Source organism: Ictidomys tridecemlineatus, chromosome 15, assembly GCF_052094955.1.
Source record: "Ictidomys tridecemlineatus isolate mIctTri1 chromosome 15, mIctTri1.hap1, whole genome shotgun sequence".
Taxonomy (NCBI): Eukaryota; Metazoa; Chordata; class Mammalia; order Rodentia; family Sciuridae; genus Ictidomys; species Ictidomys tridecemlineatus.
In genome coordinates, this window is record NC_135491.1 from 2,515,388 (window position 1) to 2,639,778 (window position 124,391).

At 57.2% G+C, this 124,391-nt stretch overlaps 5 protein-coding genes and 4 long non-coding RNA genes across 34 annotated transcripts; 6 read left to right on the forward strand and 3 right to left on the reverse strand.

The window, feature by feature from the left end:
- The first annotated feature begins 34,412 nt into the window (after positions 1 to 34,412).
- Cdc42ep5 (CDC42 effector protein 5) lies at positions 34,413 to 39,036 on the forward strand. 2 transcript variants are annotated; one of them, XM_040279932.2, is made up of 3 exons: positions 34,413 to 34,652; positions 35,041 to 35,206; positions 38,509 to 39,036. In XM_040279932.2, exon 3 carries the CDS (start codon positions 38,509 to 38,511, stop codon positions 38,962 to 38,964), a length of 456 nt encoding a protein of 151 aa, XP_040135866.1. In that variant the 5' UTR covers positions 34,413 to 34,652; positions 35,041 to 35,206; the 3' UTR covers positions 38,965 to 39,036. The 2 variants fall into 2 exon arrangements, with proteins under 2 accessions (XP_040135866.1, XP_013221272.1); XM_013365818.4 differs by having other exon boundaries at positions 35,066 to 35,206.
- A 130-nt stretch (positions 39,037 to 39,166) lies between these two features.
- Leng9 (leukocyte receptor cluster member 9) lies at positions 39,167 to 41,674 on the forward strand. Its single transcript, XM_005341588.5, has one exon. It carries the CDS (start codon positions 39,881 to 39,883, stop codon positions 41,351 to 41,353), a length of 1,473 nt encoding a protein of 490 aa, XP_005341645.2. The 5' UTR covers positions 39,167 to 39,880; the 3' UTR covers positions 41,354 to 41,674.
- Positions 41,397 to 52,750, reverse strand: Leng8 (leukocyte receptor cluster member 8). Of its 7 annotated transcripts, XM_005341560.5 has the most exons (16): positions 52,592 to 52,750; positions 51,119 to 51,211; positions 50,282 to 50,453; positions 49,805 to 49,906; positions 49,079 to 49,189; positions 48,062 to 48,314; positions 47,616 to 47,757; positions 47,160 to 47,363; positions 46,477 to 46,755; positions 46,264 to 46,404; positions 45,889 to 46,174; positions 45,271 to 45,372; positions 45,115 to 45,183; positions 44,889 to 45,018; positions 44,603 to 44,810; positions 41,397 to 42,671 (listed from the first exon to the last, which is right to left on the reverse strand). In XM_005341560.5, exons 2-16 carry the CDS (start codon positions 51,154 to 51,156, stop codon positions 42,509 to 42,511), a joined length of 2,400 nt encoding a protein of 799 aa, XP_005341617.2. In that variant the 5' UTR covers positions 51,157 to 51,211; positions 52,592 to 52,750; the 3' UTR covers positions 41,397 to 42,508. The 7 variants fall into 7 exon arrangements, with proteins under 7 accessions (XP_005341617.2, XP_013221269.2, XP_077887575.1 ...); XM_013365815.4 differs by lacking the exon at positions 49,079 to 49,189; XM_078031449.1 differs by having other exon boundaries at positions 41,397 to 44,810; positions 47,616 to 47,754.
- A 61-nt stretch (positions 52,751 to 52,811) lies between these two features.
- Positions 52,812 to 54,293, forward strand: LOC110597174 (uncharacterized). Its single transcript, XR_005731514.2, has 3 exons — positions 52,812 to 52,970; positions 53,201 to 53,417; positions 53,970 to 54,293. It is a non-coding gene; the product is annotated as an uncharacterized LOC110597174 (long non-coding RNA).
- A 455-nt stretch (positions 54,294 to 54,748) lies between these two features.
- Ttyh1 (tweety family member 1) lies at positions 54,749 to 69,012 on the reverse strand. 9 transcript variants are annotated; one of them, XM_078031464.1, is made up of 14 exons: positions 68,787 to 69,011; positions 65,834 to 66,012; positions 63,931 to 64,042; positions 63,041 to 63,261; positions 61,041 to 61,136; positions 59,797 to 59,869; positions 58,848 to 58,923; positions 58,444 to 58,499; positions 58,151 to 58,243; positions 57,794 to 57,886; positions 55,656 to 55,824; positions 55,477 to 55,522; positions 55,242 to 55,322; positions 54,749 to 55,116 (listed from the first exon to the last, which is right to left on the reverse strand). In XM_078031464.1, the coding sequence occupies exons 1-14, from the start codon at positions 68,910 to 68,912 to the stop codon at positions 55,083 to 55,085; spliced, it is 1,455 nt and encodes a 484-aa protein (XP_077887590.1). In that variant the 5' UTR covers positions 68,913 to 69,011; the 3' UTR covers positions 54,749 to 55,082. The 9 variants fall into 9 exon arrangements, with proteins under 9 accessions (XP_077887590.1, XP_077887589.1, XP_077887592.1 ...); XM_078031467.1 differs by having other exon boundaries at positions 54,979 to 55,116; positions 55,656 to 55,798; positions 68,787 to 69,010; XM_078031463.1 differs by lacking the exon at positions 55,477 to 55,522.
- A 2,289-nt stretch (positions 69,013 to 71,301) lies between these two features.
- Positions 71,302 to 78,072, forward strand: LOC144370688 (uncharacterized). Its single transcript, XR_013430600.1, has 4 exons — positions 71,302 to 73,561; positions 74,973 to 75,081; positions 76,502 to 76,553; positions 77,515 to 78,072. It is a non-coding gene; the product is annotated as an uncharacterized LOC144370688 (long non-coding RNA).
- Positions 78,073 to 94,759, forward strand: LOC120888070 (uncharacterized). Of its 10 annotated transcripts, none has more exons than XR_013430598.1 (8): positions 78,073 to 79,304; positions 79,883 to 80,004; positions 81,722 to 86,175; positions 86,644 to 86,832; positions 87,412 to 87,448; positions 87,784 to 88,116; positions 92,156 to 92,568; positions 93,103 to 94,759. It is a non-coding gene; the product is annotated as an uncharacterized LOC120888070 (long non-coding RNA). The 10 variants fall into 10 exon arrangements; XR_013430594.1 differs by having other exon boundaries at positions 81,722 to 85,586; positions 85,916 to 86,175; positions 92,156 to 94,759; XR_013430592.1 differs by having other exon boundaries at positions 81,722 to 83,630; positions 84,425 to 86,175; positions 92,156 to 94,759.
- On the reverse strand, positions 92,096 to 98,649 carry LOC144370690 (uncharacterized). The gene is made up of 2 exons (XR_013430602.1): positions 98,361 to 98,649; positions 92,096 to 92,741 (listed from the first exon to the last, which is right to left on the reverse strand). It is a non-coding gene; the product is annotated as an uncharacterized LOC144370690 (long non-coding RNA).
- Lair1 (leukocyte associated immunoglobulin like receptor 1) lies at positions 95,217 to 102,914 on the forward strand. 2 transcript variants are annotated; one of them, XM_078031478.1, is made up of 9 exons: positions 95,217 to 96,450; positions 96,853 to 96,888; positions 98,205 to 98,531; positions 100,263 to 100,334; positions 100,556 to 100,681; positions 100,778 to 100,820; positions 100,903 to 100,940; positions 101,125 to 101,177; positions 101,657 to 102,914. In XM_078031478.1, the coding sequence occupies exons 1-9, from the start codon at positions 96,417 to 96,419 to the stop codon at positions 101,789 to 101,791; spliced, it is 864 nt and encodes a 287-aa protein (XP_077887604.1). In that variant the 5' UTR covers positions 95,217 to 96,416; the 3' UTR covers positions 101,792 to 102,914. The 2 variants fall into 2 exon arrangements, with proteins under 2 accessions (XP_077887604.1, XP_077887605.1); XM_078031479.1 differs by lacking the exon at positions 100,263 to 100,334.
- The last annotated feature ends 21,477 nt before the right edge of the window (positions 102,915 to 124,391 follow it).

A 124,391-nucleotide genomic window follows, 5' to 3' on the forward strand; every position in this document is an offset into this window, starting at 1 on the left:
CGGAGCGCGTGTCCCCACAGGGATGGGAAACGCGAAGCTGCGTTCCTAGGAGCTGGGTCAGGGGCAAAAACCGGCAGGGGGTGACGTCTTGCCCACGTCGTCCTCTGAACCACCTAGAGTGACTGTGCCCTCCTGGAGGTCCAGCCAGCACGTCATAGCCTGGTGGACCACAGGGTGTCCTGGCCACTCCTGTAATCCCAGCGACTCCAGCTGAGGCAAGAGGACCTCAAGTTTGAGGCCAGCCTGGGCCACGTAGAGGGGCCCTGAGCAACTTAGCAGGACCTCGTCTCAAAATAGGAAGTCACCGATGGCCAGGGTCTGGCTCAGGGTAGAGGCCCCGGGTCCAAGAAGAGACAGAGACGCCCGTGCAGTAGCGGGAAGTCGTCCTGCGGGGGACGGGGGTCAGGGCTGCAGAGTGACCGACTGAGGCGGGACAGAGGAGGTGCTGCTGACACCGGGAGCCCTTGCTCGAGGACCACAGGAACAGGACCCCACCTCAGCAGCCCTGGGGCTGGGGCCCCTATCCCCCAGTGACCGAGTGCCCTCAGAGCAGGCCTCAGCGGGAACCACACTGACTGGCAGCCCTGCCCGGCGCAGGGTTCCGGCCTCTGCACACAGGTGAGCGGAGCGGGAGGGGTCCAGCCGTCCCTCACGACAGCAGTGGTCTCGTCCAACTGCTCTGCAGGGCGGGGCCTTCCCAGGGCCTCCTCCTGCCTTTCCTTCTGCCCAGTCTCCTACCCCAGGGTTCAGGAAACCAGCACCAGCCACCGAGGAAAGCCAGGTGCTGTCCGGCTTGGATGAGCCACTGTCCTGGCCACTGTAGAAGCCCCACCTCTGACCAGGGCACAGGGATCGATTCTCTGGTCAGGCCGCGGCCCAGGACCTCGCTTCTGCCTGTGACCCCCACTAATCACTCTGTGCGGTCCCGGTCCCTGGTCTCACTGCACCTTGGGTCAGTCCTTATAACTGAATCTGGGATTTTTGGGACAAATGATTAATTTTAGATAATTACTAACAAGTGATGAAGAGCCACACCCCCGCGAGGGGACTAATGAGGGGCTGTAAATTACAACAGGGAGACCCAGGGCTCCTCCTAAGAGTCCAGGACGCTCACAAGGACGCGACGCCATGTCCTCCTTCGTCCTGGGCACACTCGGACTTCCCCGCCTGCCCGAGGCGCCCCCGGCTGAGCGGAGGCCGTGGGTGGACACCCGCCACCCCAGCCTGAGTTTCAACACCGAAGGTTTCTGGGGAAGCCCAGCAGCTCTACCCAGCACATCGGCCTCTGAAGGACACACGTCCCCTTTCTCAGGAACCACTTCTGCCCTCGCAGCCCAGTCCTCCAGCTGCCTTCCAAACGCCCCAGAGCCAAGAGAGCCCTGTCCATGGTGCCCGTCCTCCCTGCCCTCGATGGCAGCGTCCATCTCCACGCCTGCCCAGGTCCAGGAATCCCTGGGGGTTGACTGTATAAAGCAAGAGCAGGAACGGGGACCACGGGGACCTCAGCCCAGGGCCACTGGTCCAAGCGGGTGCCGATGAGTGGAGGTGGGGGGACATGCTGAGGGGAGGTCTGGAGACAGTCACGCAGGGGGAGATTAGTCCAAGGACACCTCAGGGCTGGGTTCGGGCTGCGTCCTTGGCCGGACCTGTGACCTCCACCTGCTCTGTGGATACCTGCTCAGTGGACCTCGGGTGCCTTGGGTCTCCCCTGTGTGGGTGCCAGGCACCTCCCGGAACCCCACCTCTTTAGCGTTTTCCAAGTTAGTTTTACACTTTTATTTTCCTTACGTGTTTTAGTGTATATTGTCTAGTTCCAAAATAAAAGCCTGTTGGCACACTTTGGGGACAGAGGACATTCCCGACAGGGTACGGGCTTGTCCTGTCCAACGCCAGCCCTGGCCCCCTGCTGGTCTGGGCTGGCTTTGTGTTGGAAAGGGACATGCTCCTGGGCAGACACATTTCTCATACGTGGGTCCTTGGAATTGTTCTTTCTTGGTTTTCATTGATATTTAACACGAGGCTCAGAGCTCCTCCCTGAGTTTTCTGCCGCTGTGTAGCTGCGAGCTGTTGGGGTGCAGGAGTCAGCTCTGTGACGGCCTCTGAGATTGCTTCACTGTGGAGGGACTTCTCTACCCTCCACTCTGCTGCAAGGAACCCTCCAGCCCACACCCAGGCCGGGCCAGCTTCCTCAGACTGTGAACTCGGAGCCTCCCGGTGTTGGGGTCGTCCACGGCTCAGCCTGCCTGGCAGCCCTGAACCTGCCCGTGTCCCCATCACAGCAGGCAGCTGCAGCCCGGGGGGCACGGGGTCTCACACTGCAAGGACCCACGAATGCAAAAATTCGGCTGTAACTGGTTCTGAGTCTTTCAGTATTACACAATTTTCTTCTTCTTTTGCAACCCGTTCTGGCTTCCTGGCACATGAAGAGCAGTGAAAAAAATCCTAAAATACAGAAATGGTAGAGAAGCCGTCACATTCAGAGGACGATAATGACAGAAAACAAGGACCTTATTAAAAATTGTAAATTGGTTTAATTTTTAATAGACAATAGTTTTATAAGTTCATGGGGTAAGGTGTGATGTCTTGATTTGTGTTTACAGCATGAATAAATCAGGTTAATTAACAAAATGAGAATCTTAAAGTACAAAATAGCAGGAAAAGCAGTAAGCGTAAGCCTTTCCTCCCCAGCAGGGTTTCCGGAGGATTCTTGAAGAGCTGATGGAACCCAGTGACAGACCTTGGCGGTCACCCTCCTATCCCTGGGCCTTCCAGAACATTCTCCCATGTGTCCCTCTAGCGTCCAGCTGTCTCCACCTCTGGCCAGTCTTACCTGTGCTCTTGGCCCTTCCTGACCACACCCAGGAGGGTCCCGTTCCCTTTCCTACCCCCTCACCCGCCACCTTCAGAAGTGAGAGAGCAGGGCCCAGAGGCAAATGCCGCGAGTCCCTTACAGGTGAGAATCTAAGACCAAACCCAAGGCAGGGAGCAGGCGGGGCTCGCTGGGGCCTTGAGGGGCCACCGGGGGCGAACGGTGGCCAAAGGCCAGGGTTTCAGTGAGAAAGAAGGACGTCCCCTGGGATCCTCGTTCACCGGGAGGATCATTGCTAGTGACACGTGTCTTTCAAAGTCCCAAGTGTAGCTTTGAGCCCTCTCACCTCAGGGAAAGGATCGGCCCCAGGCGATGGGTGGGTTGGTCCCCTTGGTTTAACGGTGCTGCGGGGTTCCCAGCATAACTTCACAGTGTGCCCCACAAATGTGCACAATTACTCACCAATGAACCGTCAAATAAAACAGAAAAGATATGTCAACAATGACAGGCCATGAAGACCCAGGGAATGGCCAAAGGCCAGGGTGGTCTCCACGCTGCTGGCTGCCCATTGTGAACGCTGGCTCACCGGGTTCCCTGGGTGTGGCCCGGGTGAGCTGGGACTGTGGTGACCTGAGTGTGACCACCCATTTCCTCGGCTTCTTCTCTTTAGCAGATGAGAGGAGCGCCTGATTTCAGAACTGAAACGTGGGGTGGGCAGGAAAGGGGAAGAGGGATTGAAGTAGATGTCACTTCAAGTTCACCTTCTGGGGCAGCACTGGAGAAGCAGAGCGTGGCCGAGGAGCAGGAAGTCCAGTTGCAGATGCTGCAGCAGGTCCGCAGAATCGCTGGGCTGAGGGGGTTCTGTTGCTGTCTCTTGGTGGGTCGGCTTGTTTCGTGGTGCTGGGGACGGACCCCAGGGCTGCAGCCTGCCGTGGACACCCTCCCACCCAGCTGCACCCAGCCCAGGTCAGGTATGAAGCCCATGCTTTTAGCCCTTGGTTGGGCGTCTCTCTGGGTCACTGCCGACTCATGTGAGCTATGGCTGGCCATTCTCTAGGTCCCAGAATCAGGTGGACAGATGTCCCTGCAAGGCCACCCACGTCTTCTCCACCTCTGTGTGTAAGGACCTTCTCAGAAGTCATTTCAGCCCAGCACAGGGAGAATCAGACCCCGGGAATCGCCCAGGCAATGGGGGACAGGAGTGCAGGTGTGGCCAGCGTCTCCCCCGCTGTGCCCCAAAGACCCGACAAGAACCATGTTAGATGAGAAAAAGTTGATTTGGGGCTCACGGTTCAGAGGTCTCAGTCCAAGGTTGGTGGCTCCACAGCTCTGGCCCAAGGTGAGGTAGGGCACCCTGGTGGAAGGGCGTGGAGGAGGAAAGCAGCTCAGGACATGGCACCAGGATGCAGAGAGGGCTCTGCTCACCAGGGACAAAAATGTAAATCTCACAGGACAGCTCAGTGACCACCTCCTCCAGCCACACCCACCTGCCCGGGTACCACCCAGAGGATCCTACCAGTGGGTTAGTGCTCTGACCAGGTAAGGCTCTCCCAACCCAATTGCTTCCCCCCTGAACCTTCTGTGTTGTCTCCCACGGGGCTCTGGGGACTCCTCACAGCTAAGCCGTGATCGTGCATAAACGCACCCCAGGTGTGCCGTTTACCCCTCTGATCACGGCTGGTTCAGCTTGGCTGTCCAAGGGCATGAACAGCACAGAGCCCTCAGAACCCCCAGTGTGTCCCTTCTCATTCTATCCCCACAGAATGCCACAATAAGGCCCGTGTTCCCTGAAACACAGGGATTTCCTCTCCACCTGGTCTCCATAGTTAAAAAATGTTCCTGAACTTGGTAACGGGGAGCATTTGACTTCCCCTTCAGGAAATGTCTAGGTCTGAATTTACTCTCAGCAGGCAGACAGACATGGACACTTGTGTCTTTTGTACTTGAAAAGCTCAACATGTCATGTCATAGTTAAAGCATGATGATGGTGATGACGATGATGGTGATGATAGGTAGTGATAACAGTGATGGTGATAGTGAGAATGGTGGTAAGCGTGGTCATGGTGGTGGAGGTGATAGTGATAGTGACAGTGATGGTGATTATGAGAGTGGTGGTGATGGTGGTGATGGTGGTGGTGATGGTAGTGATGGTGGTGATGATGGTGATGATAGTGGTGATGGTGGTGATGGTGGTGATGGTGGTGATGGTGGTGGTGATGGTGGTGATGGTGATGGTGATGATGGTGGTGATGGTGATGGTGGTGATGATGGTGGTGATGGTGGTGATGATGGTGGTGATGGTGGTGATAATGGTAGTGATGGTGATGGTGATGGTGATGGTGATGATGGTGATGGTGATGGTGATGGTGGTGATGGTGATGGTGGTGATGATGGTGATGAAGGTTATGGTTGTGATGGTGGTGATGATGGTGGTGATGATGGTGGTGATGGTGGTGATGGTGGTGATGGTGGTGATGGTGGTGATGGTGGTGATAGTGGTGATGGTGGTGATGGTGATGATGATGATGGTGATGATGGTGGTGATGGTGATGGTGGTGATGATGGTGGTGATGGTGGTGATGGTGATGGTGATGGTGGTGATAGTGGTGATGAAGGTGATGATAGTGATGGTGGTGATGGTGATGGTGGTGGTGATGGTGATGATAGTGGTGATGGTGGTGATGGTGGTGATGGTGATGGTGGTGATGGTGGTGATGATGGTGGTGAAGGTGGTGATGGTGATGGTGGTGATGATGGTGGTGAAGGTGGTGATGGTGGTGATGGTGGTGATGGTGGTGATGGTGGTGATGGTGGTGGTGATGGTGGTGACAGTGGTGATGAAGGTGATGATGGTGATGGTGGTGATGATAGTGGTGATGGTGGTGATGGTGGTGGTGGCAGTGATATTGGTGATGGTAGTGATGGTGGTGATGGTGGTGATGGTAGTGATGGTGGGTGATGATAGTGGTGATGGTGGTGGTGCCAGTGATGGCAACAATGGTGGTAGCTATTAGTCTGGATCAAGGCATGCCAGATTCTGCTCACCCCTCATCCTTGTCCGTCTCCTTCTTCTCCTTCTTCTTCTCCTTCTTCTTCATACCAGGGATAGAACCAGGAACACTCAGCCATGGAGCCACATCCCTAGCCCATTTTATTTAGAGACAGGGTCTTGCCAAATTGCTTAGGGCCTTGCTAAGTTGCTGAGACTGGCTTTGAACCTGCCATCCTCCTGCCTCAGCCTCCTGAGCTGCTGGGATTATAGGTGTGCACCACCGCACCTGTGTCATCCATGTTTTATAAAGAATTTCTGGAAACAGTCCTGCATGTGTTCATTCCCTCACGTGTTGCCACGGATGCTTTCCCTGCACGGTGGCACAGTTGAGTAGTTGTGCCTTCAAAGCCTGAAGCATTTGCTACTCGGCCCTTTCCAGACAAAAGTGCTGCCTCTCCTTAGGGACTGAGACCTGTTCCCCTTGGGGCCCCAGCAGCCTCATGAGGTGGGCACTGCTTGAGCTGCACGGCGTAAGGGTCTTTCTCTGAATCCCACAGAGTGCCCCGGGTGGATCTTGGGTCAGAAACATGTGCCACACTGCAGAGGGGGGTGCATGGCCCTGCAGTGCTGAGCTGCCTAGGAGGGCCTCGCGGTCAGACGTCCTCCCGGGCAGGCCGTGCCCTGGCTCTAAGGGTCTGCCTGGGGCTGCTCTGGGCCTGGCCTGGGTCATCTGCTGTCTCCCTTTCAGGGTCCAGTGGAGTTGGGCCCAGACCTCCCTATGGCTTCCCCTGAAATGGAGAAGCTAACGTGGACAGAGCCTCCTGCAAGATTGACCCTAAATAACACTGCAACTGGAACGTGTCACCAAGCCAGACAGAAAGGACAAGGCCTGGTTCCAGAGCTGGGTCCCCTAACACTCTGTATGTGGCCACCACCACGGTCACTGCATGTGCAGCTGTGCAGCTTCACAGGGTCCACTGTGAGGACTCAACCCCTCACAGACAGCCTGACCCTCAGGATGACACGCACTTTCTCCTCCTCTGACGCTTACCATTTCCTTGTGTTGGGGACCTTCAAAATGCTTTTCTAATCCTTTATAAATCTGGAGCTGAGTGCCCAGGCCTCAGGGCTGGCAGAGGCTAAGGGGGAAAGAGGCGAGGCCCAGACAGGAACCATGAGGGCTGACTTCCTGGCTCTCTCCTCCTCCTCCTCCTCCTCCTCCTCCTCCTCCTCCTCCTCCTCCTCCTCCTCCTCCTTCCTGCCCCTGACTTTCCCAGCTGCCCTTTCGGCACAGGGAGCCCTGGAGGTCCACAACCCTGGTCTTCGGTGGCCCGTCCAGCCAAGCACAAGCTCCCCTCCCGCCCAGCAGGCCCCGCAGTGTGGGCGCCCAACAGAAATAACTGGAACACAGAGGCGGGAGGAAAGAATGCTTCCCGTGCTGACCCACACGGGGACACAGGGTGGGGACAGCCGTGCTCCTTCTCCCACATGGCTAGAGCGACTGGATGTCCACAGAGCAACGTTCTGCAGACCAACAGAGTGAGGGACAGACAACCACGGAGACCAGTACCCCGGGTGGGGGTTGGGTCCCAGGGTCCCTCACACACCCTGGAAACCACGGGCTCAGGTGTGGACACCTGAGCTTCTCTCAGAGCTCGGCCAGCCTCCTCCCCCTCTCCCGCAGTCCTCTCCGCTCCTTTCCCATCTCTCCAACACCCCACTCGGGAGGATGTCCTGAGATGCCCCTTTCCTCCCGTCAGCCCGCAGCGCAGGCCGCAAGCCTCCTCTTGGCCTTTAGCGCACACTGGGGAGGTGCGCACGGCCTCTGCCTCTGTGCTGGGCCAGTCTCCCGCTGGCCACAGGCTTCATGTCCTGCCAGGCTCCCTACAGTGTCCTTCCCTGACCCTGGAGGCCCATGTGCCGACCGGTTGCACCCTGGAGGGAGTGGAGGAGAGGCAGCCCCGTGTCCACCTAGGGCCTGGAGGACAGAGACATGGGCTGGGGTGTCTTTGGTCCTCCTGCTCAGCCACCCTGGCTCCTGGTCCAGGTAGCCCCAGGGCCTCAGCACGCTGTCCACTGGTGGGGTTCCAGTCTGCGAGGCAGCAGAGGGTGACTGTGGGAGGCACTGGTGCAGGGCCATCGCAACCAGCATCGCCTTGAGGGGCAACTCCGAGGGGTCCCTCCCTCCACACCGTCATCCCGAGAACCCAGGGTCTGAGAGTCCGTCCTGATCCCTGGACCCGGCAGCTGAGGACCTTGGAGTCCCTGTCTTCTCCTCTGAAGTTCCCCTGTGCTACTCAGGGTTCTCTGGGGACAGAGACGCACGACACCTATGTAGGTATGACCATAAAAGGGACTTACTAGATTGGCTCACACAGCCAGAAGGGGGACAGTCCCACAGTGGCCGTCTGCAGGCTGGAGAGCTGCTCAGTCCAAGAAGCTGGAGCCTCAGAACAAGAGGGGTCAGTGACGCCGCCCAGTGCAGGGCCAAAGGCCTGGGAGCTCCTGGGAGTCGCTGGTCAGGGTGCACTTTGGGGGAGCCCCATGTCCCTCCTGACGCGCCTTGAGAGGCAGACTCCGGGTGCGAAGGCAGCGCCCCCTGCACGAGGGCATGTTTGGGTCCCCACCCTCGGGCATCCTGTGCCCTGTCGCAACCCGCTGCGTGTGCAGACATCGCCTGGCCTGCGTGTTCTCCTGCGGAAGCTGGGGCTGGGAACGGGTCCTGCCTCTCTGGCTACTGCCACTTTCTTGTCGTCTTACGCTGTTGACAGGCTTGCGTTCCAGCCCCTGACCGAAATGAACCCAGGATAAATCAAAACTAAGCAAAACAGGAGAAAAAAACCCCACAAATCATCCCTTGAGAATGAAATATAATAAAAAGAAAAAAGAGGCTGATACGTGGTTCGGAGGTGAACTCTAGCCTAGCGTGTGGGAGTCCTGGGTTCCATCCCCCAAACAGAGAAGGATTGAAACTTGCAGCATTAGACCCCGGAGAGCGCACACTGAAGAGCGATCTGACAGCCGTAATGTGCAGTGCAGGGCCTGTCGTCACCCACCACTGGACAGACTTGGCAAGCCACCTGAGAGCAGGCTGCCGCTGAGAAGTGAGAATGTGTGGGCTGCACCCCAGGGCAGGAGGGACGATCCCTGCTCCCCAGAGCTGGGGAAGCTCCAGGTCATCAATCTGAACCACCCCTCAGGCCACCAACCTGCGGGGGAATTGACCACCCCCCTGGTGGCAGCCACAGGGAGAGCTTGCACTTCTAGGAGAGAATGATCAAAACACGCGCCACACCCCACACCTGGTCCTCTGCTCTCCTTGAAGGGAGCTTCCCAGGGAGGCCTAGTCGTCGGCTTCACCCCAACAAACCCCTGCCTGCACGAGTTCACTCCACTCAGGACCCCCTTCCCTCCCTGTTCCTCCGGTCCCCCACTCACCCCACCACTCCCCTTCCTCTACCAGGCTCCTTAGCTTGTCTGTTAGTTTCTATTGGATGGTTCTTTCTCCTGTGCATAAAGGTGACGTCCCTGGGGTCTATGTATGTGCCCCCCTTTCCCATCCCTGAACTCTGTCTCTCCATCTCGTCTTCTCACCCCATCTTCCCTTCACCTTTGTTACCTGTCCCTCCCCCCCTTCTCTCTCTTACCATGTTGACTTCCTGAGTTTAGCTCATTTCACTTCACACAATACCCTCCGTTTCCATCCCGTTACCAGCAAATGCTATCATTTCAGTACTTTTTGTGAATGAGTACAACTCCACTGCGGAGTGAGTGTGTGTGTGTGTTGTGTGTGTGTTATGACAATCATCCATCCATGGGCATCTGGGTTGATCCCAAGATGTGGCTACTGAAATGCTGCTGTAACTGTCAACGTGTCCGTGTTGCTGCAGTGTGCCTATTTTTAGATCTTTTGGAAAAAATGGGAGAGCTGGGCCATATGATGATTCCACCCCTAGCCTTTTTTTTTTGGGGGGGGGGGCGGGTACCAGGGATTGAACTCAGGGGCACTCCACCACCGGGGTCTATTTTGTGTTTATTTAGACACAGGGTCTCACGGAGCGGCTTGGTGCCTCGTTTTTGCTGAGGCTGCCTTTAAACTAGGGATCCTCCTCCTCAGCCTGGGATTGCAGGGTGCACCGCTGCACCCGGCCACCCCTAGTCTTTGAGGACTCTCCAAACTGCTTCCGGGAGAGGCTGAGCTAGTCTGCAGTCTAGTGTCAAGTGGTCCTTTGTCCCCAGCACCACCAGCGTTTATCCTTGTTTGTGGCCTTGATCATTGCCAGGAACTCAGCCACTCTACAGATCACAGCTGAATGTCATCTAGTCCACCCACAGTGCCACCCAGCATCACCTCTCTCTGGCCCCAAGACATTGACATGCTCAAAAGCAGCCCCCATTAAGCAGTCACTCCCAGCCCCTCCCCAGGCACAAAGCAATCACCAAACTGCTCGCTGCCTGTTTGGATTGGCTCTTCTGGGCACCTCAGTAAATGACATCCTACAGGCCGGGCTGCTGGCCCCTGGCTCTCTGCCTTCACACATGCAGCTGTACACTTTGAAATGAAGGAACCCTGTTCCTTGACCCTCTGCACTGTCCCTGAGATGTAGTGCCCCCGGCAAGGGGAAATCCCAGTAGGCTGGAGGGCAGGGACCCCACCTTGTCTCCCAGTGTTGTCCCTCACTGGATGGAAGGAAGCAAGAATGCCCAGGAGGGATGCAGAGCAGCTGGGCACCTCTTCTCTGCTCCCCAGTCTGCAATGCAAGAAGCTGATTAGGGAGGGAGAGGAAGAGGGAGGGAGAGAGAGGGAGAGGGAAAGGGAGAGGGAGGGAGAGGGAGAGGGAGACAGAGAGGGAGAGGGAAAGGGAGAGGGAGAGGGAGGGAGAGAGGGAGGGAGAGAAGGAGGGAGAGAGGGAGGGAGAGGGAAAGGGAGAGGGAGAGGGAGAGGGAGAGAGGGAGGGAGAGAGGGAGGGAGAGAAGGAGGGAGAGAGGGAGGGAGAGAGGGAGAGGGATGGAGAGGGAGAGGGAGGGAGCCACTGCTCTCCTTGGTCTTGAGGAAAGGGAGAGAGGCAGGTAGCACTCAGACCCGCCCCCGCAGCAGGAGTGCAGGACGCCCACCCTCCAGGCTCTTCTCAGGCTGAGGGGACCCCAGTGCTGCACACCCTCCCCCAGTCTTGCGTCACACACACCCAGGGCTCCTCATGCTCAGCCAGGTCCTGGAGCCACATGTGGGCCAGGGCCCAGGTGCTGGGTGTCCAGCGTGGAGGCCACCCTGGGACACAGGAGCTGACACCGAAGGAGGCTGGGAAGTGTCCACGTGGCTCCCTGGTGCAGGTGGAGGACGTATTCAGACCCTGCAGAGTGTCCAGGTCCAGAGTGCACAGTCCACGGTGGCCCTGGGTCCCTGGGGCCCACATGGGCTGAGTCCTGTGGGCATCTCCCCTGGGCCCTGGGGTCAGGCTCTCTGGAGGAGGCTCTCCTCTCTATGTGACCTGGGCCAGCTGTGCCAAGCTTACCCCAGAAGCACCCCCAGGACCACCAAGACCAGCCCAGCCAGGCCCAGGCGGACACAGTTCAGCTCCATGATGTTCTGGGGGGGTGGAGGCTGGAAGCAGAAGGACACGGCTGATTGTCAGGACAGGTCACTGGCAGGTGGACAAGACCCACCCCAGGGCCCTGAAATAGGAGCCACTCCCCACTTTCCAGGCCAGAACCTGTCCCCGTGGGCACCATGCAGAGTCCCAGGTGACCTACTGTGGGGAGCTCACTCCTGTGGGTGGGGCTGATGTCACGTGGGACTCCTAGGAGTCAGAGGCTGGTGAAGGGCTGGGCAGCCTCTCCTCTAGGCTGACTGTGGCCTCCTGACCCTTCTCCTGACTGTCCTGTCACTGGGATCACCCTGCCCCACCTCCCCTGCTCCCTGTGTCCCTCCCAGGTCTCCCAGTGAACAGGAGGGCCCTGGGGACAGGGGACTAGAGCACACACAGCTGCCTTTGATCAAACTCAGCTCCAAGTCTAAGGCCAAGGCCACCCTGGAGAAAACGGGGGACGAGCAGCCTCTGCCACCTGAGGATGAGAGGGGAGCTCAGGGCCTGGTGGTGCCCACAGCCCACTGTGAGAACCAGCCATGGGAGGGCAGAGGGTGACCCTGGGCTGGACCAGGGCTGTCTCTGCTCTGCCAGTTCATCCAGCCCGACGTCTGCTGGACCTTTGAGTGTCCCCGTCCCTCCTCTCAGCCCAAACCCCAGCATCTGAGGCCTTGGGAAAGGGTCAGGGTAGGTGACCCCTGTGTGTGCGTCCCTAGGGCAGGATGGATGGGCTCTGCTGGCCCTTCCCTGGGTGACCCTCCTCCCCCAACACCCAGGGTCTCCTGGGGACACAGTGCTGAGCTACAGTGAGCAGGACCCAGAGTGCATGGGGCTGGGTCCCAGGAGCATGCCCAGCCCAGTGCACCCTGGAGCTGAGCTCCTGAGCTGGTGATTGACAGGTCTGGGTCTGCAGGTCCTAATGGAGTCTCAGTGCACAGGACCGTGACACGTCACCTCACAGACACGGGGGAAGCCCTGACAGGACCAGGGTCCCCACAGCATGGGGACAGGGAGGGGATGACCGAGGGTGCACACAGGGTCTCCTCCTCCTGGAAGGTTCCAGGCAGACAGCAGAGGGGCAGGTGGGACTGACCACCCAGACAGCTGGACCAACAGGACAGACAGTGGGGGACACCCCACCCCGTCACATGGACAGGGAGGCACAGGTGACCATGATGGTCTGGGGTCAGGATGGGGTGAGCATCAGCATGACCACTCCACACCTTGTCACCTGCCAGGAGCCTCGTCCCTGCCCTGGGGCCACATCCTGAGAGGTGCAGGGTGTGTCATGGCCCCTTCCCGCCAGGTGCCTGCTCACCTGTGGAGGTCACGGTGGTCTCTACAGAGCTGACCTGCTTTACACCAGTCCCTGTGTGCCTGCCTGGAGCACAGGTGGAGTCACACACCTGAGGTCTGGGGCTCCTGTGGGTGTCCCTCACCTCCCACAGTGTCCTCTAACTCCTGCCTGGGCCCTCTCCTGTACCTGGATTATGGTGACCTTTGCAGAACCCCAGGGTGGGCAAGGAGATCTGGGGACCCAGGTGGCCCCTGAGCTGATCCTGCTGTGCACCCACCAGCACTCACCAGCAGGTCCTGGTCATGGGCAGACAGGGTGGGGAGCCTCACCAGGACACAGGGTCAGGAGGTCCAGGCACTGACCTCACCTAGGGGCCACTGTGCCACCAGTAAGTACCCAGGATCCTGGGGACCTGTCAGAGCCTCAGGATAAACTAGTGAGTGCCCCCAGAACTGACTGGGGCCCCACCCCTGGACACTGCATCTGGTCCACCCCTGGACACTGCATCTGGCCCACCCCTGGACAGTGCATCTGGCCCACCCCTGGACACTGTGCATCTGGCCCACCCCTGGACACTGTGCATCTGGCCCACCCCTGGACACTGTGCATCTGGCCCACCCCTGGACAGTGCATCTGGCCCACCCCTGGACACTGTGCATGTGGCCCACCTCTGACACTATGCATGTGGCCCACCCCTGGACACTGTGCATCTGCCCCCCAGGTCGTCTGGGTTACAGCAGAATTCACAGAGAAGGGAGAGAAGACTTGTCCCCTGCTCTTCCCTGGAATGGGCTGACCCTCCTGGACACCAACCAGACTGAGCACAGAGGACATGGACCATCACATCCCAAAGCTTCCCCAGTGCCCCTTCCAGCCCTAGTCAGGGACATCCCTGGCCCAGGTGACCTGCCCAGTGGGAGGGGACTACACCAGATGTCACTCTCAGCCACCCAGGCTCTGGCCCCGTGGGAAGGACAGTGAACCCTCCATCTGAGTGAAGGGGTCTTCCCCCAGCCAGCTCTGGGGACCCCTCCCCACCCAGCAGCAGGGCCAGCTCCATGCCCACCCCATGCTGGACCTGTGTCCAGGTCACACAAAGTGGCCCATGAGACCAGGGCTCCAGGGACCTCAGGGCATGAGGGCTGAGGGGACACTGTGCAGAGGGAGGGGCCTGGGGCCAGGTGGGGGCAGGAGGCTGTGGACAGGACGGCAGCGGGGACAGGGTCCAGGACCTGGGGACCAACCTGATGCCTGAGCTGGGACTGGGGTGGGGGCCTGGGTGACGTCCTCCCTGCTCAGCACCAGCCTCAAGTCTTCCCTGAGCTCAGACCACGTGGACTTTAGGTAGCGGCAGCGATAAAGCCCAGCAGTGTCCTCACTCATGGAGGGGAACAGGAACCTGGCCTCTCGCTCAGAAGGTGAAGGGCTCCTCTGACCCCAGTACAGGGGTCTTCCCGCCTTCTCCAGGCGAAACTCCTGAGCCCCAGCAGGGCCTCGGCACACGATGGTCACGGGCCTCCCCCGGGGGATCTCAGAGCCTGGCTCAGCAGAGATGGAGGGTCTGGGCAGGGTCCCTGGAGGAAGCAGAGCCTTGGCTCAGCGTCCACTGGGCAGAAGTCGCCTCGTCCTCTCCTGCAGGACAGGAGGGACATGGCCAGGACTCCATGGCCTCCTGCTCTCCTGCTCCCCGCTCCAGCTGAAGCCTCGTGGAATAGAGGATTGAACCTGGACACCCCAGCACAGGGCTGTACACCCTGAGGCCCTCTCTGTGCCCACAAGGTGGAGCCCTGCTGTTGAGACTCCAGGAAGGAGCTGGAAGAGCAGCAGTTAGGCCGGGGGCCCTCCTCCTGTTTCTGCCTTTCCTTGCCTTCCAGCCTGCACAGGGGTGGGATGGCTGGGGCACTGGCAGGCATCTTGCAGCAAGGGGGTGGGTGAACTAACTATCAGTGGCTGAGAACTGCCATTATGCACCAGCAGGAGGGAACCTGCACCTCTGGGCTGTCTGGGGCTTCAGAATCAGGGAGACACTCCCTTGCAAGACTTGGGGGCAGATGGGAGAACATTTATGGGGACAGGTGCCCAGACCCTGGGTGGTTGGATGTGGGTGGACATTAGGGGGAGCCAAGGACAGCTCCCTGTCGTCTGGCCCGGAACCCAGGACGCTCACTGAGGAAATGTGGGGCTGGGGGACCTGAGGGCCAGGTGTGTGGGGCCAAGCCTGGCCAGAGGGCAGGCCCTGAGCGGGAGGCGGCTGCTGCCTGGCAGGGGCCTGCAGCCGTCGGGAGAAGCCGGAGGCGGTATTCATGTGGTGTAGGCTGGGGCTGGGCTCCCTCCCAGGGTGGACACCACTGCCCTCCAGAGTGGCCTGGGTGGACGGTGAGGACCTGGCATGACTCACCCTCCTGCGTGTGGCTCCTCTGGCCCAGGCAGAGCACTGGAGAAAGACCCCTGAGAAAGTCACCACAGTGCAGGGTCCTCGAGGGGCATCAAGGGTCAGCTTGACCAGGGAAGGACTCAGCTGCCTGGATCCCACCACCCGGTCCACACTGCTCTCTGCTGGTGGTTTCCTTGCCCAATAGCAGGTCCAGGCAGGCCTAGATGGACCGTCCTGTCCCCTCTCCACAGCACACCAGGGCCTTGGGTCCCTCCACCGTTGGCTCAGGGACACCGAGGGGGCAGGGCTGCCTCCTCCCCCAGGGCTCAGCGTCCTGCACCCCTCGCCCATCTCCCACCCTGGCTGCCCCTCAATGCCTTCGACATCCCCAGGCTCACCGAGGCTGGGTGGGGGGGCGAGGGCACATGGCCAGCGTCCCTGGCCTGCGCTGTGCTTTCCCGTGTGGGAGGACAGGTCCTGTGGCAGGAACTATGCAGAGTGAGGCCACAAAGCACGTCACAGGGAGGGAGGGACTGGCTCTGGGCCTTTTCTAACTTCCCCCACGTGACCACGGCAGGTCGTGGGTTCCGGAAGGCGTTCCAAGTGAGGTATTTCACAGCTACACTGCACACATGTCCAGGTTAGCCCACGTGGCCACTGTCCGCAGGACGGGTGCACAGACCACAGCACTCAGCTGGCAGAAGCAGGCAGACCCATACAGCGCCTGATACACAGCGAGGTACCTGACTGACGGACATGACGGCGGCTGGAGAGTGGGTGGTGGATGGACTGACGGTGGGTGACGGATAGATGGACAGACGGATGGGGGCAAGTGGACTTGGGAGGAAACCTAGAAGCCCACACAGGGTCAGCAGGGGCTGGAAACCTCCTGTCAGGGATCCTGGTCCTGACGGGCTCCGGTTCCCCTAAGTCACTCTCACACTGGCTGCCAGGACCCTCGTGGAGGGAGGTGTCCAGCTCCTGACGACCCAGCATCATCTCACCTGTGAGGCGCCCGCACAGGGCTGTTAGAACACGGCGAGGACATTCGCTCCGTTTCCACCCTGCTCCCCAGGGCAGTGACCCTGGTCAGCTCTGGGCCCTGGTCCCGCCTGCCTCTGCTCTCTTGCGGGGGCCCTGGACCTGAGCCCTGCTCAGCCGCCTGGCCCCCAGGCAGGCTCCATCCCTGGGAGCACTAAGGGATGTGTGGGACAGGGCAGGTGGGGGCACGTTGGCCTCCTGACGCCCAGCTGGCCCCTTCTGATCGGACGGCTCCCAGGCCAACAGAGGCCCGTGCACCCAGACCCCTGGGCAGGCCTTGATGGGTGGTTCTGGGACTGGTGGACTGTAGCCCCGGTGGTTCTGGGTGTGGCTGGATTCTTGTCTGGGACGCTGATGGGCTTCCCAGGCCCATGTGGGCCCAAGGGCTCCGAGGCGCAGGAAGGGGGTCTGAGACCCCCGACCCTGACCTCTGTGGCTCGCCCCCTCCCCCTCTCTGTTCCTGGAAGCCGGCGCCTCCCCCAGGACCCAGGACGTGGCTCTCGGCGTGTCCTTGGCTCCCAGTGCTGCTGTCCAGCCCCAGGGGGCTCTGCGTGTCGGGGACACCTTCTCTTCACCTTCTCCCGGGTCCTGTGCCGCCCGCTGGGGAAGCCTCCGTTGGGCTCTGAGTCTCTGGTCGGTCTCGTAAGCGGCCTCCTCCATCACTGCCCGCTCACCTTCCCCACGGGTTAAAACGAGCTCTTCCAGGTCACGATGGCCACTCTCTCTAGGGCTAGTCCATCTCTGGCCCCCCTCCCCATCACCTTCCTGGGCGTCCTGCTGGAGGTCGCCAGGTGGAGGGGCCTCCTGCATCTGTGGGGGTCAGGCCCCCTCCCCTCCCTGCTCCCTGGGCCTGGCAACACTCTGGTGGGCTGAGCGTCCACTTAGTCCCCGTGAGCATCTGCTCCTGCCCCATCTGGTCAGGTGGGATCTTCCCTTGACTGGCCTCAGAGGATCCCTGGCATCGGTCCCCAGACAGGCCCCTGTGAATGTGGAGGTGCCTCCCAAGTCACAGTGGCCTCCCGCACGGCTGGCCACTCCGTGGTCACTCCATGTGCTAGGGCTGCCTCCAGCAGGGGCCAGGGGCAGCTGGGAGCCTGGAGGTCACACACTGCTGCCCGAGAGCTGGCTCCTGTGTCCTGCATGTGTGAGGATCAGGGAGGAAGGCCAGTCCCGTCCCTGCTGATCTGTCCCCTCGCTGGCCCTGCTCCTCCCACTGCCCCTCAGGAAAGAAAATGCCGCGTGTCTCACTTTTCCCTAGGCAGTGCTGCCTGAGTGGGCCCGCGAGTTGGGTCTCAGGGGGTCCGTCCTCTACTAAGAGCCTCCAGCCACCTGTCCACCTCTGCGCCAGCAGGATTCTTGGGGGAAATGCTGGGATGAAGCTGAAGATGCCCAGGGACAGACGCGGAGTGGAGCTGGACCCGTCAAACAGAAAGTGGGTCTCGCCATCGCAGCAGGGAACCAGATACGGGGCGGGGGCAGCAGGCAGATCCCCGGAGAAAGCCAACCGCAGGGAGCGGAAAATGAAAGAGCAGACCAAGGAGGGCCATCGGAGGTGGACAGCAGGCTCTGAGCTGGACAAGGACCCCGTCTGTCCAGCTCGTGACGCGACGCGATGCGACTGCGGTCCCTAGGTCCCGGCAAAGCAGAGAATGGGGGCTGGGGACAGTGGGACAGGGGGAGTGTCCTGATGTTGGTGTTGAACCAAGATGGCCATCTTCCCCCCACGGAAGAGCCTGCTGAGTTTTCCTTCGTTTTTTAATAAATAAATACACACATTTATATTTAATGTATACACACACACATTTTTATGTGTGTGTAGCATCAGGACGAGTATTTGAACGTATATAATATAATATGATATGTTTACAGGCCTGCCCCGTGTCTGTGTGCATTAAGTATAAAGGCACACGCGTAGGGAAACGCAGGCCGTGCTTCCTGTCTTCAACCTCTCCTCACTGACATCATTTTGGGCCTATATCAATGTGGTGTTCTGATATATGTTCTGTCTGCAGTTCTGCCCACACACGGTTTCTGGCCTTTGGTGTTAATCAGGATGGGACTCTCCCGCCCCCTAGTGGCCGTTGGGGTGATTTTCCTGTTTGAGTCTGAGGACAGATGCTCCTCAACCTGAGTGTGTGGCCGAGTTACTGACAGGTCCCGTCCCACGGGCTTTTCCTGGGTTTGTGGATGTGTGTGTGCAACGTGCCTGTGTGTGTGCATGGGAGCATGTGGGACTCGACCACGTAACACAGTCCAAGTGTAGAGGATGGGGTGGAGGAAAGGGAGCCCCGGTCCACTGTAGGGGAAATGTTGGTGCCTCTGGGTGGGGGGATTGCAGCCTGGGGCTCCTGAGGACTGGCCTTCCGTGAGACGCAGCAATCCCACGTCCAAGCGCTCACCCAGGGTCCTCGAGGTCAGGCTCTGGAGATGTCCGCACTACGGTCATCACACCGCGACGCACGGCAGCCAGGATATAGAAACGCTGTCCGTCAGCAGACGGAAGGACAGAGAGAACTTGGCACAGGCCACCAGGAATGTCATCCAGCCTCCAAAGGAAGGAAGTCCTGCCATCTGCAACAACACGGATGGCCCCGAGGACATTACGTGGAGCCAACGAGCCAGACACACAAGGAAGCAAACCCCAAGGTGGGGTCGCTCATCCAGAGAAAAGGGTGGAACAGGGGGGACGGCAGGGGGGGACAAGGAGGTGGAGCCAAGGCTGCAAAGTCTCCGTTTTCAGGATGAATGTGTTCTGGAGGGCTCAGGTATCACGGGGAGGCCACCTGGGTTGGCGCGTGTAGGTCCCCGCGCGTTCCCACCACAGGTGGGCCCAGATGGCAGCTGTGGAGTGACAGGTGTCAGCCATCCTCCTGTGGCATCACTTCACAGGTGCACACACGTCAAGTCGACAGTTGAGCACGTTAAACACACACATTTTACAAACCCCAAAGCCAAGAGCGGTGGGTACCTGTTGTTTGGGAGGACGGATGGATTCCTCTCTGAACCATAAGCCGTGGTTTGTAAGAGAGCAAGCTCTACCTCTGGTTCTGCTGGTTTTGATTTCCCAGTCCTGAAGGACACCTCTGTCACTATTACAAGGGCTGTAATCATCTGCACGTGGAGATCATTAGAAATAAGACCACCATGTTGAAATACACCATTTTTAGAAAACTTAATGTATTTCTAGTGACTAGAATCAAGAAGATCAGAAAGAAAATCGTACAACCTTGAACCTGTATCTTGTCAACCTCCAAACTACCATTTCAGTCTCCGGAAACGGTCCCATTGTCTAACTGCTAAACACTGTAATTTGCTAATTGCTAAATAGAATAAAATGAATTGTATTCATATTTATGAGTTTGGGAAATACACAAATTCTAAGCAAAACAATAATTTACACATTTTTATTTCCAGACAGAGTTTCATATTTTAAATGTTGGCCAAAACAACCTGTGGGCGAGGTGCACGGGCACCCAACTGAGATCCCAGCTATTCAGGAAGCTGGGGGAGAAGGAGCAAGTTTGAGGCCAGCCTGAGCAACATGAGAGCCAGTGTCAAAATCCAAAGGGCTGGGGCTGAGCTCAGGCGTAGACCACTCCTGGGTTACATCCCCAGTACCAAGGAGGAAGGGGAGGAGGAGGAGGAGGGCAATCATTCATGGACAAATTAGAATCTTCCCCATTCTTTTGTCAAAAGAGTGTTTGGAGGTATGATTAGAGGCTGAAATGGCCCATCTTACTTCCTGGGGACACTGATTGTCCCCGGTGGTATGTGGCAGCAGAGATGTGCAAAATGTCACCCTGGCTGCTCCTAATGCGTCACTCCCGTGAGGCGAGGATCTGGGTGGCCGTGCCCATGATAACTAGTGAGCAAGGCTGGTTTCTCACTGGATAAAGTGAAGAGAGATGCAGAGCAGGTTTTCATCCTTGGGAATTCAGAGATTCAAGTTCCCGGTTCAGAGTCACATCGTGACCTGAGGCTCGTCTGTCTGTCCTCAGGAGATTTGTCTTCCATAGCCATAGGGCTGAGATGGCTGAACAGCGAACCCAGAATCTCACCTTTCAGGATGCTGGGTTTCAAAGCAAATTGAATTCCCGGTTTCTCGGGGTGTCTACTGCTCAACTGAGGGCACAAAATGGGAAGGAGTGGGACCCTGAAAGTTGGAGTGGGGACCTGTGGGAAGAGTGTGCTGAAGTGGAGGACACTGAGCCCCAGTTCTGCTGAGCCTTCTTGGCCACTAGAAGCAGCCTCTGCGTCCCCACCAGAGGAGGTGACGCTGCATGTCTCAGGAGACTGTGGTGGCCCGGCTGAGGCTGCCTGGCGGACCGGACCGTGCTCTCCTCCTCAGGACCCAGGTTATGATTTGGATCTAGGATACCCCCAAAGCTCATGTGTGCAGGTTCGGTCCCCAGGGGGCGCTGCTGGAGGCGAAGGAGACTTCAGAGTGGGTCATAATTAGAGGGAGGGCCACTGGGGGCATTGCCTGGGGAGTCCAGCTTCTCCCTGGTCCCCTCCTTTCTCTCTGCTTCCTGGCCCCTTGAGGTGAGCGGTTTTGCTCTCCCCTCCCTCTCCGCCGTGATGTTCTGCCTCTCCTTGGGTCCAGAGCAGTGGACTCAGCTCTCCGTGGCCTGAGACCTCTGAAGCCATGGGCCAAAACAAATCTTTCCTCCTGTAAGTGGCTCATCTTGAGTATTTTGTCACAGTGACAAAGTGCTGGCCAACACACCCCATAACTAGACTCCAAGTCGCAGGCAGCCCCTGAAGGTGAGGGTGCACAGTGGGACCCAGGAGGACTCTTCTAACTTAGAGGGACTCGGGAGACCTGTGCCTGTGGTCACGGAGGGCGAGCATGGGATAATACGGAGAGAGCGTAAAGCTGCGTCAGCCAGAGTCACCGATATGGGCCCCCAACCCAGAAATTCTGCATTCTGTGCTGCAGCTCAAGGAGGCACAAGTGGTTTCCCATTTTGATTGGTGGAAACATGGAGCGAAAGGCAGCCCTCGGTAAAGGGCTCCAAGTGCAGACCTGCCTCGTTCTGGGAGGAGACCCGGCGGGAGATTGGGATGTTAGGGTGGATTTATTACGTAAGACCTACTCACCGCTGGAGGAGCCCAGAAAATGTTTCTTTCACCAGTTCTGTGAGAAATAGATTTGAGGGGAGCCCGGATGTCTCTGCAGAGCTCACAGCAGGAGCAGCTTTCACGGAACGGCAACATACGGAAATAGGAGAGCCGGCATGCACCATGACGAGGACAGGCAGGTCCCTCAGACACCAAAGGCAAGGTGGCCATGGATACTACAACAGACAGCAGAGCCAAAGCAGAGACCAGAATGCCTTGGCCCGTGGAGTCCTGGGCTGTTGGCCAGTTAAGGTGGTGACCCTAGTAGTGAGATACTTAGGAAGCCCACTAAGTTCTTACTGGATCTGTATCAGCATTAAAGTTCTAGGTGAAGAGAACAAAAATGTAACTCATAAAGTCAGATAATCACAGCCCCTCAATCAATTCCCAGATTTTAGTCAGTTTACAGACCAGACGTCTTGAAGGGAAGGCTGGATCCCCTCTAGGAAAGGCCCTGCATCATGCAAACACAGAGACTGTGACAGGCTCAGGGACACATACCTGTTATCCCAGCTATTTGGGAGGCTGAGGCAGGAGGATCTCAAGTTTGAAGCCAACCTCAGCAACTTTGCAAGGCCCTAAACAATTTAGTGAGATCCTGTCTCAAAATTAAAAAATAAAAGGGCTGGGGATGTGGCTCAGTGACTAAGCACCCCTGGATTCCATCTCTAGTACCCCCTCCAGGAAATGGAGAGTGAGGTGTCAGGGACAGATCAGGATGGTATGGGGCCTTTGGCAGCACCCTACAGGCGAATTGCAGCCCAGGCCTTTAGGACTATGGAGAAAGTCCCTGTTGTCCTCTATGGACAAACACACACCTTTTGAGACACCACTTTTGGCCTGAAGACCACCTGAGCTGAGTTGCCGTGCACCCTGAACTGCCCGTCATGAACTGGGGGTCATCTGACCCACTAAGCCACCAGGTGGGGTGTGTGCAGCAGCCCTCCATCAGCAAGTGGAAGTGGTACATAGTGATCAGGCACAAGCGGGTTGCATGAAGCAGCCCAAACGCCCACGGTCCTCACTCCTGCCACCTCTCTCCTGCCTGCACCCACACCCTCTATGATCAGGCAGGAAGAGAAGGCCCATGTGGGTTTACGGATGGCTCTGCGTGGTGTGTGGGCAGCACCTGAAGGTGGACAGCTGCAGCATTGCAGCTCCTCTCTGGACAGCCCTGAAGGACAGCGATCAGGGGACATTTCCCAACTGTCAGGGCTTTGGGCAGTGCACCTGGTTGTGCACTCTGCTTGGAAGGAGAAATGGCCCTGCACTGATCCATGGCCTGTGGCCAGTGGTTTGGCCGAGTGGTCAGGGACTTGGAAGGAGCATGATTGGAACAATGGTGGCAAAGGAGTCTGTGTGAGAGTTTGTGTAGATGGGCAAAGAAAGTGAAGCCGTTGGTGTCCCAGGTAAGTGCTCACCAATGGGCGACCTCTGCAGAGAGGAATTTCACACCAACCTCTTTCCCCAGCCACCTCGTCCACGGTGGCAGAGATGAAGGTGTTCGTGGGCTCAGCAACACGGCTGAGCTGGCTCCAGCCACCCCGAGTGACCAGCCAGTGGCAGCTCCATTCCCTGGAACAGGCGCCTGCTCTGCGTGCAGATTCACCTTCCTGGCCTGCACTCCTCGCTCCTGAGCGGCCCAGAGCCGTCCTCCTGGGCTCACCGACTCTACCGCGGAGTGCTCAGCATCCTTCCCATCAAGGAACTCACTTCACAGTGAGAGGAGTGGGGCCAGGAGCCGATGCTCCTCGTGAATTCAGTGGCCTCGCCTTGTCCCCCGCATCCCGGAAGCAGCTGGCGTGGCAGGACTGTGGACATGCCTCCCGAAGGTCCACTCCCAAGTCAGCGGGGGCAGGCTCCCGGGGGCTGCCTGGGCTCTGAGCCAGCAGCCCGACCTGACACTGTGTCTCCCACAGCCGCACCCCCAGGTCCAGGATCCAAGGGGGGGCACTGGAGCACTGCCCCGCGCCAGCCACTGGTGGAGTTTGAGTTCCGTTCCCATGACCCCGTGGTGTGTAGGTCAGAGGTCAGCGCTAAAGGGAGGGGCCTCTGCCCAAGGATGCCAGCCGACTGGGAGTTCAGATGCCACCTCCACTCGGGGCTCCTGCTGTGGGCCAACAGCTGAGGGGAGAGTTGGGGCGTTGCCTGGGCAGCGTCCTAACTACTGAGTGGGGGGTGGACCATACTCCACAGAGCAGGGGAGGAAGAGGGCAGCGGGAGACCTCCTTACTGTGATCATGCCTGTGGTTACGGTCGGTGGAGAACTCCCCATCCCGACCTATGCAGGGCTGCCACCGTCCCAGGCCCCTCAGCAGCAAGAGGTGGTCACAGCACCCCATCAAGAACCACACCGGGGGACGCTCAAGGCAATGCCACCGTGGACACAGGGCCACTTCGTGAACAAGGGCTGTTGCATCAGGATTTATTTCTCATTTTGTCATGAACATATTATGTTGGGACCATGTGCACCCAACATCAGCTGCTCGGTGTCTTTTCCCTTCGTTTTCCTCCCCTTTTACCTCCGCACCGTGTGGCACGCCCTGGTTGGTGTTATCACAGTGTCTAAGCTTTCTTAACCTCACTTCACAGCTTTAGGTTACAGAATACCAAGGAGGAGAGTGAACCTCACCCGAGAACTTTGAAGCCTCTTCTGGGGACAGAGCTGGTCCCCAGAACCGAACGCTGTGTCACGTGGAAGGAGGGCTTTGTGAGGGTCTTTATTTGATTGAGTGTGGTGTAAGGAGATGTGTGGGGGACCAGTGGACAAGCATGGGCCTCGTGCTGGTTGGTTTTACTGTCAGCTCGTGGGCCACAGTGTGCAGATGTGTGGTCAAATATCATTCTGGATGTTTCTGGACAAGATTAACATTTAAATGGGTGGATTTCGGGGGAAGACGATTGCCCTCCATAATGTAGGCAAACCTCATCCAAGAAGACCTGAGTAGAAGTAAATACTGACTTCCTCCCAGAGAGGGCGCTCCGCCAGCACCCACTTGTCCCTGGGTGCAGCCTCCCTTGGTGTTTGACTTAGCAGTGTTGTGTGAACCAGCTACATATGTACATGTGTATTTATGCATGCATGTGACAGGTAGATAAGTGACAGGTAGGTAGGTAGGTAGATAATAGATAAAGTTGGTTTTGTTTCTTTGGAGAATGGTGATATAATTGGTGCAGGTATTCTTTTCTGAGCTCTGGAAATGTTCTGAAACTCGATTGAGGTGATGATTGCCCATGACTTTGAATGTACCAAATGTCACTGAACTGCACACTTTTAAGTGGCTAAGGGTTAATTTTCCCTTATGCTAATGTCACCACAGTAAAGAAACAGCAATGACGTTGTATTTCTAAAGCGAACAGCAAAGGCCCGGCGGGATGTGAGCAGAATCCTTTTGCATTCACAGGGCACACTCATTCACGCTGAGAGAAGACACTCTCCCCAGACCAAGCCAAATGTCACTAAGAGTGTGCCATGTTGGCCTGCCCTCTGCCTGTCCAGGTATAGAGCGGACGAGTTGGCCCCACGAGAGCACAGCCACATTCCCTGGTCTATCTGGAACTCGTCTACGTCTTGGACTCCCCCACCTCCTGCCCAAATCTGGCTTCTTTCCTCTGGATGTGCCCAGCACTCCTGGCCCTGTGTCTAGACACCCTCCTTGTCCTCTTTGGGACCCAGCCGCACAGAGAGGCTCTGGTGGCCGCAGTCCAGAGCCCTGATTGGGCTGTTGCCGCCCAGCTCTGGTTTCAGCACCATGGTCAGAGTCTGAGGCGACACCGTCCGCCATCTTCCACTCTCTGGGTTGTTAGGTGTGCGGAGGTGATCTCTGTCTTCCTACACAGGGTCTTTCTGGAGGAGTTTGATATATAATATTCAGTTAGAGGATGAGGGTAAATTGGAAAAGGGCAAGAAGATTCCAGTTTCTAACAGGAATTCAAACTCTCTTCTCCCTCCTGGACTCTGAGCAGTAGGAGAATCCAGAAGCTCAGGATGTCCACTTTGTCTCCATCCACTGTCTGTTGCTAATGACACAAGATCCACAGACTGGGTGGGATTTATAATGAAAAGAGGTCCATTCTGGCTCGTGGTTCTCATCCAAGGTGGAGGCATGCATCTGGGGATGGCCTTCTTGCTGGCAGGTCCTGAGGCAGCACAGGGCATCCCAGCACAAGAGGCTGGGGCCACCCTAGAGACTCAGTCCAGCTGGTGGCCACAACAGACATACTCTGGAGAGACCATGACCCATTAGCACACGAGTGGGTCAAGCCAATCGTGAGGCAGAGCCCTCACTGCCTCCTGAAGGTCTCACCTGGCCCCACCTCTGAACGTCTCATGGTGGAGATGAAGTTCCAACGCGAGTGTTGGAGGGGACAAACCACACTCAAACTGCAGCCCTCCCCCAGACAACCACTGGAGCGGCCAGGGTGTCACGTAGCATTTGGGAAACTAGTTATTAGGTTTTCACCAAAAGACAACAGGCTTGGGGGGGCCACGCCAAAGTGGCCCCCAAACCTGGATCTGCCTCTTGCTACCTCTGTGCCCTTGGGGAAGTAGCTTCAACTCCGAGGCTCACTCTGCTTTTCTTTAAATTGGAAATAGCAATAGTGTCTGCTTCCCAAGGGTTCTCAGAGGGTCAGGGATGGCCACTTTCTGCCCCTCACAGGAAGCCAGGTTGCTGCTGAGCGTGCTGGCACACGCCTGCAATCCCAGCAACTCAGAACGCTGGCGCAAGAGGATTTCAAGTTCGCGGCCAGCCTCAGCAACTTAGTGAAGCCCTCAGTAATTCAGCAAGGCCCTGTCTTAAAAATTAAAAAAATATAAAGGCTGTGGCTCAGTGGTTAAGCACCCCTGGATTTAATTCTTAGTAGCAAAATGTTTTTTAAATAATAATAATAATAATAAAGCAAGCTTGCTAAGAGGGAAGGTTCTGGAGCCGGGCGGCCTGGGAGTTGATCTTTGCCTGCCTCTGTTAACCGTGTGACTTAGGAAAGCCACATCACTGTTTTGTCATCTATAAAATGAAAATCCTGCCTCACTCGGAAGCTCTGGATGGGGACCGGGTTCACACGTGTGGAGTGAAATTCCAAACTGTAGCTGGCCGTCCCTGGAGCTCGGGGCCATTCCTGCCATGAAGAGGAAGTGCCCAGAGGGAGCCTGGCCAGCTGCATGTCCTAATGGCCCCCGCTCTCCATGAATGATATCTAGGCTGCAGGGACAGTCCTTCCGCATCCGTCACTCCCCCGGCACTCCACCTCAGCTTCAGAGACTCCCCCTCGGCCTTGAGGGAACCCATCTTGGCTTATTCCGATTAGTGTCCATGGAACATTCCCGGGACGCTGTGGTGCCGCATCCCGAGCAGGAGGCGGACAGGAGTGAGTGAGGCTCAGCCCCTGCCCCTGCAAGTCCTGACACAGAGACCCACAATTCCATGGCAGAACTGGGCCACCAGAGCCTGGGAGAGGGAGCACAGCAGGGATCCACATTTTTTCCTAAGGGTGAGGACAGGCTTCTCAGAAAAGGGGACTTCTCAGATCACGCCTGAGGGAGGAACAGATCCAGAGAAGGAGGGAGGGAGGAGGGTGGGCCATGTGAATAGAGCCAGGACCTGGAGCACTTGGATGCTCTGAGCGTGGAGCGTCGGGTGGGCAACATCCAACAAGAGGGAGGGTGGGGGGGATGCCCGTGTGCGCGGCCGGGCCGTGAGTAGCATCAGGGGCTTCATCACGAGCCTTGGAAGGGCTGAGCACAGAAACAGGACAGACTCCCAGGAGTGTCCACGGAAAGAAAGCAATTCAGTGTGGACGGATTCCTAAAGGGAAGGGAGGGAGGAGACTCAGACGTCAGCCTGGCGCCCGGCCCACCAGTGTCAAACGCCTGGCAGGTATCGGGGAGCTCTGGAGGGGTCTGAGCAGGTGGTTGGGTGGCTGCAGACGCAAGCTGACCTGGAGCTCACGGGCAGGGGTCTCAGGAAGGGGCCGGAGCCACGGTCCAGGCGAGCGAGGCTGGGCCTCACTAGGCAGAGGGAGGCTAAACAGGAGAGGAGGAAGGGTTGGGAGGCTCCAAAATGAGACGGCGCAGAACCAGGTGGCCGTGCCCAGGGAAAAGGGCACAGAGACAAGAGTGGCCCTCAGAAGTCTAGATGGCGGTGGGCAGGGTCAGCAGGGCCATCCAAGAGGCAGCCCAGACTGGGGACAGGGGGACAGACACTGGCTTCACTGTGGAGCTGGCCAGCAAGGGGGCCTTGTGGGACTCTCCTCAAAGGAAGAGCCAAAGAGCAGTTGGAGGGGACAGGGATGCAGTCCCAGGGCAGTCAGTGGAGAAGGGGGAAGGAAAGAGTCCAAGGGAGGAAACACGAATCGGGCTCAGGTTCCCCAAGCACCGGCGGAGGACACCCACCGGTCCTCATCCACACTGTGGACCCTGGGGTGTCTAGGAACTCCACCCCTTTGGAATCTGCACCTCTCACGGTGGAAGCAGAAGCTCAGGCCCTGCATCCCTGACGAAAAGGCGTGCACACGTGGCCTACCAATCGGAATGCACCCCGAAGCACTAACTTGGGGGTAAATGGCCCAGAGAATTAGACACCACCAAGAACCCCTTAGGACAAAGACAGAGATGCAGACAGGGGGTTTCCACGAGCCGCAGTGGAAGAGCCAAGCTCATTCTAACTCGTTAAAAATTTATTTTGTGAAATGGGGTTGTGGCTCAGTGGTAGAGCGCTTGCCTAGCACGTGTGAGGCACTGGGTTTAAGCCTCAGCACCACATAAAAATAGATAAGTAAATAAAATAAAGTTATTATGTCCGTCTACAACTAAAAAAAAAATATTTTACTCACCTGAACTAAAATCAACTCAACGTGGATCAAAGACTTAGGCACTAGAACAGAGACCCTGCACCTAATAGAAGAAAAAATAGGCCCAAATCCTCACCACGTCAGCCTAGGCCCTGACTTCCTTAACAAGACTCCTAAAGTGCAAGGAGTAAAATCAAGAATCAATAAATGGGATGGATTCAAATTAAAAAGCTTCTTCTCAGCAAAGGAAACAATTGATAATGTGAGGAGGGAGCCTACAGATTGGGAGAAAATCTTTACCATGTGCACCTCCGATAAAGCATGAATCTCTTAAGACCTATAAAGAACTCCAAAAACTTAGCATCAAACAAATAAATGACCCAATCTATAAATGGGCTAAGGAACTGGACAGACACTTCACAGAAGAAGTACAAGTGATCAACAAATATAGGGAAAAGTGTTCAACATCTCCAGCAATTAGAGAACTGCCAATCAAAACTACACTAAGATTTCACCTCACCCCTGTCAGCATGGTAATCATCAAGAACACAGGCAACAATGAATATTGGCGAGAATGTGGGAAAAGGCACACTCACACACTGCTGGTGGGACTGCACATTGGTGCAGTATGAAAGCAGTATGGGGATTCCTTGGAAAACTGGGAATGGAACCACCAGCATTTGGCCCAGCTATCCCACTCCTTGGTTTATACCCACGGGGCTTAAAATCAGCATCCTACACGGACACAGCCACATCAATGTTTATAGCAGCCCAATTCACAATAGCTAGACTATGGAACCAACCTAGGTGCCCCTCAGTAGATGAATGGATAAAGAAAATGTGGTATATATACTCAATGGAATATTACTCAGCTTTAATGAAGAGTGGAATTATGGCATTTGCCAGTGAATGGTTGGAGTTGGAGAATATCATGCTAAGTGAAATAAGCCAATCCCCCAAACCAAAGGCCCAATGTCTTCTCTAATATGCGGATGCTAATTCACAATAAGGCGGGGGGCACTAGGGAAGAGCAGTGTTACCTTAGATTAGGTAGAGGGAAGTGATGGGAGGGGAGGGAGGGGATGTGGGGATAGGGAAGAGAGTAGAAGGAAACAGACATCATTACTGTGTGTACATGTGTGACGGCATGACCAATGTGACTCTGCAACATGTACACTCAGAAAAATAAAGAATTATATCCCATCTATGTATATCAAAGTGCATAAATGCATTCTACTGTCATGTATAACTAATTAGAACAAAAAAATTTTATATTTTATTTAGAATTGAACCCAGGACCTCATGCATGCCAGGCAAACACTTTACCACGAGTTACACAACCAACCCTGAAGGGTCACATTTAAACATCCAGGACTGAGCCCTGGCACTGCAAATTGTGTCCTCTGAGATGCCACCTGGTGTCAGCAGAGAGAATATCAGCAGCTCAGCTTGTGGGGGCAGCAGAGAGAGGAAGGGGAAGGTGAGGAAAGAGGAAGGAGAGGGGGAGAGAGAGGAGGAAGAGGAGGAGGGGGGGGAGAGAGGAAGGAAGGAGAGAGGTTCTACTGTGACCTGGTTGCAGCTTCTCCTCCCAGAGCTTCCTCCACATCTGTCTCTGGTCCCCCAGAGATGCTGAGAGTCCCCCAAATCCTTTCAAAGGTTTATTGACCCATTCAAAGCCACAGTGAGAGACCACTTTCCACCCATTAGGGTGGCCACCATCAAAAGAACAGAAAATAACAAGTGCTGGCAAAGATTTGGGAAAATTGTGTCTTGTTGGTGGGAATGCCAAATCATCCGTCCATTCACTCATGATGAGTTCCTCAAAAAATCAAAATGGAATTACCATGATCGAGCAACCCCGCTTCTGGATGTGTCCCCAAGAGAACTGGAAGCCAACGATACGCCTGTGTTCGCTGCACCACTGTCCACATAGCCCAAAGGTGGCAATGACCCAAATGTCCACCAAGAGGCAAGGAATGAGCGGCTGGGGTGGACACAGCCTTTAAGAAGAAGGAGATTCCTGTCCTTGAGGACACCAAGCCAAACAAGCAGGCCAGTCACAAAAGGGCAAGTAGCGCAGGATCCCGGTCACATGCCGGAGGAGGGGGCTTAGTGTCCTGCAGGCGTGGAGTTTTGGTTGACAAGATGACAACACTCTAGAGATCGGTCGCACAATAATGTGAACACACCGAACGACACTGCACGGTAGAAATGGTCCTAGTGATAAGTTTAACGTTGTGGGCTTACCCCAGAATTTAAAAAGTCTATTTTCTGTCTAAGTGAGCTCCCTTGCTCACCAAACCTTCTCCAAACAGGAGACGCTGTCTCTCCCTGGTGGCAGAGCTAACCCTAGAATCCCACCTACTGGGGTCCGGGGTCCCCCACCCGGGTGGGGCTTAGCTCTGAGGCAGGAGGTCCACTTATAGCACCTGGGACGTGGGCGAGGTTTCCAGAGAGAGGCGTGTGGAGGGGAGGAGTGGGGACCCAGCGGGGGCAGCCCTGGGTGGCGCAGGTCTCCTGTCCTGGTGCCGCAGCTCATTTAAACCTTGCTAGAATTCTTCAGAATTGGGGGCTAGCGCGTCCCCTGGTTCACAAACTAGGAGACAGAGACTAAGATGAAAAGCCACCTGCTGGGGTCACACCTCCCAGAATGGGTGGAGCTGGAACTCAAAGCCTGCTGCAAGATATCCTCTACCTGGACACTGCCCAGTGCTCCAAGGACTCTCTCTGGTGGGGCTGGGCTGCAGGGAGGCCAGCCAGAGCTGGTCCAAGCTTCCGAGCATGGTGGGGCTGGGGTACAGCTCCGTGGCTGAGCACTTCCCTGGCACACAGGAGAGAGACCCTGGGTGCCCTCCTGTGTGCCAGGGAAGTGCTTCAGCCACGGAGCTGTACCCCAGCCCCACCATGCTCGGAAGCTTGGACCAGCTCTGGCTGGCCTCCTGCAGCCCCAGCCCACCAGAGAGAGTCCTTGGAGCACTGGGCAGTGTCCAGGTAGAGGATATCTTGCACAGGCTCAGTTCCAGCTCCACCCATTCTGGGAGGTGTGACCCCCAGCAGGTGGCTTTTCATCTTAGTCTCTGTCTCCTAGTTTGTGAAACCAGGGGACGCGCTAGCCCCCAATTCTGAAGAATTCTAGCAGGTTTAAATGAGCTGCGGCACGAGGACAGAGCTCCCACCCCTTCCCCACCTCTGTGGAAGGTTTTAATGAGCTATAAATAAGCATCACCGGCTACAGCTGTTTTGTTACGTACTTTTGTGACACTGAAGCAAGCTTCTCTCTTTAAGTCTGCACTGAGGATGAATGATTCCCAAAATGAATGGGAAAATGGGGTGACCCAGAGGTACCCTGTGGGATCCCGTTTGTGTATTCAAAGTGCACTGAATGTTTCCCGATGCAATCTACATGGGAGCTCCTCAGCCAAGGGGTCTTCACACCCTAGGGGGTACGGGGCACTGCCTGTGGTCTGAACGTGTGTCCCGGGATCCCTATGCTGAAGTTCTCTTACGTGGGGACATTAAGTCATGAAGGCTCCCCTCCTGAATGGAGTCTGTACTTTCATAAGAGACCCCAGGGGCACCCTCACCTCTTCCACTGCATGAGGACACAGCCAGAGGGTGAGGTGGTGTCAGGAACAGGCCCTCTGCCAGACCCCCATCTGCTGGGGTTGGACCTTGGACTTCCTAACTGTGACAGACAATGGCATTGTTTATGATAGTGTAATGTCTATATTAATATAATGCCATTGCTTATAGTAACATGAACAAAAGCCCGCCTCCTCTGTGGGCTTTTGTCTTAGCACCCAAGTGCACTGAGACACTCAGGAAACATCTTGGGTTGTTCAAACTGGGAGTGGGGGAGGTGTGTGGGGAGAGAGCTGCCGGGGTCCCTAGACAGAGCCCAGCAATGCTCCTCAGCACCCCGCCGCCGTGCCCAGGATGGCCCTGTAACACAGGAATGGATCAGCCCAGCCCCAAACAGCCCTGGTTTTTGCATTTGTAAATGGTAAAGCACATTTTCCCAGTGGGGAGATGTGCACCCCAGACCAAGCTTAGGGGACGCTGAGCTGGGGACTGGTTTGGAGGAGCTCACGGAAGCCTACTTAAAATTTCTGTCTCTCCCCTCGCTGCCCCAACCTCTCCCAGGAGAGGATGTGCTCCCCTATCCTTTGTGTCATGAAAAGTTACATTTTTAAAAAAAAGGAAACAAAATAACAGCAAATGTATCCAGTCCAACCAAAGAAACAAAGACCTGCCTTTGAGTGCCTCCTGCCTGAGGGTTCCTGCCTCCCCTCTCAGGGGGCTCCTGCGTCTGCCCACTCTCCTCAGCACTTCCTTATCTCTCCACCGAACCCCAAGATTTGCTGTACTTGGCCTGCATTGGAGATGCCGATTCCTCCCCAGACACAGTTCTCCTCCTTCTCTGGCTGCTGCCAGGACTTGTCCAAGGTCCCTTTCCTCTTCTTATCTCTCCAGGGTTGCTCTTCTCCCCTGCTCTGGCTCGAGCCTCGCCCTCCTGCATTTCGAAGCAGGACCAGCTAATTAACCTGTGGGGTCCAGTGCCAAGGACAAGGTGGGGGTCCGTGTTGAAAGGATCAGAAAGAATGTCAAGTGGGTGAGCATTAAATCCAGCACAGGGCCCTTCTGAGCCTGGGACCTTGTGAGGTCCATGAAGTACCCACGTACATCGGGACAACTTCTGACGGTCACTGCAGAAGGCGGGACACTTCCCCCAAAGGTGCCCTTGCATTAGTCCCACGTCACATCCCATTCGCAGGTGGGATCTGGGTTATGGACCTGACATTAGGGATATCATCCTGGGGTGATGGTTGGTTCCATGGTCCACTTGGTGACCCTCCAGTCACCAGTGTGGCCATGGACAGGTGCCTGTGGATGTGGTCAACACCCACAATTCATTGACTCTAAGTTACAGGGTGACCCTTGAGAGATTTTGGTGGGACTCATGGTTGAGAGGGCTCAGGAGCAGAGCAGAGCTTCCCCGCCTCCGGCTGTCACTGTGCCTGGCTTAGTGTACCTGAACAGCAGGCCGCAGGCAGCAGGGCAGTGCTGGGGATGCTCAAGAGCACTCAGCCAACCCCAGACACCTGAGGCTGCCCAAGGCATGCTTCCACTGACCAGGTCCTTACAGGCTCCCCAGAACAGGTGGCCCACGCAGTCAGAACCTGACCACCGGTTCCCTCCGGAGCTCAGGGGAGGGGGAGTGGCTGCTCAGCAGGGTTTCCTTGGCGTGAGGGAATGTTTTGAATCTAGACAGAGATGGAGGCTGTTCAAGGATGTGAAAGTACCAAATGCCACTGTAGTTCACCACTGAGCTGGTGAATTTTGTGTCATATGAATTTGACATTAATAAAAATCGCTGATTTAGGTCCATGTTTTTGTCTCCATGACTGGGTTTTTGGTGACCGCCTCTGTCCCTAAGACTTTGCTCAGGGTACGGAGCCCGGGCCTGTTCCAATCCATCCCCACTCAGCTCCACAGGGGGCTAATGCCTGCACCTAACCCTGCCCGGACCCGGGCTCAGCTCCGAGCTGCCTTCAGCCTGGCCTCTCAGGGCAAACTGAAACCCACCTTGTGGGAGTCCCTGTGTGTCACCAGGTCTCTGGCCTCCCTGTCTCTTTCCTAACCCTCCCCACCGCTCAAGGGCCAGCCTCACGGACATGCGTGAGGTCACCCAGGGTCCCCTGCTCAGAAGGGTCTGGGGCTGGAATCGATGCTGACCCATTGGAAATTCTTCCTGATCATTTTGATCATGGGCCCCATCTGGTCCTTTGTACTAGACCTCACACATGAAGAGGCTGGTCCTGCATGGAAATGCAGGAAGGGCAGAGGTCTGGGACAGAGCATCTTCCCTCTCATCTCTAATATCAGCTCCTCTCCTTTCCCCCAACTTCAGCCCAGCCTACCTCTCCACTGGGGCAGTCTCCCACCCTGTTCTCCACCTGGGCCTCCACTTCCCCCTCCAGTGGCCCAGCCTCTCACATGGGCCTCCCTGCTTCCCTGTGAGCCTGCTTCCTCCCAGGAACCTCTGCTCTCCCAACTCTCTTCGCCATAAACAGATGCTCACAGTGATGGAATGGTCTTTCTATGGAGGGTGGCTTCAGTCAGGGACAGTTGTCTAGGGGGTGCCCCACAGCAGGGCTCAGACTGTCCCTCTACAGACCCCTTCATTCTTCTGCTGGTCTTAGTGACTCTCTCTCTCTCTCTCTGTCTCTTTCTCTCCCTCTCCCAATCTGCACACAGGCACTCCCCCACCAGCTGCAATCTGGAAGAAATTACTCTAAATTACTGCTAAACAGCCAGACTTCCCCAGTGTCAGGAAATTCCAAGCTGGGCAGGGGGAGGGCCCAGCGCATCCACCCCCAGCCCTCTGCAGTGTAGAGCACACCCAGTCCTGGCCTCCTGCCCCAGAGCCAGCCGGAGGGGCCTCAGCTCTTCCACCACTGCTTCCTAGTCCTTTAAATCCTGGAGGCAAACTTTTTGGGGATAAGGAACACTGGGAGGGGCTTGTGGCTTAACCCTCTCTGCCCAGGAACAAGGAACAGAGCAGACGGAGAACTAGTGTGACTTGGCTCCTGCTTGGTCTCCTTCCATGGCCCCGAGAGGGGCTGAAGGTTCTCCTGCAGGTAAAGAAGAAAGCCTATGCCAGGGCTTGCTAGGGTGGGCTAGGGCTGGGCCTGGACCCTGGGGCTGAGGGAGGGGGCTGGGCCTGGACCCTGGGTCTGAGGGAGGAGGCTCGGGCTGGACCCTGGGTCCGAGGGAGGGGGCTGGGCCTGGACCCTGGGTCCGAGGGAGGAGGCTGGGCCTGGACCCCTGGGTCTGAGGGAGGGGGCTGGGCCTGGACCCTGGGTCCCAGGGAGGAGGCTGGGCCTGGACCCTGGGTCCCAGGGAGGAGTGCCCCCCTCCCCTACAGGAGAAATAAGAAAGCTAGGGGTTGGGTCTCCTGACCTGGGACTGCAGGGGGGGGGGCTTAGGAGGTGGGACCCGACACCGAGGTCCTGAGTCCCTCTCCAGGTTCGGCTGACACTTCCTCCACCAGGTGAAATCCCGCCCGGAGGAAGAAGGAAGAAGGCGCGGGCGGGGGACTAGGAGGCGAGGCGAGGCGGAGGCAGACTCTGATACCGGGAGGGTCCCAGCCCGAGCCCCGCTGTCGCCTGCCCCGCTCAGAAAGAGCCACGAGGTAAGGGACGATGGTGGGCAGGGGTCCCGGGTCCCGACTAGAGGGAAGAGGGGCAGCCACCAGAGGCTGCTGCGGCTGAAGTCCCCGCAGCCACGTGGCCTCGGAGGCCCGGGAGGCCCGCAGAAACCCCGGAGCGAGCGCGGGGTCTCCGCTCCGTCCCCCACGGCCGCACCCCTGCTCCCGCCTCTCCCTCGGGTCTGAGAACCAGTCCGGCGGGATCCCGAGTTTCCGCCCTGTTGGGGCTGGGGCTGGGGCTGGTGCCGAGGGCAGAGGTGAGCCGGCGGTGCCCTCCACCCCTGCAGCTGGGTCGGGGCCCTGCGGGGCAGGAAAGAGGGGGCGGCCAGGCCGGAGGAGCGCGCGGGTGGAGGGCCTGCAGCTGGGCGGCCTGCTCTGGGCCTGTTTGGTGTGTCTCCAACAACAGCCCCTCTGTACGAGATGGGGCCAGTGACGAACTTTTTCCAAGCCTGACCTCATTGCACGAAGCCCTACAACCCTGCGAGGGGGCGATTAGAGCCCTTGATCCAGAGGACACCCAGGCTGGGAGGAGGGAGTGACTTGCCCAGGGTCCCGGGGCTAGCTAGGAGAATAGGTGGCATTGGAAAACTCTTTCCTCATCTAAAACGAAAAAGAGAAAAGAAAACCACATACATCTAACGGAGCAAGGGCATGCCTGGGGTTTGTATCAGATTGAACGCGGGCAATTGCACAACCCCGTGGCTATAAGCATATAATATCATCCTTAGGCTCGGGAGTTCATCTGCCTGGGTGCCAAATCTGCCCTGCAACATTTAGTCCTGTGTGACCTAGGGCAAGATGCCCAGCCTCTCTGTACCGCAGCCATCACACTTCTGTAAAATGGACATTAGAATCTCAGTCTCCCCCTACTTGGTCGTTTTGAGGATTAAATGAATTAGTTCATCCTGTGAAACACTTAGACCAGTGTTTGATCTAGAATAAGTGCCTTGGAAATAAAAGGCAAGTGTGGCCAGTGTACTTCATGATGTGCCTGGTTTTCAGAGGGTAAACCCAGGGCTAGGCTGAGGAGCTTGTTTGGATCCCACCAAAAGGAAATGACAATGTAAGCCAAGCATGCATGATGTCAGAAACCACCATCTTAAAGCACTCCCCTGTGTGGCACTAGCATGACGGGTGCCCTGAAAAGGGGGCAGAGGGAGCTGCAGGGGAGTGGTGAGTTCAAGAGGAGCAGGCGGTGGAAGGAGCCCTCGCAGGACTCTGGAGTCCCACAGAGCTGGCTTTGTGAGCTTAGGCAAGTCAGGGGTCCTTCTCTGGGACCTGGGGGAATGACCCAGGGTGGATTCCCTTCAGCCTTTCTTAACCATTTCACTGAGTGCTGCTACTACGCTCAGACTGGGATTGGCAGCATCTCACCAATCCTTGCCAAAAGACTCTGAAGTATTATATTAGTATCATTCCATTTCCCAGATGAGGAAATGATGTGGGAAAGGCTAAGCAGTTTACCCAGGGCTTCACAGCCCTGGGCACAGCCACAGCCTACCCTGGGTGGCTGGCTTCCTGATCCACCTTTCACCCCAACTCATGCAGAGCCAAGTGCTGAGATAAAGGGCACTGCTTGGCAGCTAGAGAGGAGTTTTAAATTATGGATGGAGATCCTTTAATGAGTTGATCATTTAAAAATAAAATGTTAAAAGAGAATGGATCAGAGTAGTTACCATGATGTAAGGACTGCCTTATTTCATAAAAATTTTGTTTCTTTTATAGGGGAGGAGGGAAGAGTGGTTGCGTGCTGGGTTACAATAAAGGTGTATTTATTCATGTAGGTTAAGGTTGGAGAAATGTGATAAATACTGTGGAGATGGCAAATCAGGACCGGTTTCCCCAGAGGGGAAAAAATGCAAAGTGTATGTGTGTGAGTGTGTGTGTGTGTGTGTGTGTGTGTGTGTGTGTGTAGGGCAGTACTTAGAATACATCCCTCTAAACTATTTTAAGTTCTTTCTGCTGTACTTTTTTTCCACACTATTGTTGATACACCCCAGAATCCTGGTCACTAAAAACAATGTTGGCTGCATTGTTTGGTCATTTGGTTTCACCAAGTCTTATCTTTGTTCTACACTCTGTTTCACACTTGTTTGGGGAAACATTTCCCCCCAATACTAGCCTACTAGCTCTGCCAACTGGCTAACACCCCCCCCCCCAGTACTGGAGATTTAACCAGTGGATGCCCTACTGCTGAGTTCTCATTTTTATTTATTTATTTTGAGGTGAGGGTCTAAGTTGCTAAGGCTGGCCTTAAACTTGGGGTCCTCTGCCTCAGCCTCTGTCCTTGCTGCACCCAGTTACAGCTGGCATAATTATAAATATTGTTTTATTTAATGGAGCTTTACTATGAAAACAGTATTATTTCATCCACTTTATAGATAGGAAAACAGAAAGAGTAATAGATCTCAACTCATACAGTTGGCAAAGGGCAGGGCTTTGATTGAAACAACAACAAAGGCTTTCCATCATAATAACTGACTGTTAAAACAAAGTCCTTCCCAGGAGTTCCATAAAAAACTGCCCAGTTCCAGGACATGGCGGAGGCTGGCTGCACTTGCGTTTGCTGTCCAATCCCAAAGAGCAAGAGTGCAACTAGTCTACAGTTCTCAAGCAGCTGTCTTCAAATATGTGTCATGATGCCATTTTTAACCCAAGAGGGGTTCGCATTATTAGTTTCTTACAAAGTATAAGGATTGTATTGTTAGGTCATGGTCTCTCAAACCAGATCATTTAAATTACAAAACGCTGTGCAAATATTAGCATCCCCCAACCTCCAAACCTCCCCAATTAGAACTTGCTATGGCTTTTGTGCCTCTTCCTCTGTGTGTGTGTGTGTGTGTGTGTGTGTACACGCGCGGCGCTAAACCTGCCTTCCCTAGTGGACAAAGTAGGGCCTGTCTGCAAGGATGGGTCCTGGGGAATCTCATCCTCATCTAGCTGGAGTTTCTACTTGTCAGGTTGGGAAGCATTGTGCAGGGAATGTGGAGGAGCTTCTTTCTGCCTGACCTACAGGAAAGTTCTGATATCAGTTCTCAGGACAATCAGCAGAGCGCCATGCGCGTTTTGGAGTAAGGCAGGCCTAAATCTGAATCTGATATTTGAGTCCAGGTATCTCTGACCTTGGACCTCTCAGAGCCTCAGTTTCCCTACCTGTAAAATCTCAATAATCACCCCACCACCACCCTGTCCTAGCGAAGAGCATCCTTCGCGAGGACTGCACAGCTGCGGGGCAGGGCTGGGCAGGGCTCCCAGAGATGCGGCGCTGACCGCCTGTGACCCCACAGATGCCGGTGCTGAAGCAGCTGGGCCCCGCGCAGCCCAAGAAGAGGACCGAGCGCGGCGCGCTGTCCATCTCGGCGCCGCTTGGCGACTTCCGGCACACACTGCACGTGGGGCGTGGCGGCGACGCCTTCGGGGACACCTCCTTCCTGAGCCGCCACGGCGGCGGACCACCCTCCGAACCCTGCGCTCCGCCCGCGGGGAGCCCACGTAGCGCGACGCCGGCCGCAGTGTCGCAGCCTGCAGCGCCCGCCCCCCGCCCATCGGCTCCCGCCGACCCGCTGCTGTCCTTCCACCTGGACCTGGGCCCCTCCATGCTGGACGCCGTGCTGGGAGTCATGGACGCGGAGCGCGCCGCGGCCGCCAAGCCCGAAGTGGACGCGCGTCTCGAGGCGCAGCACCCCAGGGCCCGCTGCCGCCCCAACGCCGACCTCGAGCTGGACGATGTCCTTGGTCTGTAGGCGTCAGGTTCCTCGCGCCCTCCCTACCGGCACCCCACTTCTGCGCACATAAAACGGCTAAGGTTTGCGCCAGGGCTCTGTCTGTTCACTTTGGCGGGTAAGGGGAGAGGAGAAGAAATGACTGTGGGGCCCCAGTACTTGAGAGTTGTGCTTGTCATCCAGACTAGGTCGACGATTGGCAAGTATCGGTGAGATGCGGCTCCTTTAAGGGCCCCCGAGGCGTGGCCAGGCCGTTCCTGGCCGTAGGGAGCCGGGCGCTAACCGGCCGCTCCTACTGCCTCTTTCATTCATCAAATGTTGACCGAGAACACTGCCCCCGGGTCCAGGCGCCGGGCCTCAGACGCAGCCCCGGCGAGGCTGCAGAATACCGAGGCCTGGCAGCCACTGCTGCCTTGCCCCGAGCGTCTCAGGTGGCCCCGACAGGGTGGGGCCACCATTTATTCTGGGAGTGGTCGCAGAGGGAAACAACTGGGAACCCCTTTGGAGCCTCAAGGGGCGTGGTTCCAGTGCAGAGGGCGTCTGGGGACCTTTGAGTTCCCAGAGGCGCAAGACTGCACCTGCGAATGCTGAACTGCGGGTGGGGCCAGGCTCCCTCCGGCCGGCTCTGAGGCAAAGGGGATCGGAGTAGGGGTGTCCACCGCTGGCTTAGGGGCGGGGCCGGGAGGCTTAGGGAACCCCAGACCGGGAGGACCCTGTAAATCGCCCTGGGGCGGGGCCAGTCCTTCTAAAGCCTCCCAAGGGGCGGGGACATGCTGATCAACCAACTGGGGGCGGAGCTATGTAAATCAGAGGGACTAGGTGCCCGGGACGACGGGGGCTAAGGTACGGGGTGTGGTGCGGTCGCCAGCGGCGGGAGCCAAACTCCAGCGCGGCGCCGTGCCAGCAGAGATCCCTTGAGACCTCAGCACCCACGGTGATGGCCGGACAGCCCGGACTGCTGCCGGAGGGCGCCGGCGAGGACCCCGCATCCCCGCCAGCTTGCCGCTTCTTCCTGGAGGGCCGCTGTCGCTTCGGCGCCCGCTGCCGCCAGCCGCACCCCGGCGCCCAGGCGCCGCCTAGCCGCGGAGCACAGCCGGAGGCGGGGACCAAGAAGCCGCCGCTGCGCACTGCCGCGGCCGTCATCCAGCGCATCCGCTGGGACCCGCGCCTCGACCCCGCCGACTTCACGGTGGGCTACGTCGACCGCTTCCTGGGTGTGCGCGAGGAGCCCTTCAGCGCCTTCTGCTGGGAGGAGCCGCTGGCGGCGCTGGGGCCGGGCGTGCTGGCCGTGCCGCAGCACCGCGTGCGCTACTTCCGCTTCCGCGGCCGCCTGGTGTGGGACCGCGCCTCGCGCACCGACCTGGTCTTCGGCTCGGGATCAGCGGCCGGCCGGGGCCCCACCATCCTGGACGCACTTGATGGCGAGGACGCACAGGAGACCCCAGACCAGGAGAGAACCTGCGAGGCCCCAGAAGGGCGGGAGAGCCAGGCTGCTCCCGAGGGAGCGAGCGGAAACCCGGACTGGACAGAGCTTCGGGAATCCGACCGGGAGGAACCCGGAAAAAAGTGCGAGACAGCCACGGAGCCACGGCCGAGCGGGATCTCCGGCGCGGGACCATCAGTCCCGAGGAGGCATCTCGCAGAAACAGAGAGGGCAATAGGGGCGTTGAAGGCAATAGCGCCCCTTGGAGCCACAGTGCTACCAAGCAGGGAGGTGCAGACGCCGGCAGCCAAGGGAATGTCTGTTGGGGAGATGGATATGGAGTGGGGTGTAGAGGACTGGCCAGAAGACAGTGAAAGGGACTTGCCAGCTAGAGCTGTGGCCCCTCGCCAACCCCGCCCTACACATTTCGTGGCCCTCATGGTGAGCGATCTGGGGCTGCAGGCAGAAGTAGCCAAAGCCCAGGAGCACCTGGTCCAAGTCGACCCATCCTGTGCTGCCTTCCTGGTGCCCACACATGCCCTGCACCTGACACTGGCCCTTCTGCGGCTGGCAGGCCCAGGGGAGGAGGCAGCCGCAGTCGGGGCTCTGAGAAGGGCCCTCTTGGCCCCAGGACTTCAAGCACCCCGGCATCTTCGGTTTAAAGACTTAGTGCTCCTGAGCCACCACGTACTTTGTGCCCCACCGTCCCCCACACTGGAAGGCATGGCCCACGTGCTCAGCCAGAGGCTGGAGGCAGAGGGGCTGAGAGTGCTGTGGCCCCGGGGGGGATTATACCCCCACCTCACCCTGGCCAAGGTGCCCCATGGCTCCCAAGTCCACCTCCCAGAGCCCAGGTTCAGCCTGGACCAAGAGCTGCAGAGCCAGCCCCTGGGGCGAGTCTGGCTGTGCCGCATGGGGAAGGCAGGTAGCACCTACCAGTCCCTAGCTGACATACCCCTGGGGCCACACACTGAATCCACACAGTGAAGGGGGGACACAGGCCAGGCAGAAAGGACAGTGCTTGTGGGGCTTGTGCTCTCTCTCTCTGTTTAATTTTGGTATCTCAAGCTTCCAAATGGTGCTCAGTGCTCCAAGGAAAGAATGAAGGAGGGGAAGGGAAGGGAAGGAGGGGAGGGAGGCAGAGGAGGGACATCTGGAAAAAAAGCAGCCTGACAGTCCAGCTGTTTGCAAACTCATAGCACATCCTCCAGTTACATGGCAGAAGAGGAAGGGAGGACCGAAAAGAAAAGGGGAGGAAGAAGAAAAAATAACTTAAATAAACACACACACAAAGAAAAGAGAAGGAAACATGACGTGAGCTGGTGATCCATGAAGGCGGGAGGGAGGGAGGGTGACCGGTTTACCTGTGCTGAGCCAGGGAGGACTGGGAGCAGGAGGGGAGGGAAAGGGAAAAAAAAATCAGAAGAAACATTGGGGGCGAGGAAGGAGGGGACACGGAGACAACTTAATACAACTTGAGACGAGGCGGCCCGGCCGGCAGGTCCCGCGATGGCCTCCGGAGTCCTCAGTGCGGTGTGGTGGCGCTGGTCTGGTGGTGGTGGTGGAGGAGACGATGGCGTTGGCATTTCTGGGGTGAGGGGCCAAGGGCGGGGCATAGTCTCTAAGCAGCTCCCCTCACCCCAAAACACTGAGGCCCCAGAGGGCTGGGCAACAAGAGTCTGTGAAGAGGCAGACGAGGCAGCGGGCGTGGGCTGGTATGCTGGTGACCCCACTGCAGGCGGGTGCGGGCTGGACGGCCTGTCTTCTTTCCGCTGGCCCCCCGGCATGGGATGGGCCAGCGCGCCGGGTCGGGTACCGGAGTAGAAGCTCGAAAGAGAGAGAGAAAAAACACTGAGACAGCATTAGTGGAGGTGAAAAGGGGACAGACAAGCCTGCAGACCATGTCCCCAACCTCCATGGCCCCCCCCCTCCCCAACCCGTCCCTCTGAGGCAAAAAATAAAAATGTAGAAAAATCTCTGTACAGACTCCCCGGTGGGAAACGGGGGCAGGGATGGCGGCTCTTCCTGGAGCCCACTCCCCACAAATTAATTTACAACCCAAGTCCATGGCTCAAAAACAAAATCCGCAAAGGTGGCACTGGGGGCCCCAGCCCCTGCCCCCGCCCCATCCTCGCTGGGTGCTCAGAAGGCTGGCAGCTGCGCCAGGCTGAGGCGACAGTCGATGCTGGAGTTGTCCGGGCCCGTGTAGGCCAGGCCCAGGGGCTCTAGGAAGGCCCGGCAGGCGGCCTCGCCCTCGAAGGCCAGCTCGGCCTGCAGGTAGGAGACTGGCAGCGCAGGGCGGAAGCTACGAGACAAGAGGAGAGAGTGATGAGGCCGCAGGCGAGTGGGCAGGGAGGGCCCCACAGGCAGGGAGCGGGTGCCCCAAGCCAGGCACCCAGAGTGTTGTTCCTCGGCACAATCCCTGCTGGCTCCCCCTGCACCTCCCAGCCTCCCCCCCACTGGGGCCTGGGGGAACCTGGGGTGGGGCTGGTGACCCCAGTCCCCAGTGTGACCCCCCCTTGCCCTCACTTACCTGTCCAGGAAGGAGAGGGGACAGGAGGGGAAGGGCCCAGCTGGCTCCTCCACTGGCTGAGGAGCAAGAGCCAGACAGGGAGTAGTGCGTGGGCATGGGAGGGCCAACAGTGCTACCTGGGGAGCCCTTGCTGCTGCCCTGTGGGTCAGAGTGCCCCTGGAAGCTGGGCACAGGTGCTTGGCCAACACTCATCCAGACTCCTAACATAATGACTTTTGGTTCCAATTATGCTACACTACTCATTGTACATGTGTTACAGTGCCAGGAAACAGCTGTCCAGAGCTGCCTGTGAGTCTACAGACTGTCACTCTGCCTGACAGGCACAGGAAGCAGCACCTAGTGAGCCAGAGGCACTACATATTGGAAAAGGGTCTGCCTGCAAAGCCCTGCTTCCTGTGGCCCTAGGACAGGACAGCCTGCTCATCTGCCACCTGAGCTGACCTCCCAGTCCCTGCAGGGACATGGCTCTGTGGTCTGCCTGCCAGGAAGAGCTGTGCCAACTTCACAAGGGGGAAGGCGCTGAGAGAATGAGGTCAACCATGGGCCAGAGCCCCACCTACAAGGGCCATTCCTGGTTATGCTGCCATGGCCGAGTATCTATATATTAATAAGGAAACGATCACTTGCCAATCACACCCCGTGTGCAGCAGTACAGCTCAAGGGCTGCCCACTAAGGGGCCCATCAGGCCACACGGGGCTGAGCAGCCGCTGCCGCCTGACTCCCTCCCCAGCTAGTGACCACATCCCTGGCACGGTGCCCACAGTCCCTATTGTGGCTCAGCCTCTCCCTTACGCAGGCTTGACTGGAACTAGGTCCCAGAATGGGTTTCCTGAACTTCAAGCTGATGGTGCGCCCCTTACTCCGAGCCATCCTAGTTGCCACCCTAATGCCTTCGTGAGGAAGGCCAGGCTACCTCGCCTGGTGTTCAGGCTGCCAGACCAGGACTCCTCAACCTGAGGCAAGACTGACACTGGGCCTGGAGGACTGCAGGGTATCCTGTACACCAAAATGCTGAGCATCCTCCCTGGCCTCTGTCCCCCAGATGCCAGCTGCATCCTCCTTAGTGTGACAATCAGAAATGTCTCCTGATGGTACCCCATGTCCCCTGGGGGCATTTCAACTCCAATTGAGAACAGGGAGTCTACACATGAGTCAAACATGGCTTCCCCAGGCCAAAAGAGTAAGGCACACACTCTGTCAGGAAGACCTGTCCAACCGAGGCCTTTCGGCAGCACCCCAGTGTGGCTGGCCCTCACCACACCTATCCTCAAACACGTCTGGCATTCCCAAAGGAGCTGAGTAGAAGCAGGGCCTGTCTCAGTGGAAGAGAGGCCCTCAGCCATCCCCCCCACAGTTCATCTCTAGGCCAGGAGCAAGTAAGGAGGTACAATGGGTGGGCAGAGGCCCTGGAAGGGGTGCCAAGAACCCAGAGAGAAGTGAGGATGACCAGGTCCGTGGTGACATGAACAGGAGAGAAAGAAAGACACATAGAGTGGGAAAGAGAGCTGGGAGTATTGAGGTAAGAGGTGGAGAAGAGTCAGAAGAGGGCCAAGGACTACGGTGTGAGGAGGAAAGCAATGAGGGGAGTACAGGAGGGGGGGGGAGATGAGTAACAGATGGGAGTGGAAGGCCAGGGGCGAGTGGAGGGGATTGGCCTGGCAAGGCCACAGTGCAGAGGGCAGGAGAGCACAGCGCCACGTACGTTTTGATCATTGCCTTGAGGGCAGCCCTGCGCTCCCGGTCTGCAAACTTGTCCACGAGGTAGCCAGACATGCAGGGTGCATGGCAGTAGAGCCGGAAGAAGCGGTGGTAGTTGCCCAGGGCCCATGCTGCCCGCAACGCCAACGCGTGGGCCACACAAGGGTCTGCCTTCAGCTCCCGTGTGAGGTACGCCAGCTCTGTGGTGATGTCTGGGCCCAAGACACATATGTCAGGTGGCAGGGCACCACCTGTGCATGGTGCCCTCCCACCTGGGGCTGCGCTCCCACCTCCAGAGTTCTTGGTGAAGATGTAGTAGAGGATCCTGTAGGCAGTAAACTCGCCCACGTTGCCTGGCAAGTTCTCAGCATACAACGACTTGAGCTGTGTCTGGCACTGGTTAAACTCTTCATGGTCACCCTGAGGGCAGGGACATGGAGGAGCATGGTAAGGCCCAGGCAGGTGCAAGCAGCTAGCTTCTAGGGAGGAAGCGGTAGGCCTTCACCAATCACCCACCTTCTCCAAGGCAATGCGGGCATGGGTCTCATACACCTCCACTGTGAACTCTGTGCGGATGCCTTGCACCTGGGCCAGGGGGAGAGCAGGAGTTGCAGGGGGCAGGGAGAATGGGCAGGGCAGTCTACACAGGGTGCCTCCCAGTGTCCACCTCACCGTCAAGTCCTGCCGGATGGACTTCATCTGCTCACAGGCAAAGGCGTAATCCTGCTTCTCCTTCCAGTGGGACTTCACCATGCACAGCGACTTTTTCAAAACCTAGCAGGGAATCGAATCCAAACTCAAGAAGGGACGGCGCAAACATGTCCAGGCCATCCCCCTTCCACTTGTGCGACGTCATTAGAACATCAAACCCATGCTAGTGACTCCACTGCACCACAAATGAGCAAAGACGTACACACGCCCAAAAAGACCACTCCTCGGCTCCTGCACACACAGGGCCTAAGTGCCTTCTCCTGTGGTCACCCAGCTCCACTACGTTCATGGGACAGACTATACTCTCTGACGCAGAGGGAGGGGGCCAAGGCTCAGGGAGGCCAAGTAATCCTCTGGCAAGGCTATGAGTCTTCAACGGCAGGGGCCCAGGCACAGGTCTGCCATGAGTTCTCCTGGACAACAATCTGCCAGTGTGGCGGCCCGCAGGGTGGAAGTCCTCCCATGGCCTGGGCCACACCCACACACCCCGGCCCGTGTCCTCTGCCACCCTCCTGGGGTTGGCCCCCCAGGCCTGGTGCCAGCACTTCATGGGGCAGACCTGCCCTGCTGGGGACTTACTGACACAGGGCGCACTGTGGAAGGGTCAGGGGCGCAGGTGAGACGCAGGTAGTGCTTGGTGATGTCAGGGCAGGTGCCCACGATCTGCAGCTCCTGCCAGTCAGGGTCAGCCCCACTGCTCTCCAGGCTGCTCATCTGCAGCACCAGGGGCTCAAGGCGCAGGCGGCGAGAGTGCCCATGCTGAAAGCGGGCTGCCCGCTTCTGTTTCTTCAGCTCGCGCTCCGGGTCCTCACACTCCAGCGCTGCCATCTTTTTGCGGCTACGCTTGGTAGGAGCTAGATCATGCCTGGGAAGAGACCAGGTGGGTGAAGGAGGCAGGCACCCCTGGCCACCTGGAAGCCCAGGCCTGGGACACAGCCCCACCAAAAGCCTTACCTCTTCCCACGCTGCGCCCTGCCTCGGCCCCGGTCCATGTGGGCCCCCCGACCCCCCCGGCCCTTGGGGGGCGGGTTCCTGCGGCCCACAGGGTGACACTCATTGCCCGAGTAGGAGCTGTCAGAGTCCGAGTGGGAGTCACTGCACAAGGAAGCAGGCGGGTCACGCCTCGAACAGTCCTTCCCAGCCACCCTCCAACCCAAGGCTGCGCACCTTCTCCGGAAGTGGCGGGTGGGGGACCTAGAGGAGGAGCGGGAGCGGGAGTCCGTGCTGGAGGAAGAGCTGTTGTCCTTCATGAAGACATTACGGTTGCCGAACTTGGCGAAGCTGCTGCCCCGGGCTCGGCCAGCACCCCCGGCCCCTGGCGTCCCTCGCTGGGACTGGGCACCCCCGCCCCTGGTCACTGATCCTGCCCCCCTGGGAGGGTGAAGGCTGCTAGGGGCCTCCCACCGCTTCTTCTTGGGGCTCTCAGGCACAGGCTCCCTGGTCAGCCTGAGGATACAGCAGGGCAGGGCATCACCAACCTGGCAGCCAACCAGCAGATCACAGACCGCTCCCCCAGCCCAGGGCACCACCTCACAGGAAAGGCACTTACCCAGGCTATGTGGATGCCGTGGTGCAGGAAAGGGAGCAAGCCCAAGGTTCTTTGTGTCCAGGCTGTGCTCTTAACCACCAAGCAGTGCATGTCACCCCAGCCCACAGCTCTCCCCACCCTGGGACCCGGACCTTGGCCTCCTGGCCACTACCACACTACACCCTCCAACGCAGGACTTTATGCCCCGGGCTGCAGCTTTCTGGCTCATTTCTCTCTGGAGCTGCTGGCTCCTGGGCCCAGGACTCCAGCCAAGTACTTGGCAGCTCTGCCCCTGCAGTACCACCCTCCCACCCAGACTGACCCAGGCAGCGGCTCCCGGCTCCAGTCGATGGTATAGGCTGAGCCATCCTGCAACCGGGCCTGCAGCACCTCCTTGAGCAGCTTTTCTGTCCGGTCTTTGTCCTCCTCGGACTCGCAAGCAGTGAAGCATCGCTCCACATACTCCTTCATGTCCTGGGGCCAATCGTCAGGCTTCCCAGATAGGTTCCCACGGGTGGAAGGCCCGCTATGGGGAAGGCAGACCAGGACCCTCAGCCAGGAGGACCCGAAACCCAAGCAGACCCTCATGTGGCCACTCAGCTGGCAAGTGAGCCAGATACAACCTGAGTATTCCTTCCCTGCCTCATTTAGTGCTTGGGGCAACCCCAGGAATGAAGCTTCCCTCCTTTGGAGGAGCAAATGGCCTCTGGGAAGGAGCTTGCCAGAGCACAGACTACATACAGCACAGAGGCAGGCATGGGAAAGAGGTGACCGTCACCTGTGGTTCTGGGCCTTCTCCGGATTGGGCTGGGGCCCAAAGCTGCTGTGCTGGCCCTCTGTACTGGAGCCAAAGCTTTGGCTGGTGACAGCAAAGGGCCGCTTCTGAATGTTGAACTTGAGACCTCCAGTCCCAGGGGCTGCTGTGAAGGTGGCAGACACTAGGGTTAGGCTCTTCCTCCCAGACACTCCTGGGGCTCCCCCAGAATGCAGAAGTGTCAACAGCAAAAGGAACCAGACATTCAGGAACTGGAGAGGTCACACTCCAGAGAAAGGCCCAGAAAAGCACACACACCTAGCTGTGGAGCAGCCCCCACCCCAGCCTCAGGACTACCCTGACACCAAGACAAGGGGCACCCCATGCATCTCACTCACACCCAAGAGCTCAGAGCTCTAGGAGGGTCCCTACCTGCCACCCTCAGACTTCCCACAGCTTTGCCAACTTACGCTTCATGCGGTTCCATAGCTGCTGGCCCTTCTTGGGCTTGGTAGGCTCACTGTAGGTATGTGGCCCATAGGCCTGGCCTGCAGGGGGCCCCGCCTGGCTGTGCTGCGTGGCTGGAGCTGTTCCAGGCTGAGGCCCACTACTCAGAGAATGGGCCCCATGTGGGGGGTTGGAGGGCTGAGGGGGCTGGGCTGCAGGCAGCTGCTGTGGAGAAGCCTGATAAGCCATGCTTTCGTCCATGCCAGGGACTGGGGGCTGCAGGAGGAAGCAGGAACCGAAGGTGAGGGCACTCTGGGGCCCTCGCTGAACTCAGCGCTTAGTCCGCATCCCCAGTGACTCCTGGGGTGAGTGCTCTGACTAACCACCCTTGGTGCGGCTGGGAAACTGAGAAGAGGGAGAGCCAGAGCAACTGTCTGGGGCCCCAGCTGTTGAGTGGCAGCTGTCAGCGTTCCTACTCTGAAGAGCGAGTCCTCAGCATTAATAGCCACTGGAAGCCCCCATTCTCCTGGTCTCTGACCTCGCACAACTAAGACCCATTTGACTACCAGTATTCCCAGGAACCCTCCCTACCTCAAACAGCTGAGATATAAGAGTCACAAGGCTTCTAAGAAATCATATGGGGGTGAGAGAGCCAGAGTCAAACCAAGGTTTATCTGGCTCCCATGCACCATCCCTCCAAGCTGCACGTTAAATGCAAAGCCAGAATGCAGATCTGTGTGTGTGCAGGCGTGTGCGCGCATGTTGGGAAAAAGGGAAGACAGGCATCACATGACAAATAGCTCCCACCCTCTTCTAATGCTGCAGCCCCTGGCCTTGCCCAAGCCCTACACCCACCCTAATTTCTAAATTATGCTTTGCTCTCCTCCTTCTTAGATCAGGAATTGAGTGGCAGCAAAAAAAAAAAAAAAAAAAAAAGAAATGGTGAACAGCCTAAATAGCAGAAGACTCTTTACTGCTGGCCCCTCAAAACCGACATCCCTCCTCTAGCCGGCCTGGCAGCTGGCCAGGCATGATGTTACCTGGTTCATAGTCCCTTGGTGCTGGGGTGCCGATGGCTGCTGGGGCGTGGCTGAGCCATAGGAGCTGGCCATCCCATACTGGGAGGGGGAGCCGTAGCTCTGGTACATGCTCTGCCAAAGGCACAGGAGGAAGGGTTAATGGCAAGCTGTCCTTGATCGCCTGTCTGCTGGGAACTGTGCACAATCTAAGCCTCTCTACTCATCTCTCACCCTTGTTGTATCCATGTACAAACACACCAAATCCTTCCTCATACGTCAAAGAAACAAAAGAAAAGTTAAACCTCTTTTGATCCCACGTCCCACTTATGACAGCTCTCACAAGCCCCATTCAACAAACACCACTGCCAGCTCAATCCTAAATCCCTTGACAAAGAAATAAAAAGCAAAAACCCATGCTCTATAACAGGGAGCAGGGAGCAGCTCTCTGAGGACACTTCCCAAGCAGAGACCTTCTCAGGAAAAGCACAGAGAGAGAGCTACAGCAAAGCAAAGCATGGGTGGACTTGGTGTGTGCTCGTGTCGAGGTCTCACAGCAATAAGCAGAACTCGAAGAGGGGAGAGGTCAGAACTAGGCATGCAGGAGCCTGCAGGCCGTGAGGGCCACACAGGTCTTGCCTAATGGGCTGTGAGCTAGTGGGTTTCAGGCAGCATGCCTGTTCTCTCCACTCCATCAACCGCCCCCCCCTTGCCCACAACGAGGTGCCCTGCCCTGCAGAGGACACTCACCATGGGATAGTAGTAGCTGTAGGGGTAGGCATAGTTGTACTGCTGGTACCACTGGTAGTACTGCTGTTGCTGCAAAGCCGAGGCTTCTGCCTGAGACACGTACTGCAAAACAGGAGCACCATGCCGTGAGCACTGGGCAGCAGGAGCCCATAGGCACCACAGCTCCCAGGAAGCCAGGCCTCTTTACTGATGGGTGTATGCCAAGGAGGGAATTAAGCCCATCTCTGTAAAGAGAACTTATCTCTGCTCTCAGACTTGGCACCTTTGAACCAGGAGCACGACTTCCCTCTTCAGGGCAATATCAGGCTCTGGCAGCCTCAAGGAAATAGACCTTTCCCCCCTCAGCTGATGTGGATAACAGAAAAACACCTTTTTTACCCCCTCAGGGTACCCCATCCAAGTGCTACAGGTGGAAACCAGGCAGAGGCCCTCCCACAGCAAACCCCACAGGGTTCCCAGGCCAGGTGGCTTTCTCACTTGTGCACTGGCCACAGGCCCATTGCTGCTGGCCTTGGAGCTGCTGGCAGCTCCTGCTTTGCTGATGCTGGCCAGGGCCTGGCGGGCCTTCTCCCACTCTGGGTTCTCATGCATGGGGGTCTCCATGCCATTCTCTCTGTTGGCGCCAGCCACCATGCTGTATTGAGAGGACCTACAGAGAGAGGACATTGAATCAGTTTGTTTTCCCACTGCACACAACTGGACAAGATGACAGGGGGCAAACAACAGGCCCTGGATCCCATACCTAAGCTCCCTAAATTTTCTAATTACACTATGAGTATAACCAGCTTTTGCTTCAGGGAATCTGTGAAGGATGAAGGCAATCATCTGCTTAAGGTGCCTAGTCTGGGTCTTGCACACAGCTTTTTAAACAAAACGGTAGCCAATATCATAGAATTTAACATAGGCCTTGTACCTAGTAGGCCTCAGTGTTTTATGAATCAATGGATTCTGTCTACTTATGATCAGCAGATTATAAGGCTTTTTGGAAAACAAAACAAAACAAAAAAAACCCCAAGCAATTAACAGAAGATCAATGACTGCATACTAAGTGTCAGAGGCTGCCTCCTCCCTACATTTACTTGGAAGAATTAACAGTTCTCTGAAATGAAGGCGCAGAGGGGAAGACGTGCCTTGCCACACTACAACCAAGAGTGTAGTGTCCCTTTGTGTTTGGGGCTAGAAACGCCCTACCCCAACCCCAGGAACTGCTATACCACTTTCCTCAGGCTGTATGAGATCCCACCCAAGGAGACACCCCTGGGCCTCGCTTCCACTGTCCCTCCCCAGTGGCCTCTGTCCCTCTACCCCACTAACCAATCTGTGCTACGTTGATCACCCACGTTGGCCGCCATCTGGACCTCGGGGTATAAGGGGTGGACCTCGGGAGCCAGACTGCTTTTCCACTATCTATGAGAGAAAGAATGAATTGGGAGACTCAAGAAACAGCAAGAAACATGTCATAAAATGAGCAAGAAAAGTCGGTGAACCCCGTGAGAAATCAGGCAGAAAAGGGGAATTTGAGAAAGAAGGAACCACTGGGGTAAAGAATGTGAGGGGGACTCTGGGTATGGAATGGAGGAGCTAGAGTATGAGCGGAAGGCTCTGGCCCCTCTGGAGTGCTCCAGGTGGAAAACAAGGAAGTTCCCCAAGGAAAAAGGCCTGAAGTCCACATTAGGAAAGGGGGATGTGAGGGAAACCCTGAGACAGGCAGGGGAAGCCCAAAGGAGGGACGGGGGACCTCAGCCAAGGATAGGGGATCTGAAAAGAATTCCAGAGAATGCATGTTCTGAGAGGAAGCAGGAGGAGAATACTCCAACAAGCAAAGCTTGAGAGACCCTAAGGCTCAGAAGGTTGGAAAGAGGGAAGCCTTTCAAAGAGGGAGCACCTGGACCTGGGAGAACACAGAAGAATGGAGGAAATTTCTAAAGCAGAAGATGATTCCTGGAAGTTCCCCTGAAAAGCGTGCAGAGACTAAGGGTGCCATAGGGGACCCCCAAGTAAGGAAACAGATTGTCAGGAAGCACCTAAAGGCTGATCTCTGAAGGTGCCCTGAGGGCAGAGAAGAGACCCGTACTGGAGGTTTCTAGAAGCAGGAGTAGGCGTGAGCTGGAAGGGGTGATCCCCTTGGTTGGAATCTGGACATGCTTTGAGAACACTAAAGAGGCCCAAAACATATTAAGGAAATCATTAAGAGTCGGGTGGGAAATACGGGGGGGGGGGGGGGGGAGCAAAGAAACAAGGACTAAGGGGCCTGAACTCCTGGAGGGGTTAACTGACTACTAAGATGAATCCCATCAGACACCCAGTCTTACAAGAAGGTGAAGGATCGGAAACAGGAGCCTGGAGCTGAGTAAAGTCCTACAAAGGCGAAGCCATTAAAAAAAGACCCAGAACCTGCGTGGAAGCAGGTGGGACACTGGAGAGGAGGTAGATCGGGGTGAGGGCTGGGGTCTGGAGACGGGCTACAGTGCGAGGCCGGCGATGATGCTGATGGCACCTGGCGGTCCCGCAAGCTGCGAGGGCGAAGGACGCCGCCGTTGCCCAGGAAACGTCGCCCGCAGCCCGGCAGCCGTCAAAGGGCCTGGGGCCGCCGCGTTCGACGCGCACGCGCGCGAGGCCTCCGCGAGTCCCCACCCCCGCGGCGCGCAAGCGCAGTGCCCGCCGCCGCCACACCCTGCCGACGCTCGCGCGGCGTCCGTTGGCCCGACGGCCCAGAAGGCCGCAGGGGCGCGGGGCGCAGAGCCAAAGGGAAAATGTCCCCGCCCTCCCACCGCTCCCCACACCAACCAGGACCGTTCGCTCCCGGGACTCGTCAGCAGCGGCCCAAGGCGGTAGCACTACGGCCGCGACAACGCTTGGCCACCCGGCTGGCTTCTGTCTTCTTTGGCTTCGACGTCTTGACCGTGGCGTCCTGACGTCATGCGGCGGCTTCGCCCCGCCCCTTCCCTGAATAGCCAATGGCCACCCCAGTAGGCTTGAGCCCGCCCTCCCGCCTACGCAAGCACGAGGGGGCTGGGACCGGCAGGCCGGAAGTCTGGGCGGGGACGGTGGCCCCGAGGGAACCTCCGCGGCCGAGTTTCCGGCCCGTCACTCTGGCAGGCAGCCTTTTTTTGACTCCGCCTGTGGTAGCCATTGTTTTCCCTGAGGAGTAAACCGGAGTGACGAGGTCTGTGAGATATTCACAGCACAGTGACGTGGGAGCCCGGGAGACGGGGATGGGCTCGGGGGAAGGGCGCGAGGGCAGCCTCCACCCGGAAGGGGGCGGGGGACGGCGCTCCGGGGGAGTCGGCCGCCGGGCGTCGGGGCTGGGTCCCTGGCGGCTGGGCAGCCCCCCGGGGGGAGGGCGCCCCGCGGCGGCCTGCCACCCCGTTTAGAGGCTTCGCATCATGTCGTTAGCATTAGCAGGGCAGATGCCACCCCGACTTTACCGGACTTCTTGCGGCGGAATAATTATTCCGATTTATGGGGAAAGTGGCAAAGCTCATACCGAGTCGTGCGTCCTCCGCCCACGTCCCCCCTGCGGTCCCCGCACCGAGAGCCGGACTCCGTGAGTGGCCGCGCCTTTCCCGCTCCCTGTGTGCGGGTCTAACCCAGAGCACCTGTCAGACCCGAGGTGAGTGTCTCGGCTTTGTGAGACCCTTTTGCTTGAAGAGGCCACTGAGGTCCCTGCGGGAGGTGAGTAGCAGGACAGGAAGGTCCTGGCCAGCCAGGCCCTTGATCCTGGGCCCCCCTTGCCTTTGGGCCCTCTGCTGTGGTTGTCCGACACCAGCTTCCCCAGAAGCCCTAGAAGTGCTTTCTTCAGAGAGCCTTCCTGTGCAGCTCAAAGTGTCGCCGCCAGCAGCTGCTGATGCACGTCCTTAAGTGCTTGTGCTGCTTTTTCTGGAAGTTGATTCCCCAAAGCAGGATTGCTGGGTGGTGGTGGGGGTCTACACAGTTTTGATTTTCTCATGTATCAGTGGGTACGTTTTTTCAAAGGATGTGGTTCTAACCTCTGCACTGTGTGCTGGAGTGCTCTTCCTGCAGCTCCTGGGCAGCCCAGGACAGGACCCGTTTCTAATTTCATAGCTAGTAGTGGAGCTGCTGGTTGCTTCACATGTCTCTGTTTCATGAATGTTCGTCTCAGTTACTAATTTTGTTTTAACTTTTTTATTCTTTTTGGTACCAGGGATTGAACTCAAGGCACTCAACCGCTGACCCATATCCCCAGCTCTATTTTGTATTTTATTTAGAGACAGGGTCTCACTGAGCTGCTTAGCACTTCACTTTTGCTGAGGCTGGCTTTGAACTTTTGATCCTCCTGCCTCAGCTTCCTGAGCCACTGGGATTATAGGCTCCACCGAGCCCTGCTTCAGTTGCTAATTTTTAAATTGAGCCTTTTGTTGTCTATAGAAGTTTTTGCAGATTATATTCATGTGTTGAGAATAATGTATTTCTTTGCTGTATGTATCACACAGAGTTTCGCAGATTAAAAACTTGTTTTTTGACTGCATTTTGTTTTCATACTATGATTTGTCAAATAGGGTATCTTTTCCCTTCAGGGCTTCTGTTATCTTGATTAAAGTTTTTCTCCCAACACCACCACCTGGATATACAACATAAAAATAATCGGATTTCTCTCAAAATACTTCTGTCCCTTCACACATGTAGGATCCCCAACCTGGTCTGTCTGGGTAGGAAGTTTTGCCTGGATGCAGAGCAAGCTGCTGGGCACTGTTAATTGTGCTTGCACATGGACTTGAAGTTGGTCTTCCGTTGTGTGTACACACGTACACTTAATCTACTTCTAGCTGTGTTCTCTCTTCCTGTCAGGATGTGGTTATGGCTTTTAGAGGTGGAACCGCTGCCGAGCTTGGACAGGAACACCACCTGGCAGCCACAGGGAAGGGTCCTCCCGGCCCAATGAGGAGCAGAATCTGGGACCGGGAGACATAAGGACCCTGCTGCTTGTAAAATAAAGTCTTCCTTTTTATTTCAAATCAATCCTTTCCAAGTTAGTGCCACAAGTTGAGACCAGAGCCCTGGAGCTCCCTGGGGTAGGGAGGGGCAGGAAGACTGCGGTCTCTGCACCCATTCCAGTCCCTTTGTGAATGGGACTGGCAGCAGAGATGAGGCCTGGGTGTCTGCCTGCCTCCTCCCCTGCCAGCTCTGGCTCCTGCTCTGCCCCCTCAGCTACCACAGGGGTGAGGACAGATGGGGGCACAGGGGCCAGAGCAGGAGACAGTCCTGTGGAGGGTGTCCGTGGCCATCAGTGTTAGTGGTCAGAGCCCAGTCAGGCAGGTTAATGGGGTCTCCTCCTGCGGCCAGGGAAGGAGCTGCAGAGAGGCAGAGACCAGGCGCTGAGGGCCACAGGCCACTCTGGTGCACACCCACCCAGCATGTGGACACCTTGGGGAGCACCAAGGCCAGGCTGCAGGTCCCCTGGCATTGGGAAGCTCACCGTCGAGGGGAGGCAGGCTCCAGGCCGGCGGGGAGGAGGGGTTCAGATAGAGGACTGCCACTGCACAAAGCGCTTGGATTCCTGCCGGGTGGGGAAAGCACAGGAGGTGGGAACCTGGCTTGTACTGTGGGTCCCCAGGGTCGCCTCCCTCAGACCCAGGAGCCCAGGTCCCAGTCCTCCTCCCTCAGACCTTGCAGACCAGACCCAGCCTCCTCCCTCAGGCTAGAGTCTGTACCTGAGGGTTAAAAGGGTCGTCATCATCAGTGTCCTCATAGTCGTCACTGGGGTATGAGGTGGGGAGTGGCAGAGAAGCAGGATGGGGACCCATCAGGAGGCCACACCCTCCCCAGCAGTGGCCCTGGGTGCTGCCTCCTGTCCCCTCCCCCAGGACCCTGCCCTCTCTCCCCTGCTGACCTGGGTGGGAAGAGGGCCCAGGCTCGGGGTAGGCTGCAGAGGGTGGTGGCCAGGGCCCCAGCGGACAGGAGGGAGAAGAGCAGCAGGAAGAGCAGGCCCTCCAGTGCGTCTTCACACAGGCCGCGCAGCGCCACACCGTAGTCCTGGGATGAGAGCCCAGGTGAGCACCCTGCATTTCTGGTCAGTATGCCTGGCCATGTACTCTGCGCACATCACCCAGGATCTGTGACTGTTTCCTCCCCTGTTAGAGGGCTGCAGTGGATGGTCTTTCATGCTCACAGGCCTCTTCCCAGCCTGAGCCTTGGCCAAGCACGAGCCCTGCACCCCATCCCATTTCCCCACAGAACCCTTGCACCCAAGCCAGCCCAGTATATCCACTAGCACCCCAAGAGCTGCCCTTCCCTCCTGCCTTAGCCTCCTCCCTGCCACCCAGAGCTCAGGACATCAGCTGTGCCCAGGATTGCTCAACCTGGGCACCATTGGCATTTTGGGCCAGATAGTTCTCTAACGTGGGGCTGTCCTGTGCACTGTGGGATGTTGAGCAGTGTGTCCCCAACTTCTACTCCCTTCCTGCAATTATACAGGCAGACTCGTCTCCTCACATTGTCAAATGTCCCCTGGGTCTGCAGTCACTACCTTAGAAGAACACCTGGGAAACTCCTGGAGTGACACTCTGAATCACACCTAGCATGACAGCGCCCACTAGCTACCGTGCCCTGAACGTCCAGCAGCACAGCCCAGTTTCCTCCGCAGGGGCAGACTGACTGCTCTGGGCTAGGCCTCCTCCAAGTATTGGGGACCCCCAGGAAACAGGACAAAGAAGGTCACTTAAACGGTGGTGAGCTGTTTAAGCAGTCCTGGGTGGAGGCCACAAGGGAGCGGTCAGGCCTGCAGAGGGGCCAGGAGTGATCCAGGCAGATGATGGGCAGCTGGGCTGATGTGGGCAGAGGCCAGAGAGTTGTGGCCAGGGCTGCCACGAAGGCCCTCATAGGCCAGGGCAAGGAGCCCAGCTTTTAATCCTTGTGCAGAGGGGATCACGGGAGGCTTTAAGCGGAGGAAGGCCTTGATCGGATTATGTGTTGAAAGGATCGCCAGCTGTTGGCTGCTGTTGGACAGATGGAGTGGGCAAGAGGGGACAGGAAGGAGGTGCCTGTGGTCACTGGGCAGGAGGTGAGGAGACCAGGATCTGGTGGCAGTGGCAGCTGAATGGAATGGTGGCTGGAGTCCAGATGGGTTCAGAAGCAGGGTGGCAGGACTTGGGAGAGGGAGGCTGAGGTGAGGACAGTCAGCAAGAGCATGTGCCTGAGCTCCTACCTTGCACACCTGCAGTGGGCGTGCCCGTCAGGGTCATAGGCAGCACTGCCTGGACCTGTCAGGTGCGAGGACATCCTTTCCCCTTTACATTAAACAGCCCTGCCCAGCAGGGCCCACACTCATTATGCTGCTGCCTTTGACAGTATTGGAAACAGTGGAAACCACAGGGGACAAGCCACTTACCCAGAGTCATACAGCCTGGAAGGGGCAAACATGGGCTCCAGAGCCACCCTCCTTCCTCCTCATCTCTGATGTCCCTTGTCCCTGATTTTAGTGTGTGAGGAACCAGGGTCACATGGCACATCAGTGGAGGGCAGTGGCTCTGACCATCCTCCTCCCTCCCTTCACAAAGGAGCAAGCATGTTGCAGCCCTGTTCCCACCTCCCTAAGAGCAGTGCAGGGGCTCAGTGGCCACCCTGCAGCCTGTCTCAGCTCCGCTATTTAGCAATGTTGCACATGGACTCAGCACTCTGGGCCCGTTTTTTTTTTTTGGTGCGAAGGTGTCAGGTGCCTAGCATGTCCTGGTTTCATGTAAGCACCTTCCAGAATTGCATGGCACACTCCTGGGAAGGCCGTGCCTGTTCTCTGAGCTTGGCGTCCCTGCTCAGGGGAAGGTCAGGAGTGGGAGAAGGTGGCCAAGGAGGATGTGTCTTCTGGGGTGGGGGCTAGATCTACTGCAGTGGGGACTGTGGTGGATGGATGAGGACATCCCAGCAGCAGAAGGGTAGACAGCTGCACTCAGGGGCAGTGGGAAGTGTGCAAGGAGAGGCATGAGGGCTGAGAGACCTCCCCTGGGGAGGAGGGCCTAGGAGGGGTGGAGTCACCTTGTGCAGGCCACGGCAGTGTAGCAGTGCCACCAGCTGGTGGAAGTTTCCCTCTGTCACATTCAGCGTCTCCTCCAAGGACAGCAGAGGCTTCTACCATGGGAATGGAGGTAGTTATCCCACCTACTCATCAGGACATCTGCCCAGCTCCACAGGCTCCGCCCATAGCACATGAACCCGCCCCTAGAGGTGGGTTCAGGCCACGCCCCTTCACATAGGCTCCTCCCACAACTCATGCTTTCAATCCCTAAAGAGACCTACCCAGCTCTGCATTCTGGGTCCCCCCATGTATCCAACCTGTCCTTTCTGCTGCTCAGGCCCCTCCCCACCCTGCCCTCCTCGCTTTGGTCTGCAGACCTGTGCAGATGGGAACTGGGGAACTGCTTCTCGCTCCAGGCCCTGCAGCTGGGAGTGGATATTGGCCAGAGCTCTCTGGGACAGAGTCAGCCTCTGCAGGAAGACAGGAGGAAGGAGGACCCTGTGGGTGATACCCCTGTCCCTCTCTCTACTCTTGGGACACAGGACCCTGGGCCCGAGCACCCTGTTCCACCCCTTAAACTCAGGAATCCAGTCCCCAGCCCTGCCCTCCTCCCTTGGGGGTCCACATTCAGGGTCCCTTCTTGCCCATTTCCCTTGTCCTCAGCCCTCACCTGTTGGAAGGGGTTGGTGATGGCCTGGTTGCACAGGAAGTAATAGTTCAGGATGTCTAAAGGGAGGGGCAAGGGGAGCAGGCTGTGAGCCTGGCCCCAGAACCCTCCTTGGGGAAGCCGAAGGTCTACCCCCACCTCAGGGACCCTCAGAAGACTAAGCTGACTGGACTGCAGCAGCCAGGTCCTTACCTGAGCCCAGGTCCATGCCCCTGACCCCCTGTCCCCTCCTGACCTCGCTGTCCCCTCCTGATCTCCCTTTTCCTCCTGATCCTAACATCTTTATCCAGCCTTCACAGCATCCTGGACACATGCTGAGCTCCCCTAGGACAGGCTGACAGCCATCACCCATCCCAGGCAGGCCTGGGCATGGGGAGGCCTAGTAAAGCAGGGACCATAGGAATCACCTGAGCTGAGCCCAGTCTCCTCCTGGGTCAGGTTCAGAACATAGGTGTCTGGATTGGAGCAGAAGTCACTGAGGCCCTGAGCGAGAAAGCAGGGGGCACTCAGACCAGAAACAGCCACTTTCACAGTCCACAGAGCTTAGCCCCCAGCCCCCAGCCCCCAGCCCTCCTCCCTCAGACCCAGGGGTCCAGGCCCAGCCTCCTCCCTCAGACCCAGGGTCCAGGCCCAGCCTCCTCCCTCAGACCCGGGGTCCAGCCCCAGCCTCCTCCCTCAGACCCAGGGTCCAGGCCCAGCCTCCCCCCTCAGACCCGGGGTCCAGGCCCAGCCCCCTCCCTCAGACCCAGGGGTCCAGGCCCAGCCTCCTCCCTCAGACCCAGGGGTCCAGGCCCAGCCTCCCCCCTCAGACCCAGGGTCCAGGCCCAGCCCCCTCCCTCAGACCCAGGGGTCCAGGCCCAGCCTCCTCCCTCAGACCCAGGGTCCAGGCCCAGCCTCCTCCCTCAGACCCAGGGTCCAGGCCCAGCCTCCTCCCTCAGACCCAGGGTCCAGGCCCAGCCTCCTCCCTCAGACCCAGGGTCCAGGCCCCAGCCTCCTCCCTCAGACCCAGGGTCCAGGCCCAGCCTCCTCCCTCAGACCCAGGGTCCAGGCCCCAGCCTCCTCCCTCAGACCCAGGGTCCAGCCCCAGCCTCCCCCCTCAGACCCAGGGTCCAGGCCCAGCCCCCTCCCTCAGACACAGGGGTCCAGGCCCAGCCTCCTCCCTCAGACCCAGGGGTCCGGGTCCAGCCTCCTCCCTCAGACCCGGGGTCCAGATCCTAACCTTTTCATTCTATTCTCTCAGGACCCTGGAAACCACCCCCAAATCTCAGAACTGTGATGGTGTCTCCCACGCCCTCTCTCGGGCGAATGCATTAGCTTCCCCTGCCCCAGGACTGAACGTAGAGCCCCAGAACTCACCACAGCCGTAGCTGCCTCGAGGCCCATGGAGCCCCAGCTTAGGACAAGCACCAGGAGGCTCATAGCAGTCATCCTAGTGTGGAAGGGCGTTGGTTTCAGGGTTCACAACCGCTCCACCCTGCCCGTCCCTCCACACCAAATCCCATCGCTGCCACCCCTCCCCCACCAGGCTCTGGATCCTGGGGTGGAGGAGCAGGGGTGGTGGGGACAGTGTTTGCTGACGTCAGATTTAACAGCTGGCACCTGCCAGTGTGGTAGAGACGGACAGCAGTCTGGGCTGGCGGGTCAGCAACCTGCCTCCTAGAGGTTCTGCCTACCTTACCTGGGACCCTGGAAGCCACTGCTCACTTTTGAGCTCAACTGCCTGGGCTTTGAATTTTGCAAAGCCCAGTATCCCTGCTGACCAGGCCTGTGCCCAGGTCACCCACAGCCCCATCAGCTGCCCTTCAGCCCTGTCTCTGCAGAGGAGTGGAGACTGTTCCTGGATTGAAATGTGAACCTGGCTGGTCCCTGAGTGGGCTCAGGCCTGTCAGTGGAGGGTCAGCAGCAAGAGCACTACAGTGTGTGGAACTGAAGGCCTGCCTTGCCTCACCGTGTCTCACCCATCTCCAAGCTCAGTGGGGGCCTGAGTGGGTAGCAGGACTCTCCGCCATGGTGGTATGCAGAATGCAGCTGCAGCCCCGGCCTCCCTCCCACTCCTGCTGGGGCAGGGAGGATGAAGAGCCCTTCCAATGACAGGCAGACTGGGTTTGAAGGCCAGCGGTAGCACACCCTGGCTGTGTGGCTCTGAGCAAGCCGCCCAGCCTCTCTGAGCTTCAGTCTCCCCGGTTAAACAAGGAGCACGGCCTGCCTCAGTGACGAGGGTTCCATGAAGTGCCAGGAAGAATAGTTGTTCACTAAGAGCAGGGTGCTGCGGCTCCCCTTGGCAGCCTTCTGCCTCGGGTTCCTGGAGCCCACTGGTACCTCCTTCCTGGGGCCACTGTGGCCAGGGAGGACTCAGTGTGTGGCCCTCAATAGAAGTCAGTGGCCACCCTCATCTGTACTGTTGGTGTGATCAAGGTGCCCGATAGTGTGGCACACGGCAAGGCTGTTCTCGGTGTCACCTCTGTCTGCATGTCTAGCTGTGGAAGGACCCTGGTCCCTTGCATTACAGCCGTGAGACTGAGTTCCCACGGCCAGGGAAATGCGGGGCACCCCCCATGCCCACTGTGGGAAGTGCCAGCAGCCGGGGCTGCCCAACTCACACGACCACCAGCCACTTGCTCTGCTTCGCCAGGCCCACGAGGGTGAAGAGGCAGACGAGGAGCTCCAGGAGCAGCAGGAGGACATAGGCCAGCCACCTGGGGGCCGAAGGGCAGAGGCGGTGGACCCAGGGAGGCCCGCCGCATCCCCGCAGCACCCCAGCCCGGGCCCGCCTGGGAGGAGGCCCAAGTGCCCTCCCTGCTGCCCAGTGCCCATGAGCCACCACCCACTCATCTGTGAAGGGGGTAGACACGACACTGGAGCACGGTGGGTCCCAGGGTGTGAACACCTGGCACCCAACCCTGACTGGCCCACACTCAAGGTCTGTGACTCTGGACTTGATTTGGCTTCTCTGAGCCTGCATCCTCAGCCCTGCAGAACCGGAACCAGCACCAAGGATCTCACCACAGAACTTGGGGGTGTGGTGCATAGATGGGGGGCTACCTGGGCCTCAACCCCGGCCCGCCTGCTAACCGGCTGTGTAACTGTCCTGGGACTTGAACCTCCTGGCCTCAGCTTCCCTGCCGTGCTGGGAGACAACGGCATGGCTTGCAAAGGTGGTTGGTCTAAGAGGGACATGCTCGTGGACCCACCTGAATAGTAGCCTGGGTGCCGAGGAGGGAGCTCTCAGTGTGTTCAAGGATCGCTAAACATTAGTAATTCACGGGACTTGCCTGGGTGGGGCCCGGGAGGCCACAGATAAGCCACACACAGGAAGCACCAGATGTTAAGTGGTTTCCTCCTCGCGTCCCACAGAGCCACAGGCTGCCCTCCCAGCCCTTGCCCCTGACTCTCCCTCCAGGGCCTGCCTTGTTGTCGAGGGACTCTCAAATGCTGGGCACTTTGGTACTTCCACCAGGGTCCAACCCAAGATGTTCCCTGGAAACAATCCCAGCCACGTCCTCACAGCTACCCTCTCCAACAGCCCAGGCCCAGCTCACGGGCCCTGAGCCTGGCGAGATGCTAACCTGGTCTGCAGCCCACGCCAGCCTGCCGCCTGCCCTCTGCTGCTCAGCATTCTCTGCTCACCCTGTTCAGCCCCCACGTGTCTGCACCCAGGACCCGGAGCCCAGGACCTCTTCCCACCTCAGCCCCTTCCCCCTGAATGAAGGAGATAATCCTACTGAACAAAGCAACAGAACTCATCCTCCTTGCTGCTGGGAAGGGCGGCTGCCCCTGGGGTCTGCACAGCTGGTCCCTGCCTCCTCAGCATCACCTACTCCACGTGGCCTTCCCGGGCCCTCTGGTGCTGACCCCCAGCCTGTCCCCACCTCAACCTCTTTCCCGTCTAATTTTCTCAGAGCCCTCCCCAGCCAGCACCTTACAGTGCTTGGCCTGTGCGATGGTTTCTTACTGGTCTAGACGAGGACAGGGCAGGCCTTCCTGTGGCTTCCTGACTGTTCTGTCCAGCTCCAGGGGTGTTGGCACTGTACTGACCCACTGCCAGTGCTCTCTATGTGCCAGTGGCCGTCCCCAGCACCAGCAGATACTAACTCAGTCCAGTGAGGGGGCACCACAGGAGGTTCCCTGCACAGGGGCAAGCGAGTGGCCCTGGGGACCAGTGGCCCTGGGGATGGCAGGGGTGGCCGCCTCCCTCATCACGGTGCTGAAGAAATGTGCTGGCTGAACTCCGAGCCATACGGAGATGGAGGGAGTAGGCTCCTAACCAAGTTGGGAGAGTAACTTATGGAGAGTGAATAGATACGATGTGGTTGGGGGTGGTGGCCCGTGGGGGAATAGTGAGTGCGAGGGTGGGACCCAGTCACCCAATCCCCTCCACACACTGAGGCTCCTCAGCCTTGTCAAATTGACATTTGGGGCTGGATGTTTCTGGGGAGCCTGTGCCTGGTAGGACGGTGAACAGCTCCCTGGCCTCCACCCACTGGGTGCCCGGAGCACCCCTTCCCTCAGTTGTGACAACCCAAAACGTCTCCAGAAACTGCCTGGTGTTCCCTGGGGTCCCAGCTTGAGAACTGCTGCACAGCGGGGACCTGCCTCTTACCTGTACTCCTCCACAAAGGACACATCTTCAGCCACCTGCAGGGGGCTCAAGGGCACTCCCTGCCAGAAGGCCAGCCCCTGCAATTGCTGGGCCACAGCCTCCGCCTGCCGCCGAGCTCCCCGGGTGGCCGCCACCAGCTCTGTGCGCTGTGCCAGCACCTCCTCTAGGGTGGTCAGCTCTGTCCTCACCGCCTCGCCCAGCCTCTCCACTGTCTCTACCACCTGGGGAGGGAGGGGCTCGGGTCTGGGGAGGAAGTCCTCCAGGGCTGGATCAAGGGGCGGGGCTCTGGGGGTGGGCAGGAGAAAGCAGTGGCAGGAGTCTGGGGCACCTGAGGACTGAGCACAGAGGTCTGGGAGGGCTTCTGTGGCTTAGGGGAGCTCTGGGTGGTCAGTCACTGGAGCTGGGGTAAATCCCAGCCCCAGGACTGGACTGAAGTTGGGGGTCTTAGATCTGAGGTCCTTATTTGCCTTCCTGAGTCTGGGATCTCTAGTCTAAGTGCCCTTGTCTTTAAGTTTGGAGGTGGGGCTGCAGGGCTGGGTCCCTGGGCTTGCGTTTGGGCCAAGGATCAGGTCTGGGGTCCTGGATCTGACTCCAGGGTTTGGCCTCTGGTGTGGGCTGCAAGTTGGACCTGGACCTGGAACAGGACGTGAATCTGGGGAATCTGGGGTCTAGTCCTGGCCAGTTCTGGATCTGGCACAAGGTTTGCAAAGGGAGGGCTGAGCAATGGCCTGAGGCCCACTGTCTGCGGTACCGTCTGAGCCCGAGTCCCAAGTCTCAGGTAGGGGTCTGTGTTTGGGTCCCTCTGACCCTGAGTGCAGGGTCCCATGTTCCTGTGGGGGGGACCAGTCTGGGTGTGAGTCAGGGATCTGGCCAGTCACTGGCCCCCTCACCAGGTGGTCAATGGTGCTGAGCGTGTGGTTGGCGTGCAGCAGTGCCGAGCTGAGCTGGGACACCCCATCACTGGTCTCGCTGTTGCCATAGAAACCAATGCCAATGCCAGCACTGAGAGGGGGAGGAGGGAGAGGAAATCTCAACCGGTCTGGGACCCCACTGGGGGCCACTGTCTCCCCACATGTAACCCCTCTGCCCCACCTCTTCCTCCACCTATCCTGTCTCCTCGCCCACCCCATTGGTCCAGCCAGCCATGGGAAAGAATGTCTCGGGCTGGGCCCCCACCGGTTGCCAAGGTAACGAGAAGTCCTCACTCCCCCAGCTGGAGGGACGTCATTGTGATGCTAATGGTGGGTGGAGTGGTGGAGGGGAGGGAGCCCCCAGATTTAACTCACACCTCCCCAGAGCAGAACCCTGGGCACACCCAGCACTGTGAGAGATCTTCTCCTCCCCATGACCACCTGCCCCACGCCCATCTCCATCCTCCTCAAGAGTCCAGCTTTCTCAGCGCGCCCTGGAGTCCATAGAGCCCAGACATCCTCTGCCCCTGCCCCCTGGGGGTTCCTGGGATTGCAGGATTCCCCCAGCACCATCCTCTCCCCAGCTCTGGCCTGCCCCTACCCCACCCAATAACCCTAGCATCTGGCCTGCTGGCAGGGGAGGAGAGGAATGTGGGAGGAGGGGCTGGAGGACGGGCCAGGAGCTGGGGTGTCCCTGCCCGGTGCCCCCAGGCCAATACACGGAGCTCCATTGTGGAGTCTGAGTCTGAGACCTATTCCCTGCCCCCAGTCAGTGTCCCACAGTGGAGGGGCGAGAGCCTGGGCCCTCCCAGTTCCCACCCGTCCCTGGGATGGGCGCCCAGTGCCCCCGCCCCATTGTTCAAAGCCCTACAAAGCCCTTCTTGTTCCCAGGCCTGGGGGCTGAGGCCGTGTCTCTCCCCCACTGGGCCTTTGTCTGCCTCCCCCATCCACCCCCATCTGGAGAGCCTGCTGAGGAGCTGTCTTGGATATAGGACACCCAGCCTCCCCACACACCCCCAATCAGACACCCTCTTCTCCCTGAAGTAAGCCAGCAGAGCCAGGGCTGGGGGACAAGTTCTAAGCCTCGCCCCTGTGGGCTGTAGGAGCCACCCAAGCAGCCTCCTCCGCTGGCTAGCTCTGGGGTGCAGGACGCTGTCCCTGCCTGCCAGGGAGGGGCTGGCTCTTGGTAAAGGGCTTGTTCTCAGAAGAAGCTCCTGGGTCCCTCCTGGAGGTTGGGAGGTCATCTCTGCCCTGCCCCTACCTGTGGCATTGAAATATGGCCTTCTCTCCCTCCTGGACCCTTCCTCTTTCCAAACTGGACATGACAACCCCAGAGCCAGCAGCCGCCTTGAGAGGGAATTAGTGGCTGCGATCACGTGGCCTGTGTCCCTGCGGGCAGGCCAGGGCTCTGGGCTGCTCCCATCACAGGAGATAGGCCACAGCAGCTGTTGGATGCTAATGAGTCAGGAATGGCATCGCTAGTGCCAGTTAGCACTTACTGAGGACAGCAGTGGGCGGCCTGGGCACTCTCCCATCTCTTACCATGCCCAGAAGGTGGGTGGTACTGTAAAACCCATTTCACAGATGCAGAAACTGAGCCACAGGGAGATCACATCACTTCACTCAGCTCCCTGATGGGAGGGCCACTGAAACCAGGCACCTGACCAGCCCCGAGCCCTTAACCTACACTTCTTGCCAGGCTGGATGCCTGGGGAAAGTCATTCCCATTCTAAGCTCCACTCCTCCATCCGTGGCATAGGGAATTCTCCCTGCGGAGGGTGAGGGGGCAGGGCCTCACCTGTCTCGTGCCCTGTGCCTTGATGAAGACCTGCCATCATGGGGAAGCCCTGCCCTACTCCCACCTGCCCTGGGTCCCCGTTACCAGCCGACGAGGAGGGCAGCCACGCAGCTCCAGGTGACACAGCCTCCGCCCGGTGGGGTACTCTTGGCCCCTGGGGGCTCTGGGGGGCGGCAACAGCAGAAGCGGATGAGGTAGACAGCGATGAAGATGAGGCTCAGGCCCAAGCCCAGGCCCGCCAAGGCCGCCACCAGCAACAGGGCCTGGGAAGGGGTACATGAAGCCTTGGAGGGCACCGGCGTGTCCTGGACTTGGAACCCCTCCCTGTCAGGCATTTAGGTTTGAAGGGAAAGATGGGGTCCCCAGCCACCCCCCAGGCTGGCAGCTGGGGCTCCGAGACCTAGGACTGGGTTGCTTTCAGCTGGACGTCCAGCTCTGCTTTGTCCTCCATGGCTGCGTGACCTTCAGAAGGGCCCTCCCCTCTCTGAGCCTCTGTGTCCTGAGGACCTGCTGAGGTTGCCCTGGAACGGTGGGAGCAGGGCAGGTGGGTGCCTAGTCCTGTGCCAGGGCAGTCGCCTCCCTCCCTCCTCTCCCCGCTCTCTCCCCTGCTGCCGAGCTCACGCACCCACCGCAGCACGAGTCTGTCACCCAGGGACTGCAGAATGGGGTGCTCTGTGACAGCGTGAGTGCACACAAGACTCAGAGGTGGAGATTGGGAGAGGAAGGCAGAGCAGAGCAGAGATGGGGGCAGACACAGCCAGACAAGATGGGAGATGCAGAGACGAGGCAGAAGATGAGGAGACCAAGGGTCCAGTCTGAGACAGGACAGAGAATGCGGGGGGGGGGGGTGCAGGGAGGGAGGCAGAACCACAGAGAACAGCAGAGAGATGGGGCAGAGATGCAGCAAGACCCAGAGGCAGGCAGGCCAGAGGCAGGCAGAGACCGTGGACACAGCAGGAGCCACCTTGCAGAATAGCAGGGCTGTTGGCACAGTGGGCAGGGCTTCCAGCAACCTGTGCCATCCCACCTGCCTGGAGGTGCAGGGTGGGGCGGGGTGTGCCTTGAGCCACACAGCACATGGTACAGCACCAGGACCAGGAGCAACCCTTGCTCTTGAGGCTGTCCCCTAAACTGGAGGTGTGTGCGTCTGTGAGGGAGAGCAGCATGTGCGGTGTGTGTTGCTGGCTGTGAGTCTGGCTGCTTGTCTTTGAGTTGGACTGCCACAAGACAGACCCTGGAGCATGCCTGTGTGTGAGGTGTGTGCACACTGAGGTGCCCTGGCCTGCAGATCAGAAGACACCTGTGGGCATTCACACTGAGTCTGGAGGCTCAATATCATCTGTGGGTTTGTGTGTGTGTGTGTGTGTGTGTGTGTGTGTGAATGAGTGACACAGTCAACATTTGTATGTGTGTGTGTGTATGAGGATGTATGTGAGGGTGTCAATTCGTAAGCAAGTGTGCATGTGAGTGTGTTGAGTGTGAATTAGTACATGTGTGCATGTAGGTGTTTGCATATGTGAATGTGTTTGTGTATACACACAGGAGGGTATGTGTGAGTATGGATGTGTATGGATGTAAGTGTGATTCAAGTGCGCATGTTGAGCTAGAGTTTGTGTGCATGGGTGTGCATATAGTGTGTACATGAGTGTGTATATGTACACATGTGTACATGTGTATATGTGTTAATGTGCACATGAGTGTGTGTGTCTACATCTGGGGGGGTGTGTATATGATGTGTGTCTCTGAGTCCCTGATGGTACATCCACCTGTGCCCCAGGTGGTCTTCTCCAGGGAGGAGAATGTCCTGGGGGGTGGTGCCAGCATGTCCTGGCAATGACCTGACTCACAGGATGGGGTGAAGAGAACCCCTCTGAGCCCTCAGGGAGGTGCCTGAGGCCCCAGAGCCCCTGGTGGGTGTGGATGGGGAGGTCCAGGTGTGGGTGGAGGGGCTGGGGTTGTGATTGTGTAATGTAGCTGTGGGCGAGGGGATGGCGTCCCTTTCGGTGGGGAGAGGGGGCGGCGTGGAGTAGGCAAGGAGGAGCCGCTCAGGGCTGTGCCAGCCGTGACCCAAATAGCTACACACAGCTCCCATCCTCTCTCTGAGGTTCCAGCAACCCCACTCCTCCTAAGCTCTCCCAACCCCAGACCCACTTCCCAGAAGCAACCAGGGCAGAGGGAGTGGTCCGGACCCTACAGGCAGGGCCTGGGACCCATGCTGGGGCACCAGGACCCCCAGCCCCCCACCGGGTCCCCAGCTCAGCCAGCCTTTCTCCTCATTAATCTCAAAGTCAAGCACTTGAAGCAAACTGGGTCAGGGGACAGTTCTTTTTCCCTTCCAGAGGGACCTGGCCTCAGTGAGGTTTCCCACACCAGCCCCACCCTCCAGGACCCAAGTCTATCAGCCCCTGGGTTCCCCAAACCCAACCTCGTCCCTGCCCCCACCTTGTCCGCGCCCCCCCCCCCCCGCCCCTTCTGTCCTGGGCAGACTGGAAATGTCCTCTCCCGACACCGCCTCATTTCCCTGCCCGGCCCTGAAAACCCCCTTCCCTGTCTAAGGGTCTCAGTCCCATCCCAGAACAGGGCACCCCCCCACCCCGCCGGCGACCTTCCTCCTCTCTACCGGTATCGGGTCCGCTCTCTCGGGTCCCCCCTTATCTGGGACACAGTCACCTGCTGTGATCCTATGGGGGCGGGGTCCTCTTTTAGGACCCAAAGAGTGGACCTCCCCTCCGCTGACCCTGGAGGCCGGCTTCCCAGGCAGGTCTCCGGAACCAGGAATCCAGGCAGCCCCATCCCGCTCCCTTTCGGGACTTGGGGGTCCAGGCCCGGGTCCCCGGTCCTCCCTCCCTCCCTCCCAGGGGGCCGATCCCAGCACCCGCGCCGGGAGCCTCCAGGTATGGGCGCCCTCGCTCCTCCTCCCTCAGGTACCCGAAGTCCGGACTGCCCCAACCCCGGAGACGCAGGACCGTGACCCAGCCTCCTCCTCTGCTCCCTGGGGACCCAGGAGCTCGGGCCGCCGGGCCGCGCCGGGTCCCACCTGCTGGTATTCCTGCTCCCGGGGCGCGAAGCCGCTGGGCACCGGGCGGAGCTGGAAGTCGGCGCGGGGCAGCTGGTGGAGGAGATGCACCCAGGCGGAGGGCCGGTAGCCCGGGGGCGCCCCCATGGCCCCGGGAGGGGCAGCGGGCGACGGCGGGAGCCGCGGAGCCGAGCGGGGCGCGGGCGGAGCGGGGTCTGCGGCCCCGGGGAGCCGAGCGGGAGGGCGGGGGGCGGAGATTGGGGGAGGGCGGCTCGGCGCTGCCCCTGGCGGCCGCGGGGCGCACTGCGGCGCGGGAGGCCGCCGCGCTCCGCCCTCCCGGCTCCCACCTGCCGCCGCGAGCAGGTGCCGCGCTGCTCAAGTCTGGGCCTCGGGAGAGCTGGACTGTGCCAGACTCGAGCTCTTCGCCGTCCTCGCTCGTGGAGGGGCCCTGGTACTGATATCACCCTAAAGGACAGAGGTCCCTTTATCTTTATGAAGGACCGCGTCCCGGTAAAGGCCACTAGTGTCTGCGCAGCGTTGTACAGGTCATGTCCAGCTTTCGTCATGAAGACCCCCACTTCTCGGTAAAGGTCGTCTGTGTTGGGTAAAACCTGCATAAGGACACAGCTTCTGCACTCAAACCTCCCTGGGTATGACCACTCCAGAAGGTACTGGAAACCTGCACAGGGACAAGGACTCGGCATCCACTTGAGGACCCTGCCCACCTGCCTAAAGACCCCACCTGTCTCTGCAGACACCTTTCCTGTCCTTATAAGAATGCGGCCCATGATTTTAAGGATTCCCTCCCTGGCTGCAGGACTCCACCCTAGCTGTTCCCTTGGGAGTTCTCAGCTGTGGTCCAGCCACTACCCACATGGAGTCTCCCAGGAGTCCACTAGGGCTGCGTGGATATTGGGGAAATAGAGGTCCTGGGGAGGACCTTGGCACCCTGGCATCATTAACCAAGTGTCACTGTTGAAGCTAAAGCAAAGACTCCCAGATTCTTACCCAGGGTCCTCCCTTGCTGTGGAGCAGGTCCCTATAGAGGTCCCTATAGAGACAAGCAGGGTGCCTAGACGGGCGGACAGGATCCTTATGCATACAGCAGGAGTCCTTGCACCATGTGCAGGTTTTAAATATATCCTGGAGTGTTCCATACACACAGGGGGAGGTTTGTGTGTAGAAGATGTGTCCTTATTCAGGTTAGGAAAAGTGGGAGGGGGCTTTACCCAAACACACGTGTCCCTTACCGATGAGGGCACACTTACACATGCTGTGTGAAGGGTTTTCATGATGAAGGAAACTTATTTGAGATCCCTACATCTGTCTTTACTTGAGGTGGTTGAGATGGGCAGGAGGAAGAGAGGAGGTTGGTGATCTACCTACCCTATATTTTGCCTCAGCTTGGTAAGACAGGGCTAGGGAGAAAATAATGATAATGGGAAGGTGATGCTAACGACAGTGACTGTCCCCAGAGGCTCATGTGTGGAGGGACTGGTCCTCAGGGCAGCAGGGCTCAGAGGTGGGGCTTTGCGAAACAACCGAATCATGGGGGCTCTCACTTCATCAGTGGGCCAACCACTGACAGCAGAATGGACTACTGGGAGGAGGTGGACACTGTAGGCGGTTGGGCCCCATGGGCGGAAGCAGGTCACTGGGAGTTCACATTGAAAGGGTACTTCTTGTCCCTGGCCTGTTTCCTTGCTCTCTGTCTCCTCCCTGGGTGCTATATCTGATTTACCCTCCCACCATGATGTTCTGCCTTATCTGAGGCCCAGAGCAATGGAGTGGACTGACCATGGACTAGAACCTTTGAGACCATGAGCCAAAGCAAGTTTGTCTTCCTTTAAGTTGTTTGTCAGATACTTTGATCACAGCAATAAAGAGCATACTGATGGTGATGGTGATGATGGTAGTGATATCGATGATGGTGATAATGATGATGGTGATGATGGTGATGATGGTGATGATAGTGATGGTGATGGTGGTAATGATGGTGATGGTGGTGATGGTGGTGATAATGGTGGTGATGGTGGTGATAATGGTGGTGATGGTGGTGATGATGATGGTGATGGTGGTGATGGTGGTGATGGTGGTGATGATGGTGGTGATGGTGGTGATGGTGGTGACAATGGTGGTGATGATGATGATGGTGGTGATGGTGATGAAGGTGATGGTGGTGATGGTGGTGATGATGGTGATGATGATGGTGGTGATGGTGATGAAGGTGATGGTGGTGATGATGATGATGGTGGTGATGATGGTGGTGATGGTGATGAAGGTGATGGTGGTGATGGTGGTGATGATGGTGATGATGATGATGATGGTGGTGATAGTGATAGTGATGATGGTGGTAATGGTGATGATGATGGTGATGTTGATTATGGCGATGGTGATGATGGTGGTGATGGTGGTGATGATGGTGATGGTGATGGAGGTGGTGATGGTGACGATGGTGGTGATGGTGATGATGGTGGTGGTGATGGTGATGATGATGGTGGTGATGGAGGTGGTGATGGTGATGATGGTGGTGATGGTGATGATGGTGGTGATGGTGATGATGATGGTGGTGATGGTGGTGATGATGGTGATGGTGGTGATGGGTATCATGGTCATAATGACGAAGCTGAGAGGGCAGATGATACTGATGGAGGTGGTGATGGTGAAGGAGACAGGGGAGGTGCAGGTGCTTCCACAGGCACTCATTGTCACTACCTTGGATTTTCTCCTCAGCCACCTCCAGTGCTGGCTTGAGTCATGTTCTCACCCATCCCAACCAGATGGTCGACACAGGGCTTGGTGCTGAAAGATGATTCTGAGCTAAGCAGCTGGTGGCACCTTAAGTGACCCCAGGCACTTGATCTCCAAACTTGGAGTCTCTGTCTTCCCATCTGTAAAATGAGAGGAATAAACCTGTTGATGTTTGGTGTAAACTTTTGTACCCGAGGGGGAGAAGGTAAGACCAGCCTGTTCTACAAGCTGCAGCAGGGACAAGATCCTGCATCGTGTCCACAGAGGAGGATGTTGGTCAGCAGGTCTGCCAAGGCAGTGGAATCCCGAATGCCCTGATGGGGGCACCAGGGAACCATCCAGGTGCGTATGGAGACTGCAGCTGCAGGGCACTCAGTGCTCCCCATTGCTTCTGGGCTCCACTGCACTTCGGCCCCATGTCTGTGCGGCCACCATCTGCCCTGCACCCGCCTTCTCCAAGTGGATCGTATCAAGAATGGCGGCCCTTCAAGTTGGAGGACAAGCCACAGTGAGAAACAATTTTACTTCACAATTTGGCATGTGTGTGTGCATGCACGTGTGTAAACACACACACACCACTCCTCTCCATTCCCCCCCCAAAAGTTTGGGTTGATTGGATCTCTCCTCCTTCCCCTCCCCCCTGCTTCCCCCTTTCTCTCTCTCTCTCTCTGTCCCCCCTTCACTCTGTCCTGCTGTCTTTCCTCCATCTCTGTTTCTCTCACAAGTCATCTGGCAAGGTGCTAAAGAATTTCTCTAACAATTAATTAATATTGATCAGGCCCAAGGTATCCATCCTAATGCACGAGAGACCTGAAGTGCTGTCTGACCAGGTTTGCTCCGGCCTGTTTCTCCTAGGAAGAGCAGGTGGTTATCCAGAGTGTCCTTGGGTGTTGCTAGGTCATGGCTGGATACCAATCCCACACCTTCTCAGGGCCCACAGGTGTTGGTGGAGTGCATGAGAACCCCGGGTGGGGGTGGCTCCGACCATACGGCTGATGCTCTTAGTGTCAACCAGCCCTTGCCATCTGGGAAGAGGGACCAGAATCGCCAGATGTTCCAAATTTCCAAGACAGAAATCTGGATATTTTTAAAAGCAAAATCCCTCAGCTTTTAAATGTTAAAACTAATTCAAATACAAAAAATAAACTGTGTGGGCCAAATCAAGCCTGCCCGTGGGTTGGAGCTGGCTGGTCTGTAGCCCTGGTCTAGCCAGACGCTGAGCAGTTCCACCGTGCAGGGGGCAAACAGACGGAGAGGTGCCCACAAGAAGGCTGAGAGGCAGCAGCCAGAGGAGGGGGAGGGGAGCAGGGCGTGGCGGCCATGCCTCCTCCTCCGTGAAGACCTCCTGCTCCCGGTGTGACCCCCATGGCTGAGATTCTGGGAGGTTCCAGGTTCAGTGGCATGATTGTGAGAGTTCCAAAGAGATGGCCAAGTGCTGGGTCCTGGGCCCAGCACACAGTAGGTCCTCAATACAGGCAATCAGTAGTACATGCACTCAGCTGTGGTTTGTCGGCTGTTTGTCTCACAACCACTTGTGGAGTGTCTGCTGCATCCTAGGCTCTGCTCTATGACCTGGGGAAGTGGAGACAAGAAAGGAGACAGTCTCCAGTTAAAGGAATCGGCACTTCTGGACTCAGAGGGCAGAGAGTAAACCGGAGGCCAGCACCGTGTGCAGTTTCAGGAAGAGGAAAGGACGGCAAGCTCTGGGTGTGGTGCCGAGGGGTGTTGATGCTACAGAAGATGCCCAGGAACTGGGTGTCCTGCCTGAGCAGGGGCCAAGTGGAGGCTTGTTCATGATAGCGTGGCCCAGAGCTTGGACCTCGCAGCCAGGTGCCTGGCCTGAGTCCCGGCTCTGACGCTGACCTCCACCCTCTATGCCTCAGCCTCCACGTCTGTGGGATGCAACGGGCCTCCCCTGGGCTGCGTGAAGGCTGCGTGGGGGAACAGCTGGAGCCAGCCCTCAGCTGGCGTTAGCTACTGTCCACGGTGACCATTGACGACGATGGTGTAATCACTGCAGCGAAGCACGCACCTAGTGGGGGACGGTAAGTTGGAAGTGCAGGTGGGGTTCATCCCCATAAACCCACTGGGAGCTGAAGCTATTGTAAGTGGAAAGCTTCTAGTCCACCCAACCTCCCCAACACCCTACTGCCTAACGTGGGCGCGGAACACTGCCTCGGCCTGCAGCTGGGCAAAACCCAACGCAAAACCCACCTTACAACCAAGTGCCGGTATCTAGTGGAACCACTGAGGGCTGTACTCAAAGTGAGAGGCAGTGAGTGGCTCTGTGGATAGGCATTCACACCATCACGAAGCACAAATGTAAAGTCCCCACCATGAGTTGGGGACAATTTATAAATAACAGCCCTGAGGCTGTGGGGGGCTCAAATAGATCAAGGGGCTTCAGGTGTGCAGTCACCCCCACGTCTCTCTGCCTGCCCCTGTTTCCTCTCCTCCTCCTCCCTCCCTCCCTCCCACTTCTCTTCCTTAGTAAAGTTCTTACTCAGTACCAAATAGCTTTCCGACTCTATGTAAATCCATCAAGTCCCACACTTTCAATTCTGTGAATATTTCAATAAAATCAAAGCAGGGGCCAAGCATGGTGGCATGTGCCTGTAATCCCAGTGACTTGGGAGGCTGAGAAAGGAGGATCACAAGTTCAAGGCCAGCCTCAGCAACTTAGTGTGACCCTGAGCAACTTAGCAAGACCCTGTCTATAAATAAAAACATAAAGAGGGCTAGGGATGTGGCTCAGTGGTTAAGCACCCTGGGTTTAATCCGTGATAATTCTCCCCCATAAAAAAAAAAAGAAAAGAAAAATGAACCAGGTACATTAAAATAGACTGAAAATATTAATCTAGAGCTTATATATCCTTTACCCATGTTTTCATATATATGTCTCATATATATAGAAAATATATGTATGTTTTCAAACATTCTAATCACATATCTATTACTTTTTTGGGGAGGGGTACCAACGATTGAACTCAGGGCACTCGACCACTGATCCCCACCCCCACCCCTATTTTGTATTTTATTAGAGAGAGGGTCTCACTGAGTTGCTTAGTGCCTTGCTAAATTGCTGAGGCTGGCTTTGAACTTGTGATCCTCCTGCCTCCACTTCACAAGCCCCTAGGATTACAGGTGTGCGCCGCTGCACCCAGCCTCACCTATTACTTTTTAAAAAATATTTTTAGTTGTAGTTGGACACGATACCTTTATTTTATTGACTTATATGTGGTGCTGAGGATCCAACCCAGGTCGCGGCATCTGCTGGCTGTACCGCCCAGCCCCAGCCCCAGCCCTCCAGACTCGCCTCTGTACACTGAGGACCGAGGATCCCCTGCCAGGGAGCCTGGGCGCCAGGCTGTCTGTTGAGGCCCTGATGGGACAAGAGGCCCAGGAAGGGCGAGTTCATTCCCTGGTCTTGACCTGGGACGTCCATCTTCTCCTCAGGACAGCAGAGCTCCTGGTTCTCCAGCCTTTGGACTGAACAGTACCCCTGGCTTCCCTGGTCTCCAGCCCAAGGAGAGCATGTGGCGGGACTTCCCAGCCTCACAACCGCGTGAGCCAGCTCTCATCAGCCTCTTCCCGTCTGTGGTCCATCGGCCTGTCATTTGCCTACCTGCCCACCATCAGTCTATCCACCATCTAGCTTCATCTACTGGTCACATGTCACCTCTCATCCACCTACCCACCCCTGTCTACCTCCCTACCATGTCTACCTACCCACGCCTGTCTACCTCCCACCCCTGTCTACCTACCCACCCCTATGTACCTCCCACCCCTGTCTACCTCCCACCCCTGTCTACCTCCCTACCATGTCTACCTCCCACCCCTGTCTACCTCCCACCCCTGTCTACCTCCCACCCCTGTCTACCTCCCACCCCTGTCTACCTACCCACCCCTGTCTACCTCCCACCCCTGTCTACCTCCCACCCCTGTCTACCTCCCACCCCTGTCTACCTCCCACCCCTGTCTACCTCCCACCCATGTCCACCTGCCCACCCCTGTCTACCTCCCACCCCTGTCTACCTACCCACCCCTATGTACCTCCCACCTCTGTCTACCTACCAACTCCTACCTACCCACCCCTGTCTACCTCCCACCCCTGTCTACCTCCCACCCCTGTCTACCTCCCACCCATGTCCACCTGCCCACCTGGCTTCTGTCTCTTCTGCTGGTTCTGATTCTCTGGAGGACCTGATGAATAGAGCGGGGTTCGACCTGAATCAGACCCCACACCCCTAAACACCTGAGATACAAAGACGAGGGGGGAACTCCAGAGAGGCGCTCACTAGGGCGCCTAATGGCGGGAGTGAAGCCACAAAGACTTCAGAGGAAGGCCTGGCACCTCCCACAGACCCACACCTCCCCCGCCCGGGCCCACAGGTCCACTGTCAGGCCTTCACTCGGAACCTCACTAACCATGCCCAGGGCCCTGCAGGAGTGTTCAGGGCAGCTCCGTCCACGCCCCTCAGGCTGGAAACCGCCAGTGTCCAGGGGTGGGAGGAGGGGGTGGGAAGCCGCGGCCTGTCCAGGCAGCAGTAAGAGGGGACAAACCAAATCACGCGAGAACCAGGGTCTAGGGTCATCCTCCTGAGTGAGAAAAGCCAGTCGCAAGAGTCCCACTGCCTGTGGCCATTTGAGGCCGTCGCAGAAGAGGTGAAGCCACTCTGCTGTGACGAAGCCAGGGGAGCAGGAGTGGCCTCTGGGCAGGCAGGGCCCGGCTGCTGGGAAGGTGCTGAGGGCACTTCTGGACCCGTCCAGGGCACGGGGCGTGGGGTGACATTCACAGGTCACACTAAGGATGAGCCACTTGAGCGCTGAGGGACCTGTGCGCCATGTGCCATGCTCAGCTGGGACCAGGAAAGCCAGTGGTGCCACCCAGCCCAATTCCTAAGGCTGGAGAGCCAGGAGCTCTGCCGTCCCACGTCCCACGGGGAAGACAGATGTCCTGGGATGTGCCTGCTTTCCTTCTCCAGGGAGTCAAAGAAGGAAACGACGCGGGTCCCAGGAGGAGAGACAGGTGCTAAGGCAAGCAAAGAGGGACCCAGAGGGGGACCCAGCGGGGGACCACCAGGTGTTCACTGCAGCCGTCCATGGTTTTTATGCTTCAAATTTTTCATGATAAAAATGTTGAAAAAAAATTAAAAAATAAAAATGTTGAGGAGAACAGGGCAGGATCTCATTTGAGTGATAAAATATTTTGGGATTATAACCCAGGTACAAAATAAATATGAGTCCATCATGGTATTAACAAAGGAGTGGAGAAGGCAGTAAGCCTGGGAGAAAAGGTAGGCCTCTCAGCAGAATAATGTCCAGTAGTCTATGCGGAAGTTCTGCCCCCCACAGGGGCAGCTCCCCACGACTCAAGGATGGGCAGGGCACAGCCTGACAAGGGAAGAGAGGGACCGACTGCAGAGGTGGGAAACCTAGCCAGGGGCTGTGGTGCACACCTGCAGTCCCCGCGACTCGGGAGGCTGAGGCAGGAGGATCTCAACTTCAAAGCCAGCCTTAGCGACTCAGAGGACCTGTCTCAAAATATAAAGAGGACTGGGGATGTGGCTCAGTAGTTGAGCACCCCTGGGTTCAACCCCCAGTACAAAAAAAAAAAAAAAAGGTTGAAGTTGGGAAGCCTGACAATTCCTCAGCCAGGTGACCGAGGTCCAGGTCATGTCGTGACGTCACATCGACTAAGTGCAAACTTAAAAGTATTCTAAAATTAAAATGTTACTTTAAAAATATGAATATAAAAAAAGATCAGAGAGCTAGTTGACATGCATTCTGCGGTCATGAATAACTAATTGGAACAAAACAAAATAAAATAAAAAAACGGCCAGGGCTCCCTAATGGAGAGGGACTCAGCTCTGCCCGTCCCTGCCCTGCCACCTCCTGGCCGGCCCGAGCCCCTTTCCGCACGTGCTGCGGTGGGAGGGTCAGGAGATCCTCCAGATGTTCTTGCCATTTTTGGGTTTTCCCACTGTTGCAATTTCAGGTAGTCCAGCCTGACCTGCCATCAGTTTGTCTCTCTGTTGTACAGTCAAAGCCACCGTCCCTACGTGGTGGAGGCCGGAGCCAGGACCCCAGGGAGGGCACCAGGGCACAGGTCATCGTCCTCTGTCCTTGCTGTCTCCCTGTGCTGCTGCCCGGTTCCTGTGGGCATGGGGGCGGGGAGGTGCACCCACCCTGCTGCTTCCCCCTGGCTACTGCTGCCCCGGTTTGTGCCAGGTGGGCAGCTGGCCTCTGTTGGTCTCATAGTCCCCGTCCCCTTTGCTTGATCCTCCAAGAACCCTGCCTTCTGTAGTTACTGTCAAAGTGTTGTTGGTGTGATGCCCTTTGGCCACGCCCCCGGGAGTAGCCTGGGGTGGGACAAGCAGGTGTGCCTGGTGGCCGTGAGAGCACAGCTGGGGTAGCAGGGCGCTGCATTGGATTGGTCTCCGCCTCCCCATTCCTGTCCTGGGACCTCAGACCTGACTGTGTCTGGTGGCGATCCAGGTAAGACCTGACTGTGTCTGGTGGTGATCCAGGTAAGACGGGGTCGGGGCGGGGGGGGGGGTCCTAATCTAGCAGCTGGAGTCAGAAGAAGAGGCGGTGGCCAGTGTGGTGGTGCATGCCCAGCCACTCAGCAAGGCTGAGCAAGGATAGTGAGTTCAAAACCAGCCTCAGCAACTTGGTGAGAGCCTGTCTCAAAAAGCAAAAAGGGCTGGGGGTGTGGCTCAGTGGTAGAGCACCCCTGGGCTCAATCCTGGGTACCAGAAAAGGAGAAGGAGAAGGAGAGGAAGAGGTGGTAAGGACGCAGACACACAGAGGGACGGCATGTGAGGTCCCAGGGAGAAGGGTCAGAAGAAACCAGCCCCCAGCAAGGTAGGACACGCTCTGCCCTCCAGATCTGGGAGGAGCTGACTTCCCTGTGGAAGGGGCCTGTGGCCTTTCCTGGAGGCCCCGCAGCGGGAGTGAGAAAGAGCCTGTTCAGGGGTTGGACACTTGGGTCATTTGAGTTGGGTCGAAGCTGGTTCTGGACGGGTGTCATCAGGAGGCAGTAGGAGGTACTGCCTGCAGGAGGGCAGAGAGGGTGGGCAGAAGCCTGTGCTGGGCAGATGTGCAGCGTCACCATCAGCCAGGCCTGGGGCATAGCGGGGCGCCCAGTGCCAGTGTCCCAGGTCCCAGGGGGTGTCCTCCTGGAGCCTGTCCTGGGGTGTCCTGGTGGTGCACCGTTCTGGGCTCCTGTTCTCCTTCCTGGGGAGAGGCCTTCTGCCAGGTACCACACGCGTCCTCCCTGTTCACGTGGCCTTCCGACCACTCCTGGTGGCTGGAAGGCCTGCAGAGCTGAGGGGCGTCACTCCAGGCTGGCCCAGGGACCCTCGTCAGACGCTCTCTCCATCGGCCATCTGCAGGACGCTCCTGAATGGCCCTCCCTGCAGGGCGCCTGCAGCAGACCCCGGGTGAGGAGAGAGAAGCAGATTGTTACCCTCTGACCAGCGAGTCACCTGGCTTCCCCATGCCCAAGCGCGTCCTGTCCCCTGGGAGATGGGCGTTCTCTCGCCCTCCAGACCCCTGGGCTCCTGTCTTCCAGGACCTTCCCCATCTCTCTCCCCTCAGGTGGCCCTCTGGGCTGTCTCCAGGCAGTTTCCGGTGTCACAGGCCACAGTGCCAGAGAGGGCAGCTCAGTCCACACTCCCCTCCCCTCCCCCGTGCCCCAAACCTCAGGGACACAGTCCTTGTGGCCTGCCGTGCTGAGCCACCAAGAAGTTTTAAAGTACATCAGGAGATGTGGCCTTTGAAAAGGTTTGTTACTCACGAGACAAGGGACAGGCCACTCCACACAGGCCATGGGGAGGCCAGTGGGCAGAGCCCACCAGGAGAGTGGGCGGGAAGGATTGCTGCTTTCTTCAGGAGGGGACCTGTGGGTCAGGCTTGGGATCAGCTAGTTAGAATAGTTCAGTGGCTCGGCCACACGCTGTCCAGGTCCACCCCTGTCCTGGGGTGGTAGGCACAGAGGCTCAGGGTGAGAGCCCAGCAGGAGGGCCTGGGCACGGGCTCCGTGTGTGCTGATCTGTACAGAAGCCAGTCACAGGCCAGGGGTTTTCGTCTCTAGGAACGAGCTAGTCCCCGGAGGGGTCCCTCTGGGCTGAGAAAAGAGCCAAACACTAAAGAGACGTGTGGAGCCCCAAGCCCTTCTGCTGGCCCTGGTCAGGAGGGAGCTGCTCAGTGGGGAGGTGAGGACTTGAAGGCAGGAGCCTGCAGTTCATTTTCAGGAACAGAAGCAGCAGGGAGCGTGAGGCAACCGGGCCCAGCCGGGAAACTTGGCAGGAAACGCGTGTGCTCCGGCAGGTGAGACCAAAACGGAACTGTCACATTTACAGCATGACAGGCGCGTAGGGATCGCACCCACCAAGGAAGAGCCGGGAAGCCCTCCAGCCCTGCAGTGGCCTCTGGGCAGAGCCCCGGTGCACCTCACCTGGGCTGTGGGAAGAGGAGCATCCAGGTACCTTGAGCCTTGTTTTCTGTCCTTCTTCTTTCTTGTTCTCAATTCCTACTGGCTGAAGAGTGTGAGGAAATCCTTACTTTATTTAAAAAAAAAAAAAAACCCAAAAATCATGCTTAGAAATGTGGGCAGAAAGAGGCAGCAGTCCAGAGCCCGTTAGTGCAGGCCGGACGGGAACCCCTGGGCCCCACAGTGATCCACCCTGCAGGGAAATCTTTTCGAGGAGGGCCCCGTGCCAGACCTGGCTTCCGCTTGGATACCTGCCTCCACAGATGTTGGTAGCAGTCCTCCCTCCTCGGAGGTTGGAATCGGTAGATTGGTACCTGGGAAGGGGCCAGGTGGTTAGAGGTGGTCAGAACCGGAACACTAACACTATTGATCATTTTAAAGAGACAATTCAACGACAGCATCATCCCGACCTAGTGCCACCCCCACCTCTCCTCTACCAGAGGATGTCTGTGCCCTAGGGCAGCTGCCCCGGCTGCTGTCCCTACGGGCAGCGCCGATCTGCTTCCTGCACCTGGGGATTGGCTTCCTCGGGGTATTTCCGTCCGGGGATCACGGAGTCCCTGGCCCCTTGTGTGCCTCCTTCAGTGCAGCAGAGGCTCCTCCACAGTGGGGGCGTCCGCTCCGTCCCAGCTGGGTGGTGATCCCACACACGGAGGACCGGCTCCATCTCTTCCATCTTCTTACTACCGGCCACCCTGCTGCTGCCCCGAATCGCTACACCCGCCCGCGCTGTTCCTGAGAAGGGGCACTGGAGTGGGCGGGCCAGGGGTGGAGTGGAGTGTCCCCTCAGCGAGGCCATGGCGTCCTGCACAGCCCCTGGTCAGGCTTCAGCTTCCTTAGCAGTAAAGGAGTCTGCGATTCACTTTGTAAAGTTGTTTCTAAATTTAAATAATTGACATTGAGGTGAACTATTTGTAACATAGAACTTGCTGCTGTGACCATCTCCAAGTGTCCAGTGCGTGGTCGTTGTGTCCACTCACACTATTGGCCACCGTGGCCCCGCCATCTCCGGGGCCTTTTTCATGTTCTGAACTTAATCTCCCGTCTGTCAGCCACCCCCTTCCCAGCCCTCTCCAGCTGTGGGCTCCTGTGGTCGGCTCTCCCTCCATGAATCTGACTCCAAGGTCACATTTTATCTGCTACCCTTCACCTCCCTCTCCTGGGCTCCTCGGAGTGGGAGGATGAGATTGGATACTATGTAGAGAGAGGCTGATGAGGATTGGTTACTATGTACAGAGAGGCTGCTTTGCCCTGAGGCACCTTGCATACATCTTGTCCAGAAGGGATCAGCACCAAGTCTGACACTGTTACCAGCTCAGGCAAAAAATCAGAGGTCCAGCGCCAGGGAGGAGCCCAGCAGCTGGGGGTGGGGATGGGTTATGTGGGGGGACCCCAGGGTATTGAAGGTGGGGACCTGGCCAGGAGGCTGAGACAGGCTGATCATGAGTTCAGAGCCAGCCTTGGCAGCTTAGTGAGACCCTAAGAAACTTAGCAAGACCCTGTCTCTAAATAAAACACAGACAGAGCTGGGGACATGGCTGTGTGCTTAAGCACACACACACACAAAAAAAATCAGGAGTGAACATAAAGGTACAGAAGCTGCCCTCAAGGGAGTTCCTGATCCCTCAGACCCCAGGGGCTGCCCACGAAGGCTGGCTGCTGTCTCCCAGGTGGGTTTCCCTGGGTGGAATCTGAATCTCTCCCCCAGGGAACACCAGTGTCTCCCGGGGGTGGGTCCCCCCATCCTCCTGGATGAAGAGAAGAAGAGTGTGGAGGACCTCCGTCCACCTGCTGGCCTGAGGGCCCCCGCATCGTCCTTGGTAACAGAGTCAGGTGGTCACCCTTGGATGCAAGGGAAACAGGGAAAACCATCCCTGGTGGAAGCCACTGCCCGGGAATTCTACAAGACCACGAAAGGGAAATCACATTTATTTGGGGGAGAGCAGCAGACCTCTCTGCTTGGTGAAGAGGAATCAGATGTTCGGCAAATGAGCACAGTCCCATGGCCCCCCTCCCCGGAGACCCACTCCTGTGCTCAGTGGAATGGCCACCCGCACCTGTGGGTGACATGAGAGGGAGGCACCAGGCTCCCTGCAGAGAGCAGCTCCCGGAAGGCTCCTGCCACAGACCACCAGGAGGGAGGGAGCAGGGGTGGCCGCTGTGGCTTCTCCTCCACTTTCCTGAGCTCTGCTTCCTAGGGCCCAGCTGTGCCCGTCTGTGAACATGAGGGGCAGACCTGAGGTCAGGTACCCATCCAGCCCCAAATCACCAGCTCTGCTCTGGGCCCCCCTTGGCCAAGTGCATTGGAGTGGGGACCTGGCTCCAGAGAACTTTTCCCTCCACCTTAGAAGGAACCTTTCTTGGGCTCCTGCAGCCTGGCTCTGTTGTAAGCAGCCACCATGGATCAGCTCTCCTGACCTTCACCCTGGTTCTGTGAACTGGACACTGTCCTTTGGGCCACTCTGTGACGGCGAGAGCAGAAGTTCAGAGGAGGTGAGCCAGTTGATCAAGATCACACAGCCAAGGGTGAGCCGGGCGGGGATCTGAGAGCAGCACTCGGGGCCCCACAGCCAAATGCGGTCCCTCCTGCACTCCACATGGGGCTGTAAGACCTCTTCAAACAACCCCCAGCAGACGCACAGCTGAACAAAATGTGACCTGTCCATCGGATGCAAAGTCACTCAGCCGCAGAGTGGAATGGAGGCGTGACACACTGAATGTGAAAATACCGTGGCATTGGACACTTTGAAATGGTCAGTGCTCAGTGTTATGCCGATTTCACCTCAACCACACAAAAACCAAAGAAAAGCAACGGCAACAAGCAACAGCCCAGCCCTACTGGACATGAACTTCACATCCAGAAAGCCAAGGTTTAAATCCTCCCAGTGACCCATGGGTCTGCTCCTCCTCGTGCCCAAGGGAAGTGCGAACACGTGTCACACGAAGACTCACGGAAGGGTGCACACAGCAGATCCGCTCACCTGAGCCCCAAGCCACAGCAGCCAGGTGTCTGTCTGCACGCTCCTTCTGCACGCGGAGTCCCACGTGGAAGCCCAGGCATCAGGGACAACTTGGAAATTCTGAGCCGAGTGTAGGGCACCAGAAAGCAGGGCTTGCTCTCTCTCAGCTCTTGATTCTGTCTGCATGAAGTTCCGGAACAGTCCAAATCGATTCATAGTGGAAAAAATCCAAAGAGTGATCTCCCCTTGGAGAGAAGGACCAGGATTTGAGAAGCAGGGGTATGTGGGAGCTGGAAAAATGGCTACGTTCTGTCTGGATGGGGTTTAGGTCCACAGTGGTCTCAACAGTGTATTTCAGAGTTGAGAATTTCATTATATGCCATCTTCCTTCCTTCCTTCCTTCCTTCCTTCCTTCCTTCCTTCCTTGGTCGCCAGGGGTTGAATTCAGGGGCACTCAACCACTGAGCCACACTCCATCCCTTTTTTGTATTTTACTTAGAGACAGGGTCTCACTGATTGCTTAGTGCCTCACTTTTGCTGAGGCTGGCTTTGAACTCTCAATCCTCCTGCCTCAGCCTCCCGAGCCACTGGGATTGCAGGCGTGCTCCACTGCACCCAGCTGTCTGCCGATCTCAACACAAAGAGAAAGCGGAAACCGTAAGCCCAAGTTGCTGGAGTGTGTGTGTGTGGGGGAGTGGGCTGCTGTCTGCACCACGGAGACCCCAGGGGGACTGAGGACAGGTGGAGGAGGGTGACGTCAGGGGTGGAACCCGGCGGGTTGCACTGGTAGGTCTTTCAGCTCTTCTTTGTGTTTGAAGAGCCTAAGGAAATGCCCGAAGGAGCCTGAGCCCACAACCACCTTCTCTCCCAAAAGTTCTTCATCTCTCAGTTAAAAAAAAAGTCTCTGAGCACCTGGCGGGAGGCGAATGGGAAGGCGGTTGATCTAAGGCCTCACCGTGGCTGCTGGGCACAGGGCCCTGCACAGGGAGACCCTTCTCCTATGTGGAAAGCAGCTCCGACCCGGGAATCTGACTTGGCCTCCTTGCCCCACCCTTTGCCGCAGAGTGGGCCAGGTCCTGGGCGATGCTGGTCACCTGGCCCCCGCAGGGGCTTCTCTGGGGGACGTTAAGGCAGAGACACAGGGGTGGTGCTGTGGCCGGCCGCCTCTCTGGACCGAGGCCCCACGGGCCTGAACCTGGCTCCTGACCTGCGTCCTCCCCTCGGGTGGCCCCTTGTCAGGGTCGGGGTTTCCAGCCTCCTGTTGGTTTCCACGAGCTGCTGGTGACTGTGCCATCCACCCCTTTGCTGCCACAGCCAGCCAGCCACTTTAAATCTGTCATACATGTGTGCGTGTGTGTTGTGTGTGTGTGTGCGTGTGCGTGTGCGTGCATGTGTGCACGTGTGTGTGTGCGTGTATTTATACTTATTTATTTTTTTGTGCTTCAACCCAGGTTCCTGTACCACAGAGCCACATCCCCAGCCCTTTTTATTTATTTATTTATTTATTTATTTATTTAATATTTATTTTTTAGTTGTGATGGACACAGTATCTTTATTTTTATTTTTTTATCTTTATGTGGTGCTGAGGATCGAACCCAGGGCCTTGCACTTGCTAGGTGAGCACTCTACTGCTGAGCCACAACTTCAGCTCCTATGTCTTATTTTTTTGAGATGAGGGTCTTGCCAAGTTGCCCAGGCTGGACTTGAACTTGCCATCCTCCTGCCTCAGCCACCAGAGTAGGTGGGTGGCTGCCACGGCTCCCGGCCTGAACAGGTTTATGGGGACGTCCTTGGCCTATGGTGCAGCTCACCCACGGAAAGGGGACAATCCGGGTTCTTAGCCTGTTTGTGGAGTTGTGCAACCGCCACACAAGCAGACTGAGCGGCCAACAGGAAGCTGACACCACGGCCACCCCCCCCACACACACGCTGGCCCAGGCGGCCCCTTCTCTGATCCTTCTGTGTATCTGCCTATGCCCCCGTCCTTATTGTCCTTTGGCATCCTCCTTCCACACCGGGCTGCAGGGTCAGCCTCTGTGGAGTCACAAGGCATAGAACTTGTCCCATAATGCAAGGTCCACCCATGTTGATACCAGCGACAGAGCTGCCATCTCTTGGTGGCTGAATAATGTCCCTCTGTGTGCACCGGTCTCGGCTGGTCTGCAGGTGACTCCACTTCCTGGCCTCGGGACAGGGCTGCAGGTGTGGCTGTCCCCTCCACAGACTGGTTTCCTTTCCTTCGGGAGTGTGTACCCCGCAGCGGGGATCATGGTGTGGGGGGCTCCTGGGGCATCAGCAGGTCGTGGGGTGTGACTGGGTTTCCACAAACCTGCATGGGGCCTGGCTCTGCAACAGTTAAGACAGGGTCCTGGCGACAGCTCCTGCGTCCCCTCCACCGCCCCTCCCTGCAGCCACCTCACATTGTGAGGGCTGCTGTGTTTGAGCCCCTCTGCAAGCTCAGGGGGCAGAAACCATGGCCTGCAGCGTCGCCTTGCCCCCGCCTACCCTGGCACCCAAAGAACCCAGTGTTCACAGTGTCGACCCACACCTCCCGCTGCCAGCCGGAGCCCGAGGACTCTGGGGACAGTAGACGGCTCTGCACGCCACCATAACGTGAGAACATGTCACTGTTGGTCCAAACCCAGAGGGAGCAACACCTAGAGTGAGCCCTCACTGCCCTGGTCACGGGGATTGCGATGCGCCAGCGTGGCCCCGGGTCCCCACCCGTGTGCCGCTCTGGTGGGGACGGACCAGGGGAGGCCGGAGGGGGCAGGGGGCGTGGGAAGTCTGTGCCTTCCTCCCAGTTCTGCTGAGAACCACAAAACTGCTCTTTAAAAAGTCTATTAGAAAGAGTTTCCCCAGCCCAGCAGGTGCCTGGGGCCGGCCACCCTGGGCAGGGCTGTGACCCTCCAGGTGCGGTCTCTGGGTTGTGAAAATCACAGGTGTCTCCAGGCACAGCCTGGTGTGTGTATGGGGACCCTGGTCATCTCTGCCGACTCTGTGACTGCATGGTGATTTCCTGGAGGGTTCCGGGGATCCTGCTGTAATTTCCTGCTGGTTCTGGGCGTCCTGGCACCTGGACCTGGCTGCACACAATCCTTCACTGATTCTGGGGACTCTGAACAATGTAGGCCGATTTCCTGAGCCTGCCTCAGTGATCCGGCCTTGTGTAGAGACCCGACCACGTTCATGCGTTTATTAGGTAGAGTGCTGGCGAGGCCCCGTGTTTCAGCCCCTCTTCTGGGAACCGGGGGCATAGGTGGAACTCTGATCCTATGAATCCTTAAAGAACTGGCCGGGAAGGGAGGAGGGAGGTGAAGACATCCTATCGCCAGTGATGCAGAACCGGCCTGGAGCTAGGGAAGGAGCACAGAAGGAGGCCACAGGCCCTCCATGTACAGCTCTGTGGTCCCCGTCACATAGACTGGGTGCGAGGAACCTTAATGTGCAGGTCTAGAGCAGGAGCAAGGAAGCCCAACCTCTGTAAAGAAGGGGAGGAGGATTGCTGGGGTCGTTTGGGGGCTCATGGGAAGGGTCTCCTGCTATGAGAAGCATTTCCACTTCTTTCTTCTCTCTTTTTTTTCTTTTTTACTGGGGATTGAATCCAGAGACACTCTATCACATATATCCCCCGACCTTTTTATTTAATTTTTTTTTTTTTAAATTTTAGGGCAGAATCTTGCTAACTTGCTAAGGCTGGCCTCAAACTTGCGATCCTCCTGCCTCAGCCTCTGGAGCCTCTGGGATGACAAGGGTGCCATATTGATCCTGGCCACAGCTCAGCTTTCTAGTGGGATTCCAGGAGGTGTATCACTGCAGGTGTTCTGCCGTGCACACACAGGATGCTACAGTCCAGCTGGTAAACTGGGCATAGAGACTAGACGACAGTAACTAATAAAGCAGAACAATCATAGGAATACACTGTAGTAACAGCATGTGGACGAGGTCTGCCCCCCTCAAGCTGTCCTCTGGGGTCGCACTGATGGAGCAGGAGGGCCTGGGGTCATCACCCCTGCAGAAGGGCATGTCATTGGAAACCTGCCGCCTGCCCATTTCTGGAACTGCCCAATAGCATTTCCCCACCGTGGTGGCTGGTGGGTAAGCGAGGCTGTGGGTGGGAGGCTGCTGGAAGGTGCCCGTCATCCGCTGCCCGCCTCTGTCTGCAAGAGCACATGCCCACCCAGGGGTTGACACGTTGACTTTGCATGTGGATGGATCTCAGGAACCTCGAAGATGCGTGGCACACAGTAGAGGACCAACAAGCACTTTTTTGATGAGCTCATTTTATTGGTACCCAATGTGCGGTGCATTTTGACGTAATTATACAAACACGGGATATGATTTGCTCTAATTCAGTCTCCAGCGCTGCTTCTTCCCTACCTCCCGCTCCCCTGTTCCCTTTCCTCTACTCACTGATCTTTCTTCTATTTATTTACAGTGTTTTAACAAGTCAGTGCGCGTGGGGAGACACACAGGTGAGAGCCACTGTGGTGTATCTGCCTGTGTACACGGGCAAGTTCAGACCACCGCTGTGGTCCTCCCTTTCCCCGCCCTCCTTCCTCCCCCCCACCCCTTCCTGATCCCACTGACCTTTCTTCTATTTACCAAGACTCAATAAGGATTTTCTTCCCCTCAGCATGCTCTGCTATAAATATCTCCAACATCCACGTTGATCGTGTGTGTGTGTGTGTAATTCCTCACCCTGATTTGATTAGATGTTACCCTAGTAGCCAATGTTGTGCCCTCAACCCTTTTGACTGCATTTATTCTTGCGTTTTAGAGCATAACATATCTATCTCCGCTTTCCTAGCACAGGTCAACAGGACTTTTTGAATTAAAAAAAAAAATTGTCAGATGAAAAAACAAAACAAAAACCAAAGGACTTCAGAAGGGTATTTCTGCGCTGTGGTCACAAGAGGGAGCCCAAGATACACGTCAAGCTCCCGCGGCCTCTAGAGGGCGGTCTCCGGACCTCATCGCTGCCCACCTGGACCTCACACTCCTCCCGGGGCCTCCCTACCTCATCTGGAACACGGAAGAGAAAGTCCTGCGATGAGTCCCCTGAGCAGCCCAGGAGACAGGGAAAAAGCTGGAGCTCCCAGAAACCGTGGAAGCAGCCCTGAGGAGGGAAAGGAGATGGAAGGTACAGGAGCGAGCCAGTGGCAGGGAAGCTGGTGGGGACTGTAGTTAGCGTGTTCAGGTGGTTATCCCTGCTTGTGTCGGGGTGGGGGCCGGGTGAGATGGTGGACGTGTGAACCCGATCCACTGTAGCCATTTATATCCACACACACACAACAAAACTTCTTTTTTAAAAAGTATGTGGTACACCTTAAATATATACAGTAAAAGAAGTTAAAGAAAGATTACTGTGTATGTGCAAACTCATCAACCTGTGTACATTAGAATGCAGTTCTTTGTCATCGATTGTATCTCAGTAAAACTTTTAAAAACACTTATTTTTTAGTTGTAGGTGGACACGATTCCTTTCTTTATTTTGTTTTTACGTGGCTCGAACCCAGTGCCTCATGCAGGCGAACGAGTGCTCTTCCTCTGAGCCACAACCCCAGCCCCTCATAAAGCTTTTCTAATTAAATAAATAAAAACCTGTTGAACGAGTCATTAGGCTAAAAGCTACGGGACACGTCATTAGGCCAGCACAGAAGTCTGAGTAAGAACCAGTCCACTCCAATAGATGCGACCCACCGCACAGTCAGCGTGTGAAATCCTCTTTCAAGATGATTAAGTGGCAATTCTGGGAGGGCCGGGTGCTGCCAGGAGCTGCAGGATGTGCGGTGCAGACTGGAGGCCGCAGGGGAGGGCGCAGGACAGGAAGGAGGCCGTGGGGACCAGGAGGGGCCGGGAGTGGGCTTTGTGCCAAGTGCCACCGGGGAGAAGGGCCTCCCAGAGGGTGCTGGAAACCCAAGTGGCAGGGTGGGAGGGGGATGCGCCCCCAGTTCTGCACTGAGGGCTGGGGGCTGGGTGCAGGGAGGAGCCGCCCTGGGGCGGGCAGTCGGGTGGGAGTGGCCACGCTGAGCAGGTTTCTCTGACCCAGGAAGCTAGAGGCTCTTCTCTCTCCTCCGTCGTGAATGACCCCCACCTGCCGGCTCCCTGTGTCCTCCTCCTTTCCACCTGCTTCCAGAGTGTCAGGCTCCGCCCTTAATTCCCACTTCTCATGTTTTCTTTAAACAAAAAGTGTGTTTAAGACTCCCGACGTCCCTCCAAACGGCCTCTGATGCACCCAGCGAGTTCCGTAAGGACCCCTCTGCTCGCTCCTTCTCGTACCCTGGCTAAGGGCTCTGCCTCCGGGGGTGTCTCTAGGCTCATTTTCAAACATTTGTAGCAGAGTGTTTTGTAACTTCTGCGCTTTTGTAACTTTGGTGACTCCTAAGCTATGCTGACATTTTCTGTTTCGGTTTTGAAATGTGTATTTCAATCTTCTCACTTTTGGTTTCTGATACCATTTTGCAGTCAGAGGATTATGGTTTGTATTAGACCCACCCTAGAGCACTTGGGACCCCCTTAGTGGATTTTAGTACGTGGCTGGTTTTTGGAAAGGCCTCAGACATTCTTGAAAAGGATGTGGCTTTTCTACTAGTTGTGCTCTGCATGTGACAACGATCATATTAATAACCAGTGTCCGAGCCTCTGATAAGTCAGGCTCTGTCTGATTGCTTTTAGCCTGTTAACTTTAGAATAATAATAATAATAATAATAGTGATTTAGGTACTATTACCTTTTATTTAGCAATGTAAATTATTTTTGGTTCATCCAGGTTTTTTTAATTCTTTGTTTTGGTCCTGGGGAATGAACTCAGGGGAGCTTTACCACTGGGCCACATCCCCAGACCTTTCTATTTTAAGACAGGTTCTCACTAAGTTGCTTTGAGCCTCACTAAGTTGCCAAGGCTGGCCTTGAGCCTGTGATCCTCCTGCCTCAGCCTCCAGAGCCACTAGGATTACAGGCATGTGCCATCGTGCCTGCCTGTTTTTTTAAATCCTTGGCCTTTTTAACTGATGCATACAAATTGTACACGTTTATGGGAAACCAGTCGGTTCAATTTGATCCACTCAGGGCACAACGTCCCGTCAGGGAGAGTGTATTGATTCATTTGAGATCCTTCCTTCTTGATTTCTGAAATGGGCGGTGGATGATCATTATCTACAGTCACTCTGCTGTGCAGTAGCACCCGGGGCTTCCTCCTCCTTCCCGCTGTAACTGTCCCCAGCCTCCCCAGCCTCTTGTCACCACCGTTCCACTCCTGACACTGGGGGTGAGACTGTGAGGTTCCTGTCCTCCTGCACCTGGCTGACGTCACGTGACCATATCCAGTCCGTGCCTGCCGTCCCAGGTCCGTGCTGCTTTGGTGACAAGGGCATTCCACGGTACCAGTTTGCCCGGCCCTCTCCTTGGCGCGCAGCTGTCCTGGACCTACGGGTTCTGTTCCCATGTGTCAACGACGCCCAGTGCTGGGGTTGCCTCTCGGGTTCTATTTTTACATTTTGAGGAAGCTCCATGCTGTTTGTCGGGGCGCCTGTCCTAATCTACTTTCCCGCTGCAGAGTTCCTGTTCTCACAGCTCCGTTGGCCCCTCTTCTGAGCCTCAGCCTCCTGGCTGCGGCTCAGGGTGGTTTTGATTTGCATCTCCCTGGTGAGCAGAGACACGGGGAATTTCTTCCTGTTCCCCCAGTCCTGTGCGTGCACCCTATGGCCATTTGCATGTCTTCTTTGGAAAAGGCCATATTAGACCTGGTGACGGTTTCTGACTGGGCCGCGAGGCGGTTCTGGCTGGTGCCTGGGTGTTCTTGTCAGACTGTAAACGCACCCTCCCGTCCCGTCCCGTCCCGCCGAGGTCCTTCTGCTTTTTCTGTGCAGAAAGGTCAGTGACCTGGACCACAGAGGTTGTCCCTGGTACAGCTAGGACTCAGATCTAGGAACCTGTCCCCGGGCCTGTGCTGAGTGACCGCGCCTGGTTCACGCTTCCTGTGTGCCATGTGTGTCCTCGCTGGCTCACTCGGGGACGCTCACGGGCCGTCGGCTGTGCTCCAGGGGCCAGTCCAGGTGCAGCAGCCGAGCAGGGACCACTTCAGAAAAGACACCTGTGGCCTCACAGGGGCCAGGTGGAGTCTGTGGGGAACAGGCGGTAAAGAGTCCAATCGGTAAAGGACACCAAGGTTGGCGCTGGACCCTGAAGGAGGGGGGAGAGAGAGCAGGGAAAGGCGGTGCAGCCTGGAGGGGCAGCCGCTCTGCCCGGGAAGGTCAGCACCCAGCGGGAGGAGAGCCCCCACACCCCCGGGCAGGAGCACCCCAGGCAGAGGTCGCAAGGGGGACGCAGGCGGGCACCTTCTGGGCACACCTACCCAGGGAGACGGGAGGCTGCTCCAGAGTCGGCAAGGGGGCACTCAGTCAGCACTGATCTAGTGCTGACCCCGTGAGTAGGACCCACGGGGAAGCCCTGGGTGTTCGTGAGCAGAGAGTGACCACAGCGGCTTGCATGTTGACTGTGTTCCATTGCCACTTTATTACCATTTACCAATCTATACACACACACACACACACACACACACACACACACACACACGTGTAGATATATGTCTATATGTGTTTTGTTCCAGGGAGAGAACCCAGGGTGCCTTACTAGCGAGCCACATCCCCAACCCTTTCTATTTCTTATTTGGAGACAGCATCTCACTCAGTTGCTTAGGGCCTTGCTACGTTGCTGAGACTGGCCTTGAACTTGTGATCCTCTTGCCGGCCTCCAGAGCCGCTGGGCGGACAGGTGTGGGCCACTGCGCCTGCTTCATTTTTCTTTAAGCCTGAAAAACTGGAAGAGTAGAGTTGTCTTGAGCTGAAACGTGGACAGTGCAGGAGGAGCGCAGCGTGGGCAGAGACCAGAAAGTCCATCACGGCAGGGGGTTCCGAGCCACCCGGCCCCAGGCCTCCTTAGTTTCAGGAAACGCTGGCCATAACGCTCTGGAGGTTGCTTCTGGCTCTCATCCTCCTCTCCCACGCCCTGGACCTCCTGGCCACGTCCCTGCAGGCCCTCCGTGTGCAGTGTCCCCACCAGGCACGTCCCCTCCTTCCTCGGGAGCCTTCGACTCCCCTACCTTGGGGCTGGTCCAAGGCTGCAAACACATGTTCTTTATTTTTTTGGTTCATCTTCTTGATTCTTTTTCTTTTTTACAGTGAGAAGTTAAGTCTAAAATAACCCAGTGAAGAGATTCCCAGAGCCAGCATTCCATCTGCACCCCTCGGGAGCCTGTCCCCCCGCCCGAGGCCTACCCACCCATCCAAGCACCTCCCTGTCTCCTGGACGCGGGGGACCTCCCAGCCGCTCTGTCCACACCGATGTTCCCCCTCTAATGACGGCTATGGTGCCACAGTCCAGGTAGCACAGAGCGTTGGCCCTGGGTCGAAATGCAGCTCCGTTCAAGCCCAGCGCCACTCGGACTCATGAACCCCAGAGCCTCGGTGTGCTCATCTAGAAACGGGTCTGACAATGACACCCTCACAGACACCTTCACGAAGCTGTGAGAGTTGGCGGAACTGTCCATGGGGGACCAGAGCAGTGCTGGGCGCACAGTACCGGCTCAGAATGTGTGAGCTGCTGTTCCCCTCCCTTCCCGCTACTCCCCTTCTCCACTGCTCCTTCCTCGCAGAGCTGGGGGTGAACCAGGCCCTGCGCGTGCAGGTCCTGCGCGGGGGCCACTCAGCGACGCCTCCAGCCTGCTGTTCTTTCCTGCCTTCTGCAAGTCTGTCTCCACGAGGGTTCCTGCAGATATATTTAGACAAAAATATGATTATGCCTGCTTATGCTCAAAACCCTCCCCACATTCCTAAAGATAGCATCCCAGATCTCCAGCAGCCTCCCAGGTGGCCCGCTCAGCCGTCACTGCCCCACTTGTGTTGACTCTCCTCCTTGGAACAGGTGAAATCATTTCCTGATGGCAGAGCCATCTCCCATCCTCAGCCCTGGGCCAACTCCCCACCCCGGCTCTGCTTGCCTGGTGGCCTTCCCTGCGGTCTGCCACGAGGCGAGTTCCTGTTTCACACAGGGTCACGGGGTTCCCTTTCCTTTGGGGCTGTGTTGGCACCAGCAGCTGTGGTTGTGACACCAGGTCTCTCTGCTGCAGGTCCTTACTGCTGTCCCCTGCCCCTGGCTGACTGGCACCACCAGGACATGGGCAGCAGGGATGGATGCCACAGGATGCCCACTGCCACCCCCCTCCCTCCAGGACTCTAGGGCACGTTGGCGCCAAGAGCTGGAGGAATCCCAGCAGCCTGGCCACCCCCCAGAAGGACCCAGCTGCCAGGCGCCCACCTGTAGAGACAGTGAGCCCCTGATGGGCCGCTGACAGCCCGGGTGGCCTGCTGGGAAGCTGCTGGTCCCCACGGGCCTGTGAGCCCAGCCTCCTGGGGTGACCTGCTGAGATGCTCATGTCCCACTTCCCAGCCTGCTCCCAGCCTCCTCCAGGACCCGGGGGCCGACACTGCCCATTTAGACCTGGGTCAGGGATGGCGTCCAGCTGGACACAGGTGTGGCCGGGGATGTCTGAGGACGATGGCTGTCCTTTTCCCAAGCAAGGGAAGAGGAACCAGACCTCGGGAGGGCCTTTCTATGAGACGCTTGCTAGGAACCCACAAACGTCCGTGCTGGGTTCTGACCACATCCTGAGCCTGTGTGCACCTCGCGGGGGTGGGGCAGCACCGTGCCAGCATGTCTGCTTCCTGGGCCCCTGACCAGGCGTGAGCTGGCAGAAGGACACCTGTGGGCTGGAGGCCAGGGGGCTGGGAGGCCAGGAGGCCCCGACACCGGGAAGGCGAGTCTCTCCGTACACTCGAGTCCTGCTTGGTCCCGTGCTTCGGGACCAGGGCGATTCAGAGAAGGAGGGACAGTGACAGGAGGGCATTATCCACCCAAGCCCCCGGCCTCCCTGCCCCAGCTGGGAACCAAGAGCTGAGAGACTTAATCAAGCACGGATTTTGAGTGACATTCTGAGCCTTTCCCCTCTGGAGATCCCTTCTCCAGCTGCTGGGGCCCCACCACCTGAGCACAGGTGGGTGATTCGTTCTCTAAACCATGAAGGTTGGTCTCTAATTGACTCCTGCCAGGAAAACTGGCATTGGGTGAGGCAGGGCTGGTTTGGGGGGTGACTCTGGGGTGTAAATTCCCGAGTGTCTGGAGCTCACGAGACTCCAGATTCGAATTCCTATCCGGATAACTTCTCAGCGTCTCCATCACCGGAAGAGTTCTGCAGCCTGCTGGGCCTCCCAGCTCCACCCGGATGAATGAGAACATCCGGGGCCCAAGGGTAGACACGGTGCTGGACTCCAGACAAGGTCCAAGTCCCCCATCGCATCCAGAGCCACAGCCAGTTCAGGACATGCCCTGGCCGAGGGTGGCCCAGAGCAGAGCTGGTGATTTGGGGCTGGATGGGTACCTGACCTCAGGTCTGCCCCTCATGTTCAGAGACGGGCACAGCTGGGCCCTAGGAAGCAGAGCCCAGGAAAGTGGAGGAGAAGCCACAGCAGCCACCCCTGCTCCCTCCCTCCTGGTGGTCTGTGGCAGGAGCCTTCCGGGAGCTGCTCTCTGCAGGGAGCCTGGTGCCTCCCTCTTGTGTCACCCACAGGTGCGGGTGGCCATTCCACTGAGCACAGGACTGGGTCTCCGGGGAGGGGGGCTGTGCTGGGGGCCATGGGACTGTGCTCATTTGCCCAACATCTGATTCCTCTTCACCAAGCAGAGAGGTCTGCTGCTCTCCCCCAAATAAATGTGATTTCCCTCTGGTGGTCTTGTAGAATTCCCGGGCAGTGGCTTCCACCAGGGATGGTTTTCCCTGTTTCCCTTGCATCCAAGGGTGACCACCTGACTCTATTACCCTCGGGCCAGCAGGTGGACGGAGCGGAGGTCCTCCACACTCTTCTTCTCTTCATCCAGGAGGATGGGGGGACCCACCCCCGGGAGACACTGGTGTTCCCTGGGGGAGAGATTCAGATTCCACCCAGGGAAACCCACCTGGGAGACAGCAGCCAGCCTTCGTGGGCAGCCCCTGGGGTCTGAGGGTTAACCCATTGCCTTGGCCAGTGTTCCCCTAACTCCCCCTAATTCTGACCCCCCCCCCCCCGGCGGGGGTTAAATCACTTGAGACTGGCTGTTGGTTCCATCTCCCTCGCTGGATCAGGAACTCCTTGAGGGCAGCGTCTGTACCTTTATGTTCACTCCTGATTTTTTTTTTGTGTGTGTGCTTAACCACGGAGCCATGTCCCCAGCCCTGTCTGTGTTTTATTTAGAGACAGGGTCTTGCTAAGTTTCTTAGGGTCTCACTAAGCTGCCAAGGCTGGCTCTGAACTCAGCCTCCTGAGTCTCTGGGATCTCAGGCGTGTGCCACCACCCCCAGCCACTCACTCCTGAATTTCGGACACCGAAGGTGTAACTAGCAACTGACGCATGTTGGCTGCGTGGCTTCTGAGGAAAGGGGTGCCAGGTTCGTATTTATGAGAGCTCATGGGGAAGTGACTGGCCCGTGTTATTGGGACAATTGCGTTTCTTGTTTTGACGGACGAACTGTGGTTCGTGGAAACTTTGATGGAAACTTTGCGGGGACTGGATGAGGGGCATGCGGGCACTCTCTGCTTCTTTGCAAATCTTAAACTATTCCCAGGTAAGGAATTTGCTTTAGGATATGAGGTGGGGACCCGGGTGTGGTGGTACGTGCCAGCGACTCGGCACTGCAGATGTCTCCTCCACCGGCCCATCTCATGACCTTTGGCAGGATTGCTGGGTCACATGGCAGTGCTAGCTTTAATTTTTTCTGAGGAATTTCCATAGTTTTCCACGGCAGTTGCTCATTCTGATTCTTCTACCTCTCTGCCAACCCTTGTCCTTTTTAAAAAACCATACCTCCACTAGGATACCGTCAAGGTGAGACCAGGGCTGTGCTCAGGGTACTTGGGGACCGACCCTTCCACTCTGGCCTGCTCCGCCTTGGTCTAGTCTTTATCTACACTGGGACACCCTCAAGGTGTTAATGTCCTGTTTGGACTTTGGCAAATGCTCCCTTGGATGCTCAGCAGGAGTGCAGTTCCCACACTGACATGAGGACACCCAGCTTTGGGGTCTGACGTCTTTCCCAGGACAGACAGTGGCTCTTTGTGGAGCTGGTGGGACCCAGTCAGTCTGTAGCAGGGCCTGTGTTCTGCCTTGTCCCCTAGATTGACAGTGAGGCCCAGGTCAGGGGACACTCAGCACATGTGAGCACAGGTCAAAATGTCCCAGCAGCCGAGGCCTCCCTCTGTCACTGTGGGAAGAGGAAAGGAGGCAGCAACCTCTTCCTCTTTCTGTGGGGCATGATGTAGACACCCCAGAGGGGCCCAGCCAGCACATCCTGTCCCCTGTGTCCTCTGTGGGGCCCCAGCTCCAGGCAGGGAGGCTGCAGGAGCCTGAGCCATGGCCCCCTGCTCCATTGCCCTCCTGGCCCTTGGTGAGTCCTGGAAGGTGGGGACTGGGTGGGTGGAGGTGACAAGGCAGGAACAGGTCCCTTCCCTGCACAGGCCTGAGCCCAGCAAACCCAGCAGACTCTGGGCCCTCCCCTGGGGCTGCCCCTCACCTCCGCCCAGGCTCAGTGTGACCAGGGAACACTGGGTCCTAGAGGCAGACACCTGGGTTGGGGACAGGCCCAGCCTTGGGAAGGACTGGCAGCAGAGAGCCTCTTGGAAGGGGACCTGGGAGGTCTCGCAGCCACCCCAGGGCAGGAAGAAGGCCACCCTGGCCCTGGGAGCAGGTGGCCTGGGAAGCAGGGAGGCTGAGTGCCCAGGCTCCACCAGGCCCTGCTGGCCCAGCTCTGGGGGAACCGGGCGCTCTTCTCACTGGGCTTCTCTTCCAGGGCTCTGCCTGGGCCAGGCCATCCACGCACAGGAGGGTGAGTGCAGGTCCCAGGGCCTCCTCCCAGGGCAGCTGTGGACAGGGGCATGTGGATCCTGGAGCCTGGGACCTTAACAGTGTCTCACGCGTGGGCAACCCCAGTGTGGCCCTCATCAGGTCCCTGTGTCTCTGCCTGTCTCCTGTGGTTTCCTGGACTGAGCACAGGGCTCTCCCCTGACATGGTGGCTGTGTGTCTGGGGACGCGGCAGGATGCTCTGATGGCCCCCTGGGAGTGGGTAGGTGGGGTCAGCAGGCCTGGCCTCTCCCACTTTCCCGAGTTGGTGGAAAGTGTCCGTTCCTGCCCCTCAGCAGTTGTGCAGCCCACACCATTACCAGCCACAGTCCCCACGCAGGCCAGTGGCTGCCCTCCAAGAGGCCCCTGGACTCCCTCCACCTCTGGCTGCAGTGTCCTGAGTGACAGGCACCTGGGCTTCTCCCACCCTGGGCCCTGTGGGTGGGGCAGGGGCCTGACACCTGTCCTAGGTCTCAGCCAGGTGCCCCAAGGACACTTGTGCAGGGTCACTGCTGTGGACCTGGACAGGGTCTCCACCTGCCCGTCCTCCCTCCCCATGAGCCTCTCCTGCTCCTGAGCTGTCAGCACACAGAGGGGCTCTGAGTGGACAGACAAGGGACCAGGACTGAGGGCGATGAGGGGAGGAGATGGACTGGGGTGGCCCAAGGGTGGGACATTCCAGTGGGCAGAGGGGTCTGAGCAGGAGGCCAGCTGTGCAGCAGGTGACCAACCAGCAAGTGCTAACAGGCTGAGAAGGAGGGGATAGTGTAGAGGACACCCCGAGGCAGAGGCTCAGCAGAGGCCCCTGGACCTGGCCCAGGGCAGGGAGGGGTGGGCACAGACACAGCAGGGCCAGGATGCCCAGGCTCCCTGGGGACCCCGAGCCAGGCAGGATGTACCTGGGTCAGGTCCTCCTCACCAGGTGGGAGAGCAGCTGCCACAGCAGGAAGGATGTGCTCAGGAGGGGACACAGGAAGGGGACACAGGGAGGACAGAGGGAGGGGACACAGGAAGGGGACATAGGGAGGACAGAGGGAGGGGACAGAGGGAGGGGACACAGGGAGGAGGACACAGAGAGGGCGTTAGAAGGATGGGACACTGGATGTGCATAAGAGGAGACACAGGGAGGACACAGGGAGGGGACACAGGGAGGTAAACGGGATGTGGACACATGGAAAGTCAGTGACCGCAGCTGCACAGCTCTGTAAACTGCCCAAGAACCCTGGGCTGTGCACCTGGATTCAGTCTGTGGCTCAGCCCCTCCTCCCAGTGGACGCTGAGCCGCTGTCTGCTTCCTCCAGGGGCCCTGCCCAGACCCTCCATCTCTGCTGAGCCAGGCTCTGAGATCCCCCGGGGGAGGCCCGTGACCATCGTGTGCCGGGGCCCTGCTGGGGCTCAGGAGTTTCGCCTGGAGAAGGAGGGAAGATCCTTGTTCTGGGATAAGAAGAACAGCTCACCTTCTGAGCGAGAGGCCAGGTTCCTGTTCTCCATGAGTGAGGACACTGCTGGGCGTTATCACTGCCTCTACCTAAAGTCCAAGTGGTCTGAGCTCAGTGAAGAGTTGAGGCTGGTGCTGAGCAGGGAGGATGTCACCCAGGCCCCCACCCCAGGCCCAGCTCAGCCATCAGGTTGGTCCCCAGGTCCTGGACCCTGTCCCTGCTGCCGTCCTGTCCATAGCCTCCTGCCCCCACCTGACCCCAGGCCCCTCCCTCTGCACAGTGTCCCCTCAGCCCTCATGCCCTGAGGTCCCTGGAGCCCTGGTCTCATGGGACACGTCATGTGACCTGGACACAGGTCCAGCATGGGGTGGGCATGGAGCTGGCCCTGCTGCTGGGTGGGAGGGGTCCCCAGAGCTGGCTGGGGGCAGACCCCTTCCAGAACAGTGTCTCTTCACTCAGATGGTGTGTTCACTGTCCTTCCCACGGGGCCAGAGCCTGGGTGGCTGAGGGTGACATCTGGTGTAGTCCCCTCCCACTGGGCAGGTCACCTGGGCCAGGGATGGCCCTGACCAGGGCTGGATGGTGCAGTGGGGAAGCTTTGGGATGAGGTGGTCCATGCCCTGTGTGTGCTTGGCCCTAAGACGTCCTGGAGTCAGGTCCAGTGCAGGGTTGGCCTGCCTCAGTGTCTCCTCAGGCTCCGAAGAGCTGCCCAGTGCTGATTCTGTAGGTCCAGCAGGGGAAGGTGGTGGGAGAGGCCGAGAGAGACCTGCCCCAGCAGCATGGTTATGACGGGGCTCTCCTGTCCTTCCTGGCCCCTGATCTGCTCCTCAGGAGTCTCAGGACATTGTCTGGTTTTGAGCGATGGCCAGTTGTGTCCTCTATTTGAATGCTCAGGGTGAAGTGGGCAGGCTGGTGGGACAGGCTCTAATTGGCCCCCAGTAAGCTCCTTGATCTAACCCGCCCCCTTTGCAGAAGCCGTAGCCCACAGGTCCCCTCACAGAGCCCTGCTCCTCTGCAGGTGACTCACAGTGGGAGGGACACTAGGCCTCTGAGCTGGGTCGAGCCTAGGGCCCAGCCCTAGCCCTGGCTTTGGAGTGGAGCTCTGGGAAGGCCAGAGTGAGGGGCACATCCTCAGGCACCCGGATGTCCCTGATATGCGTGACTCTAGGCCAGGCTCTGCTGAAGCATCTAATGCCACAGCAACCTGTGAGGCCGGGGCAGCCCGACCCTGCGGCGCCTCCCCCATTGCTAACACCAGAGAACTAAGTCCCTCTGTCAAAGACACAAGGCTCTGAAGGGGCTGGGGCAGAACCAGTCCCGGGGCCACACTCCAGGCCCAGGGTCCCCAGCTACACCCTACCTGGAGCCACCAGGACCCACCTTCCAAACCCTGACCTGAGAGAAGGGTAAGTTCTTGGTGGCTGTGGGTGAAGGGTTAGGGAAGGCCCCTGGGGAAGGTGCCCTGGGAAGGAGGCACAGCCCGTGCAAGGTGACAGGGATGATTCCTGGGGCCTGCAAACCCTTCCAGGTGTCTCCCGGCTCTGCCAGGTGCTGCGTGGTGGGGGTGAAGCTGTGCTCGCTCCCTGGGGCTCAGATGGTCCAGCCTCCCCTGTGTGCTGTGGCAGGACCTTCCAGGGGAGCAGCAGCCTGCAGACCCTTCCCCACCACGTCTCCACTTCCTGAGCCCTGGAAGTGCGGCCAGTGCAGGCAGGACCGACCTCTCCTTCCTCTACCTCTGGTTCAATCTGAGCGTCCACAGCCGCTGGTGCCCACTGCATTGGGCAGCGCAGATGTGGGGAAGCCCCTCTGGGCAGGGCTAGTCTGGAGGGAGAGGCCCAGGGTCCTGCAGGCGGCAGAATGGGCGGGGAGGACCCTGCTGGCTGGGCCCAGCTCTGGCCTCTGATCTCCCCCCTCCTCCAGACCCCTCCTCCCCAGAGCTACAGAGGACGGTAACAACCCTGGAGAGTGTCGTCACATCTGGCATGAGCCCAGGTGTGCCCTGGGGAAGGGGAAAGACGGGCTTTGGTGGTGGTCAGATTCCAGCTCTGCCAGTGGCCAGCGTGTCCCTGGGCACAGAGAGCGTCCCCTGGGCCCCCGTGGGTTGGGTGAGAGTGACTCCCCTTGGCAGCAGAGCTGTGCCAGGAGGTCTCCCGTCCACGCCCAGCAGCAGCACCAGGGGCTGCGCGGGGTGCTCACACCCGTCCCACCCCCAGCCGCCCCTGCTCTACTCCTGACCACGAAGTACCTCTACCTTCTCATCGGGGTCCCCCTGGCCTTGCTCCTCTGTCTCCTCCTCCTGCTCCTCTTCTGCCTCCATCGCCAGCGTCAGAGGAAGCAGGGTAGGACTTCCCGGGAAGGGCGGGCGGGCGGCTGGGCGGGCTGTCGGAGCTGGGGACAAGGCCTCCCTCCTAAACTCAGACCCTGACTGTCCTCAGGGCCTCCCGGTGGCCAGGGCCAGTTGCAGAGGCCACAGGAGAGGTGAGACTCCTGGGAATGACCCTGGCCCCTGCCCAGTCCTCAGCCTCTGGCTGCCCTAGTGCTGATTTGTTCCTTCCCACAGGCTGGGCCTGGCTGTGGACAGCCTGGAGAGGTCACCAGGTAAAGGCCTGAGAGGAGGGACAGGCCTGGAGAGGGAAGTGGGGGCTCAAGGGGTCAGGAGGCAGCAGGGGGGGAGCAGGTTTAGGGCCTTTCTGGGAGGTTCCAGGTGGGTACAGAATGAGGTCTGATCAAGCTGACCTTCTGTCCACCCCAGAGAACTGACCACATGTCTGCTTCCCTCCAGACATGGCCACGGCTGATAGACCCCCTGAGAAGGACAGGGAGACCAGCAACCCTGTAAGTCTGCCTGGGTCATCTCCCGCTGCATAAGGAAGTCCCCAGATTAGCAGCCCAGCAACACGTCCCCATTTCTTGGGTCAGGACGTTGGGAGCAGCTGAACTGGCTGGTTCTGGCTCAGGTCTCTCATGATGCTGCAGCAGAGGTGTCCACTAGGTTGCAGGAATCTGCAGGCTTGCCTGGGCAGGAGGACTCACGCCCAAGGTGACCCACATCCAAGGTGGCGCACCCCACAACAGCTGGCTCACCCAGAGGGAAACCAGGCCTGGGATGGGCAGAGGGCACACTGTCTTCTGTGGCCTCACTGGAGTGACCTGCCACCACTTCTGCCACATTCTGGTGGTCCCACAGATCAGCCCTGGTACCCTGTGTGCGGGGACTGCAAGATGATGTGATCCAGGAGGTGGGGCCCTGGGAGGTGGCTGCCACAGTCCCCACCCCACAGCCCCCACCCTCATCCGGGGCCCCTCTCCCTCAGGCCCCTGCTGCAAGAGATCCCCAGGAGGTGACATATGCTCAGCTGGACCACGGAGCCCTCACAGAGAGGGCCGCCCGAGCTGGGTCCCCACGGACCCCAGAGCCCAGCACATATGCGACCCTTGCCAGACACTGACTCCTGGGCCTGAGGTCACTCCAAGCCACTCTTCCAAAAGCCTGAAGCAGCCATTCAGAGGACTTCTCTTGGACTCACCCAGGTCTCAGAGAGCTTTGCTGGGGACAGCAGCTGGGGCCTGGAGATCTCTGAGCAGCATCTGGGAGATTCATCCACCAGGTGGCCCCTGCCACAGCTGACCAGCTGTCAGAGAGGCTGTGTCACAGCTACTTCCAGAGACCCAGCCTCAGTCCCTGGCTGTTTCCAGAGACCAGAAACCAAGGTCTCATCCTAGGGCTGCTTCCAGAGAACCAGCAAAAGCCACTCCTGGGGTCCCACCTACTTCAGAGACTGCATGCTGATGATGCTCAGCAGTCCCTGACAGCCTCCCTGGGGTCCAGTGCTGACCCTGCCTGAGGCTGGGCTGCACTCAGGCTGCCGAGAGCTGAGCCGGATCTCTGGGCCAGACCTCACTTGGTACATCAATGGACCTCTTTAAAACAGAACATCCCAGCCCCCGGGGTCAGGCCAGAGAGATCCATGTGGACCCAGTGCTGCGGTCTCAGCCGTTCAGAGCAGAGTGGGGGCTACGAGGGCTGTCAGTGCTTCCTGTTCTCTGCAGAACACATCGAATTGAGCAAAGCTGCATATATCCAGAGTGTGTGCCATGAGGACCTGACCTAGGCATGCGCCCTGTAGATTTCCATAATCAAACCCTCAGCACAGCTGCACCTGCACGTTAGGTCCCGGGACTTGCTCATCTGACGACTGGAAGTCGGTCAGTGTTTCCTGATGGAGCATGAGGGTCGGGGTGGAGAAGGGAGGGGGTCTAAAGGGAGGTGCAGAGGGTGCCCCACCCCCCCCACCACACTCATGCACATCCAGGCACACAGGCACCACTAACACATGCCTTCGCACACACGGCCCACGCTTCCGTGCACACACAGGCATATTGCACACACGCACTCTCACACCCCAGGAAAACCCCGAGTACCTGTGAGGTGCTACCCTGTTTCAAATTAAAACAGAACAATTACTCTGTGGACCACTAGGGGGCGGGAGTGCCTCATCTTGATTAATATGTGTGCCTGTCTCAAAAACCAATCAACCAACAAACAAATAAATAAAAAGCAAGAATCCCAAAGGAACAGAGAACTTTTTATGCACGTGTTCACGTCTTAAAATTATCAGCCCTTCACGGGATATCAGACATATGTATACAATCGTCAAAGAAAAGAATAAAATAACAGGATCCTGCAAACCTGTCATAGGCCGAGATTTAAACCGTGTGTGTGTGTGTGTGTGGTGTGTGTGTGTGTGTGTGTGTGTGTGTGTGTGTGTGTCCCTGCGTGTGCTCGTACAGAAAAGAGAATATTTTAAAAGAGAACAAAATTCAGTAGGCTCTTCCAGGGCTGATGGCCATCTCGGTTTGGTTCGACACCAACATCAGGGCACGCCCCTGTCCCACTGCCCACAGCGCCTCGTTGTCTGCTTTGCTGGGACCTAGGGACTGTGCATGGGCAGTCTCGGTGTGCTGCGAGCTGGACCGACGGGGTCCTTGTCCTGGCTCAGAGCCTGGTGTCCGCCTCCGATGATCCTCCTTGGTCTGCTCTTTCATTTTGCGCTTCCTGCGGTTGGCTTTCTGCGGGGATCTGCCTGCTGCCCCTGCCCTGGATCTGGTTCCCTGCTGCGACAGCGAGAGCAACTTTCTGTTGGACGGGTCCAGCTCCTCTCCGTGTCTGTCCCGGGTATTTTCAACTTCATCCCGGCGTTTCCCCAAGAATCCTGCTGGCACAGAGGTGGACAGGTGACTGAAGGCTCTTAGCAGAGGATGGACTCTGGCATTGCGGGGCGGGGGGGGGGGATCCTTCTATTTTCCGCAACTCCCCGGGCACAGGTGCACACCAGGCCCTGCGACCCCCAGAGCGCCACCATGGCCTCTGGAAAGCGGGACAGGAGCTAATCATGACACCACACTTTCTTTCCTGAGGGGCAGTGGGAGGAGGAGGGCCAGGGAGAGGACAGAACAGCAGGGACAGGACTGGCCTTCTTCCCTGACCCCCAGACCTGCAGGACACAGGTCCAGGGGCGAGAGGCAAGAAAGCAACCTCCAGGCTCCCGGCCGCCCCTGCAGGAGGCAGCACTAGCTAGCACACCCAGGGTCGGGCCAGCAGAGTGGCCAGGGGAGGGAAGGACCCCCTTGACTAGGGACCCCCCCCCCAGTTCTGAGAACCCTGTCTGGGACCCAAGCCAGCGATCCCCTGCTGGCCCATCAAAGAGAGATGGCACCTGACCAGCTGGGGCAGGAGCAGATGCTCACGGAGGTCCAGGACCCTTGGACAAAGTGGACGCTTAGTTCACAAGAAGTGCCGCTAGGCTCAAGGGAGCTGGGAGGGGAGGGAGCCCCGATCTTTGCCAACAGACTTAGGTGGCCCCCTCCACCTGGCAAGCAAGTGAGACCTCAGTCAGTCTGACCAGAGGACCAGCAGGAGGACCCAATACCAACTGGGTCACCTGCTCCCTCCAGCAGGACACCACCCAGGAAGGAGATGGGGGGGGGCAGAGATGGACTTGACCTCGAGAGGGTGGCTATCGTGACGTTTTAACCTGTGCAGCTTATGAGACAGACCAGAGACGCTGTATTTCTCCTGCTGAGCCAAGTTGCATTATGACCTGCAAACACACACACACACACACACACGCACACGCACATACACACACATACACACACAACACACACATGCACACACAATACACACATGCACATACACAACACACACACGCACAACACAACACACACATGCACAACGCACACATGCACACGCACATACACATGCACAACACATGCACACACACAACACACATACATGCACAGCACACAATATGCACACACAACACACAACACACACATGCACACACAAAACACACATGCACACACACACATAACACACAACACACACATACACAACACACACACGCACACCCGTGCACACATATCTGTGATGGCCCCTGCACTCCCATGAAGTAGCACTTCCCCTGTTTTAGTTTCCTGAGGAGTGAAGTGTCCCTTCTTGTGTTTTTAATGATGCTTCAACAAAATAGAGCAAAGTCCAGTGTGTGGAAAGTGCTGGGCCACTTGCCCTAGGGACGTCTTCATTTGTCCCAGTTTCCGTGCGTATCTCCATGCATACAGTGATTGTTCACCTACTCCATCAAAGGCACCCTCCACCCTCACACTTTTTGGACTGTGGTGGGTCTGTAGCACATTGGGCTGAGCACACGCCCCTCTCACAGGGGTGGCATCTAATAGTAACGCACCCTCCTGCTGGCCAGCCTTCCCAGGGGCAGTAGTAGGCATGATTGACGGGTCGTGGGCTGCGGTGCTGCGTACCTGCTGCGTCTGCTTTCAGTGTGTGGGTGAGTGAGTTTCCACAGGGGCCTTTTGCTGGACTTTTCTCCCAGTTTCTTTGGGAATCGAGGGGGCTGTCTTTACACAGGAAGAGAAGGGCTCTTATGAGCAGAGTGGACCCCACGGCTGAGCCCAGACACGGCAGCCCCTGGGGATGCCCTACACCATGAGCAGGCGCTTCCCGGTTCTGTCCAGGGCAGAGCCCAGGCTGACTGCTTCCTTAGAGCCCTGGGCCAGAGGGCGATGTTAAGGAGCAAGGTCCACGGGCACTTGTCCACACACAGTAAGAAAGGCCTTACTAGGGGACCATTGTGACAGGTGTGGGGACCACCGTGATGGGATCTTGCAGTGAAAGAAAACCCAGGTCTGAGTGCAGCCGGGGCAGAGTGGCTGCATCAGGGAGGGGGCGGTCAGCGGGTGGACAAATACCAGAGGAGGTGTCGGGAGGGGCTCCCTGAGCCGAGCGGGCAGGATTCTTGCCGAGGGCAGCCAGGTGCCCAGGCACCAGCTGGTGGTGGGGACCCATCAGACCCCAGGGTGAGCAGGTGGAGGGTCACAGTGACACCACAGGGTGCTGGATGGAGGAGTAGACAAGCCCAGAGCCAGGTCAAGGCGGAAGGGAGCTCAGGGACGCAGGAGCAGGGTTGGTCAACGGGGGCATTTTATGAAGGGGTGACCCGGGGTCTGGGCCTCTCTGGGGGAGGGTCTGACCAAGAGTCTCCCAGCACTTGGCCTTGAGTCTTGGACAGAGCAACGACCCCAAGAGCTCAGGACATTCCTCCTTGAAGAAACTCGGCCCCCAGGTGGCTCCCCCGGGCTTGAATCAGAGTCGGGGGGAGTCACGGGTCTCTGCCCTGCAGAGGCTGAGCCCACCTGGACTCAGGAGCCACCCGGCTGAGACTGGGGACCCCTCCGTCTCCATCAGACCCCATCCTGCCACCCCCAGAACACTACGGGCACCTCCCCACCCCAGCTCTGCCTGGAGCCCACCCGGAGCCCAGGCTCCCCCAGCCGTTCCCTCAGGCTCAATTCCTTCCCTCCATACCACGGTCTCCTTGTCCGTCTCCTCTTCAGGGGGCTGTCCCTTTCCCAGGGGGCCATGGTGTCCTTAGGCGCCCAGGACAGAGCTGGCTCCTGGCTGCGTCCCCAGGGTGAGCAGGCGCCTGGGCTGGAGGCCACCAGAGACTCAGAGCCCAACGGAGGCTTCCCCAGCGGCGGCAGAGGACCCGGGAGAAGGTGAAGAGAAGGTGTCCCCGACACGCAGAGCCCCCTGGGGCTGGACAGCAGCACTGGGAGCCAAGGACACGCCGAGAGCCACGTCCTGGGTCCTGGGGGAGGCGCCGGCTTCCAGGAACAGAGAGGGGGAGGGGGCGAGCCACAGAGGTCAGGGTCGGGGTCTCAGACCCCCTTCCTGCGCCTCGGAGCCCTTGGGCCCACATGGGCCTGGGAAGCCCATCAGCGTCCCAGACAAGAATCCAGCCACACCCAGAACCACCGGGGCTACAGTCCACCAGTCCCAGAACCACCCATCAAGGCCTGCCCAGGGGTCTGGGTGCACGGGCCTCTGATGGCCTGGGAGCCGTCCGATCAGAAGGGGCCAGCTGGGCGTCAGGAGGCCAACATGCCCCCACCTGCCCTGTCCCACACATCCCTTAGTGCTCCCAGGGATGGAGCCTGCCTGGGGGCCAGGCGGCAGAGCAGGGCTCAGGTCCAGGGCCCCCGCAAGAGAGCAGGGGCAGGCGGGACCAGGGCCCAGAGCTGACCAGGGTCACTGCCCTGGGGAGCAGGGTGGAATCGGAGCGAATGTCCTCGCCGTGTTCTAACAGCCCTGTGCGGGCGCCTCACAGGTGAGATGATGCTGGGTGGTCAGGAGCTGGACACCCCCCTCCACGAGGGTCCTGGCAGCCAGTGTGAGAGTGTCTTAGGGGAACCAGGAGCCTGTCAGGACCAGAATCCCTGACAGGAGGTTTCCAGCCCCTGCTGACCCTGTGTGGGCTTCTAGGTTTCCTCCCAAGTCCACTTGCCCCTATCCGTCTGTCCATCTATCCGTCACCTACCGTCAGTCCATCCACCACCCACTCTCCAGCCGCCGTCATGTCCGTCAGTCAGGTACCTCGCTGTGTATCAGGCGCTGTGTGGGTCTGCCTGCTTCTGCCAGCTGAGTGCTGTGGTCTGTGCACCCGTCCTGCGGACAGTGGCCACGTGGGCTAACCTGGACATGTGTGCAGTGTAGCTGAGAAATACTCACTTGGAACGCCTTCCGGAACCCACGACCTGCCGTGGTCACGTGGGGGAAGTTAGAAAAGGCCCAGAGCCAGTCCCTCCCTCCCTCCCTGTGACGAGCTTTGTGGCCTCACTCTGCACAGTTCCTGCCACAGGACCTGTCCTCCCACACGGGAAAGCACAGCGCAGGCCAGGGACGCTGGCCATGTGCCCTCACCCCCCCACCCCGAGCCTCAGTGAGCCTGGGGATGACGAAGGCATTGAGGGGCAGCCAGGGTGGGAGATGGGCGAGGGGGACACTGAGCCCTGGGGGAGGGGCAGCCCTGCCCCCTCGGTGTCCCTGGGCCAACAGTGGAGGGACCCAAGGCCCTGGTGTGCTGTGGAGAGGGGACAGGACGGTCTATCTAGGCCTGTCTGGACCTGCTATTGGGCAAGGAAACCACCAGCAGAGAGCAGTGTTGACCGGGTGGTGGGATCCAGGCAGCTGAGTCCTTCCCTGGTCAAGCTGACCCTTGATGCCCCTCGAGGACCCTGCACTGTGGTGACTTTCTCAGGGGTCTTTCTCCAGTGCTCTGCCTGGGCCAGAGGAGCCACACGCAGGAGGGTGAGTCATGCCAGGTCCTCACCGTCCACCCAGGCCACTCTGGAGGGCAGTGGTGTCCACCCTGGGAGGGAGCCCAGCCCCAGCCTACACCACATGAATACCGCCTCCCGCTTCTCCCCACGGCTGCAGGCCCCTGCCAGGCAGCAGCCGCCTCCCGCTCAGGGCCTGCCCTCTGGCCAGGCTTGGCCCCACACACCTGGCCTCCAGGTCCCAGCCCCACATTCCCTCAGTGAGCGTCCTGGGTTCCGGGCCAGATGACAGGGAGCTGTCCTTGGCTCCCCCTAATGTCCACCCACATCCAATCACCCAGGGTCTGGGCACCTGTCCCCATAAATGTTCTCCCATCTGCCCCCAAGTCTTGCAAGGGAGTGTCTCCCTGATTCTGGAGCCTCAGACAGCCCACGGGCCCCTCCAGGAGGCCCGCAGAGAAGTGAAGTCTTGAGGCTGGTGCTGAACAAGGAGGACGTCACCCAGGTCCCCCTCCAGTCCCAGCTCAGCCATCAGGTTGGTCCCCAGGTCCTGGACCCTGTCCCTGCTGCCGTCCTGTCCACAGCCTCCTGCCCCCACCTGACCCCAGGCCCCTCCCTCTGCACAGTGTCCCCTCAGCCCTCATGCCCTGAGGTCCCTGGAGCCCTGGTCTCATAGGCCACTTTGTGTGACCTGGACACAGGTCCAGCATGTGATGGGCATGGAGCTGGCCCTGCTGCTGGGTGGGGAGGGGTCCCCAGAGCTGGCTGGGGGCAGACCCCTTCCAGAACAGTGTCTCTTCACTCAGATGGTGTGTTCACTGTCCTTCCCACGGTGCCAGAGCCTGGGTGGCTGAGGGTGACATCTGGTGTAGTCCCCTCCCACTGGGCAGGTCACCAGGCCCAGGGATGGCCCTGACCAGGGCTGGAAGGGGCACTGGGGAAGCTTTGGGATGTGATGGTCCATGTCCTGTGTGCTCAGTCTGGTTAGTGTCCAGGAGGTCAGCCCATCCCAGAGAGGGACAGGGGACATTCTCCATTTAGGGCCAAGTCTTCTCTCCCTTCTCTGTGAATTCTGCTGTAACCCAGACATCCTGGGGGCCAGATGCACATTGTCCAGGGGTGGGCCAGATGCACAGTGTCCAGGGGTTGGCCAGATGCACAGTGTCCAGGGGTGGGCCAGATGCACAGTGTCCAGGGGTGGGCCAGATGCACAGTGTCCAGGGGTGGGGCCCCAGTCAGTTCTGGGGGCGCTCACTAATTTATCCTGAGGCTCTGACAGGTCCCCAGGATCCTGGGTACTTACTGGTGGCACAGTGGTCACCTAGGTGAGGCCAGTGCCTGGACCTCCTGACCCTGTGTCCTGGGTGAGGCTCCCCACCCTGTCTGCCCATGACCAGGACCTGCTGGTGAGTGCTGGTGGGTGCACAGCAGGATCAGCTCAGGGGCCACCTGGGTCCCCAGGTCTCCTTGCCCACCCTGGGGGTCTGCAAAGGTCACCATAATCCAGGGTACAGGAGAGGGCCCAGGCAGGAGTTAGAGGACACTGTGGGAGGTGAGGGATGTCCACAGGAGCCCAGAGACCTCAGGTGTGTGACTCCACCTGTGCTCCAGGCAGGCACACAGGGACTGGTGTAAAGCAGGTCAGCTCTGTAGAGACCACCGTGACCTCCACAGGTGAGCAGGCACCTGGCGGGAAGGGGCCATGACACACCCTGCACCTCTCAGGATGTGGCCCCAGGGCAGGGACGTGGCTCCTGGCAGGTGACAAGGTGTGGAGTGGTCATGCTGATGCCCACCCCATCCTGACCCCAGACCATCATGGTCACCTCTGCCTCCCTGTCCATGTGACCGGGTGAAGTGTCCCCCACTGTCTGTCCTGTTGGTCCAGCTGTCTGGGTGGATCAGTCTCACCTGCCCCCTCTGCTGTTTGCCTGGAGGAGACCCTGTGTGGACCCTCAGTCATCCCCTCCCTGTCCCCATGCTGTGGGGACCCTGGTTGTGTCAGGGCTTCCCCAGTGTCTGTGAGGTGCCGTGTCACGGTCCTGTGCACTGAGACTCCATTAGGACCTGCAGACCCAGAGCCTGTCAATCACCAGCTCAGGAGGTCAGCTCCAGGGTGCACTGGGCTGGGGATGCTCCTGGGACCCCAGCCCCATGCACTCTGGGTCCTGCTCACTGTAGCTCAGCACTGTGTCCCCAGGATACCCTGGGTGTTGGGGGAGGAGGGTCACCCAGTGAAGGGCCAGCAGAGTCCATCCATCCTGCCCTAGGGACGCACACAGGGGTCACCCATCCTGACCCCTTTCCCAAGGCCTCAGATGCTGGGGTTTGGGCTGAGAGGAGGGACAGGGACACTCAAAGGTCCAGCAGACGTCGGGCTGGATGAACTGGCCGAGCAGAGACAGCCCTAGTCCCACCCAGGGTCACGCCTCTGCCCTCCCATGGCTGGTTCTCACAGTGGGCTGTGGGCACCACCAGGCCCTGAGCTCTCCTCTCATCCTCATGTGACAGAGGCTGCTCGTCCCCCGTTTTCTCCAGGGTGGCCTTGGCCTTGGACTTGGAGCTGAGTTTGATCAAAGGCAGCTGTGTGTGCTCCAGTCACCTGTCCCCAGGGCCCTCCTGTTCACTGGGAGACCTGGGAGGGACACAGGGAGCAGGGGAGGTGGGGCAGGGTGATCCAGTGACAGGACAGTCAGGAGAAGGGCTCAGGAGGCCACGGTCAGCCTAGGGGAGAGGCTGCCCAGCCCTTCACTAGCCTCTGACTCCTAGGAGTCCCACGTGACATCAGCCCCACCCACAGGAGTGAGCTGCCCCACAGTAGGTCACCTGGGACTCTGCATGGGGTAGTGCCCACGGAGACAGGTTCTGGCCTGGAAAGTGGGGAGTGGCTCCTATTTCAGGGCCCTGGGGTGGGTCTTGGCCACCTGCCAGTGACCTGTCCTGACAGTCTGCCATGTCCTTCTGCTTCCAGCCTCCACCCCCCAGAACTACAGGGTGCTGAACTGTGTCCCCTGGGCCTGGCTGGGCTGGTCTTGGTGGTCCTGGGGGTGCTTCTGGGAGAAGCTTGGCACAGCTGGCCCAGGTCACAGAGAGAAGAGAGCCTCCTCCAGAGAGCCTGACCCCAGGGCCCAGGGGAGATGCCCACAGGACTCAGCCCATGTGGAACCCCAGGGACCCAGAGGTCACCATGGACTGTGCACTCTCGACCTGCACTGGGGAGCTGTGTGGACACTTCTCAGCCTCCCTCGGTGTCAGCTTTCATGTCCCAAGGTGGCCTCCACGCTGGACACCCAGCACCTGGGTCCTGGCCCACATGTGGCTCCAGGACCTGGCTGAGCACATGGAGGAAAGTCTCACTGGTGAGGGCAGTCTTGTTAGGTTTCCTTTTCTCCCACACTTTGAGTAGAGCATCCCAATCTTTCCTCCCTGCAAGATTCCTGCATAACGTCTGCTGATTGTCTTTCTAGGGTTCATGGATGGGATGAGTCCCTGCTTTAAAGTTGTCTCTGACTTTGAGGATTTGGTCAGGTGGCCTCTTGGTGAACATCTCTGTGTGTTTCTTCCATGTCAGGCTCTTTCCACTTGAGATCTGGATGTTCATCTCTCTCTGGATTTGGGGATTTGTCTTCATCATGCATTTAAATAGCTCTCTGCTACTCTCTTTTCTTGGCTCCTGCTAAGAATCACTGTTGACCGTACAGCGACCCACTTGATGGTGTCCCATAGATTTTCCTCATTCTTTTGTATCTTTTCCTTTCTATCCTCTGGGTCACTTCCAACATCTTGTCTTTGAGGTCACTGGCTCTGTCTCCTACTCTGTGAAGTCTGCTGGTGAAGCTCTCTCTAGAATTTTCACTTCAGTCCCTGTGTTCTTTAACTCCAGACTGTCTCTTTGCTTCCCTTATTAGGTTTAATTTCTCTGTTGGACTTTCTAATTTTTGCATATTTGAATTTGACTAGTTTTCTGTTAAATTCTCTTGTGACCCACATCATTAAGATTATTATTTTGATGTTCTCCCAGATAGTTCACAGGTCTCCATTCCTTCAGGGTCAGTTCCTGGTGCATTACATAGTTCCTTGGGTGATGCCACGTGTCCTGTGGCGGGGGGCCACTCTGAATGACCTGCACCTTCCATCCTGAGGCAAAGGCTCTGATTGGTCACTACATTTTGTAGTGATTTGGGCATTGTCCCAGCTCAGGAAGTAGAAGGTGTGTCTTCAGATGCAATTGTTACCCCTGAGGTTGAGTTACACTCACGTGTCCCTTGTAACCCTGCCCCTTCTGGCCTTTTTTAATAGAACTTTCTAGCAAACAAGGGTCCCCCATAAAAGCCCACTTCCGAACATGCTTGCTCTCTCTCGCCAGCCTCTGGTGACCTTCTCTTGCTCTCTCATTTGGGGAGCCTGAGGCCGAGAGCGGAGGAGCTGTCCTGAAGCTTCTTTAAAGGTAAAGTGTGTGTCTGTGTTTTATTTGTTGTCCCTGGAAATTCACAGGAGCCTCCTCAGCTTCAGCTGCCCACGCAGGTCGGGGGCAGCAGGTGGCGCCTGGAACCAGGGACTGCTCAGGGTGAATTTCCAGGTTGACTGACGGAGTGACTGTGTTTTTTCCGGGGGTTACAGAGGAAGCCGTTTCAGAGCCAGGGACGTCAAAGAATGACCGTGGGCATTTCCATGTCTTCAGATAAAGGAATGTACTGACGGATCCCGGAGACTCTGATCAGCCGGAGAGGAAAACAGGTCCGAGGGCCCAGCTGGCCCTCCTGAAAACAGTCAATGACGTATCCCGAGGTTTTGTGAGCAAGATTCCCCGGGTTTACTGCTTGGGAGAGGCGAGGTGGAAAATGTACACAGGCCGCCTCTCTGCCAAGCTGTCCGAGGGTACAACCGAGTGTTCAGAAGGTCTGGACCGCTCTAGAAAGGTGTCCTTATGAAGATGGAGAAAGGACCCTGGTCTCCCGAGGACCTGCTGAAAGGGCTTCAGAGAGCCATCGGGAGTTTGGAGCAAGAGAAGCGGCCGAGGCTGCCTCCAAGCAGGGTGGACTGAGGAAGTCCGCTGAGCTGCTCCGTGTGCAGCTGGCAAAGCAGACAGACGGCGTCGGGGCAGGACCTGAGACCAACCGTTCCCTGCTGAACCAGACGGAAGCAGCAGCTGAGGGGAGCACCACGGGGCGTTCCAGAGAGGAAAGCAGCCCCCACCGGACTTCTGAGAGGCGGATTCAAAATGGAGAGGAACAAAATGGACAGAGAGTCCCAACCTGAGGGGACTCGATCAGAAGACCTGGAGGGGGGTTTTGGTAAGTCACATCACGTCTAGCTGGACCAGCGCCCGCCATCGGGATCCAGCCGCTCTCCTCCAGGAGAACAGGGTTCAGTAACCACTCTGACCTGGCAGTCGCTTATGCCCCTACAACGAGGCCTTAGAAGGGCGCAGGAGTGGGGGAGGACATTACAGGTTTTCAGCTTTTCCAGTCGTTGAGCAGATTAACGAACAAAACCAGCGTGTCTGTGTGCACGCTGCGGTTCCTTTTAAGACTCTGAAGGAGCTCCAAATGCTTGCGGTACCTAGGGTCCAAACTCACCCTCTCTTCAAAGTCGGCTTGATCTGTTATGCCCCGAGCCTTCACCTCCAAATGACGGGATTTCCATGGCAAAGGCTTGCCTTTCGGGTGATTATCTCCTTTGGCGGTCTCACTGGGCTGACTATGCACTGAGCAGGCGGAGAGGAACAGGAGGCAGGGTTGGGTGCCCCTTTGCAGATGTTAACGGGAACTGGGGAATTTGCAGACCTAGAGAGACAGGTGAATGGCCACCTGCCCATCTATGATCAGATCACGGCATGTGCCAAAAGGGTGTGGCCGGAGATGTCTTCCCGCCATCAATCTACTCTGGATTTTAGTCAGATTAAACAGCGGTCAGAAGAACAATTCCCTGATTGCGTGGCGCGTCTGTGCCAGGCAGAGAACAGATCGATCGGAGACCCAAACGCCTCTGGGTTCCTGGTCAAGCAGCGAGCATTTGAAAATGCCAATAAAGTGTGCCAGGACATCCTCTGACCCCACCGGAGGAAAGGGGCAGCTTCTGAGTTCTTCTGTCTTTGCGGATGTCGGACCCACACAATTCCAGGGTTTTACGCTCACTGCGGCTTTCAAACAGGTCCTCCAACCCAGTCTCAGAGGCGCCATTCTCAAGGGTGGGGTTTCAACTGTGGCAGGACCTTGGCTCAGGACTGCGAATCTCTGGGCAATAGGGCAGAGACCTCTCCCCGCTCACGCAGGTGGCGCTGCTACTGGGCAGAAAACCGCGTGGTGAGGGGGGGATGGGGACAGATAGGGTGGTGGCCCACCTCCACTTCTGACCTCATTCCTGCCTCCTTAGGGGCATGCGCAGGAAGAGGAGTGGGAGTCCAGACCTTGTCGTCATCAGAGCCGGCCATGGTGGCTCGTCACTATGACCAGCCAGCTCCACCCAGACGGTACTTTCATGACCAGCCCTGGTAGTGAATTTAACACCTGAAGTGGGACCACAGAGTTCCTACATAGAATTCCATGGGCTGTTACCCCCAGGTACCATAGGCCTAATTTTGGGAAAAAAAAATGATTTTAAAGCGAGAATCCAGGTAATGCCAGGGGTAGGTGATTTAGATTTTAGAGATGAGATTAAAATCACTGTGCAATCAGAGCGTGCCATTCAGCTCTCTACAAAACAGGTGCTGGCACGGTTAGTACTTCTGCCTGCTTAAGACTTTCACTTCTGGGTACCCAGACCCAGCGTACTGGGTCCAATTAATCCAGCAGGAGAGGCCCCTGCTGCAACTTAAAATCAATCATAAAAAATGTGGAGGTATCGTAGATACTGGGGCAGATGAATCTGTTTTATCTCATAGATTTTAGCCCCCAAATTGGCCTTTACATATTGCACCCACCAACTTAGAGGGCATAGGCCCATCTCTCAACCTGCTCAAAGTGCCCAGTATCTTCATTGGGAAGATAAAGATGGTGATGCTGGAATTTTTAAGCCTTATGTTTTAGACACCTTACCAGTAAATTTATGGGGTAGGGATGTTTTTATCCGTTTAGGATTATTATTAGCAACTCCAAATTCTATCATGTCATTTGAGGGACTCAATCAAAAATATATTCCTAGAGAAATCGAGGGAGATTTACAGGAAGGGAACCCACCTGTAACCCAATCTTCCCAACAGAGATTAATTAGTGCACCCAGCCGACATTTTTGGTAGGGGCCCTGACCTTATCCCCAACCCAGAGAACAGCAGAAAAAATTAACTGGCTCATAGAAGAGCAGTCTGGGCTAGTGAGTGGCCCCTAACAGGGGAAACTTAACATAGCCCACATGTTACTTGAGGAACCACTTCAGGCAGCCATTTAGAGTCTACGCTCGGCCCTGGGAACACACCCGTCTTTGTAATTAAGACCTTAGAGGTACTAATTGTGGTATAGAGCCCACGGGAGCACGGCAATCTGGGCTTCCTTCTCCTACAGCGATGCCTTTAGATCATTAGTTGATAGTAGTAGGTCTAAAAGGTCGTTTTCTCTCTGTATCTTTGCACCCAGACAACTGTAAAAAGTTGTTCTTTAGTGTCCCAGCAATTAATTTAAAAGAACCAGTTAAAAGATATTGTGGAAAGTGCTGCCTCAGGGAAATGTAGTAGTCCAACTTTACGCCAGAGTTTTGTGGCACAGGCCGGCACACCTGTGAGGGAGAAATTCCTCAGTGCATGTATTACTCATTTCATGGACGACATGCATTTAGCTCGTGCTAATTCAGATGTACTCTTAAAACTTTTGCCCAATTAGAGACTTCACTCACGGCAATGGGTTTGTGCATTGCACCTCAGAAGGTGCAAAGGACCTCTCCTTCTCAGTATCTAGGTCAAGTGATTGAAGGACAGACAGTCCGTCCTCAAAACTTACAAATAAGAGTCAAGGAGCTGCACAACCTTAATGATTTTAAAAAATTATTAGGAGATATTAATTGGCTAAGGCCATCTTTAAAGTCAACTACTTCAGATTTAAGTCCTTTATTTCAAATATTACAGGGAGATCCTTCTCCAACTTCTCCTCAGCTCACAACAGAAGCGAGAACAGCTTTGGGGAAAGTTGAAATTGCTATTAAAAATGCTCAATTTACTAGAATTAACCCACAGGAGCCTATATATTTGATGATATTCCCAACTGCATACGCTCCTACAGCGGCAATATGGCAATCGTTGGGAGTTATTGAGTGGATTCATTTAGCCCACTCTCCTCAAAAGTCATGAACTCCTTTTCATGATTCTGTTGCTCAATTAGTGATAACGGGCAGAAAAAGAGCTTAAAGATGGCTGGATCAGAACCTAATATTATAATCATTTCATTTTCTGCTCAATAGAATGTTTGGCTTTTCCAAACTTGTAATACTTGGCAAGTAGCTTTTGCTAATTTCCCTGGTCAGACAAAGAGTCATTATCCTCATGATAAAATTACCCAATTTTCATTGGTCACTTCATTCATTTTTCCAAGGATTGTACGTGCACAACCAATAACTGGTGCACTAACAGTATTCACTGATGGCTCAAGTTCAAGTAAAGCAGGTTTTTATAGTCATGCTCATACAGAGGTAATACAAATCTCATACACTTCTGCCCAATGAGCAGAACTGCAAGCTCTCATTTGTGCTTTAAGTCATTTTTGCAAAGGAGCCCATCAATATTTACTCTGACATCTTGTAGGCAGTTGGAGTTATAAAAAATATCATCACAAGAGCTATTCAATTTGTTTCGTATTCTACAAAGGATGGTGCAATTGTGAAAGCACCCATGTTTTATAGGCCACATATGGGCCCACACTAATCTTCCAGGGCCCGTAACATCAGGTAATGATAAGATTGGCAAGTTGGTTGCCATTTGTCAACAAATGTCTTTGTATGACTCTGCACAAGCTTCACATTCTTTGCATCATCAAAATGTCTCTAGCTTACATAAAAAAACCCAACATTACTAGAGAGCAAGCTCATCAAATTGTACGTAACTGCCCCCAGTGTGTTAGACACACTCCATCTTTCCCATCTGGAGTAAAACCCTGTTTAATTGATTTGGATTAAAACCAAATCAATTACGGCAAATGGATGTAATTCACATTCCTCAATTTGGTAAACAATGTTATGTACAAGTAATTGTAGATACTTATTCTAGATTTATCTTTGCCACAGCCCGTGCAAAAGAAAATACCCAACATGTTATTTCTCATTGATTAGCTGCCTTTCCAGTATTAGGATGTCCTTTAGAGATTAAAACTGATAATGTACCCGCTTATGTAAGCTCTTCTTTTAGCAATTTGCCAGGAGTTTCGTATTGACCATAAAACAGGTATTCCTCACAACCCTCAAGGTCAAGCTATTGTAGAACGAGCTCATTTATCTATTAAGCTACAATTACAAAAACTAAATGGGGGAGATAGGACTAGGACCCCCCTAAATAGCCTCAATCATGCTCTGTTCATCTTAAATTTTCTAAACTGTGACTCAGAAGGTCACACTGCAGCTGAGCGACACTCGTCTTCCACGGCAACAGGCCCTTCAGGCCGAGTCTGGTTGAAAGGTTTGCAGACTGGCCAATGGGAGGACCAGATCCTGTGATTATGGGGGTAAGTGTCAAGCTTGTATTTTCCCAGAAGGTGCTTCTCGTCCTATTTGGGTACCTGAATGCTCCATCAGGCTTGGAGGACCTAGAACCAAGATTCAAACACCTGAAGGTCAACCCAGGGATGCCAGACCCGAGTCCCGCCAGACCCGACTCTCCCCGACCAGAGGAACTCTCGAAGGAGGAGGGGTGAAAGATGGCCCAGAGAGACCCAAGCTGAAGCCACTCTCATGGAAGGGCCTGAGGAATCTGACACTGCAGACTGAACCACTGATTCGACAACAAGGAAAGTCAAATCTCCAACGATGATGCTCGCTGCAGTAATAGCCCTGCTGGTCTGTCGGGTAAAAGGGAATCAGGCAGAAACCTACTGGTCATAATTCCCAGATCCACCCCTGGTACACCCAGCTGTGCGGACTGGAGAATCCGTCCTAGTGTTTACTAATGACTCATGTATGATGGGAGGATTTACAGACACCCCTGTTACTCCCAATCCTGTGACTGGATTCAATTGTTCTGGCTACAGTGCCCAACCACCTTTGTGTTGGTCCCACGATAAACATGCTGGCTGTCTAAAAGTGTCATTTGAGGAAAAGACAGCAGCTGGGGGACCCAAATCAACTAATCATACTGTTCCTGAAGACTCAAAACCTTATATCAGATCAGTTATTAAAATGGGACTTTCTCATGACAAACCAGTTATTTCAGCCGAACACCCATGAATACCTCATTGTCCTAACTGTTCTGTGATAGAAATCGGCACCTTTCCTACGTGGATGGATTATATAAACACTTTTCCAGTACAGCATTAGGTGTCTAGAAATGGTGGGTATATTTTGGATAGGTCTAGAATTGACAAAACGCAATTACACAAGGGTACTGCCACGACCCCTGGAGGATTTGTTCGCAACATCCTGACCTTCAGCCAAGGTGGCATTCAGAAAGATGTTGGGCGCTTAGTTGCTGCCTCAGAATTCTTACATTTTACTGACGACCCTTTACCAGACTTTGTAGGCAGAAATTGTAAGGAGGGATCTTGCTATGGCTCATGAGCCTGTGTTCAGTCCCCTTACGTTTTTAATTACTGGAAATGTGAAAGTTGAAAGGAAAGATGATAGATACCTTGTAACATGTAATAAACGTAATTTAACTAACGGAATCACCAGATATAATAGAGGGAGAGGAATGCTGATACTCCATCAGCCCTCTTTTGTCTCTTTGCCAGCTAACATTTCAGAGCCATGGTACGCTGATGCTGGTTTTCAAGTCTTACAACAAATACCTGCCCAGCTAGAGAGACCAAAGGTGCTCTTGGACTCATAGTATTGGGAGTTGTTGCCTTAGTTTCATTTATTGCTTCAATGGTCACAGCTTCGGTGGCCTTATCTCAAAATATTCAACATGCAGATTTTCTTAATAATTTGGCTAAAAACACTTCCAAGGCTCTTCATAACCAAATAAATATTTTTGAAAGGATTAAAACTAAATTAAATGCCTTAGAGGCTACTGCTATAAATACGGGTCATGAGCTTTCAGCTTTGAAATTTAAGGAAAGTCTTAAATGTCATGCTAAATATAAGTATGTGTGTGTTACTGCTGCCAAATGCACTGCTTCCCAATGGGGTTGGGAAAAGGTTAACCATCATTTGTTGGATATTGGGCAAAATAATGATAAAAGCTTCGATCTTTGGGAGCTGCCTCATCATATTCAAGATATACAAGAAAGTAAGATGAATTTTTTTTGGATCCTACTTCTTTAGCTGATGAAATACTCCGAGAATTGAATGGCTGTAACCCTGGACAATACTTAAACACTCTGCATGGTAGATCCTTGTCTTGTTCTCTTTGCTACTAATTCTCTCTTGTATTGTAATGGCAGGAGGGAGAGTCCTCAGAACAAGAATTCGGGGACTCTGAAATAGTGACCCACCACCTGCTCTTTCAAAGAAGGAAGGAGGAAAATGAGGTGCACCTTCCATCCTGAAGCAAGAGGCTTTGACGGATCAGGACATTGCCTGGTGACTTGGGCGCTGTCCCAGCTCAGGAAGTTGGAGGCGAGTCTTCAGACATAGGTGTTGCCACTTGGGTTGAATTATACTCCTCTGTCCCTTGTAACCCTGCCCCTTCTGGCGTTTTTTTGGATAGAACCTTCCCAAAAAAGGGTCCCCTCACCAGCCTCTGGGGACCTTCTCTTGCTCTCCCTTTTGGGGAGCCTGAGGCCGAGGGTGGATAAGCCGTCCTGAGGCTTGTTTAAAGGTAAAGTGTTTCATTTGGTGTCCCTGAAAATTCACCCGAGCGACCTTAAGTTCAGCTGCCCATGCTGGTCGGGGACGGCAGTGTCCCTGGCTCCTCATGATCCTTGTGGCCTTGCAATGGTGTCTGCACGTTTGAAGAAGTAGTCCTTATAGACAGGCTGCAGCAGGGAAGGCCACTCACCAGGAAGCCACTTAGAGGTTCCAGGGAAGTGTCATGGTGGGGACTTCATGTGGGTTTGCTGCTGGAGCCGCGGGCACTCTTAACTGTGCCTGGGTCTGTAGGTGGATGAATGTGGCACTTGGGTCGTGGACTCCCTAGTGCCAATGGGATGGGCATATTGACTGGATCTGTGGCCGGGGCCTGGAATCTGGGGGTATAGGGCTGGCCAAACCTGGCTGCACATGCCAGCCTGGATCTGAGGTGGCACATGTGCCAACCTGCAGCCCTGGGGCAGGTCTGAAGCATGAGTCCTTGGGCCAGAGAGAACAGTGTCTGGTGCTTCCCCAGCCAGACAGGAACCCCCCTGGAGGGTGGCGTAGGGCAGTGGTGTAGGCACAGAGTGCACAGGGCCTGCTGCAGTGGGGAGGACCAGGCACCTCCTGGTGAAGGCAGCTCTAGTTTGGCTTATTGCAAATAGTACCTAAAGGATCAAACTGCTCCCCAGGCTCTTCTCTGAGTTCTAGAACAGAGCTTCAGAGCACTGACAGGAATACGTCTAGCCCTTCAGAGTAAGGGAGCACTGTCTGGCCTCCCATCAGTCATGACCAGACGGGCAGCGGGGAGGAACCACAGCACCTGTCCACAGAAACTGGCCTGGGGTTGGTCTCATGCTCCTGGGCTACCACAGGGACCTGGCATTTGCTCGGGACCTGGGGTTGCTGGGCTCTGTTTGTGGAGCCTGGGCCAGGTCCCTGGATGTTAGAACTGGTAGACAGAGACAGTAAAACAGTTGTCACAGGGGCTGAGGGGGTGGCACAGGGGCTGAGGGGGTGGCTCAGTGGGAGAGCACATGCCTAGCACGTGTGAGGCCCTGGGGTCAATCCCAGCCCCAAACCAGATCCCAACTATTTATTATAACTGTACTCAGTATTTTCAAAAATTTAGTAAATATATAAAAGATGTTCTAAAACGTGTGTGTGTGTGTGTGTGTGTGTGTGTGTGTGTGTACTAAATGGCTCTTCTAGATATAACAACTACATATAGTCAAGAAATAAACCAGATGTTAGTAAACACTGCACCACAGTAGAATAGTGAACTTGAACTTGAAGGCACAGCAGGAGAGACACCAAAAATGAAAGAAGGGCATAGTATTTTTTTAATGAGAAAGAATTAATTATTTTTCTTTTCTTGATGATGGACACCCTGACTGGGTGAGATGGACTTAGTGTGTTGCTCTCCCCTGCTGGCGACAGAAGCCCAACACATTTTGTTTGTTTCATATTATTTGGGGCCCTTTGTGCATCTTTGGAGAAGTTTTGGTTCAGTTCCTTGTCCAGCAGAGGAAATCCTGTCAGCGGTCAATTGTGGCGGCCACCTGTGGGCAATGCTGACACTTGAACCCTAAAGGGGCGCTCAGGACAGTGCATCCCTGGATCATGACACTCACCTCCAGGAGCCCAGCCAGGGGCCTGCAGGACACAGAGCAAAGCCCCTGCTGTGCCAGGGGAGGGAGGAAGCCTGGCGCCCCCTGCTGGGCTGCCCTGGCCACAGCTCTGTGTCAGGAGAGGGGAACTAAGCAGCCTTGGGGCCAGTTCTTCCCTCCTGGGCTGTGGCTCCTGAGCCCCACAGGAAGGGTCAGCCCACCTCCCAGCGTGGTCTTGTTTTCCTAGGAATGTGGCCATCTCAGGATGCAGTGTCTCTGCAGGCCCTTCAGACAGAGTGGGGTCTCCTCTGTCCACCCCCACGGTCTGTCTGATCTGTCCTCATCCCTCCAGGGGACACAGCACCAAATACACCTGCTGCCCTCCTGGGCCAGACCCTTCCAGGTGAGAGTGACCCAGGGCTGGGCCTCCCCCCTCAGGGCCTCCCTGGGGCTCCATCCCCCTGCAGCCTGTCCAGGGCACAGGGTGGTGAGCCCCTTGCCAGGGCAGCCATCCCCCAGCCCTGGAGATGCTTCTGGGGAGACGCAGGCTCCCTCTTCAGGGGAGGGCAGAGCTGCAGACCCTGAGCACCTGCTGTGCAGCTCACCTGGCGCTTCCTGCTGGGGATGAGCACAGAGACCCAGGGAAAGTGAAGGAAATAACAAGAGCCGGGCATGGTGGCCCAGGGCTGTGATTCTTGTAGTTCAGGAGGCTGAGGCAGGAGGATGGCAAGATCAAGGCCAGCCTCAGCAACTTAGTGACCTAAGCAACTTAGTGAGACCCTGTCTCAAAATAAAACATAAAAAGACTAGGGATGTGGCTCCCTGATAAAGCCCCCCTGGGTTCAATCCCTGGTACAAATATATAAATAAATCACGAGTCTCTTTAAAGACTCTGGAGTGCAGTTTGTTTTCTGCTGAACTTTGGCCTCATCCACTTCCTTTTTTTTTCTCCTGCACCCCTCCCCCGTTCTCTGCACTGCTTGTCCCCTTGGGCCCCATTGCTACCTCCACCCTTTGCTGTGTCACATCTGGGGAACAACAGTGAGTGTGAGCTCTGGCTTTGCAGAAGCTGATCTGTAGAACTTCCTGGTTGCCCTGCAATCCCAGCATCTCTGGAGACAGAGGCAGCAGGATGACAAGTTTGAGGCCACCTCAGCAATTTAGTGAGGTCTAAGAAACTGAGCAAGAGGCTAAGCCTGGGGCGAGAGCTCAGTGGACACCTGAGGTTCAATACCTGGCAGCAGGGGAAAACCTCCTGGTGGTCCTCATCCCCTGCCCATGTACCTGTGAGCAGGAACACCCTCGTCTGGCCCTCCGTTTCCTCGTCCTGAGGAGGTCATCACAAACCCTCTCCAAGGGGGCTTTGGGTCAGGGGTGCAGGGAGCATGGAGGGGCTCCGTCCTGGTTAATCTGCAAACCTCCTTAGGAGGAGGGGAGGGAAGCTGGGACCTGAGAGGATCCTGGCTTTGTCCCCAGGTCCAGGTGGACATTGCTGTGTCCACTGAAGACCCAATGCTGGGCGCTCTGCCCTTGTCCCAGCTCTGCAGGAGAGGGAGCTGCACAGCCCGCCTGCTGGGGCTTTACCAGAGCCTGGCTGACCTGGACAGGACGGGCCAGCTCCTGCCCCCTGCAGCCCTTGGGTCTCCCCTATGTGGGACAGAAACCCTGAGAAGCATTGTGAAGCTCCCTGTCCAGGGCACCTGCTCACGGAGAGACAGAGCTGTCCGTGCACTGTTGGACACGTGCCCAGCCGCACACCTTAGCTTTCCTGAAAAGCCCATGTACAGGAACTGCCACCCCAGGGGATGATGCCCAGGGACTGGGCCAGAGGAGATGGCTCCAGGTGCACCCTGGGGGCTGCAGGAGGAACCCAGGGCCACCAGCTTGTCTTCTGCAACAGCAGGACAGGAGGAGCCCAAGGCCTGCAGGAGGCGGGCAGGGCCAGGGCCACAGCAGGGACCTGGGCTTCCTCAGAAGGATGCACATGGCCAGTGTTAGGGACAGCCCCTGCTGCAGAGCCCGCAGGCCACACTCCCCTGGCGTCTTAACCCTCTGCAACAAATAGGGTGAAGCCCTGGCCAGGGGCACCTGGGGGCGGAAGGGTGGTCAGGACCCTGAGGGCTGCAGCTCCTCTCCCACCTCTCCAGGGTCTGTTAGGGCGGACCCTGTCCAGCACAGGTCTAGCCGTCAGGAAGTAGACCCCAGGTGTCCCCAGGGGGAGAACACAGCTGGAAATACAGGGCCACCCTGGGAGCCCACAGGCAGGGAGGCGGGAGTGGAGAGAACAGGAATCTAAAACAGTCACAGAGATGCCCGGGGCTCTGCTGACAGTGAGCAGCTCTCAGAACAGATGGGCGTCCCAGGAAGAGACTTAGAGGGCCACCAGAGGCCGGAAGGGCTGGCAGGACACGGGGAGGGCCTCAGGGGCGCTCGGGCGGCCCCATGAGGGCAGCTCTCAGCTGGAGGTTGCAGCAGGGGAAACCTCAAGACTGGAAAAGAAGCAGGACTGCAAGGTCAGAGCCTCAGGACCAAGGGACACAGGGGTCACCTCTGCACCTGGAGCACCAGGAGGAGAAAGGAGGACACAGAGACCCAGTGGAAGGACAATGACAGGGGGTCCCCAGTTACCATCAGACACAGACCCCAGACCCAGGACCTCAGAGACGCCGCCCAGGACCAGGCAGGAGAGCCACTGAGCACCTGAGCTCAGGCTGCAGGAATCCAGGGTGACGATGGCCACCAGCCCACCTGCAGAGGGACGGACACAGGTCTGCAGAACCACGCAGAGACCAGGTGGGCAGGACCAGGGCTGGGACAGGGAAGAAAGGAGAGCAAAGAGCACCCGCCCCACGCTCTGCCCTGGGAGTTCTCCTCAAGGTGGAGGGAGAGAGCGGCTGCTCATGCCCACGCTGAGGGGCTCTGCCTGCAGCCCACCTGCCTT

Bases quoted from the DNA above. Each gene is read 5' to 3' on its own strand.
- Cdc42ep5 (XM_040279932.2), top strand. From the start codon at position 38,509: ATGCCGGTGCTGAAGCAGCTGGGCCCCGCGCAGCCCAAGAAGAGGACC.
- Leng9 (XM_005341588.5), top strand. From the start codon at position 39,881: ATGGCCGGACAGCCCGGACTGCTGCCGGAGGGCGCCGGCGAGGACCCC.
- Leng8 (XM_078031448.1), bottom strand. From the start codon at position 51,156: ATGGCGGCCAACGTGGGTGATCAACGTAGCACAGATTG. The intron at 48,315-49,078 runs GTAACATCATGC...TTCCTCCTGCAG, and splicing joins ACCAAGGGACTATGAACCAG to CCCCCAGTCCCTGGCATGGA. The intron at 45,184-45,270 runs GTGAGGTGGACA...CCCCTGGCCCAG, and splicing joins CCATCCGGCAGGACTTGACG to GTGCAAGGCATCCGCACAGA.
- Ttyh1 (XM_078031463.1), bottom strand. From the start codon at position 68,912: ATGGGGGCGCCCCCGGGCTACCGGCCCTCCGCCTGGGTGCATCTCCTC. The intron at 64,043-65,833 runs GTAACGGGGACC...TCCCCCTCTCAG, and splicing joins GCTGCCCTCCTCGTCGGCTG to TGCTGGCATTGGCATTGGTT. The intron at 58,244-58,443 runs GTGAGGGCTGAG...GTCTTCCTGCAG, and splicing joins TCACCAACCCCTTCCAACAG to AGGCTGACTCTGTCCCAGAG.
- Lair1 (XM_078031478.1), top strand. From the start codon at position 96,417: ATGGCCCCCTGCTCCATTGCCCTCCTGGCCCTTG. The intron at 98,532-100,262 runs GTTGGTCCCCAG...CCCCTCCTCCAG, and splicing joins AGGCCCAGCTCAGCCATCAG to ACCCCTCCTCCCCAGAGCTA. The intron at 100,335-100,555 runs GTGTGCCCTGGG...TCCCACCCCCAG, and splicing joins CACATCTGGCATGAGCCCAG to CCGCCCCTGCTCTACTCCTG.